The 121,896-nt window shown below is 41.9% G+C and overlaps 1 protein-coding gene across 1 annotated transcript; it reads left to right on the forward strand.

Annotated features, from left to right (window-relative positions):
* Window positions 1–49,234: 49,234 nt before the first annotated feature.
* brinp3a.1 (bone morphogenetic protein/retinoic acid inducible neural-specific 3a, tandem duplicate 1) lies at window positions 49,235–121,117 on the forward strand (the record flags this gene model as incomplete). The annotated part of the gene is made up of 7 exons (XM_083970303.1): window positions 49,235–49,503; window positions 77,439–77,629; window positions 80,706–80,890; window positions 101,278–101,383; window positions 102,480–102,716; window positions 111,349–111,571; window positions 120,001–121,117. The coding sequence occupies 7 exons, from the start codon at window positions 49,235–49,237 to the stop codon at window positions 121,115–121,117; spliced, it is 2,328 nt and encodes a 775-aa protein (XP_083826429.1).
* Between the last annotated feature and the right edge of the window lie 779 nt (window positions 121,118–121,896).

Here is a 121,896-nt window from a genome sequence, read left to right on the forward strand (position 1 = left end):
GCTAATGGCAGAAACAACATGGCCGTCCTTCACGAAGCTACAGTAGTTCCCAAGTCGTGGGTGGAGATGTTCAGTGGGGGGAGGGATTATGCAAATGTGCAAAAACTAGTGACATAATTGTATATCAACTGAGGGAACATTGTGTAAATGGATTTCTATCTAGGCAGACTACAAAGTACTGATTTTGTTGAGTATCTCATTATACTTGTGGGTTTCAAAAAGGGATAATTCCATAATTTGTTCCTTTTAAATTGGCCGAAACAACTTGCCAGTTGCACGATGTTGTGATATAAATACAGACTGAAGACAGACTTTACTATTATAAACTTGTAATACTGACCATTAAGGACATGACTGCATCATTACATGAAAAAAAAAAGAAAAGAAATTCACAGACACTTAAATAAATATACACTATACGCCAATGAATCCTTTTCTGTTTTGATTTTTTACAACTCGAACTTTAAGAACACTGCACAGACCTGCATCACTGAATGAAGAAAAGATTAGGATAATCATTTTACCATTTATGAACAAACACAGTCTAATGTTCATGCTTTGGCATTTAATCCATTATAGCTACTGGTAAATTTAGACAGCGCCCCCTGTTGGACTGGAGTTACATAACAGAACAAATTTGAGATTCCATGGATATTAAAACGTTGATGCATTTTGCAACTTCTGCAGGTGAAGCACGAAGACAGATTTTCAGATACGTCACCAGGGCCGTTGCTAGGAATTCTGGGCCCCCTGAAAGAATACTAAAGTGGGCCCCTGACTTTTCCACTTTTTTTCATAGACTACATATCTATTATCATTTTTTATTTAGCCTACTTTGTTTTGATGCTAATGCAGCATTACTATGAGTATTAGTCGGGGTCTTTTGCAGAATAATTCAGTCATACAAAGATTAGACTACTGGGGTTTTTTGTGGGCCCTACTGGGCACTGGGCCCCTAGAATTATCATCACCTTTCTCTCCTATACAACGGCCCTGTAGCCTACGTCACTCTCCTATATTTGCGAGCTCTGTGGAAGTGAGGATCGCTGACAGCTGCAGGATGTTTGGCTAATTGTGGTTTCTGAAGCGACAACCCCGGGAACATCTGAGGAAACAAAATGTTAAGTGTTAAATCTTTGGGAAAACATTTGTTTTTCCTTTTTTTCCCCTGCAGGTTAAGTCCTCATCTGTTCACTGGTTCAATTTCATCTTGATGAAGTTACAGCTGCTGCTGCAGAAATAGACTTTACCCACATTTCACCACTTCTCCTCCTGCTCCTCCTCCTCCTCCTCCTCCTCCTCCTCCTCCTCCTCCACTCCTTCTGTGCAGCTGCTAAAATACCCCCACCGCCACCATCATCACCATGTGAACTCGGTGTCATGGTGACCCCTGCTCGTTCCCCCTCCACTGCAGCCACACTCAGACAGCTTCAGGCTGTCTATTCATGATCACTGTTAGAGTGACTTTGCACTGACATGAGCCACTGCTTCCTACAGAGAGAGTAATAATGGTAAATCTGGCTGCAGCTCTCTCCTCCTCCTCCTCCTCCTCCTCCTCCTTGTTGAATACCGCACAGATTTTTTACAGTCGTAATTATTTTAGATTTAACCGTGCTCTAATTACAGTATGGATGAACAAGAAACTTAAACATGAGGAGCAGCTGCGGCCCCCCCAGAGACCCCATATCTCCTCTGATTTAATAAGTGTGGTTTTTTCATTAAGATGAATCTGACGCTTCTTGTTCATATATTATCTGATAGGGAGTCAGCGCTGAGCAGAGCTCTTGCGGCGAAGTGTTTATCAAGTAACATATAGTCGGCCATCTTGGCGATCTTTAACCTCATTTTTTCCTTCTTCATGTGATTCGTGTCTATAATAATAATAATAAACATTCATATTTGTATGTGTCGGTCAGTATGTATGATGAATTTTTAACATGTTGTGAGCATTTGTGGTATCAATATATATTTAATTTATATGATTATTAAAAAAACATGCTTATATAAATTGTAAATGTTCACATGTTTCTCATGCCCTTATCAATTTTGAAGATGTTTATCTCCTTGTTCAACGCATCAACACCCACTGACAGGCTTTCAGATGGATATTCATGTAGCGTATGTCCACATATGTTAATATATGAATATAATCCCAGTTCCTTGTGTTGCTTATATTTTATATATGGAAAGTCATTAGATGTGCATCCTCCCCCTACAATGATCAAGGGATCAGCTGCAGAGATGTTCGAGTCTTACAAGTACTTATAGAGACAGTGATTGACAAGAAGTTGACCCATGATCAGACCATTGCTGCAATCTACAAAGCTCCTGCAGAGATTTCTGAATCATTTTCCACCATTTAATCTCCTTTTATTCCTATCGTTCTGCACAAAAACAAAATCGTCATCCAAACTTGTGAATGATGCCAACAAGATAATCAGAGTTTGGCAGCTTCCTCTCTCTCTTTTTACTGAAAATCTATGATGGACAAGTTTTGCAGTAAAGCCCAGTCACTTCTGTCCTGATCACTCTCTTTTCAGTGAATTTATTCTTCTTGCTATAGAGCCAAAACCCAAAGATATAAATGTTCCTTTGTTCTATGTGCAGTCAATTTGTACAATTATTATCTCGCACTTTCACCTGTTTGCACTTTACAAACTGTTTTTTTATTGTTTCAGCTCAAGTTTGGTGGGTTTTTGTTCTTTTGTACTCTTTTAATCCACCTTTTTTATTGTTTTTATTGTCTTAGTTGTGTTTTTTACGACCGCTGTAAAACAAATGTCTCCTCTGTGAGACAATAAAAGGTGTGAATCTGAATCTGATATATATATATAACATTTGTGTTGCTGCACTGTTTTTCTACCAGCTGCTTCTGCAGAGCTGCAGTTCACCTTGCACATTGTGCCGCACTAACCGTCTGATACATTTTAATAATCATCCAGAGGACTTATGGGATTCCTCAGGAGTAAATCACACGTTCCTTTCTTCGTTCTGCAATAAATGAGTGGTTACATGCACTTATCAGAGGCCATTCACCGCTCCTCTGTTTACCTCCTGCTGAAGGATGCCTCTTCCAACACACTTCACATTTCTCCGCAGACCTCCGTGTCACGCCGCTGCCAATTTTTCTGAGTTTCCTTTTCAGAGATGGTTCTTAGTGAGGGATTGGTGTTAGGAAAGGGATGTTTTTCACAATAAGACACGCTGCATTACCATATAGGCAGCCAGCAGAATAAATACTTCCCACTGTCAATAAAAACCACCAGGTGAAGGAAGGAGGGAGGGAGGGATGCTGGGAAGATTTAAAGAGTGAGTAGGCAGCGCCCAGGGAAGTCCTGATTGCTGAAGTTGTTTTCACCCTCCCTGTGTGTTTGTCTTGTTAGCTCCTCATTAATAACAAACAGGGCTTGAGAAATAGTCATTTTTGATCGTTGTTGTTGTAGTTCATGCGCCATCATCATTACAAACCCTTATAGTCCAGTAATTTTAAGCCAAAAAAGGGGTCAACGTTGAACAAATTGCAACAGAAGCAAACTCAACTGATTTTGTATCCTCAACATGTCCAACATGAGTGAACGAAAAAAAGCTCAGAAGAATCCCATTAGGGGAAAGTTTCGAAAAAGACCCAAATATAGCCCATTCATACGCCTATTCATTATTTTTCTCACCTGAATAGGGTAAAATTTTTAACCTTTAGATATCTCCATGAAAATTACTGAGTTGATTACTTACATTAAGACAAACAAAAAATGTATTACAAGTTTTTTGAAATTCTTTGTTAACATGAGCAAATTTGCATAAAGTTGCATAAATTCCACCGTTTTGACGGCACATTTATATATAAAGGTGCTGTGGTACCAACATGAAAATTGTTATGAGTTGACTCCATCGGTCAACCCACAAGAAACCACTTTAAATTTCAAGATGACTGCAATTTTTCAAGAATCCGTCGCTGCGGGAAGCACTCGTTTTACATGGTAGCCTAAGCGCCCTAGCTCGTTAAAGCTACAGTTGGTAAGCTGATGAAAGTGAAAGTAAACTCCGTGACTTGGTCTGAAATTTCAAGACAATACACAGGTCCCTCTAGGAACCTCTGTAGTCAACTCATTCCATTTTTCAAGCTGGTACCACCACAGCACCTTTATGTATACATGTGCCGTCAAAACTGTGGAATTTATGCAAATTTATGCAAATCTGCTCATGTTAACAAAGACTTTCAAAAAACTTGTAATACATCTTTTGTTTGTCTTAATGTAAGTAATCAACTCAGTAATTTTCATGGAGATATTTTAAGGTAAAAAATGTTACCCTATTCACGTGAGAAAAATAATGAATAGGCGTATGAATGGGCTATATTTGGGTCTTTTTCGAAACTTTCCCCTAATGGCATTCTTCGGGGCTTTTTTTCCCTCACTCAGGACATGTTGAGGATACAAAATCAGTTGAGTTTGCTTCTGTTGCAATTTGTTCAACCTTTTTTCATAAAATGGCTGGACTATTAGTCCAGTACCTGCCCACTTCCATGACCCGTAACTCTCTACGCTAAATCCTCCCAGTGTTGAAAAAGCAGGAGGATGTGAATCCGAGCTGCGAGATCATCAGTGGGATTTATCCTCTCATAGAAGAGGTGTACAGGAAACAGACACCAGCACAAACATATTAATTTTGTATATTATTAATCAAGTGCACACACACACGCGCGCACATGCAAGCATGAATATGAAAAACTTGCAATATGCATTATGGCTTCTCACTGCTGTGTGATGTATAAAGCACAAGCTCTGCCAGAATTATTGCTTCAGCGTGTTCAACACTGCAGGGACCTCTAAAAATAAATGAGCAGGCACGACTGCAGGAAGTGTCGTTGGGTGGTTATTTAATCAGCATGCCTGTATTATAATACTGTAGGTTTAGCTGTTTGTCACTGTCTCCGTTATTGCAATATAAACGTGATTGGCACTTTAATACTATATGAGGTAAACACATTCTGTGGCTGCCGACTTTTATTGCACGCTATTGTTACATCTAATTGTTTAGGGTGGAGACGGAGACACGGAGAAGGAGACGATTTTCTGCTCCAATCCTCAATTTACTGGTGTTAAATATCAGTATTTTGCTGCTAGAAATAGTAGAGGTGAACATTAAACATGGTGTTTGACTGCGCTGCTTCTTTTATTTGTAAATGGATGTGTAAATGTAAATGTAAATGCAAATGTAAATGTATATGTATTTGTGTTTGTGTATGTGCATGGATGTCAGAAGCAATGGACAAATACGAACTGTTGTGTTTACATTTCACTAAGACGACTGACTGGATTTTCTCCTACCTTCCTGTGGCGTCTCAGTTCATTAAACCTGTTGAAGCTCAGCGTCCATGGACTTCAATGGGAGGCAGAGAAACTAGACGGTCATTGGATAAATGGTCCTGCATGATGATTGGAGGATCTGTCTAAAGTCTGAATCCCTTTTTGATTGGCAGCGATTTTGAAACATACACCAGAGGACTGTCGAGTTCAGTCCCATTGTAGATTTTGCCAGAGAAGTTGAGAGACAAACTGCAGCTCCTTTCTTGGTATTTGCTTGGCGATCCAGCCTATTTCCATTGTACATACCATACACTGTTATAGAAATTCCTTGTTTAATTGTCACATTTCTTTGTTCGAGTTTAATATGGTTTTGTTAGTATGTCATTTATTCATACTGTACGATAGGTATGGACAAATTTTATGATGTTGGCCAAAACTGAGCTTCCTTCAGCTGCCACTGATGTATGTTTTCTGCTTGGTTATGCACTACATTTAAGATTACACTTTATTTCTATATTCTATATTTTCTACACTATCATTTCTATATTGTTTGTACATGCACTATTTGTCTATTTGTGTTTTGTCTGATAATGTTTTTATTGTTTGATTGATTCATTTTTTGAAAAGAACAATGTGCTTTTGCTTGAAAAGTGCTCTGTGAATGAAAATATTATCGTTATAATTATATGTTCTACTACATGGAGGGAGATGACAAAAAAAGGAGTGAAAATAGAGAAGGAATGAAGAGGGAGATGAGAAGAAGAGGAAACACAAAGGAGCAGGAGAGGTGAGGAGAAAGAAGAAGATGGAGGAGAAATCGAGGGCACTAATTTCGTAGACCAGGCGTGACGCAGGCGCAAAGGGTGTGTTCAGGCGCATTTTGCAAATACCGGCGCAAGTGGCAAAGAGGGAGGAGAGAAGGCGATTGGGTTTAACACAGCCGAGTCAGATCTTCACCAATCAAATGAGCTCCTCTCTTCAAAATGCACCGTGGGCACTGCAATTTTGTCATTTTATATTAGTGCCGGGAAATTAACTCATTGGCTGCCATTGACGTCTATAGACGTCAATCTAATTACAACCGTTCACTGCCATTGACGTCGATAGACGTCAATTGCGTTTTTCAACGGGAGGGGCTGGAGGATGGTCTGGTGGAGCTTGTCCATCAATATCAGGCTTGTAAACTAGTGTAAAGACGTGTAGCTGTCCTGTAGGTGGCAGCAGTGCCCTCTTTGGATGAGAGATCAGCATTGATTATGAGAAGAAGCGAGATGACAAGAGATATAAGAAACTTATCGGAGCCTATGTGTTCCGCACGTTGGCACATTATGTACCGTATGTGTCGCGGTAGTTCGGAGAGGAAGAGGGTCGCGATCGTGAGAAAACGACGGAGATCATTGAAAAAGACACCGACGACCGACACCGACGCTGGACACCGGCGATCAAGCCGGGCCGAGCGGCCGGTGAGAGAGTCAGCAGCTGACGGCTCGGTGACCCGGATTCGTCAGATGAGCGGTTCCGTCCGGATCAACCAGGAGCAGCAGAGACTCGTCCCCACGCTCCAGAAAGACATGAAGGTAATAATATAATACATCAATGGTAAAAAAAATAAAATAAACTAACTTGCTAGCGAGCTAACTTGCTAGCGAGCTAACTTTTACTGCTAGAAGGGCGGATCGCTTTGATCGCCGGCGGAAAGCTTAAAAAAAAAAAACTCCACATCACACTTGACTACAACTATAAGAGATGTATTTTTATGGTAATTATATATATTTCTATAATTTACAGGTCGTGGATCAAGCAGTGGTCGACCATGGGGCAGAGGTCATGTGACAGCTACAAACGTACAAAAAAGTTTTTATATATTTTTTATAATATTTTTACTGATATTTGTAAATAAATTATTATTTTGCCATCAAAAGTCCTTTCTCTGTGTTGTTTTTGTTGTTTTATAGAAGGAGAACACTGTTCAGATGTGTGAGGTGTCACTAAAGCAAAAAATATCAACGTCAAAGTCACTGTTCTGCTTGACACGTTTCTTTCCACAAAAAGCTTATTTTCTCAGTGTTTTGGTCAAAAACTGGTGTTTTTGGCGAAACCAGCCTATGTTCTACTGCTGTTTACAAAAGAACGGAAAAAGGTAGAAACAAACTTTTTTTTCCTATTGAACGAAGAGAGTCTACTCTTTCTCTTGGTAGTTTCGGTGTTTACATACATACAATAACACAATATTCTGTGGGTCTTATAAGATCGTTCAAAATGCTCTAAAACGGCTGGCAGTATGGGGCTCTCTGCTCTGAAAATGGCTGGCAGCCAATGAGTTAATGGCGTTAACCAGTGGCGGCTGGTGACTGAAAAAATTGGGGAGGACAGGAGGAATGTTATTTTATACTAGTTGACTACTTAGCTACTTTCTTATATTCAATGAAAATTAAACAGTAAAACAATGTCTTGCAAGATTTCTTAAAAACAACATAATTTTATTCAATCCTACTGTTTTCAGATTAACACAGCCCTAATGAAAAGACAGAGCATTTATCATGTGGGATGTAAAAATTAAAATTAAAAAAAAAGTTCAGTGACTTGCCCTGTCCTGGCTTTGAACCCAAATCCTCTGCACCGTAGGCGACGATGCTAACCGTTTCACCAAGAGCAGAAAATGCTCTTACTATTGTGGTTAGCACGTCTTTTATGGGTGAGTGAGTTTACTGTCAGTATCACTAACCGCCACACGCTGTCACTTCTCCTTACTGTTACCTCCTGAATGCTTCTCTCCGATATCTCCCAACAGTTTATCCAGAAATCTGCTGATATTTCCTTTCAAATCAATGCCAATATCGCTGAAAACTCCGTATTTCTTGTGCTAGGAGCAGCACCGGAGCAGCACGGCTGGGAGTGAAAGTTTGGCGCACATAGCAACAGTAACTAAGGGGGGTTGGGGAACTGTCATTGGACCAACGTGATGTCAATCTTGTGTTCTGATTGCTGATTGGTACAGAAGAGCCTCCTCCGTCATGACGTCATTTTACGTGTCTTAGCCAATCACAGGTCAGGATGAAGACATCCTAAATGCATTGAGTCAATGGAAGAAGATCCCGCCCCGAGGCCAGTTAGGGAAGTAAAAATCTTGCCACCTCCGTAGAGCCCCCACCTTCCTGCTCCCTGCTCCTCACACAGCCTGCTCTGTCTCCTGAGCCTGCTGGCGGCGCAGTTGAGCCGTTTTAAGTGGATTTTCTTCCAAAAAACAAACTTTTTTTATGATAAAATACATATATAATATTTTATAAATTATACTGAGATTTGGTAATGATTTATTTCAACCAGTTACTCTTTCTTAAATAAAAAATAAATTTTCCTTTTGCCTCTCAAAAATAGAGGAGGACCAACCTCCTCTGCCTCAATGGACCAGCCTCCTCTGGCGTTAACGCAAGACTCTTATCACGCAATAGAAAATGATCGCGCATTAATCTATTCACTGAATTGGGTCCACATCCAGCCTGCAAGAGCAAAACATCTGGCCCGCAACATGAGAGATAAGGTGCGCACTGCTCTACGTTATTTCGATCTCACGCCACTCAATTTCTTTTTTTCATTGGATATCAGAATATATTCAATCACGTCATTTTATCAGAGGCTGTTCATGCACCCTCTGAGGTTCATTCAAGGTAGTTCAGGAAAATGCTTTGTCCACATGGGGACAGAACCGGTGTAAAATTGCCTAACTTTTATTTTCTGAGATGAGAGATGCCTAATATATACTCACTAATGCCGATTTCTGATTTCGGCGCAGCCTTTTGGTAGGAAATTGTCACTGTGCCAAGCTGAATCTGTCGACTCCTCGCCCTGCTGCGCCGCCACACCCATCTCGGCGCACATCGGTCTACCAAATTGCCAAATTTGCTGCGCATGGTGTTGTGCCGGACAAAATTGCCACTGCGCCACCCTGCACTGTGCCACGAAAGTAGGGCCTAGAGGAGGAGAAGAAGAGGAGAGAAAAGGGAAAAGGGTTATGAGAGAAAGGCAGAAGTGACAAAGCATGAAAAGGACAAGGAAGGACAGAAGATGAAGGAGAAAAAAGAGGAGAAGAATAGGAAGAAGAAGGAGGAGAAAGCGACTCCTCGTTACCATGACTGATATCAGGCTTTTAATCACATTTAATATCGATCAATACGGTGTGGGCACCAGCAGCGTTTCTCTCTCTCCGTCCATATCCTTCCTCTGTGTGGAGGCTGCTGTGTGATCTTCTGTGCATATGAAGGCATTAATAGCCCTTTTTTCAAAATCTCTTGTTCAGGATCCTTTCATCTCCACTAATCCCTTTCTCTTTGGAAGTGTGGATTATTACGTCCATGTGCAGCGGCAGCGGCGGCCGACTCACAAGTCCTCCACCGTCGCACACACAGACGCGATAACCTTTCACTCTCACCTTCAAAGTCGCCCGGGCAACAAAAACTCTGGCCAACATGTTCAGACGTGTGTGTGTGTGTGTTTATCACCACGAGACACTGTGCTGTCATTACATACGTGGCTCTGGCTGCCATCGCTGCCAGGAGTTGGCCAGGCAACAGCCAAAGCATCGCATCGCTGCGTTTCCACGGAGGTAATCTGAGGCAGGGCCAGATTATGGATACGGAGGCGAGGCCGCGGGCTGGCCACAGGCATCCCCCCAAGCTTTTGTCTGTCACGCTGTTTCACTCAAGTGCAGGGCACCTCTTTGGGGGATGAAAGGATCTGTCTGTCTGTAACTGAGCTCGCACTGAGGATGAAATGGATTTGGTGGGAGGAGGAGGAGGAGGAGGAGGAGGAGGAGGAGGAGGAAGAGAACAGGGCCGGGGCGGGGCCGGAGGACTCATCATTGTGAAAGCAGATACACAGTGATCAAACGCTGCAGGGCTTTGTTAACAGGTGTCAGGAGGAGGACAAAGAACACAACTTCATTACTTGAGTAAAAGTACAGATACTTTGTCAAATATCACTCCAACACAAGAAAAAGTCGCTCAGTCAAAATATTACTTGCTAGTATTTGCTTGAATAAATACTTGCTTGCCTGCTATCACATGTGAACTTAGTTAAAGTAACATTGCGGAGTTTTTCGGCCTTAAAATAATGTTTCCAGACTCATTGCAATGGTAGAAAAATGGTTAATAGGATGAATGGTCCTGCCGCTGCAGCCTGAGCCGGGTCGCGTCGGCTGAAACTGCACTATGTAACTTCCCTGCACGGGTACGAAACACTGCCCCCACCTCCTCCCCCCCTCCCCTCTGCGTCGAGGGAGAGACGTGGTGGGTAAAAGCGAAACTTACGGTTCCCCTCCGGTCGTCGTCGTCGCCGCTGCCGCCGCCACCGCCGCCACCGCCGCCACCACCGCCACCACCGAGTTTTACAAACATGTCAGCTTGCTTGCAGTAAATAAACTTCTCGGTACATGTTTGAGTAGCCATCTGACGCTGTCTGTGGAAAAAAATGCAGCTTTGAGGGATGTAAACAGCCTAAACAGCGGAACTTGTATCCGCTCCCATTCATTGCTGCCGTGGCGATGCGGGGACAGACACAACTACCGCAAAACAGGAGCAATTAAACTGAAAATCTTCAGATTCCTTCTTTTAGACCTAAAATGATAGGAAAATACAGCCATGAGTTGAATTTGCCTGGAATTGTCCTGTAACTACATGACTTGTGACTTGTTACAGTGAGAACGGAGTCTCTCTGCCTTCACCTGGCGTCTCATGGCTGAAAACCAACCTGGCAACATCAATGTAGTTGCTTGGTCGCCACCCCAGAGATGATTTACATTTACACAGCTCAAATTTGGGCAGCAGCAAGTAGGAGCTGTCCTCTATGTTGTGGTGCTGAAATGAGAAGAAAACACACAAAACAGCAGGTCAATTATACAGATACATACATTTTGTTTTCTACGTTGTTGTACTTGCCCGTTGTGGGTTGCTGCTGCTGCTTTCCACTTCCACACACTTGTCTTCAGTCTTCAGTCTTCATCACATCGCGTTCAGATTTTTTTTTTCCACAGTGAACCGTGAAAGAGAAAGTATTTCTCAGCCAGAAAAACACAGCGACCTCTCACACCACTACATTTAATATCATCCGTCTGCTCTCACACGTTCTCACCTCTGTGTCAACACTCTGTCCCTTTTGACAGATCTTTTTTCCCACTTTCTCTCTTTTATGTGTTTTTTTTTCTATTATTATTATTTTTGAACATGAAATCCTGAGCCCACCACACCGTGAGTGAACTGTTCACATCTGGAGTCATTCTTCTGCAATTGAATTTTCAAACTACCACTTACAAATAAATAGTGAAATACAGTCGGCCTATGTGTCGGTGTTTCTCTTCTCCTTACTCATCAGGGCATGAATCCAGGAGCTGCTTGTGGAAATGAAAAATAATAATAACAATAATAAAAAGGGAGAGAAATGAGAAATATGAGAGGAATAAAAGCTGCCGAGAGATACTTTTATTTACTTTGGAAGTCCAAAAGTTTACAAAGTAATGACTGCAGCAAAATACATGACATTTTGATTTAATTCACTATGAAGAGAAACAACAGCGAAGGGAAGTCACATAACAGCGTTTTGTCTGATGGCGGAGCGCAATAAAATAAAATATTAAAAAAAAGAAGAGGAAAGAAAAAGAAGCACTACCTTGCTCCGTCTCCAAAAACATATAATTTCATTGAATGTTCAGTAAAGGAGATTACCGGTCCGTTTCATCAAGCTGCATTTCATGGACTGTAGCTATGTAATGGAAAAAACAGGATCTGTTATTATTTCATAAGAGCGAGGGATGGATCGTGCAGACGGTTCGTGCGGAGACGACAGAGGACAGAGTTGGCCGACCCGTCTATTTCTGCAGGTTTATGTAGGTCTGTGTGTGGAGGATGTCAAACCACCGGAGGATAGAGTGTCAGAGGCGATGTGCATTAGGAGGGATGTTGCCTGTGGGGTTGGAAGCGTGCAAGGTCAGGGAAAGCATTTGTGGTGGTGGTGGTGGTGGTGGAGGAGCAGACTCATGTGCTAATAGCGGTGATGAAGTTGCCAACAAAAGTGCACTTCAATGCATCAAACCTCCGTGAGTCTCAGCTTTAATCTTCCTCTCACAGCTGCACCGTCCAGTTTTCCTACAAAATTACATTCCTATACAACGGCTGCGTTTTGTTTTGTTTTGTTTTGTTTCGTTGGAGAAACTTAATCACAGGCTGGATTATGTTCAAACACAACAGGGATGAAGTGCTGTATATGTATTAACAGTCAAGAGGAGGTAGCTGAGGGGAGAGTGGAGGAGGAGGAGAAGGAGGAGGTGGGGAGAGAGCGGTCCTACACACAACACAACTATGACACCAGAGGCCGGGGCTCACATCCAGAGCTGCAGGCTTAAAGGGATAGTTCACCCAAAATCTACTTGCAAATGGATACCAACTGTCTTCGTAACAAAAAGACATATCAAAAAACATCCAAATACCTCCATGCTGGCCGTATGTAATGTCCGTCTTGTATTGAAGCCCCGAAATGCAAAATTGTCCCGAAAAAAATGAAATAAGTCTCTATTTCAAGCTTGTTTGTAGCGGAAGCTCCTCTTCCTGGTTCGTCCAAATTTGACGAACCGGGAAGAGGAGCTTCGAGAAGCTTCCGCTACAAAACAAGCTTGAAATATAGACTTATTTAATTTTTTTCGGGACAATTTCGCATTTCGGGGCTTAAATACAAGACGGACATTACATACGAGCAGCATGGAGGTATATATATATGGATGTTTTTTGGTGTGTCTTTTTGTTACGAAGACAGTTGGTATCCATTTGCAACCGTTATATGGACATGCACTGCTACGCCGAGACACCCTGTAACTCAGAGAAGCCACGGAGGACTCTGAAACTTCTCCCAGCCCTTAGTCGACATGAGGGTGAATAATGAGTGAAAATTCAATTTTGGGTGAACTATCCCTTTAAAGGCAACAAGAGCTCTGTGGTTCAAGTCTGACACAGATCTAAGTCACATCGTGCATGTTCCTTAACCAAACCCCTGATCTCTAACTGAGACTGAGCCCAGGAACTAAACCATGACACAGGTTGAATAATAGTCAGTTCTCAGATTCCTTCAGTATTGATGCATTTGCATCTTTGCACAGATGTGAAATAAGGATGTGTAGTGCTGAGAATAGAGGAGAGAATAATATTGTGCCACATTTGATCAATCAAATCAACTTTATTCATGAAGCACATCTCATGCATACGGCAAACTCAATGTGCTTTACAACATAAAACTACTATACAATCACAAGTATACAAATAACAAACCATATCAATCACACAAACACACACAACAACCTAGATTGTAACCTGTTTATGTTTATTTTATTTGATATGAGAGAGAATCATAGCATGCATGTAGAGTTGTGCAGCTTTACATGACAGGTCTCTTTGGATGAAATGAAAACAGTTGAGGTTTGGTTTAACCTTCTTGCAGATGTAATGTACTTCTTGTTTATCCAATTTTAAGTTTTTGTCTAGTAGCCTATAATCCCCAGATATTTGACCTCTTTCACCACAGTGATTATTTCATTTTTGTTCTTCACCTCAAACAGGTCGTTCACAGGCTTACTGTGAATAGAAAAACACATAGAAACTGTTTTCTTGACATTCAGGGTTAAGTGAGACACCTCAAGCCAGTGTTTCAGGTGTTCAGTGACGCAGCATCAGATAATGATAATGTGCCAATGAACTTCATCCTTTTCTTCATCAGTTCATCATCTGTTTGCATTTCCATTTTCTTTTTGTGTGTATTCACTCTGCATTTACACTCACTACACACGATGCTCTGTGCAATATTCCTTTTGTGCAATATTTCAGCCTGAATCTGGACAGTTCTTTCACCAACTCTGCTTTCTGCTCGGTTGTTTTGTTGTTTGTCTTTTAAATAGCTCTGAACCTGAAGAGTCTTTACCTCCGTTTTGTTGTAGGCTGCTTGTGTAATGATGACAATAAAGAAATTATGTTATTTTTCAGATATCATGATTAGTTTTAGCTAAGATAAGTGTAACCCTGTTAAAAAAGCCTGAAGCTATAGTATAAATAGTTTACATAATAGCCTAAGTAGTGATTATTGATCATTTAAAAAAAAAGGGTTCATTCTAAAAAGGGGATTAAATAAATTAAAAAAGTTACAAAACTGTTAAAGTTATTTTAAATGTGTATGGTATTGATTTATGGTTGTGAACAATTAATATGTTGTCTTGATAATTGTTAGATCATCCTATGGAGTGAACAGGTTACTGGAGTGTCAGGTGCGCTGTTTCTGCACGGACGATAGAGAGGGTGGGACAGTGTGACCATGGGAACGAGCCAGAGCTTGAGCATCAGCATGGTAGTAAGAGGCAAAAGTGAGCTTTAAGTGTGTTAGACCGTGTGTATCCTGTTCTGTGCGATTGTTCACACAGCAGTCGAGTGAAAGAAGACGTGGCGCATGTTACGAAACAAGAGGACCGGACTTCTGCACGAAGCTCCGTAATTGTTTATGTCTGAGCTAATGCTAACGCTACTCGCGATTGCTAATGCTAATGCTAATGTTGAGCTGAAGTGAATTATAGCCTCAGTCGGTACACTACTACAAGTGAACGGACAATTTCTAGATACAGTTTAACCCCACGGTTGGACGAGTGACACTCGGGGACAGCTGCTTTGGGATTGAGAGTAGGACAGAGCCGTGACGGAGGAGCAACCAGGCCTGAGCTGTGGAGGAGAGAAGGACAAGTCAAGATCATGGTCCGTCGTGGCGGCGAGGAGCTGCGGGAGTCGACCTGTGCCTGGACCTGCACTTCCAGCGGTTGGTTAAAGACACACAAGGAATCAGGTACTTGGTTCTCAACTGGTGGGTCGGGACCCAAAAGTGGGTCGCGGACAGCTGGTCAAAAAAAGTAAATAATATTTAATGTACATCTGATGTTGGACATGTCTTTTATTTTGAAAAACAAATTATTTTGAAAGGCACAAGAGAGACACGTGAACACATGCAGTTGTAATGCTCCTCCTCAGTTTCTTATTATTTGCTCTGAATGCAAAGATATCAGTTTCTTATTAATGTGGCCTGAATGCAGTGAATCTTGTTTTGTTTTGTGGGTCTTTATTTTGTGCAATTTGATATTTATTCACTTTTGTGTCATTTCCATGTATCTAGTTGAAGAGAGTCATTTCATGCTTAAACCTTTTGGTTAAAAACATGTTATTGAAAAGTAGGGTTAAAACACAATTAATTAATAAATATAATAAAAGAACCCAGAAACCTGCCCTTATTAAAGCAGAAGTAAGTGGTCCGGTCGTTTTCGCTAATGCTGCGTTCCAGGCAGGCTTTTGAAATCGTAAATTACAGCTTCAAGTCACAACTTACGACTTTGTAGCGTTTCAGGCAACCCACTCGTGTTTTTCCGACCAGTTTTACCGGTGTAAGTCACTATAACGGCCACTCGTAACTTCCGACCAGTGAACTCGTACCAGATCGAACTGGTACGACTTCACGGTCGGAAAAATACGAGTTTCCTTGAACGCACCATAACAGTCCTCACGGCGTCCCTTGGCTGCACACACAGCCCTGCATGCCGTTCTCTCTCCTCATTGGATAAAAACTGTAGGATACGATAAATGTTTTCTCCTGGGCTCAGAGCAGAGCAGAGTGACTGACAGACCCGTGTTTCGGTCCAAACACTCTATGTAAGTGATTGCTGTCGGAAGATATAACTATTTAAGACTTATATTAACACAAATATATCACTTACTTCTGCTTTAATATTTATTGAGGACAGCGCTACATAAGTGTGTAGTGAAAATCCGACTTCTGATGTATGAATGTGTGAAGGAGGATATCCGGGTTTGATGGAGGGTTAGTGTGTGCCTCTGTGTGTGTGTAGTGTAACCATAAAGAGTAAGTTGATATACAACATACAAAAATATTCACAGCCCTGCACCTTTTTAATTCAAATAACACACAACTTCTCCTAGAAAACTATTGCAACTAGATGTACTGGACAGAATTATTGACACCCTCAACTTAACATTTATATTCTCAGAGCCTTTGGAACAAATAACTGAAATCAATCACTTACTGTGATTTGAAAAGCACCTTTTCTTTACTGTTGTTTTGAGATCTCTAGATTCATATCGGGTCACTTCAACTCTCTCTGCAAACAAAAGAGATGATCTTTATAAAAAACAAAACATTTGTAGCTGCAACTTTTTTCTGAAGCAGAAAAGTGGAACATTATCTGAAAGGAGTGCTATACACTCCTCCATAAAGCTGCTAAATATTTCACCCACAAAGGGATATAAATATACATGTATTTGTGTGTGTATAGGCTATATGTTAATATATATATTTAAATATAGTATGCACATTATGCATTAACATCGAATTAGACTTACTGACGATCTGGTTTGTGCCTTTCACCAACAGTTCATGTTGTTTTCTTGCAGCTTCGACCAACACATTTCTCTTAACCAGAGTTTAATCCAACAGTCAATGAGACCAATTAAAACCCACGTATGAGTCACTCCTTCTCCAAACAACCTATTTTTGCACCGAGAAACAAACTAAGTTCTGCAAGAATTGGGTCTTTTAAGACAGGAAATAAAAGTTTCCTGGTTAGAAAAATACAAAAAAGAACTAATCTCTTCTCATACTTGTAGTTGTTTTGCCCTCTGATGATCATAATTTGCCCATAATTATTTACCACTACACCCTCGGTATCAAGCGATAACAGCATAGAACAAATAAATAACAGAATAAATAATGAGCAAGCTCTATTTAGGAAACAAACACAGCTTATTGTCCTGGGGGGGATTGTGCAGAAGTTATTTCATTATTTGTAGCAGCTATAGAATAGAAGCAAAAACCACTTTAACAAAACAACAAAATAGAGCATAGCGAGTAAAAAAAAAGGCATTGTATAGGAGCTGAAAACTGAATAAGACAAAGAGCTCATTAAGCTCCTTCCCTCTATGCTTGTTTCCACGTTGAAACTAATGGTGAAAAAACAAAAAACACCTGAGCGCAGCACGTGTCAAGGTGACAAGAACAAAAAGCTATTTATTTATTGTCACAGGAAGGAAAGGTCTTGTTCTCTTCCTGCGTCTCTCTGAGCTGTTTTTCCTTTTCGCTGCAGGTTAAATTAAACCGGGTTGGTGGCTCATTCTCTGGTCCAGGTGTCTATGAGGAGGGACGAGCTTCCACGTATCAAATAATTCAAAGAAAGACATAAAGCAACGTGAAAATGTTACATAGTTAAAGGGATGGTTCAAAGTTTTGGCAAATTCGCCTAATCCCTATAGTTTTAGGAGTAGGTTTGTTACCTTTAGTTGTCGGTGCAAGCTGTTTTTAGAACGGCGGAGCAGAGCCGCGAGCTGCTCAGAGCTACACTATGGAGGCTCATGGGATTTCCATCTTTCCTTCATCAAACTAAATACACAATCCAACAACTCCAAAACACTTTCATGGACAAGTTGTGACCTGCACATTCACCACACTATAAAATAATAACGTTTAATTATGTAACATTAAGACACATGACGCAAATACTCAGAACGACTTGTGCTTTTGAAATCACTCCTCGCAGCAGCCATGTCTTAAATGTAGTTCTGGCTACGCATTTGCCTAAAAAACAACTACATCTTGTAACGTTCATAGCGTGGTGAATGTGCAGGTCACAACTTGTCCACCAGAGCGTTTTGGAGTTGGATTGTGTATTTGATGAGTTTGATGAGGGAAAGCCCATCAGCCTCCGTAGCGTAGCTCTGAGCAGCTCGCGGCTCTGCTCCGCTGATCGAAAAACAGCTTGCACCGACAATTAAAGGTAATGAACCTACAGCTATGACTATAGGGATTATGGCAATAGGCAAATTTGCCAAAATGTTGAACTATCCCTTTAAACCTTCTATCCAGCCACACGTCCGTTGAGTTCCTGCATCTTTCCTAAGATCTGCTGGAGCTCAGTGTATCAGTCATCGCAGCAGGCAGCTGTAATTTTCTGCAACATATGCTGTGAAAATGACTTCGACATTATGCAGCAGCTTTAACTCCGTCCATCACTGTGAGAGCTGCACACTTCCTCCTCCTCCTTCCCCTTCCCCTCGCCCTCCAAGAGCCTTTTCCAAAAGGCTCTGCTCGGCTCGGCTCCCCCGAGTCGGGCGGGGAGGCGTCGTTTTGATGGAAATGGTTGATAGAAACCCGGTGGTTGGTTGGTGGTGGCGCTGGGCCGGCTGTTAGCCTGTTGTGCTCTGCTGGACAGTCATTTTCTCACCGATTTGACATGCGTGGCATTTTGTTATCTCGCAGAGAGGACGCCCTGTTCGGGGAGGGGAGATTATTCATCGAATGTCAAGGAGGGATATTGTCTCTCCTCCTTCCTTAAGGGATCTGGGAAAAAGCTCAGTGACTATGATTCATTCTCTCTCTCCCCCCCATGGTTTTTTAGCAAAATAACAGTTGAAGGTAATGACATTACAGTACGGTGCAAATATCCCCGTGCAGGCAAAGCTAGGATTAAAAAATGAATTAGAGTCACAGACAGAAGGTGAGGGCGAGGGCGAGGGTTTGAGAGGAACGTTCCTACCTGAAATAGTAGAAACAATACATAAAATGTTATCTGTGAAATCTAATATAACATAATCCATCACTCCTGTGTGAGAGCACAAAGCCCTGATAGGAGTTGTCTCACATTTAATAGGTCCATCAGATGAAAATCAAAGCTTTTCTCTGTGTTTCTAGGCTCCTCAAATAAAAAAAAAATCTAGACTTTCTTTGGCTGTAAATTCCCTCGACTAAAGAACAAACTTTATTCAGCTGCGTAGTTTCACTTTTTCTATGACAAAGCAAACCAGGACATTTGGTTCAGGAGAGAACATTAACTAACACATTTTCTGCCAAAAGGTCATTTTTAAATGTTTTAACAAACAACCACTTTTTTTGTAATTCATTATTAGTAAATGAAAAAGAACTCTAAATGCTAAAATATGTAAAAGACTAAACAAAAAGACTCATGTGGGTTCCATCCTACTCTTTGAAACCCTTTGGCTTTATCCCATCTTACACCGAACAAATGTAATTGTGAGCGGATTATGTTTTTTTTTCTTTCTGTTCACTGGATATGAGGATATATGTTGTTTTTATTTCTACATCTGGTGAGTCATAAATATATTGACAGACATATTGACTAAATCTAACCAAGCCACAGCTCTATTAGCTCCTGTCTGTCTGTTAAAATCTAAATGGTGTGAGTTCCACCTTTAATTGTCCTTTCAGTTTTGTCGTAGTTTGGCTGAAGTCGATGGAGGCAATGGCTTCGATGGCCGCAGCAACCGTTGGTAAATTGGATGGTCTAGCCTTTGGAGCATTTCCTGATTGTGTCCGAATGCAACCAACCAACCAAGACTTTTTTTTTTTCACTTTGTGATTATCCTCAACTCAGTTCAGTTCAGTTTAATTTGAATTTGAAGATCATTAGGAACTTCAATTGTGAAGAGTGACAGTTTATATTCAAGCAGAATAAATACAAAGGTTACAAGAGAGAAAGGCACACACATACATTTACGAGCATATATAAAGATGTTAGATTAGTAGTTAAGTTGTCTAATAGATGAAGGTAATGATTGATTCTTATGGATTTTGCCTGTTTTTGTGGACCGTGCCCTGAGAAATGTGTTCCTTGTTATTCTCCCTTTTTCTGTGGGGTACGGTTTTTGGGGATACATGATATTTTGTTTTTCCTTAGCCTAAAGGTCAGAGGTTATCGAACATCTGAATATCTCTCTGTCTGGTGAAGGTGGAGTTTTGGGGATAAGCCAACATATGTATAGAAGGGATTTGGGTTAAGACAAGAGAGAGATCTCACATTGGCACCAGGGGCTCCCCATGATTCAGCATTTTCTGCTCTTTTTTGTAATAAACTCTTTCATCTGCAAGTAAAGACATGTCAGCTCCTCACCTCACCTGGCTGCAAAGCTGGGCTACCATGGCTACAGCACATCACCGCCTCAACTTTTCAATAGCTAGCACACTAGGTGGCTAATAATTAATGGCGCGCAAAATATGCTGGGATACGGGAGGCCAAGAAGGATGTAGGTGTGGTGTGATCCTAGAACAGACAGGAGAAGACCTGATTGGAGGAGCCTTCAGACTGGGACAGGCCTTGTTCCAACGCCGTGACGTTATCCCTCTGAAGGATGCAGCAGCAACATAGTAAGATTAGTAACTCTTACTATGTTGTTCTGTTGATAACAAGGCAAGGCAAGGGGATTTTATTTGTATAGCCCGTTTTTACAAACATTTTTTCTCAAAGGGCTTTACATGGCATCACAACAACATCCTCTGCCCTTAGACCCTCACATCGACTGAGGAAAAACTCCATGGAAAACCCTTTTAACTCATTGAGTGCCAGCCCTTTTATAAAATGGTCAGTGCCATGTGCCAGCGTTTCGGGGCATTTTGAGTAATATTTTAAGACCAAGAGAATATTTTGTATTATGACTCTGAAAACACAAAATAGCTCAAAGGAAAGAGGAGACTCTCTATTTAACTAGGGAAAAACCATTTGTTTGTACCTTGTTCCATTCTTAATTTATCTTAAGTTGAATAGAGCCTGGTTGCACCAAAAAGACCACTTTTTTTCTAGAAAGCTGAGAAAAATGCATTTTTGTGAAAGAGAGTCTCTCAAGAAAAACAGTGATTTATCCGTTTTAATTTTGGCTTCAAAAACATGTAAGACATCTGAAAATTTCATTTCACATGTTTTTTCATTGTACAAAAAAAAAAAAACAACTAAAATACAACAAGTAGGAGTCCTACTATGCAGAGTGATGTCTGCTCTCCTACTCCTCCTGCAGTTGCTGCCCCCTCACCCTCTCCTCCCCCCTCCTCTCCCCCTCCCCTCACCCCCTCTCTGCCCCTCCCCTCTCCTACTTCTCCTCCTGCTGCTGCTTCGCCTCGTCTCTGAAGGAGGGAGGGAGACGTCATGGCGTCTTCAGCCTCTCTGCTGGACGCGGCCGCGGCAGCGACTCACCGCGCTGATCTCTCGGTTCGTCGTCACGACGTCGGTTTACAGCAACTGGTGAAACTGACTCCGCGATCCGCTTTCGCTTCGGCATTTCGGTGCTGATCATCTAGATCAGTTTACCTTTCCTGCCTCCTCTGATCACTTCATGCTGGAGCTATGCTAATAGCATCCGTAGCTAAGCTTTCCTCCAGCTCCACGTTACACTTGTTCCAGGCTCTGCCCGTCGTTTTCCTCTAGAAATAGAAACTTTTCCCAACTTTTTTTATCTCTGTACCGATCGCACTTGTCTTCTCCTTCCTCTTCACTTCTTGCTCTGATCTACAGTCTCATTCGTTCTACACATCCCAGAAGCCCCAAAATTACTCACAGTGTGCGCAACAGCGTCCCCATTTACCAGCCGCAGAAAACTGCATTTGACGTATATATACGTCAATGGCACTCAAGCGTTGGATTTTGATTGACGTATATATACGTCAATGGCACTCAATGAGTTAACAGGGAAAAATTGGACGTGCAATAACAGCAAGCTTTTTTTAGTGTAGTTATTTAGATGTTAGCATAAAGTTAACCATATGATTTGTATGTACTGTACTTGTGTCCCCATACACGTTTGTTTAAGTGTGTGTTTTTTTGCTTTTGTTTTTTACACCAAATTAGTTTCACAGTGGTTTTCAAGTAAAGGAAGAGCCAAACTTGAGTTTTCCTTGTAATTATGTTAATTAACTGCAGGTAGCAGGAGCAGAATAGGCCTACAGTACACGGTGACAAGTGGTAACCACAGGATTGCTTTTTTAAAAATGTATTTATTTTTTATTCAGACTCTTTCTGCACTTGGTGTAATTTAGGAAAAAAAATCAAGAACTAAACAAGCTCCTCTTCACCTTAACCAAAGCGCATCAACCTAAACCTGGAGCTTTGTGTCTCTACTGCCTCCAAACATAACCCAGCAAAAACCTGTTGTGGTTTAGTTGTAGCTACAGAAAACGTAATTTCTGGGAGACATGGTTGGTTAACAGCTGACATCTCTGGAACAGACCCAGGCGAGGAAAGAAACCTTTACAGGCTGGATGACGACGCTGCTGCTGCTGCTGCTGCTGCTGCTGCTGCTGCTGCTGTGGCCTAACAAATGGCAGCAGTCAGAGCGCGGGCATTCAGCACTGAAGGCGCTGACATTTCAGAGACCTTCTGGAAACTGAAGCAACAGCTTGGACGTAAAAAAACACTATTCATTCTCCGGCTAAAAGACAACACACAATATCACAGGCTTTAATGAGTTTGGCACCAGAGACAATGGTTTGTTATGATGTCAAATGTAATACTGTCTGATAAAGGGACAAGGTTGAGGACATAGTTACACCTCGTGGTGTTAAGGGATAGTAGCATTTTTTTTTTAAAGTGGGGTTGTATGATCTACAAATAGCCCCTAAGTACTTTAATTGCAGTAGCAGACTCTCTGCACTCCTCCCGTTAGTAACACCAGCCCATAGCCCTGCCCAGAGATTTACTACATACAGTGTTGTGAATGGACCCAAAGAAACGGCCTGTTTTCGTGGCCTAAAAGAGGTTTTACCTGAAAAAAAAAATACACAGTTCCATTGTTCGCTATAATATAATTTTTTCCAGCCCCTCAAAGTGCAGGAAAAACGCAGTTTTTATTTGGACCTAACCAACTGCTGATCGGCGGGCGTTAACCCTGGGTGGAGGGATACGTGAGTTGGTTAGGTCCAAATAAAAACTGCGTTTTTCTTGCACTTTGAAGGGCTGGAAAAAATTATATTATAGCGAACAATGGAACTGTGTATTTTTTTCATGTAAAACCTCTTTTAGGCTGCGAAAATAGGCCGTTTCTTTGGGTCCATTCACAACAATGTATGTTGTAAATCTCTGGGCAGGGCTATGGGCTGGCGTTGCTAACAGGAGGAGTGCATGCAGAGAGTCTTCTACTGCAATTAAAGTACTTAGGGGCTATTTGTAGATCATACAACCCCACTTTGAAAAAAAATGCTACTATCCCTTTAATAAATTACTTTATCATGAGGATTGTGCATAAGGGTGTAAAGTAAAAACACCCACCAGCACCACCAGTGTGATTCACTGTTAAATTAACACCACACTGCTAGGACTGCTGCAGGGGTTAAAAGTGGGGATTGCGTGGGAAGTGGGGAAGAATAAAACTTAAAACCGAGCTACAGCACTTTGATTTAAGGATGCAACGAGAATCTGAAAACAAATTTGATTTAACTGCACCTGTGCAACATTACCTTCATCCTCTCTCATTGAGTTTCATGCCTGATGTGATTTCCCGTCCTTAACAAGCACAACACAGCAGTCACAGAGATAAAGTCTTCTTTAAAGCAGGTTTAAGCTCCAGCAAACAGCTCTGAGATATGTAAATGAACACACACACACTGAAGAATTAAGGCAAGAATGTTAATTATTAAATTATACCGTTGCCTGCGGTGCAAATATTTTCATTTCATCATTTCATCAAAGACGACCTTAGTGAGACACGGGAGTTGTGTTTCTCTGAAAGTGGAGGTGTTGCAACACCCATGGGTGCGAGGCGTCACTGCAGTCTGTTCCACAGTAAAAAATAAAAATAAAAATTTGAGAATGATATGAAAATAAAAGTTAAAACCATATTGGAGAAAACTGAAGACTTTTTTCCAGGATTGTGAAATTTGTTGGAGGAAAAAAGAAAACAAGTTAAATCTTCGTAACAATGTTCTGGTAGAAAAGAAACCACCTCCTCAGTTATGAGCGTTGTGAACGGCTGCACCGTGGCACAATCTGCTGCTTTCCCAAATTTTTTAAAGAATTAAATTGAAATTAAAATTGAAATCTGTGAAGTTTGTCAGAAGAAAATCCTGCCAAGTTCATCAAAGAAGCAAATGAGTCAGACCTAAAACACATAAGGTCCATTAGTGACTGTTAAACAGCAACACATTGTGTACTGTAGGGAGGCAAACAAAACATGTGCCAACTTTTTCTTTAACCAGATTTTCTTTCAGTGTGTTGCTGTTTGACATTTGCTGCATTTCCATGAACCTAAAGATGGAAATGGAAACGTGAAATTTCAAAGAAACGGAAACGTCTTTGCTCCCATCAGGTGGTTCTCTTAGACAATTCTTAGACAAGTGATATTTCACTGAATTGCACTGGAAACATTTTTTTTTATGCTGCTGTACCGGGCCGCGGGGCGCCGGCTCCAGCTGAGAGGCAGATGCTGAAACTGCGTCGTCAACTTTAACTGTAACGACATCACGAGAGGAGGAAATCCAGGAGGAAATCCAGCTTTATTCACATATTATCCCTCGATGGACACGGTGCGTTACATCGTCCTCTAAAATCCCAATCATCAGTTATTACTGTATATTTTCTGTCTCTTGTTGCAGCAGCTCAGATTAAAACACCTTCAGTTGTGTTTCACTCAGCCAGCAGCTCCTGTCTGTGTGTTTTACTTCTGTTAAAAATGGATTAAGATATCTCAAATTCCTACTCCGACACTTTCAAGAATCACATTGGAAAGCCTCATGCACTGCTGTGTGTGTATGTGTGTGTGTCTACTAGATCTTCGTCTCCTGTCCACCTAGCCAGCTAACTTTGCAGTCTGCTCACACCCACACAGTCCTCTCCTTTGGACAAACACAGCAGTCTCCTCTGTGATGGATGTGGAGTCTAAGTGCCACCACTGTTTTTAGCCTTCTGAATATTTCTTGCTCTCGCTCAGACGCCTCCATGTGCTTGACACTGGCTTCTCTGTTTGGCCTCTTTGTGTGTGTAATATTTGCACCTGTTCCATTTGTCTCTCCCCGCGCGGCGCGGTGCTTTTCTTTATTCCTTTCTTTCTTTCTATTTTTTTTTTTTTTTTTTTCAAACCGCAGCAATCTCTTTTCTCTATTCTCTGTGTGTCTCAGAGAAAATCCACTGGAAACTTATTGTGGGAGCTATGCTAATTTCCCTGACAATAGTGTGGGTGAGGGAAACATATTGCCTGTTATAGAGAGAGAATATGTGTGTGTGTGTATGCATAACGCCATGCATAAGCTTTATGTGGGAACCCATATGTTATGTTAGTATGCATTCCTCTCCTTCGCTGCCTGGCTGTATGTAAATGTGCTCCGAGATCAGCTGACTTTGACTTTATTATGGCTCACATGATGCAACGCTACAGGAAGCCCAAAGCGCCCGCGGTGCCAGACATGGTGCTCTCAGCGGCCTTTTGTCTGAGATTTGTTGGAATGAAAACTGGGCTGTGCTGCAGAGGGCAGGCTGGCCAACACCACACTGGCAGACAGGGAGGAAGGTAGAGAGGGAGGGAAGGAGGAAGGTTGAAGAGATATACCGAGGTTTTTACGAGACCGAGGAAAATGTTAATTCTGTGAGATAAATCCTGAGAAATCTTAAATTACATGCAACAAAGATCTGGAGGTCTTCTGTGAGAGTCTAGCCCGATAAAACCCACAGAAATTATGACAAATCTAAAAAAAAAAGGTTTTAACCCTCCTGTTGTCCTTCTGGGTCGAATTGACCCAATCTGTTCCCTTCCTCCTTCCTTCCTTCTTTCTTTCCTTCCTTCCCTCCCTTCGTCCTTACATTTTCTTTCTTCCTCTTTTGATCCAATTGACCTGATCTGTTCCCTCTTCCTCCATCTTTCTTTCCTTCCCCTTTCCCTTCCTTCTTTCCTCCCTTCTTCCTTCCTTCTTCTTCCTTCCTTGAACAAATCTGTTCCCTCCCTCCATCTTTCTTTCCTTCCCCCTTCCCTTCCTTCTTTCCTTCCTTGAACAAATCTGTTCCCTCCCTCCACCTTTCTTTCCACAATCCTTTTCCCTTCCTTCTTTCCATAATTCTTTCCTCCCTTCTTCCTTCCTTCTTCTTCCTTCCTTGAACAAATCTGTTCCCTCCCTCCATCTTTCTTTCCTTCCCCCTTCCCTTCCTTCTTTCCCTTCTCCCTTCCATCTTTTTCCTACCTTGAACGAATCTGTCCCCTCCCTCCATCTTTCTTTCCTTCCCTTTTCCCTTCCTTCTTTCCCTTCTTCCTCCCTTGAACAAATCTGTTCCCTCCCTCCACCTTTCTTTCCACAATCCTTTTCCCTTCCTTCATTCCATAATTCTTTTCCCCTTCCTTCCTTCCTTCCTTCTTCTTCCTTCCTTGAACGAATCTGTTCCCTCTCTTCCTTCCTTCCTTCTTCTTCCTTCCTTGAACGAATCTGTTCCCTCTCTTCCTTCCTTCCATCCTTCCTTCCCTCCTTCCTTCCTTCCTTCCTTCCTTTTTGACCCAATTAACCCAATCTGTTCCTCCCTCCTTCTATCTTTCCTTCCTTTTCCCCTTCCTTCTTTCCTCCCATCTTTCCCTTTGTCCTTCCTTCCTTCCTTCCCTTCGTCCTTACTTTTTCCTTCCTTTTTGACCCAATTAACCCAAACTGTTCCCTCCCTCCTTCTATCTTTCCTTCCTTTCCCCCTTCCTTCTTTCCTCCCATCTTTCCCTTTGTCCTTCCTTCCCTTCGTCCTTACTTCTTCCTTCCTTTTTGACCCAATTAACCCAATCTGTTCCCTCCCTCCTTCTATCTTTCCTTCGTTTTTCCCTTCTTTCCTTCCTTCCTTCCTTCCTTGACCCAGGAGGACAATAGGAGGGTTAAATTAGTGGGACTACTTTTTGTTGATGCAACAAAAAGCGAAAAACTTTGTATTGATGTGCACCATGGGTGGATGTGTGGTGGAAGTTAATGACGGGGGATGTCCCGGCACCAATCTGCAAGACTGATATCACAGCTCAGTGCATATTTAAATTAATTGGTAATAGCTTTATTAAGCCCTGATAAAACTTCTTTATTTATTTAAGCCCACTCTGTCCCAACCCTGGGTCAAATCTGCAGCCACAAAATTGATCTGGTGCAAAGTAATAACCGCGGTCATAATCCTCAGTGTGGCCACAGTACATGTGCTGGTGTGTGTTATTATTATTAAAGGCAGCTAATGCACAGGTAAGGCAAGAGCAGAGTGTGTCACGATGATTTGTTAGATGAATGTATCATTAATAGGTTATGGCTGAATACACTTTCATCACCACCCAATGATTTGCCAGAGGCACTTCTTTCCTTCGTAATTACATAATCACACACTCGTATAAATGACAAATATCCACTGTATCTTTTTTTTTTTTTTTCTGCACACAGCAAAGTAAAGGGCGGGTTCAATAAGAAGCGTCCATGTGCTGTGAACACGAGGGAATCCACTGATCCTGTGAGGATTGATATTGAAAACAAGACTTAGTGGTGGTACTACCAGTACTTCAGGTATTGATCCGCCCGCCTCGACTGCAATGCAATGCAACATGATCCAGCACTGCACTGCACTCGTTAGTCGAGTATGTGCAGCCATACATCCCTGAGAGATTATGTTGAAATGTCAGTGACTTACTTATCTCACTAAAAATGATATTTAACTACATAAACTGCTTTTTCTCTTTTGCAGTCCGGTCTGTTTTGGTATTTAAACAGCTGCTAATGAAGGCCTTGCTCTTGTAAATGTGTCACTCTGCTTTTGTTTAAACACCCAAAAAACATAGTGCTAACACAACAACAACGCTGTGACTGGTAAAGTGAGTGGAGCATAAAAAAGAACTATAGCAGTAACTCTAATCAGCCGGCGAGCAGTAGCTTTAGTGAAGATATTGACCCGGCAATGACCGAAGTAAAGAAAGTGCAGCTGCTCTGGGTGGCGTACAAATCTGTCACTTTGCCCCGAGCTGCTTCTGCAACATTTTGCAACGAGATCTAAACACTACAACAAACAATGTTCATGTTGTGTCCTGATAAAAACTGCTTGACACCCAGAAACTGTCACAAACTTTTTAACATTTCTTAAGAAGACGACTTTAAGGGAGACTTGGTGAGCCGATGTTGTATAGAGCAAAGATTTACACTCAAATGAATCTGTACCAGAAGCTGATGGACCATTTATTCAGAGAATTGATGTCTTTGCTCACCAACAGCTGTCTCCAAAAGTGGAAAATAACACTGGTGTTGTTATTATATTGCAATATTAGAGACCAGGAACATGACAAATGAAAGACACAAGAAAATGTGGAATATTTGATGGCAAATGTTTTGCATCAAAACAATTCATACCAGCGGCGATGTGAATATCCGATGTTTCTTTGCCTCCACGTCTTACCTTAAAAACATACCATGCACACCTTCTTGTTGATCACGTACGTTTTTGTGCTACTAACCATGTTTCCATCCAGACGTTTTTATTCGCATTAAAGCAGAAGTAAGCGATCCTGTCGTTTTGACTAACTTATTGTCAGCAGATGGAGTTAGCAGTCCCCGCCCTCGTCCCTACGTCACCACATTCACGCGCATCCCTTGGCTGCACACACAGAGAGGACCGCCCCTTTATGCCGTTCTCTCTCCTCATTGGATAAAGGTTGTAGGATACGATAAATGTTTTCTCCTCGGCTTACAGCAGAGCAGAGTGACTGACAGACCCGTGTTTCAGACCAAACACTCTATGTAAGTGATTGCTGTCGGAAGATATAACTATTTAAGACTTATATTAACACAAACATCCCGCTTACTTCTGCTTTATGCAATATCGAATTAAAAATGCCTTATGGAAACAGTATAATTCGATTAAATATCATGAATATTGATGAAAAGTTAATACGGTCAGATTTTCTCTTGATGGACAAATATTGATGGAAACAGTTTTTGCTGGATAAATGTGAGTTGCGATCGAGTTTTATGTCAATTCTGCTACGTATTCCAGCTGTTCAAAGACGCGGCGAGAGTAAACAAAGAAATATGCAGGTGTACAGGCGACAGACTGGCTTCATGTGAAGTGTCACAATCTCCCAGAACTGTTTTTTAAGCGCTGCCGTTCACAAACCACAGGTGACAGGTCTGGTCTCCTCCGACACCTGTAGGATTTAACACGCGGTGCATCTGCATCAAAACGGTGGATGGAAACATGGTTACTGTCATCTAGTTACCAACTCTACTACCTCAAACACAGCATCTGATCACTGTCCTGTTCTTTGATGCTTCACCACACATCGTCCTTCACCTCGATGTCTTTGTTATGTTTGTGTCCCTTATCAAACAAGACAAGAGTGGTGAGAGACACAGGTTGTTGACTTTGTTGTCACAGTGTTGCGTAGGGTTGTGGCGCACCTCCTTTTCATGCAACACGATAGGTTGATGTGTTTAGTCGCTGGACGAAAGCGCACAAACAAATACTGACGTGCAAATTACCTGCAATAACAAATACATACCCGTTGTGTAAGGGCCTTAAAGGGGAATTGCCATTTTTTACAATCTGGGCCTTATTTCTATCATAAAATACGATCATATCCTCACCCAGATAACTTTGGTGTCATTACAAGTCGTTCTGACGAAATTAGCTCCAGCCGAGAGCCGCGTATATCCGTATGATGTGAGTCTACAGGGCAGCAGAATGCAGCCTCTAAATAACACATTATCCGCCGCAAAACTCGTTCATTTAACCACTATTTAGTTATGATAGGCTAGTGCTATTCCCCTCTGAGTCCGGCGTTAGCTGTTATCAATATCCGGGGTCTGTAGGTTGACCTACTGACCTCTGACCTGGATGATGTCATCTCAGACCGCTGCCCGGCTCATTCTGATAATAATGATTCCACTTTGGCATTCGGGTCCATTTTTAGCGCAACTAGCCGGAGCTTTAGTGAGTCCAGGTTGAGGAGAGGAAGCCTGTGGAAGCTGAACTTCGTCCAGCTGCTCATTTTGTTCTGACAAGTCGGAAACACGCAGAAACAAACCACAGGATTAGCGGTAGCAACTTTTTTCATATGGATGTACGCGGCTCTCGGCTGGATCTAATTTCGTCGGAACGACTTGTAATGACACCAAAGTTATCTGGGTGAGTAAATGATCGTATTTTATGCTAGAAATAAGGTCCAGATTGTAAAAAAAAAACGGCAATTCCCCTTTAATGCAATACTAAGACGTTATTATTACCAGCAATCACCATCACCTTGCAAGAAATGTCCATGTTTGGCACCAGTGAAGATTTACAGACTCAGGACTGGACGTAACCAGGAAGACGACAGAAAAACAGCAGAGGGAAACAAATGAGGTTTTGATTTAAAACTGTAAAACCACTGACTATTAAAAGTCCAAAGGTCATGCTCACAAAAATCGAACGAACGTGGGACAACCAGGAAGTTCAGTGAGCCTAGAGTCGATGCACGGTATCAGGTATCAGTTTTAGATCAGTAACGACAAATGTAATGTTTGATTGATTGATTCACTCATTGAAAAGAAAAGCACTATTTCCAGGCCATAAAACCCAGTCACTGTCACGACCTGAAGTCATATGTCTTATTAATGACATTTTGATAGTGTTATGCTGGATGGACATGGATGATGCTCACACATTTACAATGAAACAACCCTCCACACAAAAAAAAAAAAAAAAAAATCTTCCTTTAAGCAAGTCCCGCTCCAAAAACAGAAGCTCAGAGAATCATCTTCAGATTGCAGCAGCCACAAACCGACCATGAAGGGAAGACATCAGCGCTGAGCTGTTTCCTGCCTCTTTAGGGAGGAGAGAGTAATGCTGGGAGACAGGCTGAGAGTCAGAGATGCACTGAAGGGTGTCAATATAGTACAAAATAGAATTAAAGTGTAATTAGGGAAATCATTACCTGACACTTCTGCAGTGGGGGATTTGGTTAATTTACTGAACAATCCTTCAGCGAATGGACTGTGTCTTAGAAGATTTTTATGTCAAGGGTGACTGAGTGCCTGCAAGTGGTAGAGGATGAATTCATAATGCGCTCCTTAATAATGGAACACAGATTCAATCAAATCCGCTTTAAAAGTGTTTATGCAGTGTAAAAAAAGATGGCAAAGTTGATGCTGACAGAGTCGTATCTTATACTGCATCAAAGCCTGAGCTACTACTGTGAGGGGCAATGCATCTGCTTTAAAAATACCTCCTCATACTCCAGCTTCCTGAGATTTAGAGATACGACGACATCAAACGACACAAAGGGGTTAGCTGTAAGCTGCAGGTTTTTTTTTTTTTTTTTTTTAAAGGTGTTGATTGCTCCTTTATTTAACCAGGTACAACCTGTGTTGATTAAAATGTCATCATCAACACAGACCCTGTCAAAGAGGGCATTAACACATGTTTTGATGAAGACATTAATGACAAACAAAGAGAGTTCAGAACAATTACCTAATTAAGGTGCATAATAGGCATGATTAAATAAAATACAAACAAGAGCAAAACAAAAGCATTGACATTGAGTACCACTTTCCTGATGCTTTTTCAAATGGACTTGAACTGATAGTAATTGATAAATCACAGATTCATATGTGGAATTCAAACAGTGGAAGCTTTGTTTTGTAATTAGCTAAAAGGCACAGTGGTTTACAGGCAACTGTTGGTGGAAATGTAAATATATTGCGTAAAATCAACTGCATCCAATGTGTTTATACTCTGGTTGAAAGATTGATCATTAAAGAAAAGTAAAATATTAAATAAAAAGGCTGTTTTTGCACTTGTAAAGAGAAAATAGGATATCTTTAAAGGAGAAACTGAAAATATCTCCAGCTTTTTGATGATTTATGTTCTTTAGTAAATTTGACTTTAAAGGGACTGAGCAACATTGGGAGACCAGTGAAATACAAAGGTTTGTACAGCTGATCGGGAGAATAGATTATAGTATCATCCACATAGAAAGGAAACACTCAATTAATCATGTAAGACAATTTATGCAAACAGAAAAAAAAAAAAATAACGGCCCTAGGATCGAACCCTGGGGTACACCCCGAGGAAGAGGAAGCCTGAGCAAAGCAGGTCACATTTAGTTTGAGCCGTGACCCTTTAACTTGTACGTTTTTAGAAGTAGTTGTTGTCTTGGGATATTAATGTGGAGGCAACGTCGGTGACATTGCTGCTCGCTACGCACTGATCATTTCCAGGCGAGAACAACGTAGCAGCACACGAGTTACATGACCGCAATTAGCTACAGTCGGTCCCCGCGGGAGGGAGATTTATGAGCAGGTGCATGTTTTCGTGTGTTTATTTGTATGTGTATGTGTGTGTTTTTTTTTTAAAGTGCCTCGCTGGGGTAAAGCAGCGTGGCGCGTGCGATGCCATTATTTTCACAGAGGAGCTTCATTTGTTGCTCCTTCTCAAGTAATTAATTTATTCATGCCAGTTAAAAATAAAACCAGGAGAGGACCCTTGTGAGAATATACGGGTGGAGGCAGGGGAAGGAGCTGGAAGGGAGTCAAAACATCTGCTGGTCGCTCTGCACAGCCGCATCCATTAATGATCAGAAAAAACAAATAAAAAAACACCCCAATTTTGTTTTTTGTTACATGTTGTGCTGTTTTATGCGTTCTCGAGTGTGGCCAAAAAACATTTCTTCTCCTCAGAGAAAAGAAATGAGAGCTTTAATCCTGAATCTTGATGCTTTTTTTGGATTATTACTGTGGATGAAACCTTCAGCATTTTCATTCAGCTCTCCAGACATTCCCATGAATGTTAAAAACTAATAAAAAGGACAGATATGAGAACGTCTAGTTCTTCAGAAATACCGTTTCTTTTTCTTTTTCTTCTTTTTCTTCTTCCCTTCCAGCCAAACAGTGAATAAAACCTAATGCAGAGAAGGTGAGTCTGGTTTTAACAGAACAAAACAAAACAAAAAATCTTTTATTTTTTATGCATGTTTAAACAGGACTAATCACCCGGTGCAAGGATACGAGCAGAGTGTGCTTTGTGGGTAATGATGCAGTATAAAATAAAAGGTGTGGAAAACATGACCTTCAGTCACGAGGTAAACAAGCACCGGCGAGGGAAAAAAAAAAAAAAATCAATTCTGCTTTAAGAGAAGTATTCACTTTTTCTCTATAAATACCCTCTGTACTTGTAACACGCCCCCACAAGATCATTTACAATGATGAATATTTTAAATTAACTCCAAATTAGACTCTAGATCACAAAATGACTTCAGGTAGGTGGACACACACACACGCCGCTACATCACAGTGTGTGTGTATATGTGTGTGTTTCTAAGCACTTCTTATTTATTTTTAACATCTCCCTGGCCTAAATTGGGAGTGCACAAGTCCTGCAGCCGCCCAAACACACACACACACACACACACACACACACACACACACCTCTTCACGTCAGTCATTTTCCACCAACACCCTCAGATCCCAACATTTCATTTATTCTGTAAGTGTTTGTGATCACACGTAATTTGCTTTTCTCTCCACTGTCCCAGTGTTGATGGCAGCTGATGAGGTTCTCCAGAGCCAAGCCTTTTATTCTCCTGAGAGCATGTCCCAAACAGCATCTGGCTGTGCCTTATAGCCACACACACACACACACACACACATACACACAGTCTGTCACACAGAACTGCCACATACACACTGACTAACACTACTATATTTAACCAGTTCGGTCGGCCTCCCTGCTGCATTAGTTCCTAACCGTTTGTCCATCTGCAGTCAAACCATTAAATCCCACTGCAGTCTGTTGTCTGCTGTTTAAAATCTCACTGCTGTGTGATTCCAGTCTTGCAGGAAACATATGGTCTCTGATAAAAAAAAAATGATGATTTTATGTCATGCCAAATGAGAAGCAGAAATCAATTCATAAATATGACTGCGGGGGGAATTTGTCTTTGTAACCTGATACCCCAGAGTCGTACGTACATGGCTTTAAATGATGATTTAGTTTTTTCTTTCTGTCTTAGCAATAATTCTGTGAGGAGAAACTCACTCTAGGTTTCCATCCTATTAAGATTTCTGAAACATTTCCAACCTCAGCAGCCACCATATTATTTCAAATATAGCCCGCAGCAAATGATTGAGCAATACCTACAATTTGTTATGGTAATAGTCTCAGGGATTTTGAAATGATGATATTATTAGGGTGAATATGGTAGTAGAATTAGTTAGAAGAGGAGAGAGGAGAAAATTCTAAGCTATCAAGGACAGTTAATTTAACCCACACCCCCAAAAAACTGAAAATCTACATAGAAAAGTTTGCATGTCATTATAACATTAGAAAAAAGTCATCAGGTGCAGCCACTTCCCCCCCAAAAGCCGCGGTAACCTCATAACGAGGTCATCTGAGATCTAATGTGAGCAAACAGTGACCATAAAATTACTGCAAACATCTCAGCCTGCACAATCCAACTATTCAAAAGTCCAATATTTACCTCATTATCTCAGAGATTCTCCTCACTCATGGCTGCAGCACATTGGAGTGGGGATGGGAGACTCTGCAGCTGTCCTCACCCCCCCCCCTTTTAGTATTATTATTATTATAGAAGCACTTATTTTTCCAAATAATCCAAAATCTATAAATGCACCAGACTTATTAGTCGGAAATGAGAAAACCCTTAGAAATAATTTAGCTGTTTTATGCATGAAGAGGTAAATATGGATTCAATGTCACTGTTACTTATAGTCATTACTCTTTACCACCTTACACCATTGATCTGTCATCTTTGCACTAGTCACTAGTCATTCGAATGGTACATCTCACTCCTACCCCCCCATACTGTGCAATATTATAAATATTTGTATTCTATATTTTTAAAGGGATAGTTCAACATTTTGGCAAATTGGCCCATTGCCATAATCCCTATAGTCATAGCAGTAGGTGCATACCTTTATTTGTCGGTGCAAGCTATATTTAGAACGGCGGAGCAGAGCCGTGAGCTGCTCAGAGCTACGCTACGGAGGCTCATGGGATTTCTTGGTTTCCCTCATCAAACTCATCATATACACAATCCAACAACTCCACAATGCTCTGGTGGACAAGTTGTGACCTGCACATTCACCACGCTATGAGATAATAACACAACGTTACCAGACAGAGTTGTTTTAGAGGGAAATTCATGCAAAACAGCTGATACACGTTCCCGTCGGGGACAGTTTTTCATCACGAAGTCTCTGTATTTACCTCTAAAACAACTCTGTCTGGTAACGTTCAGAGACTGCTTGACGAAAAACTGTCCCCGACGGGAACGTGCATCAGCGGTTTTGGTAACGTTCTGTTATTATCTCATAGCGTGGTGAATGTGCAGGTCACAACTTGTCCACCAGAGCGTTGTGGAGTTGTTGGATTGTGTATTTGATGAGTTTGATGAGGGAAACCAAGAAATCCCATGAGCCTCCGTAGCGTATAGCTCTGAGCAGCTAGCGGCTCTGCTCCACCGTTCTAAAAATAGCTTGCACCGACAATTAAAGGTAACGAACCTACTGCTATGACTATAGGGATTATGGCAATGGGCCAATTTGCCAAAATGTTCAACTATCCCTTTAATAGTTCGTACAAAGCTGTATATTCTTCTCTCTTTTATAATCTTTGTTTCTTCATTTGAACGCCTACATTTCTCATACCTGGGATACATGTAAATATAAATGTAAATAAATAAATGTCTTATTGTTGTTTCATATCGTCACCTAGCATCTCAGAGCTTGTGCGTCAGAAAGCAACATCACTATGAGATTCACAACAGAATTAAGAATATACAGGAAGGATGTGTGTGTTCTGTGTCACCTCCTGTATCCTGCTAAGCCGTGTGGGCCCTTTGCGTACTCTGATGATGACAGTTACACTTCAAATGGGCGAGCGATAGCCAGTCCAGTCGGGGCTTATATATATATATATATATATATACGATATGTGAGCCGCATGGAGAGGATTGGATTGGAGCGAGGATCTCTCAGGGTATTTTAGCTGGACGCTGCAAAAGACTGGAGGCTGCACGGCTGAGGTCATTTATCAGCAGCCAGTCGCCGCAGGCAGAGGCTGGGTACTTTCTATCCCTGACCTATGTTCTCTATAAACCCAGACAATGTCCTACTAACACTGGGTTTTATTCTGGAGGAAAGTCTCTCTATCACTGGTGAATTGTTTGCTTTTTGTTTTCCCTGTAGGGGATGAATTGTCCTTGCGTCCCACTCCTTCCCTCCCTCCTCCTTCCTCCTCCACCATCACCACCTCCTCCTCCCAGCAAATGTAGACCAGTATCAAGAGGGAATACTGTGAAGAAGCAGGAGAACATAACACTAACAAGGTTTATACAATGGGCAGTGCCAGCCAAGCAATCTGCTCGGTCAGATAAGCATTCTTACCATATTTTATGAGACCCTTAACCACATTCAGCCCAGCTGGACAAAAATGAAACTGGTTGCTAAGCTAAAAATAAGAGAAAAAGAAAGTGAGCTATTGTGCCAATCATGGAGATAAGTACTTGTTTTTTGTCATTCCTTTGTTTGTGTACATTATACACACAGTACAAGTCGATCATTCAGCCAATAAACACACTGTGAATCAACATTTAATCAGATGAGATATGTTTCCTCTCTGGCTCCCAGCAGGTCCCACCTGGACCCATGCATCATCAAATCCTACAGAGTTTAGTTTCTGTGTTTGTTCTACCTGAAGTCTGTCATATTATTTTATTTGATCACTCAGAAAACCACTCAGCCAATCAGAAGCCAGTCCCAAAGCCCCCTCTCTTCTGATTGGCTGACACCGACCTGTTGTTACCACAGCTCCAGAGGAAACCTGAGAGAGGAGATGGAAAACTACACAGTCATTTTTTTCCCATTCTTATAACACAAAGAAATAGATCAGCACTGGACAAGTATAAAAAAAAAAAATATATATATATATAGGACCTTTAAATCAGTTGCCATGACAATAATTACATGACTGTTAAATTATCATGAAATCCAGAGCTCCATATGACCAAAAAAACCAAAAAAAAGAGACAGAGCTGCATCTCCCACTTAAAAAAAATCGCAATTTGCTCCAGATGAATTAACAACGACAGAGATTATGTAAGAAGCCTGATGAGTCAGCTAATAGAAGTGATGCAACTAATGCTGCAGCCCATACAAAGAGGAATATCAGAGGTTTCTACACATCATCCAGCTCTGTGAGGTTTTATAACACGGCCTGGTTATTTATACGTATCTTATATTGATTGGTTTCTATTGTGATAACGTCCCTGCTCTGCATATAGCAGCATTACAAGTCTCTGTATTCTCCCTCTCTCATTGTTAGTGAGTTGGAGAAACAATCATTTCAACAAATCTGGATGATGGAGTCGATATCTCCCTCCCTCCCCCATTACGCTCGGCATCGCTGACGAGAAAACAAGAATATGTTCTAACTGCGATAATCACGGCGCCTTGAAACGCCCAGACATCGCCGGAGTTAGCCATCTGCTTGTTAGCCCCAGTGTTTTTCCCACTCAATAAAAACGCAATAATGTTTACTCTTTGCTATGCAACACCATAGCGTATATATTTCAATCTGTGAAGTTAATGGTTTTTCAACTGGAGTGGCCACATTTTGCAAATAACAATTTTGCTCCTGCAAATGAACTCAACTCCCTGATGAGGTGAAAAGTCTACCAGCCTTAACCGGGAGGGAATGATTTCACACGGGCTCCTTATCATATCATATACATTACACATGCACATGCACGCACACACAAGTTCATGCATGCGTGAGCGCGCACACACAAACACACAGTGGCTGTCACTGCACTCCTGACTGACTGTGTGAATGTCGGGATCGTTCAATGCGAGAGGCAGCGACGGGGAGAGGTTGAACATCTGGGGAGGCTGCAGGAGAGGAATGAGCCTCTCCCTCTGTGGCTTGGCTGACACATTTTATTATTTCTCTCTGTTTTCCTTTGTCTCTCTCTCTCACTCTCTCTCTCGCTCTCTCTTTCTTGCTATATGCTCCGTGTGCTCTATTTGCATGAATGGGTAATGGCAATTTTAAAGGGAAGCACATGACGTGACATAAATAAATGACAATAAAAATGAGAACACACATGAGATAACAACAGAGACCGGCCTGGCTTATAAACATATAATGGATTTCTATACTGTACAGAGAGTTATTATATACTGTATAAACTGCATTACAAGCTGCTAGGGTTGCAAAAGGGTGGAACATTTCCAGTAAATTTCCGGAATATTTCCAGAAACTTTCCAAGTTAAACTGGGGAATTTTAGAAATATTCCGAATTGGAAACTTTCCTTGGGAATTATAGGAATTATTGGGAATTACCTCGAAATTGGGGGTAATTTAAACAAACTGTATCATATCCAAACATAAATGCAAATATTTTGTTTTGTCATAAGCAGACATCCATGCAAAATAATACAATTAAAAAACATTTCAACTGAATTTAATAATTGAATTCTTGTATGAACAATCAGTTCTTTTACTGAATAACAAAAGCATGATGAATGTTGAGTAAAATATTACTAAATATCGGATTTATTCCCGTTTATTCCTATATATTCCCGTTAATTCCCATATATTCCCATAAATTCCCATGGAAAGTTTCCAACTTTGAAAATTCCTGGAATTTTGCAACCCTACAAGCTGCTCTGTCTCTCTCTCTGTGTGACGAGGTGGCAGGTGAACATGTGCTCGCAGTTATTTGTGCGAGAGTGTGGACTTTGCTTTTCACAACTTCATTCATATAAATTTCACACATATCCAGCCTCAGAAATAATGAACAACAAGAGACGATGCTCACACACACTAACATAACACACAGAAGGAAGAGGAAGTGTAAAGTAAAAAAAAAATAATAATGTGCTGAAGTCCTTGCAGGCATCTGCTGTTGAAGCCCTGGAACAGCACTGATCTATCCAACTCCTCTCAAACAATGCACAATAAAAAAGACCTCACAGTGGAGCAGCGAGTTAATTAGAAATAAAAACAAGCTTCAATACATGAAAACCTGGAAACAGAAAAGAAAAAGCAAGGTGAGTGTAGTGCTACTGGACACTTTTAAATCGTCTCTGGATTCTGCTAAAATTCACAGGATCTGCCAAACGCCCTCCTCACCTCTCACAATTAAAGTGTCAGAATTATCATTGGCCAGAGAAGGAAACACTCCTCTTCAACCCAGAGAGGCCGCAGTGTTGTGACAGGATAATAAAATTAACAGAAGGGTGTGAAACCACTTTGCGACCTCTTATGAGGTCATTTTGACAGCAGGAAAAAAAGAAAAAAGGACCGGCTGAGGTGAAACCACCACTCAACCCAGTGAAATATATTAGACCAAAGGAAAATCATCATCAAACACAGTGAGCTTCAACTGGTTCAATTCCCAAATCCTATGTGCTTACCTGGTGTACTATGTCCCCATGGATAGTCAGGTCTCTTTAACCCTGTTACACTGAGTCTATAATTATTTTACTAGACTGTATTTGATCATATTTTCAATTAAATTAGTCATAATTAAACTCCTGTCTGTCTATTAATAGTATTGAAAATCACCCTGGCCCATCCTGATTCTTGTTTAAACCACATTTTCTCCTTTCCAGCAGAACTGAAATCAGCCCCAAATGTAAGCACTAGGTTAAAAACATTTCTTTTTTCATGTGCTTATGGCTGAGCTCTTTTTAAGAACTTTAAACTTTATCTATTTTCCTTTCTTCCACTTTTTTTTCATCCTTCTTTGCTCTTGCTTTTAACTCTGTGTTTAATGTTAACATTACATGCATATGTTTTTATTGTTTTTAAATGTTTGTTTTTATGCCGTTCTTTTTAAATGTATTGTCTTTGTGAAGCACATTGAGTTGCCTTGGTATGATATGCGCTATATTTCCTTGCCTTGCCATAAGTTATACATTACAGTATATATAATTCAGATAAGCTGATGTATGTGATCTTTACACAGACACACAAACATACAAATAGATTTGCATTCCTTATAACAATGGAAACAAATATTCTCTATCCATGATGCTTAGACTAACAGACCTGTCTGACCTGACAATTATTTTGGCTTCTTTGTCAAACCTGCATATTTTAAAGGTCCCATACTGTATAGAGTGAGATTTCCATGTTGGATTATAAAGCAGCTCTAGGTTCTATATATTGATAAGGTGGAAATATCAAAGCCTCAGTCCACATAGAAATTATTCAGAGACTTACAGTAAAACAAGCTGTTAGGACAGTCCCCGCCCACCTAGACTTTATTTATTAATTTATCTGGTATCTGTTTAGGACAGGCATGTCCGACCTATTCCACAAAGGGCCGTGTGGCTGCAGGTTTTTGTACCAACCGAGCAGCAGCAGCACAACAGACTTGACTCTTAATCAACTGATCTCAGTCTTCACACAGTTGATTGATTGGTCAAACTGTGTTGCTCCTGATTGGTTGGAACAAAAAAAAACCTCCATCCACACGACAAGTTTTGTTGGATCGTTTGCACCGACCTGCTGTAGAGACACAGGAGAGGTTTTTTGGCTCTTAAAGCCACATATACTTCCTCTTATGGATATTAAACATTTCAAATAAACCTCCAGAACAGTGTAAGATATTGGGACCTTTCACCTTTGGCTGAAATAAGCCTCAGTTTGCAACTTAATACCAAACTAAAAGAGCCTAATTTCATAAAACATATTTCTGTGCCTCAGTGGGTTTTGCTGTCCGGCCGACTACATTACTTTTGAGACAAGTGGACGGGTCGAGTCGAGGGAACTGACTGCAGCAGAACCTCCAAGAGTCTGCAAACTTCTTAAAGAGTCGTCCTCAGCCTCAGAAACCTGCTCCATCCACCCTGGGGTGAGATCACCAGATCAGCTGAGCAGCACTTATTATCTGATCCGCGTTGCTTGGCAACAACCGGGGGTCCCGGTGAAGCATCACCTCGCCGCGAGTGAAGTCGTGAGAGTGCACCGAAAGTCGGGGCTCCTTATAAAAGGGGGCTGAGCTCTGAGATGACGCTGCAGAAGTAGGTAACTTTACTTCTGCCGACTGTGATAAGCGTCGACGTCTGGAAAAAAACACTTTGAAGACTTATTTTTAAGTCCCTGGCGAAGCAGATTATCCTCGCGGCGTTCTGCTGCTCGGTAACTCTCCAAACCACACGCCTCATTTCACTATCGTCAAACTATAAGCGATCGGTTCATTTAGGTCGTTCAAAGATCAACTGTGTTTTGTGTGTTTGATTGTGACCTCATTAATTCAGCTGCTGATAGACATTTAGCTATAAATAAATATCTCATTTTACTGCCAAGTCCTGCATGGTCTCGCGTACCATCCCTTCAAAGTAGAGCCAGGGATCCTCGTGTACCCAGAGTTCCTTGCTTCTGACTTTAAGACTGATTAATTTAGTTTGTCTATTTCCTTTCAATTGAAGGTGGCGCCCCAATTTTCACTGAGTGCAAATTTAAATTCAAGCGTAGTCGGCGCTACAGTTGATTAATGGCGTGTTTGGTGACCCAAATGAGCAATAAGTAATACAGATACTGATTATAGCTTTGTCAGACTATTGGCTTTTTTAATCACCACATTATGTTTGCCTCTGACCCTGCTGGGAGATGTTCTGTGGACGACAGCGAGAGAGGATGATTCTCTCTCTCACTTCTTTTTTTTTTCTCCCCCATAATTGACTGGTAGCAATTTATAATTTATGGACACACAGAAGCAGCTAACTGGCAGCCTGCACCACTTAGCGCTACTTATCCAAACAAGGCAAAAAAAAAAAAATCAACGTCTTGATCCATCAAAGGCTCAGAGGCGGAGATAACTTTGAAGATTTATTTTTTGAGCAGAAACACATCTGTACCGAGTACGGCGAGGCAAAGGCGCGTGTTTCATCTGGCATCTGGAAGTGTCTTTCCCCCGTCCCGCGCACGTTGCACGAGGAGAAAACAAGTAAAGCCAACACTGCTGTGACAAAGCACCGACAAAGGCTGTCAGGTTTTCAGGCTAATTAAAACCTCAGCCTCACTCTGTTCCCTGATCACTCCTCACAAAGACCCTTGAGTGGCATCAATGAGCACGCTCAGGCTTAAGTGAATGTTTACCTCCCCTAATGACTATCTGTCTCAGTGCTGAGTAAATGCAACTGCCTCGGTCCTCTTTGCCGCACTCGTCGAGGTTACACGGAGACGAGGCCTCGGCCCGAGAGGTCTGCGTGGCAGCTGTTTACCACACACACACACACACACACACACACTCCACCATTTGCAGGTTGTTATTGTTTTTGCTGTGCGTAATGATGGTCGGACAGCATGGAGCAACGCGCTGCTCGCTGCTTGTTAACCAACAGAACAAAGCAGAACACCTCTCTGCTGCTCAGACAGCCGCCTCTTTAAAAAGTCCAGTCAGGTGAATGGAGGACTCTGACCTCCTGGCATACAGTATGTGAACATCTGAATGTGAATATCTCTTCATGTGTGTCTTCCACCTCTGATGGAGTGATGGAGTGCTCTGGGTTGAAGAACAGAACGAATCGCCTTCCGTAGCCGGGTAGAAAACCAGCATGAGAACATAGTGACAGACGGGAGTTTCGCTATATATCTCATTTTTCACGTCACTCTATCACCGTTTAGATCAGGGCCCTTGCTAGGAATTCTGGACCACCTGAAAGAATACTAAAGTGGGCCCCCGCCCCCTGACTTTTCCGCTTTTTTTCTTTGACTACATACGTATTATCATTTTTTATTTAGCCTACTTTGTGTTGATGCTAATGCAGCATTACTATGAGTATTAGTCAGGGTCTTATGCAGAATAATTCAGTCATACAAAGATTAGACTACTGGGTTTTTTGGGGGGGCCCTACTGGTTGCTGGGCCCCTAGAATTATCATCACCTTTCTCCCCTATACAACGGCCCTGGTTTAGACTAATCTGATGTTTGTAAAGTCTATAAAACCAATTATTGGACAAACATTACTATTTCTGTGTGCACGTTTTTGTAATTAGTCATGGTTATCGTAAATCGGCAGGGCTAACCGTTACTTGTTTAACTTTAATAACTCAGTGACTCAATAAACGGTCCATGAATTTTTTTTTTTTTCCAGCGGATATCTTAGTTACAACATGACTGACCTAACTGGAGTAGTTTCATGTCGTGTCCAACAACGGGAGGGTTTTAACAGCTGACGTCCTGGTGTTAGCTTTGCTACTGCCGTTAGCTTAGCTCCCGCCGTTAGCTGTCCCTGTCAACTGAGCCACTGACGCTTTCTAGACACTGTGATTCCCCAAAACTGAATAAATACCACACATAGCAACACAAAACACACACACAGAAATAGTAATGTTTCTTCAATCATTTCAGATTTGTCTAAATGGTGATAGGGCGTGAAAAAAAATATATATAGCTAGCTAAACTCTATAGCTAAACTCCTGTTCGTTACTACTGTCCTCATTCAAATTATGTGCTGGTTTTCTACCCAGAAGTAGTTGTAAACAACAAGGCGATACGTTGTATAGACGATAGAGTCAAAGAACAAAATGGTGGGTTATAGCGACACTCAAACTAACTCATGTCTTATTTCTACATCGTATTTTAAATATACAGTATTCATGGTTTAAAAAATCTATTAGAATAACAAGGGACTGTTTTCCCTGGAGCTGGCCGACTCTATTTTCCTCCAATGAGTGATGCTCTACATCTACATTATAAACAGCAACAGGCTCACAATGAGATGGAGATGGCGGGCGCTGGGTCAACAAACAGTCACACCAGAGAGCAGAGTTTGCATCAACTGCACTGGACCCCCCGTGGACATGTTTGGTCAACAAAAGTTTTTTTTTTTTTTAAGGTCGGATCTGGTCAAATAGAGAAATACAAACTGTTATTGACATTTAAAGAAAACCACAGTCTGGATTTCTTTAAGGCCACACAACACTGATACTGAGGCTTTAAAGTGATGAGGCAAAAACAACAACATACGGTTCTCTATATAGACATCCAGCCGGCACAAACAAACATTAGCATTCATTCAGAACTGGCAAATCCAAATCCAATACTCCCTGAAGTATCTGGGCTAATAGTGTGTGTAGTCAGTTTGTCAGGGATTTCTCACTGCTCCGGCGTCGCAGAATGATGAAATTAAATCAAAACAGTTGGTGTGTTTTAAATAACCTGCTCAAAGTGCAATTTGAAACTGACAGCGTGAAAACAAGTAATGGAAACGTGAATTTCAACAAAATCAAATGTCATATGAAAATGTACATGCTATTCTTTTTTTAATGCAAACTATTTGACAAAGAAATATATCACAGAATTGATATGGAAACCCTTTTTTTTTTATTCAAATCATGATGCCTGCTGCTTCAGGCCTCAGGAAGCCAGATCCAACCAAGAAACCATGTTCAACTGTAGCTATATCACAAGAGGAGAAAAACAGGCTTTGATCATATAACATCACACAGAAACAGACGATCCACCAGGAAATAAAAAATAATGGTCTGGAAAACCTCCCGAAGTTGGATCTCTAACTAAGGAAAGTCGTGATATGAGAATCCAAAATGGCTGCTACTCGTGTCAATAGCAGTGAAAACGCTGCAATTTTACCATTTATTGTCAAGTCAGACAGTGTTCAGTTTTTATTCCTGGACATTTTCCGTCTAATTCATGTGTAATTACTGTGTTATATCAATATGCAGTGCAATGCAATGTGATGCAATGCGCGTACAGGCCAAGGGCCCAGGGTCTGTGCCACTGGGTGGTCGCAATAAGAAAACTGCCCTTCAGCCTCTAATAAATATTGCATGTTTGGTGTTTTTGTTGAGAATATAGAGAATAATTCAGTCATAGAAAGATGAGGCTACTGGGTTTTTTTGAGGGCTGTTGTCATAACCTTTCTCCCCAGTGAAAATGCCCTACAGTACATGTGGGGGTAACTGTGTCCGTTGTGTCTTGGTGGTTTGATGGAAGGGTCACAGGTTTGCTGAGTTGTGTGTATCCTTGTGGGGGATTAACCTGTTTCTAACCCAGTTCAAATCACAGGTAATCCGCTACAAGACCATTCCAAATTTCTAAATCGTCTTGTGGACAAAACTGAAGTTGAAAGGCAGGAGCTCAGTTGTAACTACAGTACATAGACCCCTGTCGCAGTCATTTGATCCATTGTTCATGCAAAAGTACTCAAGTAAATATAGTTAATTTCCACCACATGCATTAAAGGGATAGTTCACCCAAAATTGAAATTTCACTCATTATCTACTCACCCTCATGTGGACTAAGGGCTGGGAGAAGTTTCAGAGTCCTCCGTGGCTTCTCTGAGTTACAGGGGGTCTCGGCGTAGCAGCGCATGTCCATATAACGGTTGCAAATGGATACCAACTGTCTTCGTAACAAAAAGACACACCAAAAAACATCCAAATACCTCCATGCTGCTCGTATGTAATGTCCGTCTTGTATTGAATCCCCGAAATGTGAAATTGTCCCGAAAAAAATTTAATGAGTCTATATTTCAAGCTTGTTTGTAGCGGAAGCTCCTCTTCGAACGAACCGGGGTCTGTCCTCTTCCCAGTTCATCCAAATTTGACGAACCAGGAAGAGGAGCTTTGAGAAGCTTTCACTACAAAACAAGCTTGAAATATAGACTTATTTAATTTTTTTCGGGACAATTTCGCATTTCGGGGCTTCAATACAAGACGGACATTAGCAGCATGGAGGTATTTGGATGTTTTTTGGTGTGTCTTTTTGTTACAAAGACAGTTGGTATCCATTTGCAACCGTTATATGGACATGCACTGCTACGCTGAGACCCCCTGTAACTCAGAGAAGCCACGGATAACTCTGAAACTCAATTTTGGGTGAACTATCCCTTTAATGTGGTTGCTTGCAGCACATGTTTACAAATGAATGTTTATGTTGCTTCTGTTATTACAGCTCAGGTGTTTCTGCATTGTACCCGCACTAGTTCCTGACTGCAATGAGCAACCCCCCTAAACAAAAAAAATCCCATTAAGAGACAATAAAGCTAACGCTGAGGTAAAAGTTGTAACCCTGAATGTGACACTAGGCCAAACAAGTAACCTTTCTTCTTCTACACGGTTTGCAAATTCGAAAGCGTCACATCTGCAGCGGGAGGCTCGGCTCGCGGTTTCCATGGTTCTGCTCCGGCAGTCTTTGGTGACCGTGGCCTCAAAGAGCATGTGGATGTGGATGTGGATGACTCCTTGTTATAGGTCAGCGCTCAGCTACTGTGACCTACACATTTCCTGCTCCTTTCTCAGGCTATAATGAGCCCTTTTTACTGTGACATTCTCTTTGATTATCCCCCCCTCCACCCTTCATGTGCTTCGTTTACATCTGGTTTCACATGGTTGTTCCTTATGTTCCGTCAATTTGCCGATCAATCCCGCTGCCTCGCCACATCTCAACAAAGAAAAGAAGTCCACTTCACCCCCAACGTCACACTACTACATCCATCTGCTCTTGCACACACACACAAATTGATGAATGATTTATTTGAAGCAGTATAAGTGTAAGCTGCAGGGACTCATATGAGGTTTTTTGGGGCTGGGAAACCTGAAAACAATGTTCTAAAAACTTGCCTAAAAAGCAACGTGAATCCATGGAAGTAATGAGCCGTGACACTCTCTCCACTGAAAATCATATTTTATTCAAAACTTAACAAAAAAAAGTTTAACCTGTGCTTGCAGCAAGGCAAACTTTAAATGGTCAGCTACAGTGTGGTGTTAAAAACAGGCAGGTGAAAGGGGAAAAAAAGAAACCAGAAACAAGCAACACAACGGACCGGAGGATGTCGGCTCCTATTAGGGAAGTTGTCCTTCACAAGTCATCACAGCTGCGAGGCAGGGTCAGAGGAGAAAAAAGGAAAAAAAACAGGCGCCCAATCCCAAGACATGATGATGAAACCGTGACAAATCAACTCATTCTTTCACTCCAGATTCCCGCAAGTCGCTGTGCCACGGGATTTTTTAGCTTCTCTTTGAGTTTGGGAGCCAGTGAATCTCACGACTCAATGGTGTTCATTTCTCTAATCCAATCCCTGTATAAAACCCTCCCTTTGAACGTCTACAGAAAAAGCTGAAAGGCAAGCAGCACACATCCCTCCCTCCCTCCCTTCGCCTTGCTCTCTGCCTCTCTGATCCGCGCTCAGTGTCCGATGATGCTACGAGCCGCTCGGATAGAGGGGGGAGGAAGGAGGAGGGAGGAGGGAGGGGTGAGGAGGATAGAGCAGATCTAATTAAGTTTGCTGATGGTGAAAGTGATGATTATTCTGCAGGAAGAAAAGAGAGAGAGGAAGAGGGCAAAGAAGATAACGAGGGTAACTGCAGAGGGGAGTGGGGGGTGGGGGGTGGATACACCCTCCACTTCTGATGATGATGATGATGATGATAGCAGCAGCATCACCACCACAACCTACAGTACAACCATCATTAAAGTCATTATTCACACAATTCCAACTTTCTCCAGGATTCATTCACACTCAGAACTCAGATCTTGACTCCAAGAGTGGAGAGTTATAGAATATTAATGTTATTACGTCTCTAAACTCTATTGTGATTTTTCTTTAGTTTCAGAACATAATTCCACATTTTTTTCCCACTTTTTTTTTTTTTTTAATTCCAGCAGTCATTTTCTTGATAATGATGATTTGATTTCATGTTAAAAAAATTAACTGGATCCTTTTAGCAGGATGAAACAAGACAAGAGAAGCTGTAAAGTCAACTCATTAAAGTTGTCATGCATTGGTTTCTCTCTCTCCTTCCATCCATCCTTTAATGTGCAGGAATCTTAACTGCAGGTGACTTAACTACAGTTTTTTTTTCTTTCTTTCTGAAAAACGAGCCACCTGACTGGGGCACATCATTATCCCTCTGACCATCGCCTCATCCTCCTCCTCCTCTTCCCTCCTCCCCCTCAATCTGAACACCTCCTCCTCCCCTCACTTCCTCCAGTTACGTCCCAGCCAACCGGGGGTGTGCTCGCTGCTGGAATAAATTAAATTGCGGCGGAGTGGGGAGGGAGGGAGCAAGAGAGAGAGAGAGAGAGGAGAAGGAGAGGCAGCGCCGCCGATGCCATTCACTCAGTGCGTGCGCTGGGAGTCCAGGCACCGTCAGCAGCAGCAGCAGCAGAGCTCTCGTGCGCCCTGCATGCGCCTCGAGCGCGTCTCTCCAGTCAAGAGCAGAATGAGTTAGAGGGGCTGTAGCGGGAGAGACGACGACTTGGGGGCGGTTTGGTCATTTTACCCCCCCAACTACCCTTCCTCTCCTCCCCTGAGCTTCTTCTTAAGTCCACCTTGGAAACCTGCATCCTGCGACTCTTCCCGTTGGACCGGACCGGATTGGACTTACAGTGACCTACAGTAAAACTGCTGCTGCTGCTGTTGGAGGATCGAGGCTCCGCTGGAAATATGCCACAGTGAGGAGGGCAAAGGAGGGGAAAAAAGAGGAAGAGCTGTGTGTGTCGGGTGTGAGTGTGTGAGTGTGCTCCGAGGAGGTTGGATGTCATCTTCGGTTTCGCTCACGCCGCCCTATACCTCTACCTCTAATTGTGCGTCTGTCTGTTTGTGCATTTGATTTGTGGCAAAAAAAAAAAAGATAAAGAAAGAAAAGTCCTTCACGAGAAAAGTCATCCTCCGATGTTGTCCCGTCTTCGCGCCGAGCGGAGCCCAACTTCACGGTCCTGTCTGGGGATTTTGCGGAGATTAATCCCGACCTGTTACGGATCACAAGACTTACAGAATAAGGTAAAAATAGAAAATAGGAAAAAAGTTAAACCTGATTTCAATAAATAGAATACTGTTTTAATATTTTATTCCATTACATGCATTAAATATATTACTTTATTTTATATTTGCTTCATTCTGACCTCTAAAACGCATGATTTCTGACCCATAACACCGGACCACCGCAGCTCTCGGCTCATCTTCACCCCACTCACGCGTAAAATCAGCAGAATCACAACCGTATTGTTCCCAACTCCTCTTCCTTCTCTTCCTCCCTCCCCTCTTCCTCCTCCTCCTCCTCTTCCTCTCAGCAGGACTCGTCCAGAGTGCAGGGAGAATGAGGAGTCACCGGGGCCGGGGGAAGCAGCATGAGTGGCCCGTGCATCTCCATCATTAGACTGACGGCCCTCATGTTTCTATGGAAGTGGTTGACACTAAGCCTGCTCCAGAGCTGCTGCAGGGTGTCGGTGGGGGGGGCGGCCGGGGACCACGCCACTGGGGCCGGCTTCAGTGGCTCCTCCACCGGGCCCCTCGCCTGGCTCCTGTCGGACAAGGGTCCTTTTCAGCGCTCGCAGGAGTTTGTTGATTTCACGGATCGATACCAGCAAGGATTCACCACCAAGTACAAGATATACAGGTGAGAGACGGTGCTGGTTGGTTGGGTGGTGGGTGTTGGGGGGGCTGCATGGGGCTCAGGTGCATGTGAAAGAAGGTTTCTGAATCCAACAGGCTCCAAGATGCAAAGCTGCAGACTTTCTTTAAAAAAAAAAAAAAAAGATGAATTCAACTTCTGATTATTGTGTTTTTTTTTCTTTTGCATTTCTTTTTCTTTTTCTTTCCTGCAGGATCTTTAGAAAAAGTCCAGACACATAAGATCACCATAATGCTTTTCTTCAGAGTAGAAAAGATGCAGATTTAGTAGGTGGCAGACTGTAGGATGAGCGTTGAGAAGAGATTACTTAGTGGAGTTTTTGCATACAAATGAAAAGCAGCTCTGCATGGGCTCTGTTGTATAGAGGCACAGTGCTTTTCTCTCCTCTCCTCTCCGGGGCTCGGCTGCCTGCCTGCTTCCCTTTTCCTCTTTTTCTGTGGGCAGCAGCAGCAGAGACATATGGTTCGAGCACGATACAAACCCACAGAACGCTGCATATCATCGGAAAGTCAAAGTGAAGATACCGCAGGAGGGTTGGGGCGAAGCAGCGGGACGTAACAGATATCTGACTGAGCCAGTTGATGTGTGACAGTGGGTAGACGGGATGGCTTCAGAAGTGTGTGGTGTGAAGTGCGGTGGGTGTGCTGCTTTAGAAGCAGCAGGGTTTTTTGTTTGAAAGCCTGCGACGATGACATTTCCTCAGCTTTCGGAGACAAGAAAGAAAGAAAGAATTAAAAGGAACGTTTTTTTTCCAGATGTGAAACGCACGGGGTGTTAAGGAGTTGTCTCTTTGATTGTCACTGAGATGTACACAGGTCTTAATGGAGAACAACAACATGCACATCTGCTGCTGATTCAGAGTGGCGTTTTTTACATACGAACTGGCAGATCTGAATCTTGTAGCCTACGTCAAGAGATAAAGGGCTGACGGATTCGTCATCTCACTCATGCGTTTCATGCTTTTAAATTCACCTGCTATACGTCAGCGCAGTGATTAATGTTCCTGCACAGATCAGAGTGTAAAACTTCAGTTCAGCGGGCATGTCTTTGTGTTTCTGCTGCTGTGGAAACATTTCTATAGCATTTAAATTGACAGAAAGCCTCCAGGTGGTCCACACACACACACACACACACACACACACACACACACACACACACACACACACACACACACACACACACACACACACACACACACACACACACACACACAGTGACCTCCCCACCACACACACACACACAGCTATAGAGGTGAGATTTATTTTAGAAAGCAGCAGTAATGTTTCCAGAATGCTCTTTTTCGCAATACAGCTAAAACGAAACTTTGACAAAGTCGACAATCATGCAGCGTGATACAACACTGTGCCACCTAACAGGATGCTGAATGTGTGAGTGTGAGTGTGACCGTGTGTGTGTGTGTGTGTGTGTGTGTGCCAGGTAAGTGTTTTGATCCTCCTGTGATGAGAGCGATGCTGTCGGAGCGTCCGCGGCAACGGTGGCGGTGGTGGCGGCCGTGAGCTGGTGCCAGCTGAACAGAGGTTTTGACTGACACTGGCATTTAGCAGCTGACAGGGGTGACAATGCCAGGCAAAGATAGAGAATGTAGCAGCGCTGTTGGCTCCCCCCCCCCCCCCCCCCCCCCCACACACCCACACCCCCCTCAACCCCTCCCTCCCCCCCACACATCCATCACTTCCTCCCCCACTCGCTCTCTGCTGGCCTCTTCTTTCTGTCTCCTCGATGTCTCCATACCTCTCTCGTTTCATTTATTGTGTATTTGACAAGGACAGTGCACATTAATTAACAATTTTCATGACGCGCACATCACGTCATATATGTAAATGTGTCGGATTTAGTAGGAAGCCACCTGCGTAAGTATGAAAAAACATAGTATTAGCAGCAGTTACAACAATAAGAAAACAGATAGCAACCTGCATAACTATAAGAGAGGACTAGCAGCATTTATATCAGTAAAAAATAAGAAATAAGAAAACAGATAACAATGCCATGCAGCAGCAGCGTTGCATGGCATTGTTATCTGCATAAATATAAGACATAACTGAATATTAGCAGCGGATTCACAATAAAATTGCAATACAGAATAAGATACGGTAAGAAATAAGAGCTACTAGTACTGTATTAAAGTGCTAGTCAATATTTCATTCATTCATGGGTGCAGATTTGGTGAGACAGTAACCATTCTTTAAGCTGTTTTTTGAATGAACTGTCTCTAATCGGGGTTGGGAGATCTCTCTCCCTGCTCGTGTTTTTGTCCTCCTCCTCCTCCTCCTCCTGCGCCTCCAGCACCCCGCCCTGTGCATGCATGCAAATCACAACAAGATATTTGCATGCACAAGATTTCACGTCACTAAAACACAAACACACACACACACACACACACACATGGGCATCGTCTGACCACTTTCATTTCCAAAAAAACTCCAGCCCTCAAACCTTTTTAGTATTCAGTAACCTACAGTACGACTTCCATTGACCTCTATCAGCAAATATACAGAAATGCAAACTTGACATGTCTATAACCCCCCCCCCCCCCCCCCTCTCCACACACACACACACACACAGACACACACGGCCCCCCTGAGGTACAGTGGCCTTTTCAGTCTCCTCTGGACAAAGAGAGCGTAAAGCCGGCTAATTAGAAGAAGAAATCCAATAGAAACTGGAGGAGAAGAGGTAAAATATCACCATGTTAATAAGTGAGAATAATCCTCCGGAGCTGTCAGTCGCTTCTCCTCAGGTTGAAAAACAACCTTTTTATTTATTATTTTTTTATTTTAAGGCTTTAAATATCTTTCACCCGTAGCACTGTCATCCATCGCCGAGCAGTGGAGGATGCCAGTTTTGCTGAGAACTAAAAGAGATCACAAGTGTCTTCAAACCTGCAACGGGCTGCGTAGGTTCCTTATTATTATTATTCTTCTCCTTTTTTTGGGAGGGGGGGGGTGGGGTTCATTTTGGAGGCCAGACAAATCTTTGAGTGATTCATATTGATCAACAACAGCGTTCAGCCTCCTGCAGACACATTAGACTCCTTTTATGGGTCAGTAAAAATCTTTTTTATTGCCTCTCCAGTCGTCAACGGTTTGTGTCGTTATCCTACGACCGAAAAGTCCAAAGTGGCCTCGGAGGGGGGGGGGGGGGGGGGGGGGGGGGGGGGGGGGGGGGGGGGGGGCACGTCCTCACTCTGCACCGTCAGAACCAGGTCCCCATATGGATAGGAATACAGACACACACATAGAAACACACACACACACAGAGAGAGAGGGGAATAGCAATAAGAAATTAGTTTTAATTAACCAGCGGGTTAAAAGAAGGTTAAATAAAAACATTAAAATCTAACCTCTCCCTCTCTCTCTCTCTGCCTCATCCTCATATCTGTCTCACATTTTCTCTCTTTTCTCTCCCCCCTCACCCCCTTTCTCTCTCTCCCTCCCTCCCTTGTCGAATGATCTCAAACCAATTGCTCTCCCTCGCTCATAAATATTCTCCAGAGCTCAGTTGGCCTTTCCCGTCAGGGGGCAGGGAGAGAGAGAGATGAGGAGTTGGGACTACAGGGGACCATGGGAGTGCAGAAGGGGGGGGTGGGGGGGACATGAGGCAACCAGAGTTTTACCCCCCCCTGCTGGGAGGTGACTGCTCCAAGAACAGCTTTCATTTTTTTTATGATAAAAGTTTTTTTCTTTTTCTTTAAATGAAGAATTTTCACAGCGTATTATTCCGAGTAGAAGTCGTGAAGTATTTAATTTTTACATTCGCAACCTTTCATCTTTTGTCTGGACTGTATTAAAGGGGCAGATTAAAGAGCTTAGAGACACATGCAGCTTTTCTGCTGCAGCACTGTAATGTGGAGTGTTGTCGGGAGAAAAAGAAAAAGAGTGCTTTTCAAACCGTAAATCCTCCGAGTGAAAGAGGTTTTCTCTTCTCAAGGTCTGATCAAATGCAGTAATGGGAGCGGTGAATTAATGGATTCAGAGCATTCAAAAGCAAAAGTGAAAAAACAGCCATGAGCAAACAGTCAAACACTTTATTCATTCAGTCCGTCTCCCTTGTCTCCTACATGAGAGGTCACAAACACTTCTGGCTTTTATTTCATGTAGAGACAGTTGTGTGTCTCCCTGGTTGGCACACACACACACACACACACACACACAAAGCTCAGTGTTAGCAGTCATCATTTACCTAATATGGATAAGACGTTTCCGTGCAGTGCATTCAGAAGCTGGAAACGGGTGTATAAGATAACAAGAGTGTGAGTCATTTAAAGGTACATTGTGTAGGAATTACTCCCATCTAGCGTTGCGGTTGTATATCACAAGCAACTCAATCGTATTTTCCATGCTGCATTCACCTGAAATTGGGCAGATGGCAGACGGACGACAGCCGCTGCACGTAACAGAATAAACAAGCCTCTATGTTGTCATGGCGATGTGGTATTGTTTACCTGACCCACATTTTACCGGCTTTCTCTCGACTTCTGTGACTAAAATGACATCTGGTTTGTTACCGACGGCCGACTGCCCGACTGCAGGTGAATGCAGCATCAGTGTAACGCTCCATTCCTCCTCACTACGTTACCGCGGTGACTTTTCACAGACGCCACCCATAGACAGTAAAAATAATGGACGTAGCGTCCGTGACGTCACCCATTGGTTTGGGGGAGTCTGTTTTGTGCCGCTACTACGGGGGTTTGAACCGCGCCATGTTGGATTCTACTTGCCATATTTGGAGCGGTGCGGCGGTTAGCCGGCCGAGAGCCCGCCCACTGGCCTCGAAGCAGCGGTCTCCGGACCTGTCACTCAACGGTTCCGCGCCCTAATTGGCCAGAATTTTAAACCTAATAATAGTAAAAAGGTAGAGTTTTTTAAAAAATTCACCCCCCTCAGAGTGTGTGCGAGGGTAAAAACTATCGGTTGAGACCAAAAAAATAAAATGTACCAGGCTGTAAATATGTTTTTTTAAGCTGTAAAGTCGGCTATTTTAACATGGGGTTCAATGGAGAGTTGCTCCCTTCTGGAGCCAGCCCCCAGTGGAAGCCGAGGGGATTGCAGTTTTTTGAACGCGGAAGTGAGCTTCACTTCTCAGACCGACAAATGCCCCCTTGACGTGTCGCCGCTGAGTTTCCGTGGTTTCCTACCGTCACGCTGCCACTGAACGTAAAAACATGGAGACACCACATGGCAGCCAGCACCGAGCTTACCTGCTCCATGTAGATATGAATGATATGAACGGCTAATTCAGAGCTGAAAGGAACACTTCAGTTTGTTGATGGGGGGGATTATTGATGAATGAAAAACATACTTTTGAACCAAATAATCGATTTTCATGAATAGATATCAGGAGAAGTTACACATTGTCCCTTTTATGAATTCAGAGTCTTGTGGTATTTTTTTCTTTTCTTTTTCATTCCCATGAACGGGACACGCTCTCGCTCCAGGTTTCCTGGTGTGTGGTCGAGCCGTTTTCCACAGACAGGAGCGTATTAGTCAAAATGTCAGCTCCTCCTTTCTTCTTCATGGGCCATAACTTTTACATCACGCCTCATCTCCCGTGTTTTCTCCTCTCTTCTTCTGTGCTGTCGGCCCCCCCGCCGGCGACTCCACTGGCTTCGTTTGATGTAAGGAGTCGTCTCACATAATTATAGAGTGATTAGTGTTTCAATTATATGCAAACATGTTTGTGGAGAGGATAGGGTGCAGCGGCATGACATTACAATACCTGGTGCTGCACTGTGTAATCATGTCATTCAGACTTGGAGGCAGCAGACAGAGGCCCATTGTGTTTTATCTGTCTCGTGTTTATGACTCTGCTATTGTTGTTTTGAGCGCTTTAGATGGGGAAGCGCGTTTTAAAAAGAGATTATAAAATGGACTGGAATAAACGGGTACACAACTGCACGAAAGCAATGAGGAGAAGAAAAGAAGATATTTTTTAGGAGAGGAGCGCGTCAAGGAGTATATCATAACACAATACTTTCATTTACCACATCATAGATAATCCTGCAGGTGCACAGGGAATAATGATTTAATATTTCATGGAAAATATAAAACTCTTAAAGTTTTCGAGTTTCGCCTTGACAAAGACTGAGAAAGTCTGCGTTTTAACCAATATGTCTGACTGAATACAAGCTTTAAATACATCACCTCTTTCTTGCGTTGCCTCAGAGCGTCTGAGCTAAGCTGTGTTTTCTTTTCTTTACACCTGGAATGGCTTTTTACAGTGACGTTCCCTTCGTGCACCGTGAGGGTGACTAACAAATCAGTGGCCACGACGTACAGAGAAACATAGAAATGTGTCGGTGAAGGCAGCAGAGAGGACGACGGCAAGCTAGTTAACATAGATGTGAACAAGGAGGAGCATTCAGCAGGTTTATTAGAGCACAGTGTCCTGAATGTTAATACATCACAGCAACATGTCACTCCATGACTGCTTCCTTAAAGGGATAGTTCAACATTTTGGGAAATTGGTCCATTACCATAATCCCTATAGTCATAGCAGTAGGTTTGTTACCTTTAATTGTCGGCGCAAGCTATTTTTAGAACGGCGGAGCAGAGCTGCTCAGAGCTACGCTACGGAGGCTCATGGGATTTCTTGGTTTCCCTCATCATCAAACTCATCAAATACACAATCCAACAACTCCAAAACGCTCTGGTGGACAAGTTGTGACCTGCACATTCACCACGCTATGAGATAATATCGGAACGTTATGAGACAGAGTTGTTTTAGAGGTAAATTCAGAGACTGCTTGCTGAAAAACTGACTTAGACGGGAACGCGGATCAGTGGTTTTGCATGAATTTCCCTCTAAAACAACTCTGTCTGGTAACATTCTGTTATTATCTCATAGCGTGGTGAATGTGCAGGTCACAACTTGTCCACCAGAGCGTTGTGGAGTTGTTGGATTGTGTATTTGATGAGTTTGATGAGGGAAACCAAGAAATCCCATGAGCCTCCGTGTAGCTTTGCCAAAATGTTGAACTATCCCTTTAACCCTAAATATAATGTAAAGAATAGTAAAGGAGGAGGAAACTTGCTGAACAGACTATCGTTATTGTTTTGTGCACCAGGATGTTTATTTCTGTTGTAAACTTTGAGTTACTTTCGGTGCCACCCTCAAGTGGCCGTTTGAGGAACTGCAGTTTTCCGCACGCTTCATTTTTCAGCCCTGGAGGCGGATCATTCATCGCTCATTTGTTTGCATTTATTCAGGCTTGAATGCTCCATTTTTAATAGGGTCAATAAAACAATAGTGATATGCACCAGTGATTGACAGTTCATCAATCGAATGCATCATAAAATGTCCGATAGTTTCATAGTTGCATGAACAAATCCCAGACCTGCTTCCTCTCTGGCTCCTAAACAGCCAATCATCATGTTCCTTGACAAAGGAGCGTGCCAGTTGTGTGATACTCAGTACAGCAACAACAACAACAGATGCACAAAGTGAGAAAATGAGCGAGTGAAAACAAATCCATAAAACGTCTCAATTAATTTGACAACGAATGCACTGCAAAGATGTTTTCTGTGTGTTTGCAGCGTGTTGAGCTCTCAGGGCCACCGTACTCGTCTCCCCTGCAGTCCACACATTGTTTGCTTTGAACCAACGCCGTGATCGATTCTTATCTCTCTTAACCAAGTTGTTGTTTGTGCCCAAAACCAAGCAAAACTTTCATATTTAATCCTTTTGTAACAGTTCTGGAAGGAGACGGAGAGCGCTGTCCTGAAGGTAAGGACGCCAGATCAATACGACGCTCTGATAAACCAACGGCTTTGTTGCTGTTGTTGCTGTTACTGAGTTTGGAGGTCTTGTTGTTGTAGTTGGGTTACCTACCGTCCATGTGAGGCTGCACATCTGGCCTTTTCTCTGTCATGAAATCACAAACACGTTGGTTTATTTTCCATATCCGTGTCTCAATCGGTAAAAAGGAGAAGTAAACACATCAAAACTCCATCTCTTGGTTTAATTGCACAAATGCAACGAGAGATTATAAAATCAGTTATAGCTGGTTCACGTCATGCTTTATTTATTGTTAGTGCTGCATGCGTTCCTTTAAATTCAGAACACATCCCAGCACTTCCCCCTCCGCTGCTACCTCTCTTTGCACTTCCTGACACACGTAGCCAAATCAAATCTGACCTTGTGGCTCACGGTGCAGGTGTAGGTCCATCCTCGCTGCCATACTCTCGTTTTGTTTATGATCAATATATTAGTGTCTGGAAATTATCGTGGTTAAAGATTTTGTTTGCGAGCCCGTGGCAGAGCCGAGATCTAGTTTTCCCCGTCAGGCCCCCGCCACAGTTTTTTCTCTCTCTCACGCCTGAACGGCCGAGCAGCTTGTTCAGTGGTGGAGAGAGACGACGGGTCGGTTTATAGTCCTGCAGTCAGAGGTTGAATGTGTCTTCGGGACAGAAAGCGAAGCCTCCTCCTCCTCCTCCTCCTCCTCCTCCTCTTTCTCTTTCTCATGATCACCAGCAGCAAAGGCAGTGACGAGGACTTCATCCAGCGCGCAGCTTATGGCTTCTGACAAGTGTGTGATGGGGGAGTTATCAGGGCCAGAGGTCCGTGGAAGCAGCTTTCACGAGAGGGGAGAGAGTCTGCATGAGTATGGCAAGCGGATTTAACGTTTAAAAGCTAAGTTTGACTATCCGGAATTAACGTTGTAGATATCAACAACGTCTTTCTGACTAGTCGTAATTACAATTTGAATAGTTGGATTTTTTATTCAAGATATCTGTAATTCAGGTTTGCCTAGTCAAAAAGAACATTTCAGATATCCACAACTACATTCTTCCTATGACAAATGACGTCACTTTAACCATTCATGTGTATGGGGTTTGTCATTACAGATATCTACAATTCAGTTGCGGATATCCGTATCTGTAACTGAATTACGACTAGTACGAATTCCAGTTTGAGATATCTACGACGTCATTTTGACTAGTACTAATTCCAGTTACAGATATCTACAACGTCATTTCGCCAAGTCAAAACTTAATTTAAGATATCCGAAAAGGGACATGTAGATATCTTTAATTGAGGTGAATTAAAGATATCTTGAACTGGAATTATGACTAGTCAGAATCAAATTGTAGATATCTCAAACTGGAATTAGTACTAGTCATAATTCAGTTACAGATATCTGTAATTCACATAGCGGATATCTGCAACTGAATTGTAGATATCTGTAATGACAAACCCCCATACACATGAATGGCAAAAGTGACGTCATTTGTCCTAGGAAGAACGTAGTTGTGGATATCTGAAATGACAATTGTGGATAGGAAGAATGTAGTTGCAGGTATCTGAAATGTTCTTTTTGACTAGGCAACACTGAATTACAGATATGTACAACACATATCCAGTCTGGCTTTTACATGTTAAAATGGCTTGACATAGCATGAGTGTGTTTTTATATGGATGGCCAGAGTTAGGGATAATTGGGATGGAGTTTGCATACCAGTATCAGGAGGTGCTGCTTCCTCCCTCAGGGGTCAACGTATTTTATGTCCTCGCCACGTCCCCACGTCCCTCTGCCGTCAGTGTTTTTTTTTTTTGCGGTGTTATTTCCGGAGCGCTGAGTCTTCAATGAAGCAATTTCCGTCGCAGTGTCACAAGTGGTCAACGGCAGGATATCTTTTTCTGTGCAGTGAATCAAACATTTAAGAGTAAAGTGCACTATCAAATATTGCAGCTCTGGGTGTGTTCACCAAGGCTGAGCTGAGCAGAGCAGAGCAGAGCGGATCTTCCCTGACATCTTGGAATCCAATAAAAACCTTCACCGCCGCAAAGTTGCAGATAAATCTAAAGTAACGTCTTGGTCGTTTTTATTTTAACAAAATCACAATTTATTATTGTTTTTGAACATCACTTCACAGTGTCAAATATACCTGTGTGGTAGTGATAACAAGGGCAAACTGAAATGATGCAGTCTGAGGGACGTAGGATGTTCATGTTTCATAGTTTTTGGCAGCCTTGGCAGTGCGTTTTATTTGGCCTGAGACTGAGATGTGGTCTGAGTGGATGACCCTCTGAATTCCAAGAGGCGTGACCGAAGGACGTAGATCATAATGCCTCTGTAACGGACTTGGATAGACCTTTAACCAATCAGAGTAATGAACCAGATTACGTCTGCAGAAAGATGGAGCGATGGTGTCCAACCCCCAATTTCCACTGGATCCGTCTCCGCTCCGTTCCGACTCCGATACGATTCAGCTCCGTTTGACGTATCAAACCTTCGCCCACTGGATGCGTCGCGTCTCCGATCCGTCTCCGGTGCCCAGAGCAGCTGGAGACCCGAGATCACGGGGGAACTACAAATTATATGTGATAACAGCCGTGTATAAAGTGGGATTAAAATGTAAACCGCAGATCACTTTGTCTTTTTGAGGTAGACTTTCTTTCAGGCTACTTACTCTGCGGTATTCTCTTTTACTTTCAGTTTGTGTTCTTGTAGAACGGGTGTGTTGTATTGTAAAATATCGCGGTTTTCCACCTCCATGTCAAGGAAATTTCAATCGAATGCAATTGGACTTGGTTATTTGTCTTAGAAGGCGTTTCACCTCTCATCCAAGAGGCTTCATCAGTTCATGCTCGCATCTGACCAGGCTGGGACTGGTCCGGACTGGATGTCTTCTAAGACAAATAACCAAGTACAGTAGTTGCATTCGATTCAAATTTCCTTGAGATAACTATGACCTGGATGAATGAGAATATTCACAGGCTTCCACCTCCATGATTTATATGTTTTTAATCCATGACGTCCTGTGAGCTTCAGGTCCCTGTGATTGAGTGATGAGTTGTTGCTTGTGCCAGCGGGTGAAACTAATGTTGACAAAGTGATGATTTACGATCGGAAAGTTTGTCGTGTTTTATTTTGAAACTTACCGGATGATCGGTGCGTTTGAATTCCTGCATCTAATCGACGGGGATTGATGCTTGATGGCTCCATCGTCCGGCACCCAACCGACATTACAATAGCTGCTCTTCGGTGGACGCCACGTTGTATGTAGATAAAAGCTGCTAGACGTCACTTTGTCTGGATACAACATCTACTGCACATCTGCCCATCCTGGGTGAGGGATCCCTCCTCTGTTGCTCACCCTGAGGTTTCTCCAATTTTTCCTTGTTAAAAGGGTTTCTGGGAGTTTTTCCTCAGTAGATGTGAGGGTCTAAGGGCAGAGTATGTTGTTATGATGCCATGTAAAGCCCTTTGAGACAAACTGTTTATAAAAAGGGGCTATACAAATAAAATGGCCTTGCCTTGCCTCGGTTTTCTGGGAATTGGAAGTCGGCTTCGACGGCGTCTTCTCCAGACGGATCTGCAGAGAGAAATGTAATCGGTGGCAGGTTGATCTGGGTTCACCCAACTGTACCTGAAACCCAGTACTACTTGCATTTAAAGGTGTTCTCCTCCGACTCTCTGTCAGCGCTGTTTGCTGCCATACCAGAGTGCAGTGAGTCTGCACAGAACTGGGTGGGCCATGCATGGAGGGGGCCAGGAAAAGAAGTTTGCACTGAATTGAGCCCTAATCAATAGGAGCAATCTAGAGTTGCAGCCGCCACACAGTTTGTATGAGGGGTCATCGTTTACTCTGACTGCCCAATAAAAAAAAAATCTCTTCAACTTCAGTTCGGTTTACAGAGACTGTGTCTTTGAGCCGCTCTCTGAGCTGTGATCGAAGTCGACCGCGAGCGCAATCGGGAAGATTTAAACCTCATTCATGTCTCTCTCTCTCGTCTGCAGGTGGGTTTGTAAACCAATCACCTTTGGTCTCAACAAGCCAATCACGTTGTCTCTGTCAAACTTAAAGAATCCCTTCTCCTGCCTCTTTACCGCTGTCAGCTGTGATTCCAGCGCATATAGCTCTGACCCCCCTCCGCCCCTCTTTCACCTCCAGTCTTCACATCACATCACATCCAGAGCTCTCCTCCTCCTCCTCCTCCTCCTCCTCCTCCTCCTCCTCCTCCTCCTCCCACCACCACCAGTATCTAAACCTCAGGGGGTTTCCTCTCCTTCACAACAGCTTCACCCCTCCTTTTCAAATCGACATCTCACATCCATCACCTCTCCTGTTTTGCACACGGCAATAAAAACTTGATTCATAGACTGTGAATGAAGTATCTCCTGGTGTCGCTGCATACAAATGACAAAAAAACTGATTTTGCAAAAAAAAAAAAAAAACAATCAAAAGTCCAGGTCAGAAAAACAGAAAACACAGCTGTCAACTGTTTACAAAATAAAATGATGTTTTTGTTTGAATATATATATCCAAATATGCACTCTGCCTATGTGCATAATATGTGGTGATTGGCTGGTGCAGCTGGAGTCTGTGATTATAGAGGTAATTTGAAAAAAAAATCCCATGCAGGCCTGTCTTTTACTGAAAACACCTGTGTCATGAGGAGGAGGAGGAAGGATTTAGTGGAGCTGCTGGCTTTCCATATGTTTGCATGTGTGTGTGTGTTTGTGTGTGTGGATGGGTGGGTGAGACTGATCGTGCATGCCCAATTATGTACACAATGTGATTCCAGGCATTCCTTGTTCTGTGTGTGGAGCGAAGTCTCTTGTCAACACTGTTATGACAAATTGCGGTACAAAAGGGATCAGCAGTCTTGATGTCAGCAAACCCTCTCTCTCTCTCTCTCTCTGTCTCTGTCTCTCTCTCTGTGCCGTGCCCTTGCTTTCTGCTATCAGAGGTGTAGTGATATTCATGGAAGCTACAAATCAATAACGCAATTACTTTTTTTTTTTTTTAACAAAGATCACCCTCCTACAACATTTTAGCTGTTTTTTTTATTCTTCCTCTTCTTTGCACTCTGCAGTATTTCACACTTTCACCAAATCAGCCTCAATAGGCTAAAATAAGGTGAAATGGTAATAAAAAAAGAAGAAAAAGAAGAACAACGTGCTACTTTCCTTTTTCTTCTAAGAAAAAAAAATGTTTTGTTACAACAACAAAAGAATGAAAAAAGGAAGATGGCCGTTATAAAAGTCTAATTTAACACGTGTAAAGTAGGAAAACAGGCTTTTTGTTGTGTTCTGTTAAATCTAATGTTAAAGAAAATGTCCATTCACAGCAAGTAAGAGTAAAGCATCACACACACACACACACACACACACACACACACACAGAGGAGGACAGGAAGCAGATAGTTTGAGTCTTCTGTGTCTCTACCTGTAGAAATATGATTGGCCATTACTGGTCAGCTGGTTGCCTAGCAGCCGATGACATGAGTATGCAGCTGACGGTGAAGGCATGAATGATGCAGTGTTGTTCTGACCTGCTGTAACAGTGAGTTTTGTTCCTGTGAAAAAGACACATAGGCTACACAAACACACACATACACACACACTCACTCACTTTTGTTCTCATGCCTCCACACACTGACAACAGCCTCGGGCGTCGTGTTCTTCAGGTCGTCCGACCCGTTGTCATGAACAGCGGATCTCCATGACGCCCGCGGGGGGGATCTCTGCACATACGGCAGCAAAGTTCAGTTGAGGTCTGGAGGATGAGTTGAGTTTATTCGATTTGGGTGGTTGAAGGTCAAAGGTCAAGGTCACTGTGACCTCATGAAACACGACACATCTATCTATCTATCTATCTATCTATCTATCTATCTATCTATCTATCTATCTATCTATCTATCTATCTATCTATCTATCCATCTCAAGGTAGTTTATTATACGAAAACTGTGTGAAGCCAAACAAATTACAAGACAGTTAAAGTGATGGTTGCCAGAATGGCCGACGATTATGCTTTTAATGTCAACCCAGTGTGTGTGCATGTGTGCATGTGTGTGTTAATGGTGGCTGCTTTTTCTTAGAAACAAAGGCAATTGGAGCACAGACCCTCAGTGAGAGGAGTTCAATGTCAGTGTCAGTGACTGGACATACAAACAGCCTGATGACTCAACGCTGTTCTTAAAAGAAGTTGTTGTACTATATATTTTATGGAAAGTGTTTATTCCATTTTATTGTCAGAAGTTAGCTGAGTGGATTTAAAGGTCACATATTTGTGCTGGATAAAAAGCTGCAGACACCAGATGATTTGGTGTAACTTAGAGTGAGTTCAAGTTGTACTCAGATTTTAATCTTGAACGCCCTCTGAAGTCGGATCTCCAACTCAGAAAGTCAGCCCTGACATGAGGCAAGTCATCTTTATTTATAGCACATTTCATATAATACCAAGGCAACTCAATGTGCTTTACATAAAGACAAAACATTTAAAAAGAACAGCATAAAACAACATAAAAACAAACAACAAAGAAGAATAAAAAAATAGATAAGAGAATCAAAGATGGCGGGTGCCCGCGTCAACAGTCGTGAACATGCTGCAGTTTTACTGTTTTTTGTGTTTTCTCTGGTAATTGTTTCACATTAAAGTCCGCCATGTACATAACACTGTTCAATTCTTACTCTTAGATATTTTCCTTCTCTGTTTGTATGTGTAAAAAACAATTAAAATGCTAACTAGCAGTGGCTAATGGCCCGTTTGTTTTGGTGCATGTTACATGTTTTCTTTGCAATGTTTTTTTAAAAAACGTTACAACCTCTTTGCATTGACATCTTACATTTACATGTATGAAGTCAGTATATTTTCATTTTTTTTTTTTACATTAATCGTCCATTTTTCCAACTTCCGTGTTTGTTTTTCAACTGGGAAGCGCCAAACTTGTATGTGACGTGATTCAGAGCTCTGACTTCCAACGTAACCTGAACGCACCATCAGCATAGAGACCAAGGGGGCAGTTGTGGGTCTGAGAAGTGAAGCTCACTTCCGTGTTCAAAAAACTGCAATCCCCTCGGCTTCCTCTGGGGGCTGGTGTCAGAAGGGAGCATTCTCCATAGACCCCCATGTTAAAATCGCCGACTTTACATCCTCAATAAACATGATCAAAGCCTGGTGTCAGAACGTTTTTTGGTCTCAATCGATAGTTTCTACCCCCGCACACACTCTGAGGGGGGTGAATTTTTTTTTAACTTTACCGTTTTACTATTATTAGGTTAAAACTCTGGCCAATTAGGGCACGGAAACGTTGAGTGACAGGTCCGGAGCGGTCTGGAGACAGGCTGCTTCGAGGCCAGTGGGCGGGTTCTCGGCCGGCCAATCCAACATGGCGCTGTCCAGGCCGCCATATTTGAGTCACAAAAACGACTCCCCAAAACCAATGGGTGACGTCACGGACGCTACGTCCATTCTTTTTACAGTCTATGATAGAGAGCCATGCTCAGCAGACGAGAGTCCACTTCTCTGGCCTCTGAGCTGTTTGTTTATGGCCGAACCACAGTGGTCCAGACCGATGAGTGCCCTGTGAAGGAGGAATTATGGGTAACTGAGGGAAGTAGTAGAAGTTTATTATTCACAAACCCTTTGGCAGCAGGAAACCCCCGCCTCAACATGCCAACCAGCCTTCAAAACTCTTCAGACTTCGGCTCGTTGTCGTTGTTGTTGTTGCTGTGCCTCCTCTTCTGCTACATCATATGATGGACAGATGGTTCGGCCAATCACCTGCCAAGTCTTTTTCCATAAGCGCCTTCATCCCCCTCTCCTCCTCCTTTTCCCAAAACAGTTTCCCAACAAGCCGTCCCAGATGGTTTCTGGGTAACAAACCATCTGGTGCGTCACAGAAATAAAAGGTAGCGACACCTCCTCTAGCTCTCTGACGCTCGCTGCTCATTCTCATTTATTTTTATTTGTATCAAAATAAAAAAAAAAGTTGCGTCTTCATCAGGAGGCTGCGGGTTTCTGTTTCCCGGCCAGGAGTAGGGGATTTCTGGGTTTTTTTTTTTGTCATCGTGAGGTTGCCAGGCAACTGGGGAGAGACTCTAGACTAATGAGTAATGGCAGCTCACTTCAGTTGTCTTTAGTCTGACTTCAGGCCTCTTTTAATCCATGTGGTGAGTATTATTTCAGACCAGTGAAATTTAAAAGTTAATGCATGTGTGAGGGAGGAGAGGAAGAGATCCAGTCTGACAGTTTCTGGTGGGAATTTCTTCTCTGAACTGAAATAAAACGCCCCGAAAAGTTGGAATCTCGGCTTCTTGGGTTGTTGCTTTCCTCTTGCACCATTTTGCATCCCCGTAATCCTCTGCCCGTGTAGTAGTTCCAGGACTCGAGTCGTCGGGTCACGGTGTTAACGTGCACTAATCAAGCGTTTTCAAATGTTGAACTTTAGGAACGCTGTGTAGCATCAAAGGGAAGCGGGAAGCAGCGTGTCGCCTTGTTTATGGGACCTCTCAGCAGGTTTAATAGGATTTTCACAAATTAATGGTCTGATGTTTGTTTGATGTCGGGAATCTGTTGGTGGCAATTTCATGAAGCGTTCACAACCAGCAGCTATTAACTACATCATTACTCCTCTCTGTCTCCGTCTTGATCTCACTCTCTTCCCTCCATCTTTTTGTTGTTGTTGTTGTTGTCTTTGTCCCTGCTCCATCATTGTCCAACTCTCCTCCTGTTAAAGGGATAGTTCACCCAAAATTCAAATTTCACTCATTATCTACTCACCCTCATGTCAACTAAGAGCTGTGAGAATTTTCAGAGTCCTCCGTGCCTTCTCTGAGTTACAGGGGGTCCGTGCAGCAGTATTTGTCCATATAATGGTTGTCAATGGATACTAACTTTCTTCGTCCAAAAAGACACACCAAAAAACATCCAAATACCTCCATAGTGCTCGTCTGTAATGTCCCTCTTGTATTGAAGCCCCGACATGAGAAATTGTTCCGCCGGAAAGAGCAGTGAACTAAGACACTGGGAACTTCCGCTACAAACAAGCTTAAAATATAGACTTGTTTAATTTTTTTCGGAACAATTTCTCATGTCGGGGCTTCAGTACAAGAGGGACATTACAGACGAGCACTATGGAGGTATTTGGATGTTTTTTGGTGTGTCTTTTTGGACGAAGAAAGTTGGTATCCATTGACAACCATTATATGGACAAATACTGCTGTGCGGACCCCCCCGTAACTCAGAGAAGGAACGGAGGACTCTGAAAATTCTCACAGCTCTTAGTCGACATGAGGGTGAGTAGATAATGAGTGAAATTTGAATTTTGGGTGAACTATCCCTTTAAGACTGGCTCATCGCTAGCTTAATTAACAAAAAGTCAACGTGTGTATGAAGGTGCCTTTCAGGGGGTGAAAATGCCCACAATGCATCTGGCATGCGCAAAAATTCCTTTTTGATGTCACTGCAATGAAAAAGCCGTCTTTCTTTGTGTGTAATTCTTAATTTTTTTGCAAAAGATCATTTCTCTGTTGCTAATGGTGCAAACACACTGAGCAGGATCAGTGTCACATCAGATTAAACCAAGAGGAGGAAGAACATAAAGGGAGAATGCTGCTGCTGCTCCGTCGACGTCTGCCTCGTATAGGGTCGAACAAATAAATAGTAATGTAGTGTTATGTTACTGAATGAAGCATGAAGGACTTTTCTTCCCATTCTGCACTATATTCTCTTCGGGGAGGTCCTTGAAATAACTTTGAGTCTACATCAACCAACTGTTTTGCACAGCGGGTTATTTTGGTATCTGGGGTAACCCAGCTACAAAACACAACAATGTGTTCTCACTCAGGCCGCACCGACGACAAGTAAATGTTTGTCTTGCAGGTAAACGTCGACTCGCTCGTGAGTTTATTTGTTCTTAAGTCTTTTTTTTTGTTTTTTGGGATAGATTCAGTGATTTTTTTTTTTTATTTCCCCCCGACACCTGATTGTGTTTCTCTTTGTTTGTTGCCTCTTGTTTTCTTTTATTTAATTTGAATATGATGAATGAGCTTTGATTATGTTTCAAAATGGAATTGAAGTCAACGCCACGGCCAGTTATACATCCTCCAGGCCAAATAACATTTCTATTCTTTTTTTACATTTTGAATGAGATCTGGCACCTAATTAATGAACGTACGTAATGTAGAGACAAGCTTTTTTTTTTTTTTACCATGACACTAAAATCTGATTTATAAAAAATGTAACACTTCATTTATTAATTCATTGCCATTTGTAAGCCTTTGATTTAATAGGACATTGCAACAAAGTGCTGCAGGGGATTCACCTGCAGCAAACTGCACCCAAACTGTAGCAGAAACAGATTGAACATGATCTAATCAGCATTTTAGGTTTCCCTTCAAAACATAAGTGCAAATGATATTAGTTAGAAGAATTAAAACACACACCAACACCAGGAGCTAAATGAATCCTGAGATCATCCACATGTGAGATAATTGTTATGCAATGAAAGACAAATTTGTCGTTTGAGTCAAAGGTGAAATTCAATCAAAGTAAAATCACATGTGGTTTTAAATGTGCATTAATTATATAAGAGCTCATATTTCATTCCTTTGCTACTATAGTGTGTAAATATTGTGCATCTGCTTCAGTTTAAATCCACATGCAGTTTGGATAGAAACAGTTTTGATTGCTGCTGCAGAGAGCAATGATCTGGACCTAACTGCTCCAAAGTCATTACACCGTATCTGCGTTAAAAGGAAAAAAAAAAAAAAAAAAAACAGTGAGGAGAACAGAGATGGAAGGGAAACCGTCTAACAAGCTCACCGTTGGAAACAAGCTTATAAATGCAAATATCCACAACACCTGCGACGATGCCGAGTTGGAGTTATTTTTACTTTCTCGCTTTTTCTTCCACTGTGACGTTCAGATGTTCCTGTGATGAGTCGGAAACAAGAACGTTTGGTGGCAAAAAAATCAAACAGCATACACACACACCAAGGAGAACGAGGATCATGGAGATACAAGACATGTGTAGTGATTTTAACCATAAATGATGTTTTACTCCATGACGTCCTCTCACGCGGTGCCAGTTTGAAGGATGTGGCGTGGCCTCCTTAGTGGTTTCTAATCATTTCAAAGAATTATGGCATAACCCAGCTGGTGGGGCTGTTTTTTTTTATTAACAGTCTTTATATAGACGCTCCCCAAAGTATTTTTCTTCACAAAGAATAATGACATTGAGGCCGATCTAAACAATAGTGTATGTGGGCCAGTGCCATTGAGCTTTCAAGTAATGAAGTAGTAGAATGCCACTTAGAGTACAGTTGATGGGACTGGGCTCGCTGCTCGAGACTCATTGGAAATATGAGATTTTGTGAGTTGTGTTATTGATTTATAGAAGAAGAATTAAAATCAGAAATGTATTTTTTGCCAAGTATGTTCATACATACAAGGAATTTGACTTGGTTTTCAGGTTCAGACATAAAGGAAGTTGAAATATCAAAGCACAGAGGGCACGAAAATACAATTTGTTTCCCCACAGAGACGTGTCTCCTGTTGGCAGGCCCACGGAGATCTCCAGAGTTTGGCCATGTTGGAAACTACATTTCCCACAATGCCAAGGGACGCGGTCACATAGATGACTCGCCTAACGCTGCTGCCCAATGACCCGGCGTCACCACATGGCCGCCATCTTGGCTCAGTCTGCTCGCTCCCTGGTGCATGTTCTACTAAAATAACCAGAACTTGATCAGTTTTTGACCGGTTTTCCAACAGTTGGGTTTGTTATGAAGGTCAGAAAGGCAGTTATGATACTGCATGCTTAAAATTATGAATAATTATAATCATGTACTTTTCTATGTAAGAAACTATAGAGTAATAGCTATATACTGACAAAATTTCACAGAGTTATGAATAGTTTTATAGTGCAGATGACTGGATCACCCATCTACTGCAGCCAGAGTCAGAGCAAGTCGAGCTACGCAACATGGCCGCCTGTGAGTTATGTCTATACGCGTAGTCAGATCCACCTTCTTGAGCGGACAGGTGAAGCATCCTGCAGGACCGACATGTCATTATTGTCAGGAGAGGAAAACTGTAGAGCTCATACTCATCATGCCAATAATTGTGAGAGCTCTGGAGAGAAAAGGAGGCGTGAAGGAAAATGTAAGGAGCATATTGGAGAGTGGTGAAAGTGCACAGGGAAAGGAAGGTGATTTTCTGGTTGTGACTGGTCTGTATTTAAGGAGTTAGACAACAGAAGCATCAGAAGGAATATGACCTGAAGGTGGCAGTAATGCAACTCCATGGATGCTGCCTGCTGTTAACTAAGAAGAAGAAACGGACAGGGGTTTCAAGGCCGAGAGGAGACAGACAAACACGTGAAGAGACCAATTGAAGCCTGGAGGCTGACACGTTTGTGACTGGAAAAGTTTTTGAGTGTCCTGATTTTGAAACTGTTGGCAGAGGACTGGAGCCTTTGAAATAAGAGACTTTGAAGAACAACTAAGCGTCTGAAACAGAGCGAACAAACAAAGACTGATCACTTTGAGTTAGGCTACTACAGAAGCAGATTAAAGCTCCACCTTATGTTGAACCAACTTTATTTTCAAGCGATCATACACTTATGCTACAAATCGTGGGTAGTATATTCTGATTTCGCCTATAAACCTTCCCAGTTATTACACACTGGACCTTTAAGTTGTAAGTTTAAAGGGATAGTTCACCCAAAATTCAAATTGCACTCATTATCTACTCACCCTCATGTCGACTAAGGGCTGGGAGAAGTTTCAGAGTCCTCCATGGCTTCTCTGAGTTACAGGGGGTCTCGGCGTAGCAGTGCATGTCCATATAACGGTTGCAAATGGATACCAACTGTCTTCGTAACAAAAAGACACACCAAAAAACATCCAAATACCTCCATGCTGCTCGTATGTATTGTCTGTCTTGTATTGAAGCCCGGAAATGCAAAATTGTTCCGAAAAAAATATATTTCAAGCTTGTTTGTAGCAGACAAACAAGCTACAAACAAGCTTGAAATATAGACTTATTTAATTTTTTTCGGAATAATTTCGCATTTTGGGGCTTCAATACAAGACGGAGAAGAGAAGCCGCGGATAACTCTGAAACTTCTCCCAGCCCTTAGTCGACATGAGGGTAGATAAGTAGTGCAATTTGAATTTTGGGTGAACTATCCCTTTAAGTTGTATTAGTGCAATTTTACCGAGTGTGCAAGGACAGGAAGAGTCCAGCTGCTTTCCTTCACTCATCAGCAGTCTAAACTCTGGTTAGCATGCTAACAGCTAGCCAGCTCAGCGCTGCAGACGTCGTGCTGCTCAGAGGACGTAGGTATAGCATAGTGAGGTCTTGTCTTGTAAACACATTGACGGCTCTTGTGAGGCGACAATCACCACCACCTGCTCCCAGCACGGCGCCGCGCTCAGCAGCAGACAAAGCCTATAAATAGCCCCTTGGAGGTGAAAGACAAGTCGTGTTGTTTTTTTTTGCTGTAAAATATTTATTTATTTGCAAAAATCGAGCTCCTTCTGTTCTGTCGTTTTTAAAAGTGCACGGTTGTGTTTCTCTGACAGCGTCTAACGCTCTCGCTAAAAGTCCAGCCCTAATTGTGTCAGGAGACGCTTCAGAGACGTCGTCGCTGCTACGACTGCGTTGCTTCTGCTCCACTGTGTCTCAACTGCATCAGCCGGTTATTGAGGGATAGTTCACCCAAAATTCAAATTTCACTCATCTACTCACCCTCATGTCGACTAAGAGCTGTGAGAAGTTTCAGAGTCCTCTGTGCCTTCTCTGAGTTACGGGGGGGTCCGTGCAGCAGTATTTGTCCATATAATGGTTGTCAATGGATACCAACTTTCTTCGTCCAAAAAGACACACCAAAAAACATCCAAATACCTCCATACTGCTCGTCTGTAATGTCCCTCTTGTATTGAAGCCCCGACATGAGAAATTGTTCCGAAAAAAAATAAATAAGTCGATATTTTAAGCTTGTTTGTAGCGGAAGCTCCCAGTGTCTCAGTTCACTGCTCTTACACTGACCGGCGGAACAATTTCTCATGTCGGGGCTTCAATACAAGAGGGACGTTACATTACAGACGAGCACTATGGAGGTATTTGGATGTGTTTTGGTGTGTCTTTTTGGACGAAGAAAGTTGGTATCCATTGACAACCATTATATGGACAAATACCGCTGCGCGGACCCCCCCCCCCCCCGTAACTCAGAGAAGGGACGGAGGACTCTGAAAATTCTCACAGGGTGAGTAGATAATGAGTGAAATTTGAATTTTGGGTGAACTATCCCTTTAGCTGGGTTGATTCCCTGATTTGTTATGTTGGGCAGCGAGCAGCACCCTCAGGCTGCCTGTACGCCGTGATGGATCTGAGACTCTGGCGCTGTGATGGACAGGTAGCAGGGTCCGACTCCCTCACCTCCCGGTGCAGGGCGCCGCGGATCGCTCAGAGGGGGGGCTGACAGCTAGATGCTGGGCGAGCCCCCTGCTGAACAGAGCTGCAGGTGAAATAAACCTACTGCCTGTGCACAACTCGTGTGTGTGTGTGTGTATGTGTGTGAGTGTGTGTTATAGGCAATTCCAGTCACTCAGCCCCTCACTGAGGAGTGTTAAGGGTGAAATATGCCTGCAGTCCTCCGTGAAACCCAGAGTCTTTTCATGTGTGTATGTGCGCGGCGTGCAAAAACGGTTGAATAGAAATCTTCCACAACAGATCTGTTTGTATTTACTGTATATCCCTTCTCTTGTGTTAGGTTCTATATGTCACCAGTGACCCGTTTTCAGGTCTTTAATGCATAAAAGTACCACATAGATTTGTTCATAGCATCAAGGCTTTTTGACTTTGTCAGGAACCTCTATTTAAAGCAGAAGTAAGCGGAATTTTTGTGTTAATATAAGTCTTAAATAGTTCTATCTTCCGACAGCAATCACTTATAGAGTGTTTGGTCTGAAACACGGGTCTGTCAGTCCCTCTGCTCTGCTGTAAGCCGAGGAGAAAACTTTCCTTGTATCCTACAACCTTTATCCAATGAGGAGAGAGAACGGCATAAAGGGTTTTTTCATGGATAAGGAAGCCTAACAATGTAACCAAGAGATGAGAAACAAATGGGATGATAAATAATTGTTTTTACTGTGTTTTACAGCTGATTTAAGACTCGGGTCAAAACCGACCCTAACACCATAGATGGTAGCAGAAAGCTGACAAGAGAAAGGTTACGTTGAAGCCAAGGGGTAAACTGACAAAAAAGACACACGGGCCGACACCGAAGATATTAAAACCAATATTTTCATGGATAGGAAGCCTCACGATGTAACCAAGAAAAGAAAAACAAATTTGATGAAAAAAAACATAAGGTTTTTAGTGTATTTTAGCTGATTTAAAACACGGGTCAAAACCGACCCTAACACCATAGATGGCAGCAGAAAGCTAACACAAGATGAAGGATATATATGTTTGTGTGTGTTGTGTTCTCCAGATTAGCTGTGGCACCGTTCATAAATGTCCGTCAGCGAGCAGCACAGTGAAGCCGTGTGTCTATCACAGTTAAGCTCTCCCTGTTTCTCAGCCGGCCCCAGTGGAACGGACACAAACACTAATGGCTGCTCGTTATAAGAGAAACGCCGACATGAAGCGGGGCCTTAATGAGCTGCTTTCTGCTTTGTATTTTTTCTCGGGGGGGTCGTTGTTATTGGTGGGAAATTGATTGGCAGCCGGCCCGGGCGCCCACAGGGGAGCATCCTGCGATATTTCTGGGCGATAGCTAAAAGTTGTTGCAGCAAGGGCGGCAGCTTTGTTTAGACGTCGGCGGCTGCAGGCGCCGTTGGGGGTCACGTGACGTGTAGGACGACAAACGAGAAGAATCTCAAGGTTTCTAATTTCTCTGCTCTTTTTAAAGCTCTGACTGGAGGAAACTTTACGTCATTGAAAGTTTGAAGGACTTGTGAGCTCTTATTATCCTGACATGCAGCCGTATCCTCTGTCAGTATTATGATGTCAAACTGTCAAGAAGCTTTTGTGTCACTTTGTGCCCGTCGTCCACTCAGACTGTCTGAGTTACACAAAGGCACATTATACTCGGACTGGAAAGGATCCGTTAAGTCTGGACACTTCAGAATATCATTTAAAGTGTGTTAATGCACAGTTTCATAAGAATGAATCAGGACTTCATATATATACATAGAATAAACTACTGATGCAAAAATACCTGACACATCAAGGTGCTTCGTATTAATCAGTTCCTCCAGAAAAATGCAATTGCATAATCTCATATAATGCAGAGGTCACATTTTTAAAAAGTGCCACACGTTCGCTGTAAAAAGATCTTGCATGATATCGTAGTCCTTTGCATTTTTATCGCAAAAGAGTCACAAATATCTTTGCAGAAAGTTGAAAAATGTTGCAAGTTCACTTCACACAGGAGCAGCCATTTTCCCCTTGTTGCCTTGGGAATATATACGACATGAAACATCATTGCCTCGCACGATACGATAAACAAAACAGAAAAGCTTCGAGCAGAGTCTCTTTACCAACACAAATAAATGCAAAAGATTGCGGAATAACCCAGGAATGTTTTGTAAATTTGAGTTACTGAAGTTTAAAAAAAAACAAAACAAGGTGAGATTTTAATATTCCCAGCATTTTCTCTGATGTAGTACGCCAGATTGCATATCATAGAAAGTCAGGGCATCGCTTTTTTCCTTCTTTTTCATAAAGTCACATTTTCTGCAAGTTCTTGTTTTAGCAAATTCCTGCAAGTGTATTGCATAAAATTGCAGAAATACCTGGAATAGTTCATCACATTTTTAAGAAAACCTTTTTCAGGAAGGACTGAATAAAGCAAAAGAAAAAAGGAAAAAAATCACATGACTAATTCTGAACAGAAAAGTTCTGTTTAACCTTCAATAATCACTCCGTCCACACAGCTTCATCGTTGTACAACAGTTTGTAGGTTATTGTCGTCCTGGCCTTTTTATATAATATTTAGGTTTTTTGGCAGCATTCTGTGCATTAATTAAAGAGTGGGGAAAGCAGACTGATGACAGGAAATGAGGTGACAGAGACGGAGTACAACACGTAACAAAGGTCCAGAGCTGGACTCAGACCAGAGACACTGTGAGTAATGGGCAGCTCTGCACCACAATGTGCCCCCCTCTTCCTCCTCCTCCTCCTCCTCCTCCTCCTCCTTTTTCTGGCCTCAAACAGCCTTTATCCTCTAAATTCAGGCTAAAACTGATATCTTAATTGCAGTCTGTCTTGTTACGGCATCTCCCATTCTGCATCAGCGCATGATTAAATCAAGATAATAATAAAAAAAAAGAAAAACAAGTGGTGAGGAGTGGTGGATGAACACAGGAATAATGCAGTGTTATATAATGTCTTTTTGTTTATCCTCTAATCAAGTCTAAACTCAAGTCCTCGTCTCTTCGCTGCGTCTCAGGTGGTGCAAGGCCACCTGAGTCACGCCTCTTATTGTTCATCATTTATCTCTGCATTGATTTAGCAGCTCGGCTTTAGCAGCTTTTTAGTGGAAAATTCAGCAGCTTTTGTTTGGTTTGTTTTTTCTGTTGAGAGGGAAGCTCCACCTCCACCTGTGTGTTTCTGATCTTTCTTTTTTCCTTTTGACATATCGCCGTCGTGTGCGTGAAACGTGCAATTTTACATGTAAGTGTCGCGTCGTCCCAGCAGATAAGTCAACCTCCCACCCAACAGAGAATGAAAAGGTCTTCACTCCCCCCCCCCACCTCTCTCCCTCCTGCTAGGTTGAGGTAGCAGCGTGTTTATTACCAGCGGTATTTGAATAGAGCTAATCTATGCATCAAGCAGCAGCACTCAGTCTGCTCTTGGTAGATAAAGGCAGCCGCCGTGCGCTCCAAGGCCGGGCTGAATATCAAACGCCTCAGAAAGCAGCAAGACTCCGTCCATGATTACAGCCTCAGAAAAAGAAAAAAAAAAAGTGACTGGAGATGAGAAAAGATTGCGCTATTATTTAAAATGGTCGGTGGAGAAACACAATGTTTTTCCACCATGGTGCAAAGCAATTCTGCGAGCTGCATGGTAGGTGGAAAGCAGCGTGAGGCCGTTCGCCCTTTCAAAGAGCGGCGCACAGAGATTCACTCAGAGGTCGTACGGACGGCGTATTTAAGGCTCGGCGAGGAACAGATCTGAAGATGAGCCTCCTCCGACGGGCAAGCTGCGGCCTGTCGGCTGGAAAAACCGCCCCAATAGTATTTTGGGTTAAGAGTTAGGGTTCTTATTTCCAGAAGCAGGAAGCAACTGTTCAGATCAGTGTTTTTATTTCGTCTGTGATATAAATATCTGACAGTCTGCATATGGCAATGTACTAAAGTTGTACTAAAGTCTTTTTTACTACTACTTGGTATGATGTATGCAACGGACTGACTAAACTCATGGATACACCGATTCCATTAGATCCAGGACTCTGTCTTTTAGGAAATGTAATAGACTTGAAACTAAGGAAATGCACTGATAGAGCTTTTACTGTTTCCAGATTTACCTGGAAGTCAGATTCCTCCCTCTATATATCCAAATGGATATCAGAAATGATGAGCTTTTTGCCCTTAGAGAAGATCACTTATGTAATGGGAAACATATTGTGCAGGGTTTTCTTTGTGGGTATATAAATGCGGGGATGTATGTGAATGTATGTGCAGTACATGTATGGTTGAGGATACACGCCTGTGGTCCTTTTGATGTCGCATTTGTAAAATGACAGATTTCTTGAGGCTGTATGGAAGGTGGAAGCAATTATCTAAATCTAATCTAAACAGATACGACACCCTTTTAAAGACCTGACAACCTTTTATTGAATATACTGTAGAAACATTAAAGGGATAGTTCAACATTTTGGCAAATTGGCCCATTGCCATAATAATCCCTATAGTCATAGCAGTAGGTTTGTTACCTTTATTTGTCGGTGCAAGCTGTTCTTAGAACGGCGGAGCAGAGCCGTGAGCTGCTCAGAGCTACACTACGGAGGCTCATGGGATTTCCTGATTTCCCTCATCAAACTCATCAAATACACAATCCAACAACTCCAAAACGCTCTGGTGGACAAGTTGTGACCTGCACATTCACCACACTATGAGATAATAACACAACGTTACCAGACAGAGTTGTTTCAGAGGTAAATACAGAGACTGCTTGATGAAAAACTGTCCCTGAAGGCAACGCGCATCAGCGGTTTTGCATGAATTTACCTCTAAAACAACTCTGTCTGGTAACATTCTGTTATTGTGCAGGTCACAACTTGTCCACCAGAGCGTTGTGGAGTTGTTGGATTGTGTATTTGATGAGTTTGATGAGGGAAACCAAGAAATCCCATAATGAGCCTCCGTAGCGTAGCTCTGAGCAGCTCGCGGCTCTGCTCCGCCGTTCTAAAAATAGCTTGCACCGACAATTAAAGGTAACGAACCTACTGCTATGACTATAAGCCCTATAGTCATAGCAGTAGGTTCGTTACCTTTAATTGTCGGTGCAAGCTATTTTTAGAACGGCGGAGCAGAGCCGTGAGCTGCTCAGAGCTACGCTACAGAGGCTAATGGGATTTCTTGGTTTCCCTCATCAAACTCATCAAACTCATTGGCAAATTGGCACATTACCATAACCCCTATAGTATAGGGGTTATGGTAATGTGCCAATTTGCCAAAATGTTGAACTATCCCTTTAACCCGAACAGCTGTGGACTCTCTGTAAGCCTTGAACTGGTTCAATTGTAAATCGATGTTAACACCCAGGTACGATGTTTAAGGTGTCCTAGTGACACTTGTGTCACTATGTAATCTTTTTCTATTTTTTTTTAAATTTTGTATTATTATTATTATTTTCATTTGTTTTGTTCATTTGTTGGTCTTTATGATTTAAACCACTTTGTCTGTTTAATTACTGTTGTTGTTCTTTTACCTCAGTCCTTGGTTAACTGTGTAATTAAGTGGGAATGAGTCGAGCTGTTGTTGCATAAGTGAAAACTGCAAAATAAAATATTCAAATAGATAAATGTCTGACAGTGATAGAAACACGCTGATCCGTTACAACCTGTGTCCTCTCATGTGCATGTACGTGTGTGTGTGTGTGTGTGTGTGTGTGTCCTTTGCTGACGACGGACATGTGTTTGTGTGACATTGCAGGGAGTTTGGCCGCTGGAAGGTGAACAGCTTGGCCCTCGAGAGACAAGAGAACAATGGCTTTTCTCTGCCGCTGGACCCCGACTTCCTCCAGACCATCAGGCAGCTGGGCAGGCGGCCCAGTCTCAGCGCCATCACCGACAACATCATCAGGAAATACGGGACGCACTTCCTGCTCTCCGCCACACTGGGAGGTAAATGAAGCAGAGGAGAGGTGGTTTTTACCTTTTTTTTTTTGCTTTTATTGACTTACAGACCAGGGGACGGGGGGGGGGGGGGGCAAACATTTGGCCCCCGTTTCACCACAGGACGTCTTCCAGAAACCTGCTCACTTGTTGTCACAGGCCGTCAGCTGCCAAACAAAGGCCTTAAAGGAGTAATCTGTCCCAAAGCCCGCCTCTTAATCGTCTCTGGAGCTCTAAATCTTTGTGCGTTGTTCTCAAACAACTAAATATTTGACCAAATATTAGCCCAGCTGTGAGCGAGGTCCGATTTCTCCCTCTTTTTTCGGGGTTGTTTAAGCTCATATTCTCTGTTTCAACACAGAAAAGTCTCATGTTTGGACGAGTTTGACAACATGAAATACGCAGATTTTATTTTATTATATTTTTTCATAGATGCGAGTGATGCTGAGCCGAGCTCCCGTGGCTATCTGCTGCTCCGTCTCCTCCCAGCTCCTCCGCTGGCTCTTTTCATCTCTGGTCTCTCTGGTGTATAAACTCTCAAAGCCCCGGTGGAAACAGACAGTATTTAAAATAGATTACAAAAGACAAAACCCTGAGCGCTGTGTGAGCAGAGAGCAGAGAGCAGAGAGCAGAGAGCAGAGAGCAGCAGGCAAAGTCTGACCTCAATTAACATTTCACATTATAGACAAGTCTTCATGACATTTAACCCTTTAGGGCTCTGCCTGTTTTGGATACTTTCAATTTTGCCTCTTAAGATCTCACAATATATATTTTTTTCATTTTAATCTATTTTATTAATGTATTGGACCCAAAAATATACAAATCACATCGAGGAGTATCGGCTGATTCCACCACTTTTTGTAAAATGACAAGAATTGACAAATACTATATGGGCAGAAACGCGACGCCGGCCCATTTTCCCATTTTTACACTTGGATGAATATTTTTGTGCTATCAAATTATGTTATGTTTAACTTTATTACAGACTCAGGTCCACATGCAAGACACACAATACAAAAACAGACAACACACTACTCACAAAAAGTTAAGGATATTTGACAAGAATCTCCCTATAAAAGGTTCATACTACAGTGATATTCTATCATGCAATTTAATGGTAATTTCTTTATCTCAAACAAAAGCTAACAACAGTGGTGGCTATAGCAACAAAAATCTCAATCTCTCAATAACTTGATCAGTTTGATCAAAGTGTTGTCTTGGTCTCATGATGTCAACATGTGAACATGGTGGAGAGGAGAGGGAGAGAGAAGAGGACTGAATACAAACTGTCACTGAACCAGAACATTTAGTGGTTCAATGACGACTGAACCACTAAATCAGACGGTGCTGGTGATGTTTGAGGTTAATCACCTTGTTAGAGAACATCATGTTATTCAATAAGGACTGAAACATTGAACAACTGGACATGTGCATTCAAAAGTTTAGAGAAGGTTAAATTAAGTTCACCTGTAAAAGGTTATAGTGCATTTTAGGTGCATTCTGAAATTGAATCCAGAAGCCAAACATCCCTAACTTTTTGAAAGATATGATGAAAGCTAAAAGTTCATATTTAATAACAATCATTAGATAAAAAATTCTAAAAGGATAAAAATGTCAGGTTATCTCAGGTTTTATTATCTATCAACATCAAACAGAAAGACTAGGAGAGAGTGTCTGCACTTTCAAGCTCCAGGTGACCTTGAGTTTGGTTACGCTGCAGCATCACATGATCTGATCGAACATCCTGGAGGGGTTAAAGCTCTTTATGTGGCAAAAACACAAAATAATTTTACATCTGAACTGTTGAACACTGGGTACAAAGATGCCACGACATTAAAAAACCTGTGGATTTGTTCACTGACGTGTCAATTAAAGTAAAAAGCAAATTTCAGGTATGATACAGAGATATGATCATTATTATTATCAGCTTCTTTAATTCCTCTCTTTGACAGTTAGCAGAGTTCGCTATAATCCCCAGCAGCACCTCTGAAGCTCGCTAATGAACCCGTTAGATCTCACTTCATCTACCTGGAGACGAGCGTTAACCCTTCCCTTCCCCCTCCTCCCCGGCGTGAAGTGAACGTGCTGCGTGATGCGAAACTTCAGTGTCTCTCTCTTCAAATGAAAAGCAAAGCACGTCGTCGCCTGTAAAAAGTCGACGACGCTGTTGGACAGGATGTTCCCATTGATCCGTCGCTCCCTCTAACATCTGTCAGTCCATCCGTCCTCTCACAGCTTTTGGCTCTGTTTCGCCTTCAGAGACGATCTCCCCATCCTCCCCTCCACCCCCACACCCCCCACCCGCCTCCGTGCACTAACACAGGGAGATTTATTGTCCCTGAATTTGCACACACAGGATGAGATGAGTGGAGGCTGCAGCAGGTTTTCACCCTCACATCTTCTGTTTTCCTGCCTGTGTGATTGTGTAACGACGAGCGCTGGCAGGTGTTCAGTGGTTAATATTTACCACCACGCAACAGAGAACATTTTGTATGCATGTATGTGTGTGTGTGAGTCACAGTTGCAAACTTTCCATGGGAATTAACAGGAATATATGGGAATTAACGGGAATATATGGGAATAAACGGGGATATATCCAAAATAATTACAAAATTGATTGGTGAGGGTGAGTAATATTTTACTCAACATTCATGTTTTTGTGGTTCAGTAGAAGAATTGATTGTTCATACAAGAATTGAAACTTGATAAAGTTCTATTCACAAATAAATCTGTTGAAATGTCATGTTTTTTAATTGTATTATTTTGCATGGATGTCTGCTTATGACAAAACAAAGTATTTACATTTATGTTTGGATATGATACATTTTTGTTTAAATTACCCCCAATTTCCAGTTAAATCCCATAAATTCCCAATAATTCCCATAAATTCCTATAATTCCCATAATTCCCATGGAAAGTTTCCAATTTGAAATATTTCCAAAATTCCCCAGCTTAATTTCCCATGGAAAGTTTCTGGGAATTTTCCGGAAATTTACTGGAAATTTTCCACCCCTTTGCAACCCTAGTCACAACTGAAGTTTGTGTACCTATCTCTCTGTGTGTGTGTGTGTGTGTGTGTGTGCAGGGGAAGAGTCACTAATGATCTTTGTGGACAAGCGGAAGTTGAGTCGGACGACCGAAGTCAGCGAGTCCAACGGCACAGCTGTGACTCTGGAGGCTCTGCACCAGCTGGCCGCCTCCTACTTCATCGACAGGGAGAGTACGCTGCACAAGCTGCACCACATCCAGATCGCCTCCACCGCCATCAAGGTAACACAACACACAACACACAACACACAACACCGACCGCCACCGCCACCGCCACAGCCTGCTGTTTCTGCATAACAATTAAAAAGCAAAACAAAACAAAACAAAAAATCCCATTTGCCAAAGATTCAAAATACCTCTCATCGTTGGATCTTTTCTTTTTCTTTTTTTTACACTTATGATTACGGCAAATTAGATTCTGTCTCAGTCGATAAACATAATGATTCGACTTAAAGAAGTGGTCTGGATTAGCTTTAACGCTCTCGCTGAAGAAATAATGAAATCTCAGCCAGTTTAGAGTCTGAGCAGGAGGAAGTCTACATCAGCAGGTTTCTGCTCGTCTTAATGAGAAAAGCTTCAGTGTTTTTTTCCGTCCAATCAGGGCACAGTTTTTTTTTCCTTCTTCTTCTTCTTCTTCTTCCTCATCTCTGCAAATGAATTCATGACTCCGTCTTTAAACCACTTTATTAATACTCACAAACACTATAATATCACTTTGAAATAGACAAAGCACCGCACACAGACATAGACTTTACTATTTATAAAGAGCGTTTTCACTTTCAGCATCATCATGTTCGCTTCACGCACTGCAAAAAGAATATTTGTCTTATTTCTAGTCAAAACAAATCTCATTATACCTAAAATAAGACTCATCACATAAAAAGTAGCTTGTTTTTAGACACTTTTTTACTTCTTTCAAGCATATTTTCACTTCAAATAAGTAGAAAAATCTGATAGTGGGGCAGGTTTTTCTTTCTTATTACAAGCACAAAAAACTTGCTTTCACTGGCAGATTTTTCTACTTATTTCAAGTGGAAATTTGTTAGAAACAAGTGAAAATGATCTAAAAACAAGTTTATTTTTAGGTGATGAGTCTTACTTTAAGTGCAAAGAGATTAGTTTGGACTAGAAATGAGACATTTTGACAAATCATTAACACGTGTGCTCAAATGCCAACTGGTCACATGACCCCTAATTATCCAAATCATACCCAAAATTGAACAATAATGACACTATACACTGTAGAAAACAATCTAAATATGCATCACTGCAACAATCATGGTGTCAAGTAAAAAATAATAAAAATAAAAATCAACTATAGCCAGCATCTATGTCAAAATAAAAAGCCATCAGCCAACAGGAACTGTAGCAACAATTGCACTCAGGAAACACGAAACTCCTGCTGTGATTTTAAAATCTGTGATTCATAGACCGCGAGTCATTGACTCAGACTAACAGGTGTTTATGTGCTACTGTATATTTTGAATGAGATAATAATAATAATGGCGCTCGTGGTCTCCTGTGGGAATAAGTATTGGAACAAATTAAGGAAATTACACAATGGCACAATGGTCAGTACTTGCCAAGTACTTAACACTAGCTAACAATTAGTGTGTGTGCAGTTTACGACCCAGCGATCGGCCCTTCAGTGGCGCACGCTATCGTTCTGCTGCAGATTATTAAAACATATTTTACAGAACATAAGGCAATCTCAGTCCTCTGAGCCTCCATGAGGACTGATAAACTTTTTTTTTTTTTTTTTTTTTAATTAATGAACACTTCAGAGGGAGTGGACTTCAAAGCATCACATATTAAAGCCAGAAAGACAGAGGTTACCCATGGTAACCTGAGGAGCAGAGCTAATATGGGAAAGTTATTTAAAGAGGCAGAGAACACCTTTTATAATTAAATTGGTTATATGTCCTTATCCTCCTCTTCTCTTACACCTATTATATATTTGGTCCTATATCTATAGGTTTTTCTTCTTGTTCTTGTTGTGCATATGTTAACTTGGAGGATCGTGTATAAATAAAGTTAGATTTGAACGTTTTTTCAACCACAACCTCCTTTTATTGTGATTTTAATTGAACCCTAACAAACATTACATCTAAGTCACTTGTTAATTGAACTATTATCAGTATTTGATCCGAGTTGATTAGAATAAAAACCGGCCTTTTAAAGTTGCTGCTGCACAGATTCACAGATAAAAGTTAGTTTTCTCTCTCAGTCACTTGAAACACTCAGTATCTCTGTGTGTTTTGTCTCATGACATCTTCACTGCTGCGGATCCCCCCCCCCCCCAGCGTGGGACAGTTAGATTTCCTTCTTCATGAAAACCCATGAGCCAAGAAGCTTTTCTTTCCACTCCACACTCTTGATTTTAGTTCTTTTAGCCTCTTATGTTTAGTCGCCTCAAACTGAAACTGAAAAAAAAAAAAAAAATCAGAATTTCCTTTTAAGCTCTATTTGTGTTTTAAAGTTTTAAAGTTTGTGTTCAAAGAAACTCGGTTTTAGATCATTTCAGTGACAAATCTCTTCACTGCCTCGCTCTGACAGACTCCTGAGCACCAGGGGAAAAAAACTTTACATGTGATTCTGTCTTCTTGCTTTATGATGTAGTGAAGCATCATTTAACATCAACTGTATTTTCTCTGGAGAACAAAAATGGACAAAGGTCTTAAATCTTGCAGCATCATTAGCCTTTCCTGAGGCGACACCAACACCAGAGAATTTCTCGATACTCCACCTACCACCTTTATAAAAAAAGAAAGTGTTTCACATCAAACTTTCAAGTATTTAAGCTCCACTGGGCTTCAACAGCTTCTTAAATTGCGAACCAAGGGTCTGCATGCGCACCAGATACGAACATGATACGTTGTTCCATTTCTCAGCGGGGACGATTCACATTCACTCTGGTTTCAAACTGGTCCGCACCACTGGCAGAGTGTTATATTTCCATGACGACTGACCAGAAAAAGATGTGCAATAGCCTACATCATGTTTGCATGACTCAGGCTCAAACTTTGTGGTGCACACCATGGACCGACTGCACCAGAGTTCGGCGGCATTATTCCCATGCCCCGCCGGGCAGCGTCCGCGAAACCGAAACTACTGTAGGAAATGTTGGGCGAGCAGACCACTAAATGATAATAACAAAATAACGATAAAGACAAAACGATATATTTATCGAAAATGGACCCATTAACAAGTGTGGGTAACATAGATTCATCCACATTAAAGGGACAACGAGGAGTCTCTCCATCGGCAATAAAAAACTATCATATTAATGTGGATGAATCTACGCTACCCACACTTGTTAATGGGCCCATTTTCGATAAATATATCGTTTTGTCTCTATCGTTATTTTGTTATTATTAGTGGTGGTGGAAATGCTGGTCGAGCCGACCAGCGTTTCTTTACTTTCGGTTTCGTGGCGAGTCATGAGAATAACGCAGCCCAATCGCCGTTTATTGTCGGAACTACGACGGTATGTGATCGTCTTCGAACCTCTGACATTAATTCTTGATGAATGAAAACATGAGTCTGTCTTGCGCCGGTCAAAGAATTTCACGGTGCGCGCGGAGGCTCATAAATGTAGTGAGAAAACACTTTGCTTTTCCAAAACTCCTCGTTGTCCCTTTAATATGAGACTTTTTTATAACCAAATACAAACTCCTGGTTGTCCCTTTAAAAACCATTGTCTTGCAGCTACATAACACGTAACATAAACAAATACACAAATACACTGACTGACTTGAAATTCCTTATTTAGCTGGCTGATTACAGATCTGTTTTTCCGCCTAACCCTCTCTAACCTCATTGCACACGCTTTATTTATAAAGGTTTTAACGTGACACTGGAGTAAACATGCAGCAGCATTGTTTCCCCCTCTCCTCGCTCCTTCATGTGCATTCACGGGTGTGTGTATATTTATATATATATATTTATATATGTGTACGCGGAACAGCACCACTATGCATATCAAAATATGCTTATGATGTAAATATCACCCTGCATCTTTTTTACCGCTTAATACCTTCGGGGAGTGTTCATTCATCACTCTGTCAGTTGTTATCAAGCAGAATGAATTGAATCGGCTGAGTTTGCCCTTCGCGCCTCAGACTGAATCCTCTGCGCGTTCCCAGGAATCTGTTTCTTCACATGGCTTTAATGTGTTTATATTTGCTCGTGGTAAACAACAGATTAACGTCGCTGAATGTCGGTAAAATCGGCAACCTGCAAAAAAAACAACAGCCATCTGAGACACTGTCAGCTTCCTGTTTATCATGGGCTGTGTGCTGTGATTACACCTGTCTCTGCAGTGGGAGTTATGGGACTGGATGTATCGGGAACAAACACCTCTGATCTGACTAATGGATCCGCAGTTATTGCTTTAATATGAACCACAGTGTGGGGCCTGTCTCAGCTGATCTGGGAACTGTCTCTTTCCTGCACTGACTTGTGGGTAAAAACCTCTGCTTCACTCTTGAGACAGTGGTGCAATAGAGAAAACGTGCAATATTAAAAAAGAAAAAAGAGCACTTATCTGAAATAACAAAAACTGAAGGAAGAGTGGAAGAGCTGTCAGAGCTCAGGTGTCAGAAATACAATTATAAGAAAACACAAATGTGATTATTATAGCAGCATTAATACACTCCATCCTGTGAAAACCACGTACCTCCTTTTCTCTGCGTATGACAAACATGAAGACCATCAGTGATGAGATGAGTTTCATTTGGGACTAATTTGTTTTGTTTGTTTGCTTTCTGGCGACATTTGGTCATTTAAATTTCACTTAACAGTGAAAATGTCCATGATTTTCCCAGAGGTCTGTGTGATGTATTATAAAATAGTTTCATCTGAACATCAGACTACAACATGAAACTGTCAATCATCGATCTAGTAGTTCGTAGCGTTAGCTTAACCTGCCACGAAGCTCTCAGCTGAGCATCAACTGAAAATGAGAGAGCAAAGAGAGGCTGAAAAAAACAAAGTCCTTATAAACTCTGTAGAGCTGGTTGCCCTCGTCATAAACTTGAAGAGGGCAGGCTAATCCAGTAGGCTAAGTTAGCCGAGCGGCTAACGGCAAAATGCGATCAATGATTAAATGGTCAAAAACGCTTCGACCACTATAAACAAAAATGCAAACGGAACCGACTAGTAACAATATGTACAAACAGGAATGAAGAATGAAAGTGTTGTATGTAATTTTATTTAGCCTTAATTGTCATTTAGCCAGTATGCTAGTTAGCCAAGCGGCTAACAGCAAGATGCGATCAATGATTAAAAACGCTTCGACAACTGAACTGACTATACAACATACAAACATAACTATGAATGTAGAATGAGAGAGTTAGGTGTAAAAGTGATAGGCTATATGTAATCTAAATACAGCAAGCGCTATGATAAAGTTGACAACCGGAAGTGAGCGGACCGTAACTTTGTAGTAAATGTAACTCACCTGTTAAAGTTCTGCATAATTGAGGGCGTGGTCACTTTGAGTGACACGTGGATGAGCGTGTGATTTCCATGTGTAGGTTCTCAGTTGTCCAGGTCATCGTTGTCTTTAAAAAGTGCTGAAATGAAGCTGGACTGGACTTCTTTCTTGGTTTCTTGAAGACGTTTCTGCAGGACTGAAGAAGCTTTTCGGATTAGAGATGTGATAAGAAGAAACGTCTTCTAGAAACCAAGAAAGAAGTTCCAGCAGAACAAACATTCGCCGGCGTCTCGTCTCCACGTTCTCCACCGTTTTGGACCAGCCAGCGTCAGGCGCTGCCAAGATAGTGAGGGTGGACAATCATAACGTAATAGAGGTTGCGACCATCTTTATATCCCGTCTGTGGAGCTAATACATGCAGCATTTTTGCTTGATTAAAAAAGAAAACACATTTATTCATTAACTTTGTCAAAAGACCGGCCAATTAGAAGACTAATTGCTTTTCCACTTCGTCGTTTGCTTCTTCAAAGTCCACAAAGTTTTCCGTCCAGAATTAATTAGGACTTGAATGAATGCTACAGTATGTTATGTCACTATTGCATTAACCACATTTAATTTCTAACTGGGGCTGATTTAAGTTTATATCGTAAATCAAATGTGAAATGTGAAAGCGCTTGGCTGCATTTACAGGAGGACATGGTGACGCCTGCTCTAAAAACTACTTTGCCTTGTTTGTACGTTGCTGCTGGAGTGGTCTGACTCTGCAGCGACGGGAGCGTAACTTAAAAAAAAACAAACATAAAGTCGTCTGCAGTGAGCGCGGAGGAGCCAGAGGAGCCTCTTAATACAGAGCCGCACTCGAAAAGAAGAAGAAACATCAGCGTCAATTTCCCTAATTCTGACCGTGTGTGTGGCTGCAGATTGTTTGGCCTTTTTTTTTTTTTTTTTTCCCTGAGCCACAGTCCATTTTTCATGGACTTGTCCTTATTGATGCTCCACTATAGAGCCCCATCAGAGACAGGACTGTACATTCTCTAAAGTGAATTGGCAAGAGAGGACGTTGAGCTGATTTGGCAGTCGCCACTGAACCCGAGTCCTGCTAAAAACCCCTCTGATTGAGATGAATGGAGAATAAGCCCTCTGGGGTAGTACATTTGTTTGTAAGGCATTTTCAGGTGACTGATGTAAAATATTCACAGCGTCAGCAGCCTTTAATTCCAAACATGGGTTTCTTTTTCTTCTTTTTTTTCTTTAACCTCACCCCAATGAAGACGGATGCCAAAACAAAGCCGCCTTTAAGAGGCGCAGTGGTCCCCTGGTTTTAAGAGATAACATAGTCTAAATGGTAGAAATGTCTGGCCTGAAGGAACAGGAGCACTGGAAAATAATCAAAGACAGGGAAGAAAAAAAGAAGAGATCGGAGTGTGGTGGTGGTGGAAGTGGAGGGAAAAATGGCTGTGCTGCCTCATAGTGTGATGAATCAGCCTTTCCATTTCAGTAATTTCCTTTGAGAGCCTCCGTCATTTGTCAAACGTTTTGCGGTATGAGTTAAGGTGTCATGCGACTGAACAGCAGAGATGAGACGAGGACAGACAGGCCTTATTTAGCATTTACCTTTTAGCCCGGGATGCTGCAGGTACACAGGAAATGCTGCATCAATCAATGCGCTTACCTTTTTTATTTCTTTCTTTTTTTCTTTTTTTTGATTTCTGCAGCCCGGGCCATGGCTGCGTATTGAAGATTCATTAAACCAAAGTTGGGAGGAGAATATCATTGACGGGGAGGAGAAGTGATAAGGAATGTTTGACCCAATTTGCCGTGCGAGCCCTGAGTGCTCAGTCAGTCATGCAGCGCCACGCTTCATTTGTCTGCGTCGCAAAAAAAATAATAAAGAGAGAGAGAGAGGAATAAAAAAAGAAAAGAAAACCACACAAGTAAAACCGGAGCTTCAGAAATCAGATAATGTCTATGCGAAGGAACAGTCGCAGCAGCAGAATGCAGCTCTCTGAGTTCAGGGCAGTTTGATGGAAGGATAAATAAAACAAAACCAAACCAAAAAAAAAAAAAAAAGTGTTCTGGACGCTGTTATCAAGAGCACTGGTAAATAATTCATTACAAGCTGATTTTTTTGTGTGTTTTTTTTAGCATTTTCATTATTCAGAAAGCAAGATAAATGTCCCTCTGTTTTCTTTTCTCCATATTCAACTCATCCAACCTTTAACAGAAGCCACAGGTTTCCCTTTAGTTGACATGTAGCGCAGGTCGGTGTCAGCCAATCAGAAGAGAGAGGAGGCTGTGTGTCTTTCTTCTGATTGGCTGACTTGTTTTACAAGTGATCCAATAAGAAATGTACAGTATAGAGCAAATTTCACAATAAAACACTCAGGTAAACCAAATCCTGCATTAGTTGGTGGTGGGGTCCATGTGGTGGGCGGGGCTTGGTGACTGCTTTGTTGTGACATCACAAAGTCACAGGAAGAAAAACAGCAACTTTTTTTTATGAAGACTGCTTTAATGAAATGGAGCTTCAGGGTCACAGTCTGTGGAAAAATGACCCACACACTGATGCGTTTAAGGTCCCACACTTGTCCAATATTTTATTTTAAAGTTTAGTAAGTCCTGATAAGCAGATATTTTGTGAGCCAGTCAGTGAACCAATCAAAAAAGGGGAGGATCTGAGCCTCTCTTCTGATTGGCTGACTGTTTTCTGAGTGATCCGATAAAAAAATAGAGCAGATTTTCAGAGTAAAACAATCAGAGAAACTAAATCTTGCAAAGATTTGGATGGTGGGTCCATGTGGTAAAGGGGCGGGGCCTAGTGTGACTGCTTTGTTGTGACATCACAAAGTGACAGGAAGTCCTGACGGCTGGTTTTAAGGCTCAGTTTCTGAATACAGGCTGTGTGCATTTCTCTGTGGACTGAGGCTTTGATACTTTCACAGCATTAATATAAAACCCAGAGCTGCTGTTTAACAAAAAAGAGACATTGGACTTTCTACTCTCCACCTTTAATCTGCAGCAGGGTAAAAGAAGCAAAGGCTGGAGAGGAGAAATAAATACACAGGATCAGATTTATTCTCTCTCTCTGCCCTTTCTCAAGTGGCTGGGACTTCCTGTAAAATAGCATAACTCACTTTCCCTTAAAAAGACTCAGTGAACATAACACTACACTGTATCACTGTATTAAATTCCACTTTCTTCGAGGAAAGGTTCCCCTCTGTTCCCCTGTGGCTTTGAATGGCTTTATTTTTTTTCTATGAGGGCACACAATAATCTCATTCTGATGCTATTTTCTCCCTCTCCCCTTCTTCCTGCTCATAGTTTATAAGCTTATCCCTCGCTGGTTGATATTAGAGTGTAAGCCAGTGCAACAAAGTGGTCTTAAAACATGCATTGAAATCCTCAAAGACTGAGTAAACAGGCGGGAATGCATCTCAGATGCAAATGTGGATTTGCACATCCCTCCGTGCCGAGGTGATTAAGCAAACGACCGTCGTTGAAGGTGCAGCAAAAGGCAATTTTGAAATGAGCAATGATTTTCATGAAACATTAATGTTATCTTGTACTTTTTTTTTCTCCTTCTCCTTCTTCTTCGCCGTCTTCCCTCTCCGACAGGCAGAAAGTGCAGCCATTTAAAGTCCATTGTTGCTCAAAACATCTGACAACAGCGGCTCGCTAAGTGACATTTTATGCTGTTTTTGTGAAATTATTCATATGAGGGATTTGCAGCAGTGAGGAATCCTCATCAGTAAAATATGCTGCAGCCTAACTGCTCTTCTAATAATATTAAAGCTTGTGAATTTTTTTAAATAATGGATGTGCCTCAGAGCCAGTGGACTACTGTAGAGTAACAGGCTTAACGCTGCAGAGGCCACACACGCCAGTCGATACACTGTGAATGACATAATCTGAGACGTTACAACAGCAAACTTGTTTCATCGATTTAATCTCGTTCACTTTGCTCAGTTGATCAGCTGTGTGTATTTAATCCCAGCCTCTCCAGAGGGAAACGGAGATGTTGAACACACAGTGATGAATCCCAGCTCAGCGTCTCCGTCTTTGTTTTACTATGTGTCATGCATTTGCTTTTGCAGCAGCAGCAGCAGCTATTATTTTCTGTTCTTGCAACAAATTTGAACTTTACAGAAGCAGAGAGAGGTGTGTGTGTGTGTCTCTTCTTGTGTGTGCATAACCTCTCCAGTGGGAACACGAAGCCACACACACACACAAACACACACACTGATGTAGAAAGTGAGTAAAACTAGCAGCTGTGCAGCGCTTAATCCAGTTATGGTGCCAAAACTGGCTCTGGCTCTCACCTGCTCCAATAGTTGAAACAACACGTCCTGAGCCATCGCATTTGGGCACCGAAGGGGGGGTGGAGGGGTGTGTGTGTGTGTGTGGGGTTGTCTGAGAGTGGAAGTGTGTCAGCTCTCCAAGCAGCAGTGTTTTCCCTCTACAACATGTCTGGCAGCAGGAGCAGAGCTGCATTTTTTCTGCGACAGAGTGTAAGATGAAGCTGAAAAGGATGCCTTCAGGGCCCACTTGGGAATATTTGTTTGCCGCTTGAATACACAGACCGGTGACAAAATAAAGGGAAATGAATGGAGAGAAGAGAAGAGAAGAATAAATGCAGATTCCCCTCTCATACGGGGGCACGGGAGAATGAAGACGATATGAATCACACCACATGCTGAGGCTGCGGCATCAACCGTCACCAGATCTTAATCCAATTGATGGAATAAATATGGCTGACAGTCTGCTGCACCGTCTTCAAAGAGGCTCCCAGAAGCTTTTTTATTGACATTTTGTCTTGTTGTTTTCCACTCGTGCGTCTTCCTGAAGTGAAGCCAGAGTATAGTAAAACATTAGGCCGATGCATTGAGATGGCGGCGGTCACGGAGGCTGCGTCCATTCAGCTTGAGAAGATCGGTTCCTCTGTTTGCTCTCGAAGTCGTGCCACAAACTTTACTTCTGTGGATGTTTCACCAGACCGTTGCAGCCAACAAAACCATGGATGTCTTTGCAAACGGTTACTTTTTTCACAGCTGCCATCATCAAAAGCACCAAGATAGAGTATAAACATAATAATGATATGTAACACAAATTGTTGTAGGCGTTGTTTCTTTTAGAAATGTCAGTTAACGCTGAACACTGACACGCAACTCCCACATCCACCCTTTGATTCTGCTTATTGAGTATGAAGTTATGAATTATTGTTGGGATATCCATGCTCAGACACTAACCAGACATCTTTGAAGACATGAGCCATGTTTGGACAACAATAACCATGATCAAATAGGAATAAATGCATAAAAGTACCACATAAATTAGTTTATAGCATCAAGGCTTTTTGACTTTGTCAGGAACCTCTATTTAAACAAAATAAAAAAAAAACTTTTCCACAAAATTCTTAAATACTCTGGTTAAAATTATGACATTTGTGGTGTTAGGGTCAATTTTGATAGCCTCGTAAACCAGCCGCTCCCGGAAATGCATTTCATTTCATTTCTGAGGGAGAGTCTGGCCTCATCCCCGTTGTAAGCGTTTGGGCTGGGCGGGAGTAGTAGCGTTGACAGACAACCCCATTCAGCCAATCAGCAAGTTGGTATAGTGACGGGGCGTTGCACTAGTCGGTCCGTGATTGGCCAACGTGCTGTGTCAATCACAGCGGCGACGCTGATTGGCTCGGCCTTCTGAGAGTTTCAGGCCAAACGCTTACAACGGGGATGAGGCCAGACTCTCCCTCAGAAATGAAATTAATTGCATTTCCGGGAGCAGCTGGTTTACGAGGCTACAATTTTGACCCGGTTATAACGATAAGAACAATTATTAGAGTTAAAACTAAAATCATGAGTGCAAAACCAACCTTTTCATGGATAAAGAAGTCTAACAATGTAACCAAGAGATGAGAAACTGACCCTAACACCATATATGGCAGCAGAAAGCTGACAAGAGGAAGGTTACATTGAAGCCAAGGGGTATACTGACAATAAAAGGCCCAGTGGCCAATACCAAAAAATATTAAAACCAATATTTTCATGGATAGGAAGTCTAACAATGTAACCAAGAGAAGAAAAACAAATTGGATGAAAAAAAAAGTTTTTAGTGGATTTTACAGCTGATTTAAAACACGGGTCAAAACTGACCCGAACACAGATGGTAGCAGAAAGCTGACACAAGATGTCGATTGCAAAATTTAAATCCAAACGGGCTCATTCTGAAATAAATTTCTTTCTGTTCAAGATGGGTGGTTTATGCCGGTCGATTTTCGGATCAAGATCCATGTAAAGGGTTAATCTGATCAAAGTTGTCTCTGCTTCTGACTTTCATCCACTGGCTCCTGGTTCTTGGTGGTGGAAGGGAAACAAAACGAAGCGTTGCCGACCGTAGCCGACCCCCTCACGTAGATCACAGCAGGAGAAGTATAAACTGCTGTGGCTGCTGCAGCTTCATTAAAGAGTAAAAACCAGAAACAACAGTAACGTTTGCAGCTCAGGTCGGTTCTGATCAGAGGAGGCAACAGGTAGAGAGAGAAGGGAAAGCTTATTCTTTACTGTTGTCAACAAATGTCACAGTGAATTTATTCAGATGAATTGCTTGATGCATGTACACGCACGTTTTAATCAGATCATATTATTTCACGCAATGAAGTTGGAATTTACGATGAGAATGATAATAATCAGGTCGTAGAAAAACTGCACCTGTAAACGTGGCTGTAGAGAAGTTAAAGAGTTAAACAGCGTTCAGACAGTAAACACTACCAACGTAGTAGATGGAAACATGAGGCAGGTGTGATGAGCAGATAAACGGGTCACGTCTGCAGCACGTGGAACGACCGGGAGCTGCTGCTTATTCCAGGAAAAGCCTTTAAGTGCAATTAAATGTTCCATTAAATGCAGCTGTTAGTTATTCCGACAGTCAGCACAATTATCTTGTTCTCAATTATGGCACATTAATAATCGCCTCCCCTCCCCCCTCCTCACACACACACACACACACCTTGCACCCTCCATGTCATTTACATATCACATTCTTAGAACAACTTGTATGTTTTCCTCCCGTTTTTTTGTGTTTTTTTGCAGCGACGGCCTATTAGGATCTTAATAAATAAGCGTAAACCTATGAAATATTTATTTATATTCTTTTGAATTCTTTCTGGGGGTCGGTTTCTAATAGAGCGGGCTGACTGTGCACACATGCTCTGCTCCACTGGGCTCTTCTTTTTTGCAGATGGTCTCATTGCTATGCATAGAAAAGCCCATCTTTAGATTTGCATTTGGTCAATTTTCCCCCTTTAAGTTGGACATCTGTCTGTGTTAGGAATTAATCTGCGGATCCCTATGGAAGCTCCTCGGATTTTGATTAATTGTGTTAACGCATCAATAATATAAAAAAATAAAAAAAAGTCAGTTACGTTCTCTCTTTCCCACTTTAGCCGGTCCCCGACTAAAATGATGGCTTTGTATTCAAAAGACTTTATTTTAATACGTTTAAATTGAAAAGCAGCAGCTGAGTTCAGAGCAGGATATTGAAAGGGACACTGGACGACGGACGGACGGAGCTCCCAGCTTTTCCTCTCCCTCTCCCTCTCTGACCTTGTGATGGACGTTAGAAAAAAGAAAAAAGAAAAAAAAAACAATTTTCCTGCCCACAGCGGCTGAAAAACAGTCGTCCTTTCCCTCACGGCTGGAAAAACCACAGTTGCTGTCATTAATCCACCTAAAAGATGCGTTTACTGATATTGGACCTATGGGAAAATATTAAAAGAAGACACCGTCATGGTGTTTGGCAATAATTTGCAAAGTGACAGCGAAAGGAGATGGATTTCCCTCCAGGTTGGCAGTTTATCTTCTCTGTCCCGTGAAGCCTGGATAGATGGATTTATATTATTATATATATATAAATGTATGTGTGGTCTAAATCAGGCTTTTGTCAAGGAAGACTGAGCTGAGATTGTGAACAATCAAACCGTGAGCTCAAAGGGGAAAAAAGAGCGATTCTCTTACACTGTTTTATGTGCATCTCTTGTTTTGTCAGCACAAATCTGGAGTCGTGTCTTTGAGGCCTCGGCGCCGTCGTCGTTGCATCTTCCAAAGCTTGCGGCAAAAAGTTGTGAGATCTTTTTCATGCCGGTCTCAGAAGGTACTCCGGTACTTTTTTTTTTTTTTTCTTTTTTTTTTTACTTTTCCAAGTTCTCAGCCAACTTCTTCAGTGGATCAGCATTTGAGAAAATTTATTTTGAAAGATACTTTTTTTTCATGCAGTCTGTCCTTATCATTATGCAGCCTGTAAAAAAAAAAAAAAAAAAAAAATAGCGACATCACTTTGATCTCTTTTGACACAGTCTAATTTCTGCTTAATTCAGCCGACTTCCCATGCCGGAGGTAATTACCAGACCATTTTTGAGGAATTTTTAGTTTATTTTTGTTTGTGTGTGTGTGTGTGTGTGTGTTGGCCTGTGCCATCAGTATTAATCTTTTATACGTCTGCCAGGAATGGCAGCAGACGTTTGCTGCTCTTTGTTCTATTTTCTCCTCCTTTTGTGTCACATTTGTCATTGAAAAACTTGTCTAATTACACCTGGCTGTGATAAAAGACCAACACCAACAGAGTCTCCTCTACGTTCTTTATTTTTTATTTCATGTGAAGTCATGTGACGTTAGTTTCACTGCTGCTTGACTCTGAGAAAGTCACTGCACATAATTCTTCTGGAGTGCAAAGAGCAATAAGACCCTGAAATGCTTTACTCTCCAAATATAAAGTGAAGTGGTGGCGTGAGAGCAAATCACCCGAGTTTGCATGACCTTGATGCCCAGAAACTCATTTTTAAGCACAACTAACCCAGCCCACTTCTGCATGGCTCTGCAAAGTTTATAAAGCACAGTGTCACTACAAAAGACCTTCAGATGAAAAAGGGCTTGAAAATATCCAAAATATCAAGTAGTCACCGGGTTTTAATACAGTTCAGTCACAGTCAGTATAATCAGTCCCACACAGGCTCATTCTGGGATGTCTTTAAGTCATTTTTATCACATTAAAGCTCCATACAGTATAAAGGTAGATGTTTGTGTTAAAGCTCCATACAGTATAAAGGTAGATGTTTGTGTTAAAGCTCCATACAGTATAAAGGTAGATGTTTGTGTTAAAGCTCCATACAGTATAAAGGTAGATGTTTGTGTTAAAGCTCCATACAGTATAAAGGTAGATGTTTGTGTTAAAGCTCCATACAGTATAAAGGTAGATGTTTGTGTTAAAGCTCCATACAGTATAAAAGTAGATGTCCATGTGTAGTGTGATTATAAAGCAGCTCTAGGTTCTATATTAACACTGTGAAAGTATCAAAGCCTCAGTCCACAGAGAAATGCACACAGCCTGTATTCAGAAACTGAGCCTTAAAACCAGCCGTCAGGACTTCCTGTCACTTTATGATGTCACAACAAAGCAGTCACAGTAGGCTCCGCCCCCTCACCATCACCTGGACCCACCATCCATCCAGCAACATGCAGGATTTGGTTTATCTGAGGCTGGATTGCACCAACAAGGTTTAATTTAATCTAAGATTAGCTCTAATCAGAGATTAGTAAAACTGCGCAACAAAACAAAGCAAAGGAGAGAAAATTGAGAGACAGAGTCTGTCTCTCAATTTTCCTCAAGGAACTTCATAATTTTGCTCACTCCACCTCAAAAATGCAGCCATTGAAAAAATTAAACCTCATCCACTGTCAGTTTAAAATGAATCCTATATCACAGTTTAAACTGGAGTTTAAAGTTCTGGTGCAACAGGATTAAAATTAAACTTAATTTAGAGTAAAAATTTAACTGAGGTTTAAAGGGAGGTTTAAATCTAATCTGTCTTAATTTTGAAATAGGTTTAAAGAATTTAAATTTAAACCATGATTTAATCTGGTTTTAAAATTAAACCTTGTTGGTGCAATCCAGCCTGAGTGTTTTATTCTAAGAATCTACTCTATCTCTTATTGGATCACTGAGAAAACAGTCAGCCAGTCAGAAGAGAGGAAACCTTGATATAAAACTACATTGTGGTGGTAAAAACCACTGAATATCTTCCTATTAAAACTTGCCAAACTTTAAAATAAAACACTGGACAAGTGCAAAAGGCGGGACCTTGAACACATCACTCTGTGGTTTGTTTTCCATAGATTGTGGCCCTGGAGCTCCAGTTAATTGAAGCAGAAAAAAAACAAAACAGTTGTTGTTTGTCTTGGCATCATTCTGTGTTATTGTATTCAGTCAAGCCACATATTGAATCACAACATTTTAATTTAGAATTAATGTAAATGTAGAGTTTGTTTTGGAGTTAAGCCAGCGGAGAACGAGCAGCAGCAGCAGCAGCAGCAGCGGGTTTTAATAGATCGCACAAACTGGTAATAGAAATAAACACATTCAGGTCGAGTGGGACCGGGATCATCTGCCTGAACAGCTTCAAAAGCTTCATTTGTCCCGGAGAATCATTTCCTCCTGGCACACAAGAGAGGCTTTTTATTTTCTTATTAAAAAAAAAAAAAACAAGCCGAGGACGACGGGTTCACTTCATTTTCCCACATGTAAATACAAGCAAGCAACAGATGCTCGACAAGAAACCTTATCTTAGTCCTCTACACTCTATTAGCTTCCCTGTCATTAGAAACTTTTCCTACATTAGCATCCAGTTCTTAAATGACTCTAAGTTTTATTTTTATTTATTTATTTATTTTTCCATTAGTGTGATTTGGGTTTCTGTCTCAGCTCAGGTTCTGTTTGGATTTGCTCCTCCATTCTGCACACACACAGTGATGTGTTTACTGCCCAGACTGTTTATTCAGACAAACAATTCGTGCACACACATCTCACTGCTGGACAGTCCACAGGTCTCTGTATACATACCGCTCTTCAAATACGAGCTGGTAAAAAAAGAAAAGAAAAGAAGAGAAAAGGTGGACAGAGACGTCTCCCTGTGGCTCAGCTGCTGAGATTCTTCTCTTACTCCGTCATGGCTGATGCTGCTTCTAGTTAGTTAAAGGTAATGATGGAGATCTTATTCTGGAGCATTTTTTTTTTTTTACTGAATTGCTCCAAATCCTCTTCACACTCCGATTGCAACCAATAAATTAAATACTTTATTACAAAAATGAAAAAAGTCAGTCACCTGTGGGATGGACAATCCTGTAAAAACAGCATCCAATCATGTTGAAGTCAATTGGATTGGATGTGTCAATCAAACTGCCATCTCTGTCCCTCCCTCCTCTGCACGTATCGCTTTTTGTGCACACGCTCAGAGTCTTCAACGAGTTACAACACGGAAAAGACAACCTCAGTGATACAATTTACCACACTGAAGTCCTCTTTGGTTTATTATGATGTTAGATGTTTTGTTTTACGTGAATGAACCCCACGCTGAACGAGCGTTGAGTGTTCCTGTGCTCTGAAGGCGTGGCTTGGGAGAGGAGTCTGAGGAAAGGAGCTTGGACTTTTTGAATTGTGTATTTTCAAAATGAGGCCTGTTAGAACCGGTTTTTCCAGGATCTCCTACTCTACCTTTAACCTGGACCAGAACAGGTGTGTAAAACCAGGCTGTTCAAAAGGTTTAATCTTTAAAAATCAGCATCCAGGATCATGTGATCCATCTTTACTTTTATCCCAGCTGTTCAAAGCAAAATTGCAAACTTTTCCCGGATTATCGCTTAAAATGAGACATTTATGTGACGTTTAATTTGAAGAAACAAACAAATAACAGCAGAAAACAACACAATCATCCAGTTTCAATGTCTTTTAAACAGCCAGACCTGATCTGACCCACATAAACTACATCAAAAAAGTGTCCTTTGCTTGTTGAATGATCAAACGTTTACTGTATTGGTTGAAAAATAGGCAAGGCAAGGCGAGGCAATTTTATTTGTATAGCCCATTTTTACGAACAGTTTGTCTCAAAGGGCTTTACATGGCATCGTAACAACATCCTCTGTCCTTAGACCCTCACATCGACTGAGGAAAAACTCCATAGAAACTCCATAGAAAATATGATGCAATATACATAAATGTTGTTCTTCATTTGACCAATTTTAATATTAATTGGGATCAGAATAATCTGGATTGATCCAGATTAAAACCAAGACTGGATTAAGTAATCGAATCCTAAACCCCATTTTGAAGATTTGATCAAGTCCTTTATCCAAAATCCAATGAGATGACTTTTGAACACCTGGGCCCAAGACCTCACGAGCAGATCCAGATCCAGATCCAAATTGTTTTAATGAATCCCACTCGTCTCATTCGACCTCCAGGAACCAGGAGAATCTTCATTAGGTGATTAAATCCATATAGCTGCATTATCAGATCTATAAAAGTACCCTAATGATAATAATAATAATAAAGCGCGTTGTGAGGATAAATAAGTCTGACAGGCAGCGAGATGACCCACTCTCAGAGCCAAACACACCAACTGCCAACTTGTTTGGCACCTCGCTGGATGTCACTGAACCGTTTCCTCGATTCGTACAAGAGGGAAGAGAAACTGGTGCTAAACCCACTCCGTCTCTCCGTCGCTCACTTGGAGTGTCATTTATTCTCACACCTCCCACACAGACACACACCACTCTCCACTGGGAAGAGTTGTGTGTGTTTTTTTTATTTCTCTAGGCTACAACGTCCACACGCTCCCTCAGCAGCGTGAGCGACAACCGTGGTGAAAATTGTGTTCTTCTTTGATCGAGGAGGAGGAGGAGGAAGGAGGGAGGGAAGGAAGAAAGAAAGAAAGAAAGAAAGTGGCTTGATTGGTCATGATTGCAATAATCACACCTGCTGTAATCTCACTGTGGTTGTAGTGTTTTCAGTTCCGTCACAGGTGCAGTGAAAATGGGCCAAAAAGAAAAGAAAAAAAAAAGCCCCACTTGTCACACTCTTTGAGCTCAAATCACACACCTTTGTGTCGGACACCATTGATTTTAACAAAAAGGAGAAAAAAAAGCACTTTTGAATACAAGAGAAATTTTAATCCACAGGCAACACCTTTGAAACCGTTTCACACACCACCCCATAATACTCAGTTATGCAGGAGAAAAATGTGTGTAAAACTAAATTAAACAGCATCAACATGTGGTGTTATAATTACCCATAAACCTGTGGTAACTCTTCACAGGGCACTTGTTTATGCCCTGCACCATCAGCAGAGGCCATTTGAAGAGTTTTTGTTTTTGCTTTTTTTTTGTTTCTCTTTTCTGTTTTGCTGCAAATCAAGAGCAATGATGTTACCATATATGGTTCTCATAATATTTCTTTCCCAAATGTGTAGAAAAAAAACATTTTAAATCAATCAAAATCAATCAAAATAAACTTTAATGTCCCGGAGGGAAAATTGTCTTGGACAATCAATGCTGTACATCCTGCAAAACAGATTTTAAAACCATACACCATTTCACATACTCTCTCTCACACACACACACAACCAACAAAAAGTTAGAAGGAACACCTGGACACCTGGATGAAGTTATTAATACAAAAAAATGTTCAAGTTGACAGTTAAAAATGCAAAAATAGTTATGATAAACTTATGTAAATGCCCAATAAAGGGTTATAACACTAGGCTAGTTATAGCCTGACATGTTAGCATGTTAGCACCTGCAGGTCCGATATGTGGCCCATAGAGTTTCTGTGTTTTTATGTCCATGTATGTGGCAGTTGATCTCCTCCTGCTGCTGTTGTTCTCCACTGGAGCCCTGATCAATGTCCAGGTTTTAGCCTTTATATTGGGTTTTATGAAAATCGGCTCCAACGAAAGCTTCTTTCGACAGATCGAAAAATGAAATAACATTTATTGTGCACAAGAATAAACTTTGGCGCTTAGACGCCGGGGAGTAGACCAGTGTAGTGGACTGATCTAGGGACGAGAAGCTTGCATCTACGCTTAGCTCCATGAGGGTTAGACTGGTCACACATGTTATATCCTTAAATGTAGCAGCCACTCTCCAAATACTGCAATCATGTATGAGGGCGAAGATGAATAAATTAAATCCTGAAACTTTTTAAATATGTCACAATTAACAATTCTGTTTAGATTTTGAGGCTACAGCCTGTTTTTGTGGGAATTCTTCACTAATCTCGACACCTTTTTAACTCTCTTCACTTTAATCTTGACTTTGACACCATTTCAATGTTTTCTAACACTTTGGTTTATGACCAAATGCAAATGAAAAACCTCCCTTGAAACTCAGTGAGTTTAGCATCAGCATGTTAGTGTCGAGTCTCTATAGGCTGGGAGAAGAAGTGTTAGAATAACAAATCAGGATAACTTAATCCAGGATTAGAAAATCAGTGTTCTGAAATGTGTAATCCTCATCAATAATAGAATAAAATAAAAAGCAGCTCAAATCCTCTACAGGGAAATAAAAACATCAACATCGAGAAAATCAAAGATCCATGACAACCTGCATGGGAATTAAATTAACAGGATCATTTTATCCAGCTAACTGCATCTAAGTCTGAGTTTGTTAAAGAGGACATCCTGCATTTATGTTAAAATAGTTTTATGGTTTGTTCTCTCATCACATTTCATCCACTAAACATTTACACTCTGCGATTAGATAAATCCTCAGGTGTGTGTATGGGTGTATGTGTGTGTGTGTGTGTGTATATAATTGAATTGAACATGCTTACACTGGTACGACAATGGATGTTCTTTTTTTAGCGTGTTATAAGAGTGTGTGTGTCAGTGTGGGGGCGCCGTAATGGGCAAACAACAACGTAATAGAGTCGAGATCAATTTGACAGATGACACCAACACAACTTAACTCATTACGGCTTTTTTCACTCCGGCGATCCTCCCTCGTCGCACCGCAACTCGATTTCCAGCCCACCGGCTCACACAGTTATTATCCCCAAACACGATTTGCACGACGGCCACGAAGTCTAAAATAATACCTAATATATTTTGTGTTTCTCATGGGGCGGAAGAAGAGAGAGAGTATCGAAGAAGAAGAAGAAGAAGGAGAAAGAGAGAGTAGAGGAGAGGAAGTTGTTAATCTTATTCCGTGTGACATTTAGTCACATGCTCTCTCTACTCTCTCTGTATATTTAATGACATTAGCATCTTTCTCTCTGTCTCTCAGTGTGCTTGATTGTTATATGCCTCCTCTGTTTTCTCCTCCCCCCTCCTCCCCCCTCCACCCCCCTTTAGGTGACCGAAACAAGGACGGGCCCTCTCGGATGCAGTAACTATGACAACCTCGACTCTGTCAGCTCCGTTTTGGTTCAGAGCCCTGAAAACAAGATTCATTTGCAAGGTTGGCCATCCATAATTGAACTCCCCCCCAATTTCTGATGGAATTGTCACAGTGTCTGTTCTCTGGCAAGCTTATAACTGCAGCACGAGAGTGTCAGAACAAATTTAGCTTCAATCACTCTTTTCGCTTGTGTGTGTATGCGTGTATGTGTATGCGTGTGTGTGTGTGTGTGTTTTCTTTCTTTTTTCTGTCTTTTCTTTTTGCCATGCATGCTTTCCTGCTCGCAGAGCTCTGAACAGAGTCCCAGGCTGTAATGAATCAGAGTAAAAAAAAGTAGCAGAAACAGAAGTTTGTGTTGTAAAAAAAAAAAAAAGAAATGAAAAGTTTAAAGGGATAGTTCAACATTTTGGCAAATTGGCCCATTGCCATAATCACTATAGTCATAGCAGTAGGTTCGTTACCTTTAATTGTCGGTGCAAGCTATTTTTAGAACGGCGGAGCAGAGCCGTGAGCTGCTCAGAGCTACTCTACAGAGGCTCATGGGATTTCTTGGTTTCCCTCATCAAACTCATCAAATACACAATCCAACAACTCCACAACGCTCTGGTGGACAAGTTGTGACCTGCACATTCGCCACGCTATGAGATAATAACAGAACGTTACCACACAGAGTTGTTTTAGAGGCAAATTCACGCAAAACCTCTGATTTGCGTTGCCTTCAGGGGCAGTTTTTCATCAAGCAGTCTCTGTATTTCCCTCTAGAACCACTCTGTCTGGTAACGTTCTGTTATTATCTCATAGCGTGGTGAATGTGCAGGTCACAACTTGTCCACCAGAGCGTTGTGGAGTTGTTGGATTGTGTATTTGATAAGTTTGATGAGGGAAACCAAGAAATCCCATGAGCCTCTGTAGAGTAGCTCTGAGCAGCTCACGGCTCTGCTCCGCCGTTCTAAAAATAGCTTGCACCGACAATTAAAGGTAACGAACCTACTGCTATGACTATAGGGATTATGGCAATGGGCCAATTTGTCAAAATGTTGAACTATCCCTCTAAGTGAATCTCAGTGTAATGCATGTGACAACGAGACAGAAGAGGCTTTATGTGACGTTTCCCATGTCTCTTCCTCTTCCTCTTCCTCCTCCTCCTCTTCCTCAGGCCTGCAGGCCGTGCTGCCAGACTACCTGAGGGGCCGCTTCGTGCAGGCGGCTCTCAGCTACATCGGCTGTAATGAGGAGGGCCAGTTCGTCTGCCGGGACAGCGACTGCTGGTGCCAGTGCGCCGTGGACTTCCCACAGTGTAATTGCCCCGAGGTGGATCTGAGGGCTATGGAAGCCAGTTTACTGCAAATCCGAGATTCCTGGAACATGGCCAACCAGGACTTTGAGGAGTCAGGTCAGTATTTTCTTTTTTTCCTCCCTCCCTACCTCTTTCTCTCCTCTCTCCCCCACTGACAGCAAATTACACCCCATTGTTCGAGGAGCCGATGGGCAAAAAGAAAAACAAAGACAGAACGGCCATGAAAATAAGGGGGCAATTACATCCAGCCCGTGTAATGGGAATTCATCGGTACACACACGCACACATAGACACTTTGTAAAGCAGTAGCATTGTGTGCTGCAAAAGTCTATGAAAACAACAGAGGAGAGCGTCTCATCCCTATTAACTGTAATTGCACAGACATGATGGATCGTCCCAAAGTCGCAGTGTTAGCTGTGGTCATCGCTTAAAAACTCTTACACAGAAAGCACAAAATAAAACAAGCATTCATTTCCTCATGAACCTTAAAGCAGCAGAATCTGACTCCGACTCCGACTCTGCAGCAGCTGCTGTTGGCCTCACAATAAATCCACTGTGTCGTTATATATATAAATGTGATATTATACATTTCTGCAAAAAAAATGTTTGTCGGACAATTTGCTAAATTGAATGTCTGACAAATTAAGGTACTTGTGCACTAATGACATTGATGCAAAAAACCCCTTGTAAATCCAATAGTGCCATAAAGCAGCCGCTGGTTATCGATCGACGGCATCAACCCCTCCACACACACACACACACACACACAGTGGTCTAAAAGCAGCTGCAGATATTAAAGGCCCAGCAGCTGCAGTCTGCATAGGAAAAAAAACTCTCGTCACACAGTTGTGCGCTGTCGTCGGAGCCACTCAGACGACGACTTCCTCCTCCTGTCCGAGTCCATATGGAGAAATTACACCGTGCAAATCCCGAGTGTCCAGAAAATGAAAGGGATGGCAGCGTTTTGACTCTAATGGGAGCAGGTCAACAGTGTTTTCAGTTCACTTCATCCTCACTCTGTTGTGACACACAGTAGTAGTTGTTGTGTAGCTGTAGCTGTGATCTGTCAGCAGCAGCAGCAGCAGCAGCAGCAGATGTAACGATGTAACCTGTGATTTCATTTCATCCTCCTGCAGCTCAGCTCTGGCTGTTATGAAGCTGTTTTCATTAGTTCGGCTAATTTAACGTCAGCTGGGTAAAAACCAATAGCTCGCAGTGTTAAACACAAACAACACACAACTAGCAGAAGCAATCGCATAGGTTTTTCTTTTTTTTTTTTTTTTTTTTTTGCTCTGCTCCCTCTCACTGTGCTGTGTCATGTACTTGAAGTCCTCCTCTGTCTCGGTGTCATTACTGCAGCTCTGTGCTGCATCCACAGCCTCTGAGGGCATCTGGCTGTTCCCACTCACTTCCAGCCCTTTAAGCTTCTACTTCTTCTTTCTCTCATTTTTCTTTTTCTTCTTGTCCTGTTTCTCACCTCGCCGGGCCGACAGTGCGGTGGTTATTAGCGGCGACATGCCTGTGTGCGAAGGGCGAGTTGATTAGTGCGCAGCTGGTGATAGCTTAAGCAACAAGGTGCCCTGAAGAACGGCGGGAACGGTGTTGTATTAAATAAGGAAAAATAACTAAGTCGCCTCCAAACCCCCCCAGGGAGCCACTCGTGTTCAGTATGTGATCCAAGAGAGATTAATAAAATAATCACGACTCTTGATTGTTGAATGAGGTTGTTATTTTGACTGGAAGGAGCAGGAAGTCGTTCCTGCCAGCAGCCATCACACTCTTTAATGCAATACAATACAATAATTATTATTATTATTATATTATTCAAGAGTTGCACTTGTACATTAAATTACATTGCACTTTTTCATCCAGCACGAACTGAATTACTGTAAATATGTTGGTAACACTTTATAATACAGTAAGTACACATTATTAAGCATTAGTTAAGCATTAATAAATACAGAATTATTCATATATAACGCATTAATACTCATTAATGCGTTAATCATGAAGAATTCAGTATTTATTAATGCTTAACTATTGCTTAACAGTGTGTACTTAGTTTAAAGTGTTACCAATATCTATCTATCTATCTATCTATCTATCTATCTATCTATCTATCTATCTATCTATCTATCTATCTATCTATCTATCTATCTATCTATCTATCTATCTATCTATCTATCTATCTATCTATCTATCTATCTATCTATCTTAATATTATTGTTAGCCTAAGTTATTTTATTCTCCCAATTATTGTATCTGTATATTTTATTCTATTCTCTTTGAGATGCTGTGACACAATAATTTCCTATTTTATTATATTTTTTGCTGATGGAGGACGTGGATGCATAGATTCTATTCTCAGTGTTTCAGTGTTTAATAGATGCTGTAATTCTGCATCTGCACAAATACTGTAAGAGTCCGTATTCATAACACTGACGCAGTGGCTGTACTGTGAGTATAATGTTGTGCACCAAGTCGGTGCATTGTGCATTAATTAGAGCATTAAACTCAAACCCGGCTACGCGAGAGAAACAGTCGCATCATTTATTCACCGTTACCTCACAATTTAGTCATTTAAGGGGATTCTGCCAAACAACGCTCACACATAATTAGCCTCCAACCCCGCTCATGTTATTTTTATTAATGATGATAATAATAATAATGCCCACACACACACACACACACACACACACACACACACACACACTGTCTGTGCTCGTGCTCCTCTAAATCTGACAGTGTCTTCTATTTTTAAAGTCATACAAAAGGGAAGCGCTGTTACCTCCCTGGGTTCAGTGGCTGACAAGATAATAATGGTGGAGGGAGAGAGAGAGAGTGGTGGTGGTGGGGTGGGGGGGTTAGGAGAGGGGGGGTGGGGGGTTGGGGGGGGGTGTCCAGGGAGGAGGTATCATTGTCTCAGTGCAAAAAATAATGGTCTGTAGTTCAGCAGCAACTTCCAACAGTGTCTTCCACTGGAAACCCAAGAGACGGGGGCACTGTCACTGTTTCCTTCACTGTATCTGTTTAAAGGGATAGTTCAACATTTTGGCAACAAATTGGCCCATTGCCATAATCGCTATAGTCATACCAGTAGGTTCGTTACCTTTAATTGTCGGTGCAAGCTATTGTTAGAACGGCGGAGCAGAGCTGCTCAGAGCTACGCTACAGAGGCTCATGGGATTTCTTGGTTTCCCTCATCAAACTCAAATCAGATACACAATCCAACAACTCCAAAACACTGTCGTGGACAAGTTGTGACCTGCACATTCACCACACTATGAGATAATAACACAACGTTACCAGACAGAGTTGTTTTTGAGGTAAATGCAGAGACTGCTTGATGAAAAACTGTCCCTGAAGGCAACGCACATCAGCAGTTCTGCATGAATTTACCTCTAAAACAACTCTGTCTGGTAACGTTGTGTTATTATCTCAAAGCGTGGTGAATGTGCAGGTCACAACTTGTCCACCAGAGCGTTGTGGAGTTGTTGGATTGTGTATTTGATGAGTTTGATGAGGGAAACCAAGAAATCCCATGAGCCTCCGTAGCGTAGCTCTGAGCAGCTCACGGCTCTGCTCCGCCGTTCTAAAAATAGCTTGCACCGACAATTAAAGGTAACGAGCCTTACTGCTATGACTATAGGGATTATGGCAATGGGCCAATTTGCCAAAATGTTGAACTATCCCTTTAAAACCAACCATCAGGACTTCCTGTCACTTTGTGATGTCACAATGAAGCAGTTAACCAAAATCCCTTTAATTCATCCAAATATTTTATTGTTATTAGCCCTAAACTAACTAAGATGTCTCTAAAGATGCAGCTTGTGTATTGCATGTCTTGACAAATCAATCCAGATATAGATGGATGTGTGAAAAAAAGTGTAAGTTTAGTCGTGTTTGCGTCAATGCAGAAGACAAGACAAACATCTCATTATGGATTAAAAAAATGAACAAATCCTATAAAAAGACCAAAGTCTGTTGTTTCTAAGAGATGAGACACTCAGAACTTCATCTGTCTCCAGAAATCATTAGACATATATAAGTTACGATGCTGCACAGAAGGAGACAAAATCCAACATTTGTTAATTTGGAGTTAATCCCACATGAATCTTATTGATGTAAACATGAGCTGGTGCAGGATTGGCCGGGGGGGAGAAAAAAATTAAGTGTTAAAACAACAATATCCAGCTGTTAAAATCACATTTACATCTGCAGGAGGAAAGGAACAGGCTCATAATGTGGAAGTCAGGTCTTTGAACTGCTCGTTATAACAAAAACAGGAAGCCTTTGTCAAACCTTTATTTAACACGGGAACAAAAGCGAACAAACATGGAGGCTGCTCGGTGTCTCCTCGGGGCGACGCCTCTCATTATGAGAGCGAAGCCCTGGAAAGACCCTGGATCTCCCTTTAATATATTTTATTACAAGCTTTTTAATCAAGTTAATTCTTTTTTTTTTTTTTTTTTTTAAGGGAACGTGTAACGCACCTTCGCAGAATCACCAGGGAAGCCATCGACACTTAATTGGTTTTTCTAATCAGATGCTGCGTTCATCAAGATTAATGTTAACTAATTACAAACAGTGGCGCCAACGCTTTTTTTTTCTGCAAGTGTTGCATACACATCGATTTTCCCATTCAACCAACTAACAATGATTATGACGGTGATGATGATATTGTTATTGAAGCTCTCAGAAGTCGACACTGTGTTTGTGTGTGTGTGTGTGTTTACTGTGCAGCTCCACAGACAGAGCCCCAGTGTGTCGGCGCTAGGAAAACTGTTGGCCGTTCAATAATGAAAGAAAAAAACTTTTAAAAAAAAGAAAGAAATCTCTCCCCACCCTCACATTTAACTCTCCCTGCCTTCTCCCATTAGCATATGTGTCAAACAGTATTACTTCCAGTTTGCCCCCGTGGCTCTGGAGCCCCTCTGCAAAGTGGTTCCCTCATTTGGTCTTGATTGAATTTACCAAATCCAGTTGGATGGGAAGGGAGAGAGTTGGTTTAGTGTGTGATGGAGGAAGTTACAACCCTCTGTGGTTCGGCAGGAAGTTTTGTTTTAGGGAGGAAAAGATATTTCAACTTCTACAGGAGCTAAACGAGTCCCTGCCTCTGGGTCGGTACTCTGAGCGACTCCTGGGTGGAGCTTGAGGTTTACTCAGTGACCGTGCTAACAGAAAATGACAAAATAATAAATAATAAAACCCAGTATTATTAGAAAGCATCTTCACTGCTGGAAAAAACAACAAGTGCAGTAAAAGAAAAACCACCACAAAAAGATTACACGAAGATGGAAACTGTTGCACAACGATTGCGTCGAGTCCGGTGGGTTTTATAGCTACGAGTCCGACTCTGCAGTGTAGATCCCAAAAAAAAAACAGCCCAAATCATAAAGTTTCCAGACACCTGCTGGAAAACCGTAAAATCATTGCACATGCAACCGAAAACATGTCACAAGCATCCAAACCGTTGTATCTGCATCAAATACCCACAGATAAAATGGAAGATAAACAGGATATGGCAAGTTCCAACTAAATAAGCCAACCAAATATTGGGAAATGCATCTCTGGTATCCTAGTGCCAGGCTCAGATTAACATAAATAAATCCCAGGTTTCATTTCAGATACCCACCCAATGCAATTTTTTTTCCCGCCTGATGTCATCAACAGTTGCTCAGTTGGGTGGAAAACCGCCCGGTCGGCTTCAATCAATCAATCAATCAATCAATCAATTTATTTATTTCGGGCATGTCAATTTAAATCATCATCATCACACTTCATCTTAGTTCAATAATACAATGCACATGGCCGAAAGGGAAAGCGGGAGAAGCAAAAGCTTATCTAGTCCCGCCCCCATTACCCACAGAATAAAATCTTTATCATAATCTTTTCTCCCTTTTTTTTTTTTTTTTTTTTTTTTTTTTAACATTCTTTTACTTATGACATTTTGACATAATATGTTACGGCATAAGTAGTATATAGATCATATCATAGTCTTTTCTTTTCTTTTTGCTTTTTTCTGTTTTTTACATTTTGATATAACATATTTTACTTATGACATTCGATATAACATGTTGGCAACAGGTAGTAAGCAGAGCTGAAGTTTAGCTCTAGACAGTACAGTACATAGATTACGTGTGTGTTTGCACATGTGTCCATATTTGTCTCAATGTTCTGGTTGTATTGATCTTCCGTGTAGTACTGGCATTTCTCGGTCATGTTAAGATAAAAGTGAGTATTCGGGTCAATTCCTTCATTCGGGTCTGCTAAGGTATGGTTCACATCTTGATTTATAATCAGCTCCACAGTTTCAAGTTCAGCAATCCTCTCTGATATTTCCATTATTTTTTCAGTCTGTGTAGGAACCCTTATGTTTTGCTGTGTTGATGTTATGGAGTGTTCGTGAGCCATACCTTAGTTGTTGTATTTCTCCAGCTCGTCCTCGCTCCTGATTTGCAGTATTTGGACATCTTCAGGTGATGATCCATTCGTTTTGATGTAGATTCTGCAGTTTGCCGTCCAGGTGTGTTGAATCTTCCCCCCTTTCTTCAGTTGGCGAGCTTGTCTGGCGATGCCAGCATTCTTTTTGGTGAGATTCTCATTGATGTAGACGTTTGAGCCTTTGAGCTTCTTGCCCTGCTTCAGCAGTGCAGTCTTGTATCTTCTATTGTTGAATCTCAGCACGACAGCTCGTGTTCCAGCATCTTGCCTCCGGGGTAAGAGGTGACATACTTCCACATTGTTGAAGTCAACATCGATGTCTTTGCCAGCCAGGAACTCAGACACCTGCTTCTCCACAGATTTAATATCAGATTCTTCAGGTGGGGCGGCTGCAGCCGCAGCCGCCCTTGCGTAGGTCTGATGCTTGATCTTGAGACCAGTCACAATCACCTCGTTGAGTCTTCCTTGCTGGTCCATTTCTTCCATTCTGTTTCCCATCTCCTTTAAAAGCTGGTCTTTTTTTGCATTTTCTTCCTGTAGCTCTTTGATTTCCACTCTGATTTCCACTACAGACTTTTGGAGAGAATCCATCTTCTTCTTTATTTCTTTCAGCTCACTTTTCAGCTCGGCTTTCAGCACCTTCAGGCCATCAGTCATGGATTCATTCATGTTTCTCAGGTTTCTGTCAGCCACGACATCTCCATGTTCTCTCAGTCTTCTCAGGTCATCTCTCATTGCCGCCATGCCTTCGTTCACGGCGTCTAGCATTGATTCAGCTTCGGAGCTATCGGCGCCTTTAGGTTTCCCCATATCTTCTCTCTTTTTCTTTTCCTCCTTTTCTCCTTTTCTCCTTTTCTCAGTTTCTCAGTTTCTGCAAGTTATCTAACTTGGCAAAACTTAGCAAAACTTGTCTCTGTTATGCTCAGCTGCGCTCTGTTGCTGCTTACTGCTCCGCTGCAAGGTCAAAAAAAAAAAAGAGGAGACACAGCTGCTGATAGAGTGAGAGGACGTTACTGTACAGTTTACCAGGAACTTGGCTACTTAGTTAGTTAGTTAGTTAGTTACCATACTTTTCGGACTATAAGCCGCTCCTTTTTTCTCCCGCCCCGGTGTTCCAGCTCTGGTTTCTGCACAACGCAACACAAAAGCGCTCCGTAACCCGTAATATTTTGTTTATGGCGGTTAAGAGACTACACAAACACACACGCCATAACATCGTAGGCCCTATATGTTATGTAACGTTATCCACGGCTCCATTTATGGATTTTACGCCGGCTTCGTTGTAAACAAATGCACATGGGCGAGAGGAGCGTAACCAAAACAGCAGAAAAGTGAGCGGACTTGCAGAGTTCCCTACTGTCTTTCTGTGTAAATATCTCATGTTACAACATGAAAACCTGCGGCTTATATTCAAGTGCGGCCTATATATATACAGAATTTATTTTCTTTTCAAATTTAGCTGGTGCGGCTTACAGTATATTCAAGTGGACTCAATAGTCCGAAAAGTATGTATTAGTTAGTTAATTTTGAACATGTAAAATAAAGTTTCTATAGTGTGTAACTAGAGAAGTGAAATGTAAAGTACATTTGGGCTACACTATAGAAATATTGATTTCAAATATCAGCCACATATGATGTATTGTTGTTTTAGAGAGTGAGTTGGCTTTGAACCACCAATGCAAGCACATACACACACACACAACACATACACACACTTAGTACATGGATGTGTTTTTCTACTGACTGACCTCTGACCTCCTTCCTGTCCCTCAGACCTGATTCTTCTTCACTGTAAGAAGGAATCAGTCTAACTGCTCCATTATGATCTTGCATCAGTTTGTGTGCAGACTAGTTGATAGTAAAGCAAAAACATTGACTGTGGGGGCAGTTAATGTTTTTGCTTTATCTCCATCTATTTAAATGTTATTGTCCAAACAACAGTGGTCCAACTGCACTATACTATGTTGTCCCGAGGCAATGAATAATAATAAAAAAACACTGTTTTAGTGTAGAAATATAAACAAAAAGTGTCTTTACACGATTAAATCTGCTTCTTTACAATCACAATATTGTTATTTAAATGTAATTATGTTAAATAGTGATGCTTATCACACTATTTTTTGATCCTGTGTCCAGTCAGGACTGATGCACCCCCAGAGAAACACTCAAACCCACTCCAGCCTTCGTTTTCTCTGGTCACAGACTTGTCATGTTACTTTCTAATCGATATTTTATTTCTCTCATCATCATCACCACGCCTCTTTTTTCCCTTCTTCCTTCACAGATGAGTTCCAGAACTTCGTGCGGCGGCTCCCCACCTTCTACGCCCTCAACACCTCGGCCATCCAGTACTTCTGGACCACGGAGCCGGCCGTGCACCAGCGCTACAAGCAGCTGGAGCTCAACACGCAGCAGCTCCTCAGCAAGGCGCGGCGCATCGTCCACAAGCTGTTCACCCTCAGCAAGAGGTGTCGCAGTCAGCCCAAAATCGTTCTGCTGAGAGAGAGGTGAGAAGCCGAGAAGTATTCCTGCTGACCTTTCTGTCCACACGGACGTGGATACGCACGTGTGTGTGTGTGTGTGTGTACGTGTGAAAATAGAGAATATATATATAGAGAGTATATATCCAAAGCCTGCAGGCACATCTCTAGTCCTTCCAAGCGAGCTGTTCTCCTCCCTCCCTCCACCTCTCTCTCTCTGTGCACGGTGCATTGTTATCCCCTGAACTCGGCATTATGCTAATAATACACACACAATATATTAGGGCTTTGATATTCAGCTGAGGTCTTACTGGAGTAAGCTATAGTGTCACACCTGATGACTTGGCTGCACTCCCAGGTCTCCTTTACATCCAGGAAATCAAAGTTATCCTCCTGTGAAATTAAAGTTTGCAGTGTTTTAGAGGAATGTGCTAAGTTTGGGAGATTTTAACGTCGGTTAACCAGCGCGTGATGAAATCGTAGCGGAAACACAAAAAAAAAAAAAAGAAAAAGAAAAAAGACAGACAGACAGAGGAAGAAAGTTTCTCCATCGCTCCTCAGCAGATCATTCAATCTATTTTGGGTCTTTGCAGCGGTACAGTCTGCAGACTGAGCTTATGAAAGAGAAATGTGATTATAGCGGGAGACAGCTGATGCAGCCCCGGTTTTATTATAGCAGCTATTTCAGGTGAAAATCCAAATATTCATCCTCTGAAATGTGATTTTTTTTAGTCTTTCTGTAGAAACACTCACCAGCTTGTCTTTCCTTTAAATAAGGAAATGTCGTCCGTGTTCATTCAAACAATTACCCACTCTTTACGCCCACTGAGCTTTATGATTAGACCCAACAACCTGAGAACTGCTACAACTTTTACTTCCACCGAAGCTTCTGCTGGTTTTCAAGGGCACAAACTAAAAATACAAATCGCTGTTACATCTGATTTATCATCGCAGACTGACCGCTGAGAGAGAGGAAACCGCTTGTGAAATTTAATGTTGGTTGAGGGGGTGGGGGGATGGGGAGGGGGAGGGGGAAGCAGGTGTAAAATCTACTGCACTGTTTTATCAGATCCACTCAGTGGGAGGGAGACTATCGCTGCACACAGTGGGCGAGAGAGCGAGTCAGATGAATGCAGATTGAAATGCAGCATCACAAAGATGCATCAGCTCAGCAACGAGAGATGAGAGAAGAGACAAAAGAATGGAAATGCCGCAGCGCAAACTGAGTAATGGTTGTTATGTGCAGGGCATTTTTATTTATCACACTTTATGAATGAAAACTGCCACAAAAGAAATGTATTGTCAACCTGTTTCACATTGAAATCAGGGAAAATCTGAATTAATGAAGTAACATTTGCAGAGGATTTGTCCATTTTTAACAACAACGCTCTCAGTAAACGCGCAAATTAAAAATGCATGACAAAAATTAGATACTATTAATGATCAAAATCTGATTTTATTTCAAATTTAATCAGAGGATAAACTCACTGAGATGCACCATCCTGTTCATGAGGAGGTCCTCACACTCTGACAGCATTTATAGTTTATATTCACACCTGAGGTAAAGAAACCCTCATTCTAACCCTATTTAATGATACAATTGAAGTAAAAAAAAAAAAAAGTCTTTATTTCCAAACTCAACACTTGAAAATTATAGTTTTTAATGTTTTTTACCAGATTATATCATTGGTCAACATTTTTGGCCAAGGGAATCAATTTCAATGTATCATTATTGGTTTCCAACTAGGTGTATAATGGCTTATTGCACTGTAATAATATAATAATACAAATGAATGACACAATTTTGACATAGATGTGAGAGAATATATAAAGTGCATTGTGCAAAAAAACTAGCATTTGAAGGCTTAAAAAATCAAAAAGGATGTTTTAAACTCATGACAAGAACTGATGTTAGTAAAAAAAACTTTATGCAGTGAAAGTAGCAAATAACATAAAATGAAGGATAGAAAAAAATCAGGATAAAAGGTTTCAATAAAACCCAGATGCACACGCAGCAGCAGTTAGCAACGTTAGCTCTGAAGCTAATGTTTAATATTCAGGCTACGAGGCTAAAAGACAGAATCTGGAGCAGCGAGAGGGAAAAGACGTAATCAGACCTGGTGATGAGAGCAAATACTTAAACTGGATATTTTGTTGCCTGCTGTGATAAAACCTGCTGCTCTCTACAGATCTAACAGGGAGCTGGTTCACATTAATGAGGTCTGAAGCTAAGTGAAGCCGACACGCTGCCGTTTCCTCTCCATCAGAATCAGTGCATCATGGGATACAGAATAATATCAAACTTTTTTTTATTATTATTTCATTGGGAGATTTTCTGAATCACCACCTCTGACGCTAAGACGCACTCTTTGTCAGATGGAGAAAAGGCAAAAAAGAAAAAGAAAACTGATCTACTTTTTCATTTGATGCTGCAAATCCATTTTCTTTTGTAACTTTCCAGCTCAGTCCTCGGAGATAAGGGCAGCGTGTCTCTTCTTTTTTAGCTTTTTGCTCTTTCAGCTGCACAGTCTGAGAGAACGAGAGGTGTCACAGCGGCAGTGGTATGTTTTTTTCTTATTTTTTAAGTAAATAAATACGGTCTCTATTGGAAAAACGCAGGACGTCTTCCATGGAGGAGAAAGTTTTCTTTCTTTTCTTTCTTTTTTACCCCACATGTGAAAATTGAAAATCTGTGGCAGGTCAGGAGAAAAAGAAAAGAAAAAAAAAAAAAGTGGCCGTCATTGATCTGTGTGAAATGAGCTGACAGACGATGAACAGATTGCAGAGCGACTCCCCGGCTCCTCTGCAGCTCTTACTGCACACTGCGTCTCCGTGACAGTTTGCGCGTCCTGCTGACACCGTGCAACTTTCCGATGGCGGGACGGCTTCCTCTCCCTCGCTGTGCACAGCCTCCGCTCTGGAGGTGAGATATGCACAACTGACTCTCGCTGATGACTTTCAGACTGACTGGGGAACTGTTAACGCTCCGCAGCCACTCTCCCTGACAACACGTCGCCAGATTTAAAACAAACCCAAAAAAAAAACAATGGTTTGATAAAAATGTATTCTCCACAACCACAAACCGCAGGTCCCACATTTATGCAATAATTTGCCCCGCCCTGCACCAGCACATATATGTTCATCTATTAAATACAGGTTGAACATGTCGTTGCATACGGCTTTTGTTCAGTCTTAAGTCTGGTGCAATCAGGGCTTTAAACTAACACCCACCAACCTGCTAAATGTGGGTTCAAATTCACTTTAGTGGGCATCGATAAAAACGTGGGCCTGATGAACAAGGTAACTGTATAGTCTGTATAGTCTTTTAAAGGGATAGTTCAACAGGACTGCTAGCTGAAATACAGAGACTGCTTGATGAAAAACTGTCCCTGAAGGCAACGCGCATCAGTGGTTTTGCATGAATTTCCCTCTAAAACAACTCTGTCTGGTAACGTTGTGTTATTATCTCATAGCGTGGTGAATGTGCAGGTCACAACTTGTCCACCAGAGCGTTGTGGAGTTGTTGGATTGTGTATTTGATGAGTTTGATGAGGGAAACCAAGAAATCCCATGAGCCTCCGTAGCGCAGCTCTGAGCAACTCGGTTGCAAACCTACTGCTATGACTATAGGGATTATGGCAATGGGCCAATTTGCCAAAATGTTGAACTATCCCTTTAAAGAAAAGAAGAACTTAGAACCTGTGGCCATGGTTGGGATGATGTTTGTTATAAAAATGGAAGCCTGGTCACAATTATTACATAATCGTCTGATTGCGATCATTTGAGCTGACCACAATTATTTTGCATAACGGTTAAAGTCGTTTCCGTTCGTGTGTATAAAAACAGCTGGATGAACAGAAATGACGTCATATTTCCATCGCTGTTTCCTCGTTGTTTTCCACTGTTTAACCGGTCCTATTTTAATGACATCATCACATTGCGCCCCCTTCTTCTTCCATTGTTTAATGACACATGATTGAAGCTGTGTAGAACTGTTTATCTCAAAGAACTTAATTTCTAATATTCAACGACCACATTTCGATGAGCATCTATTGACATTAGCACCATGGATTTAGTTGCAAAGCCTAAAGACAAACATAAATGTAGTTTTGATTTATATCTTCTATTGAAGCCAGTAAACGGCTCTTCTCCTCCTTCTCCTTCATGAGGAGTATTTGTTTTTGTATGGCAATTAATGACAACCAAAATGTCATGATTGTGACAGCTCCGTTCAGTCTGGAAAAAGTGTTGAAAACAGACAAATGTCCAAATGTTTGCTCCGTCTCCACAACAGTGCTTCCTCACAGAACTTGTCCCAAAACGTGAAATCTAGCAGCTCGACCTTCTTGTGTTCTGCTTGGAGCTTCTTGTGGCGTTGCTGCTGCATTGCATAGGTTATGGTCAATACGTAACATGCATTCACTTCCCCTAAATAAGCGTTAGATCTCATTGTAAATAAGTATATTCCAACATTAATTACAAAGGGATTTGTTTTCTGACCTTTTCAATGACCTGCCCCACAAATAAAGTGAACATTTCTCAACCCGACCCACGCAACACTAGTACAAGAACGACTTCCTGCTTCAATGCACTCCTAAACCTGCTGTGAGACAAACACAACAGCTGTAGTCGGACTTTTCTCATACTGAGGGTGTTTATGTTTATGTTCAGTGAGTGATTGAGCGGAGGGAAGAGAAAACATAATGCCACTAGTACAGAAATCTGTCACGGTTATAGATTGTGGATCTTATTTCTTTTTTCTCCACATTAGAAGCTCTAATTAGTCTTTCTTTTCCATATTTGCCTTGGACTTTAAGTATTTCTTCAATTATCTGCTGCTTTTCACGCTGCTTAACAGATACGGAGAAAAACCGACGTGTTCATTTAAGACAGTGTGGTGTCTGACAACATAAAGGCTTTAAACGGCTTTAAGTGCATTGTGCAGCTGCACTTAAAGAAGCCTGTATGCAAATCATTGTTTCCATTATGCATTATTTGCAGCAGCTTCGCTATTTCTGACCTCAGTTGGAGTCTGGAAAAACGGGTCTTGAACTTTATCTCCGTAGCACCTTTCATGCAGCTCAAAGTGCTTTTTTTTTTTTTTTTTTTTTTTTACAATTCAGCAGCAGAACCTGAACAAAAGGAGATTTTGTGCGTTAAGTTACAAACCTTATTTCATTTCCACGCAGCACATCAGATCAAACAAGTGGCCATACTGTGCAAGGGTGTGTTCAATAATACTAAATTCAGTTATCAAATCAGAGAGAGAGCTTCACACCCAAAGTATCAAAGTCTCCTTCATCATCATCATCGTAGTCGTCGTCTACGGATTTTGGTTGTAAAGTTGTAGCAAACAGCTTTCATCTGTCCGTCTCTGTTCGTCGCCGCCGTGCGCAGACGTGGGGGCATCCAACATTTATATCTCCGTGTGTCTCATCAGATGTTCGGTGACGGGGCGTCAGCCGGCGAACACGGCCATATGTGTTTGTTCCCCGTGTAAGAAACAGGATCTGGTCCTCCAGAAAAAAAAAAGAAAAAAAAAGAAAAAAAAATGTGCCGGAGGTGGATTTTTTATTCCATTTTTCTGAAACGCTGCTGAACCTGGTGTGTGTGGAGCTGCCGAGCCGATCCTCACTCACTTTGATCTAATATTCATCATTAAAGTTGAAAAATTCCCCCAACGCTGCACATACATACATACACACACACACACAGGCAGCACAGCTTTTATTCAGACAAACTTTTCTTCTTTTTTTTCTCCTCCAACCGAAAAAAAAAAAAAAAAATTTAAATGTAAATTACTTATACATGCACCATTGTTCCCCCCTAAATTAATTTAGCAGCAGCTGCAAACAGCCACAATAACAACTACGACTAACTCTGCTGCAGTAAAAGAAGGAGAAGAGGGAAAAAAAACATGGATTCAGAAATGTGACAGATGTGAGACAAAGAAAATGAAAGACTGATTTGTGACATTATATTCTTGTCATCTGCTCCATCTGCCGCCGTCTTCACAAACAACCTCAGGAATTTTGATTCACCATTAGAGTCGGAGGCTGAGAATAAATAAAACATGTTACCGCTACTACGGCTCGATCGACTCATGTATCAGAATATAGTAGCTGTGATTTATGATGTTATCAAAGGGCCTCCTTATTGTTAAAGGCTCATATTGTGATTATTATTGAAGGACCTGCAGGCAGTTTTATATTAAAGTCTATATTTAAAGTGTAAATTGAGGTAATAATAGTTACAGTGCATGAGAAATGTCTGAATTTCATTTCTTCCCTCGGTTTTAAAGTAAACAAGACAAAAGAAGAATCAGGTCTGATTTTAAAAAAAAGAAAAAAAAACATTGTTCTGTCAGGAGACGAACTGTCAATCACCTAAACTTTTTCAAAGCCTGAACAATTTCTTTTTCTCTCTTTCTCTTAACTTTACAAGGCCCAGTGAAACAGCAGTGAGAGGACCTTTAGCCTCCATGAGAGGAGTTCTGTCTGACTCTCAAAGCAGACATGTGGACGGGGTCTCAGTCTGCTCTCTGAGAAAAAAAAAAGAAAAAAGATTGAATCGAAACGTTCAAGGGATTTGAATGGATCTGGCTCACATTGTCGGCCTTGCGTATAGTGGACAAGAGTCTCTGGACAGTGCGAAGTGATACAGAGCCGTAGGAGGGCTGCAGACCTTCACCTCTACACCCACAGTGTTATTACAAGAGGGAGATGTTACATTTCAAGCTTCAACCTTTCATTCCACCAACACTAAAAGACATGTCTCCATTCCATGCTATCATTGTATTTGCTACGAGTTAATGACCATGTGATGGGATTCTTGCTCTGCTCTGAAACAAGATTTATAGATGTTCGAAGGATGTGTCTTTATTTTCATTAGGTCTCATACAGTAGTATAAAGGTAGATGTTTGTGTTAAAGCTCCATACAGTATAAAGGTAGATGTTTCTATTAAAGCTCCATACAGTATAAAGGTAGATGTTTGTGTTAAAGCTCCATACAGTATAAAGGTAGATGTTTGTTTTAAAGCTCCATACAGTATAAAGGTAGATGTTTGTTTTAAAGCTCCATACAGTATAAAGGTAGATGTTTGTATTAAAGCTCCATACAGTATAAAGGTAGATGTCCATGTGTAGTGTGACTATAAAGCAGCTCTAGGTTCTATATTAATACTGTGAAAGTATCAAAGCCTCAGTCCACAGAGAAATGCACACAGCCTGTATTTAGAAACTGAGCCTTAAAACCAGCCGTCAGGACTTCCTGTCACTTTGTGATGTCACAACAAAGCAGTCATCCTAAGCCCCGCCCCCTCACCACCTGGACCCAAACATCCATCCAACATCTTTCAGGATTTGCTTTCTCTGAGTGTTTTATTCTAAAATCTGCTCTATTTTGTATTGCATCACTCAGAAAACAGTCGGCCAATCAGAATAGAGGCTCAGAGCCTCCTCCTCCTCCTCTCTTCTGATTGGCTGACACCGACCTGTTGTTACTAGAGCTCCAGAGAGAAGCTGAGAGAGAGAGAGAGAGAGGAGATGGAAAACTGCACTGCGGTTTTAAAATTGATGTTGATCTTGAACCCACAATAACAAATCTTCAACACTTAAAGGGATAGTTCACCCAAAATTCAAATTTCACTCATTATCTACTCACCCTCATGTCGACTAAGGGCTGTGAGAGTTTTCAGAGTCCTCCGTGGCTTCTCTGAGCTATGGGGGGGGGGGGGGGGGGGGGGGGGTCCGCGCGGCAGTATTTGTCCATATAATGGTTGTCAATGGATACCAACTTTCTTCGTCCAAAAAGACACACCAAAAAACATCCAAATACCTCCATGCTGCTCGTATGTAATGTCCCTCTTGTATTGAAGCCCAGACATGAGAAATTGTTCCGCCAGTCAGTGTAAATCACGCAAGATCTGCACTGGGAGCTTCCGCTACAAACAAGCTTAAAATATAGACTTATTTAATTTTTTTCGGAACAATTTCTCATGTCGGGGCTTCAATACAAGAGGGACATTACAGATGAGCAGTATGGAGGTATTTGGATGTTTTTTGGTGTGTCTTTTTGGATGAAGAAAGTTGGTATCCATTGACAACCATTATATGGACAAATACTGCTGCACGGACCCCCCCCCCCCCGTAACTCAGAGAAGGAACGGAGGACTCTGAAAATTCTCACAGCTCTTAGTCGACATGAGAGTGAGTAGATAATGATAATGAAATTTGAATTTTGGGTGAACTATCCCTTTAAAACTTACAACAGGAGACTTGTTACATATTTGACCTCCAAACTTTTCTCATCGGTGAAAACAACTCACACAGACACTCGACACTCAACACATTTATGTTTCTGAGTGAAATGGATTTTGTGGAGTAATTATTTATAATTTCATAGATGTATCGATGATGGCTGCATTAAATCTTAACTAACCGTCTCTGTGTTGCAGGCCCTTCAGCTACTGGTTGAACTACATCCTCTCCATCATGTACTGCAGCGAGAACAACCACATCGGCTCGTACCTGGAGGAGACGCGCTCCTGCTCCTGCCCCTACGAGCACCCGCCCTGCCAGGGCGTGATCCCCTGCGCGGTGGGCGAGGGCACGGCCTGCGCCTCCTGCTCCTACGAGAACCGCTCCCGCTGCGCCACCTGCAACCAGGGCCACATGCTGAGCCAGGGCGCGTGCCGCAACGAGGTGCCCGACTCCACCGACCACTACATCGGCTTCGAGACCGACCTGCAGGACCTGGAGCTGCGCTACCTGCTGCAGAAGCGCGACAACCGCATCGGCATCCACGGGATCTTCGTCAGCAACGACGTGCGGCTCAACAACTGGTTCGACCCGTCGTGGAGGAAGCGGATGCTGCTGACGCTCAAGAGCAACAAGTACAAGTCCAACCACGTGCACATGCTCCTGGGGATGTCCCTGCAGATCTGCCTTACCGAGAACAGCACCCTGGACCCCATGCTGTCCGTGTACGTCAACCCGTTCGGGGGGAGCCACTCGGAGAGCTGGATCATGCCCATCGACCAGAACAACTACCCCGACTGGGAGAGGACTAAATTAGACCTTCCCGCCGACTGTTATAACTGGACTTTGACTTTGGGAAACAAGTGGAAAACCTTTTTTGAGACAGTCCACATTTACCTACGGAGCCGGATCAGGGGGCCGTCCACGAACGGGACCGGACCCGTGTATTACGAACCTTTGGAGTACATGGAACCGGAGCGAAACCTGGGCTACATGAAGATCAACAGCATCCAGGTGTACGGCTACAGCATGCACTTCGACCCCGAGGCGATCCAGGACTTGATTCTGCAGCTGGACTACCCGTACACTCAGGGATCGCAGGACTCGGCGCTGCTGCAGCTGCTGGAGATCCGGGACCGGGTCAACCGGCTGTCTCCGCCCGGAGCGCAGCCCCTGGACCTGTTCTCCTGTCTGCTGCGGCACCGGCTCAAACTGTCCACCACGGACGTTGCCAGGATCCAGGCAGCGCTGCAGACGTTCACTGCCAAGCAGCCCAACTCCATGGAATACGAAACAACCAAATTATGTAGCTAATAAGCGGGCCGGCGGCCAGGCGGCGCAGATGGCAGAGCAGTTATCACACGGGCCTGATGACGGTTAAGAGCATTTCTGGAGCCGTGCGAGCGATGGGGGACATTTGGGGGACGTTTTCCGTTGTCGTCATGGATCTCAAGAGTGCGTTTGAGGTCCTCATGTCAGCTTTTTCGTATAAATTTGTACAACATCGTAGAATTAAGGAGGATTTCACCAAACTTGCCTCATAGCTTTTACTTTTTCTTTTCTCTTTCTCTCTTTCTCTTTCTCTTTCTCCTGCTGAAAATAATGAAAACTTTGACAGTTAATAATATAAACCATCACCGACATGTTGCCGATAACGTGCTGACGTTTGTAGATTGCACAAACCTGAATCACTCACATACGTAAAAACAAAAAGCTTTTGCCGATGAAGTATTACCCAAGCAATGTAATCATCTCACGAGTTAAACCCATCTCAGCACCAGCATGTTCTTTCTTTCTCTTCTCGTTTGGTATTTTTCTGGTCACTGTTATTTTTGTGGGTTTTTTCTTTTTGTTTTTTGTTTTTTTAACATCATTTCACCTCCTTTTTGAACGGGCACCTGGTCGTTGATTTTAGCTCCTCACTCCTTCTTTTTAAGACTCTACTACACATTTTTTGTAAGAAATACAACGTGAACAAATAGATGCTGTATTATTCCAAATTTTGCCGAGGGGTGGGTCGGTGGGTGGTGGGGAGACAAAAAAAAAAAAAAATTAAAAATTACACCATTATCACAATATATGTTACATGTGCT

The sequence above is a fragment of the Trachurus trachurus genome (assembly GCF_905171665.1).
Source record: "Trachurus trachurus genome assembly, chromosome: 4".
NCBI classification, from domain to species: Eukaryota; Metazoa; Chordata; class Actinopteri; order Carangiformes; family Carangidae; genus Trachurus; species Trachurus trachurus.